Consider the following 144,179-nt stretch of genomic DNA (forward strand, 5'->3'; position numbering starts at 1 on the left):
AATTAAGAAGAGAATGAGAGGAGAGGAAATGGAAGGATCTATCATAGCCAGCCTTCTTGTTTAACTACAAAAGGCAATTTTAAGGGGTAGAAATTGAGGGGGTTTATATAAAAGGTTGGATTAGATTATTTAAGAGTAGAGTCACCAGGGATTTTATGAAATTCCAAAGAGATTTATTTTAACAATTTATTTATAAAATATAGAAAGAATGAAAGTAAGAAAAATCAGAGAGAGAGGATAGGGTAAGATATATAGGCTACACACTAAGTATTTTGCTCCAGCCCTGGCTCAACCCAGGCAGGGCTAGTTAGTCCTTAGCTGGAGGGACCTCAGCCTTTAGCTGAGGACCTAGGGATGCAGGGAGCCTCTCAGAGAGGGTAAGTCTTTCCTGAGGCTAGTCTCTTCAGAAAATCCAAGGAAATAGAGTCAGACTTTCACTCACCATGTGCCAGTCCAAAGGGAAGCAGTCTGAGACCTCAAGCCAAAGCTCCTCCAAAGTCAAGTTGAAGACTGAAGGAGAGAGCTCCCAGGAAGTTCTTGGCATTTTTAAAGACCATTCCTTTTCATCACTTCCTGTGATTTTCTTCCATTTGACCTGTACCAATTACAGCTAAAGCTTTGCTTAGGAATGCCCAGAGGGCAGTCAGTCAATTCTGATTTATCACCTACTATATTGCACACGCGTGTCACAGGCCTTTCCCACTCAAAGTGGGAGTGGAGTATATATGCTTTTGGTGATTAAATCTAAAAATGAGCAGGGGAGAGTTAATTTCATCTTCACACAATAGTGATATGGGATAATTGTGGGGATGGATGTATCAAGTAAAGGTTTTTTAGAATGAGGGAGCACGAGTGTTTGCTAACAGAAGAGATTGAGGGTGTGAGAATAGAAACTAAAGAAATCTGCTGCAGAAGACAGGATGAAGGACTGGCTTTGTTGAGAAGAGCCACTTCATCAAGTGAGACATTCAGACAACGCCTTCATTAAAGGAGTTAAGTGGCAGAAAGCATCTGAGTTGCAAACAGCCTCAATTTTTTTTCAGTAGAATCTGAGGTAACATTCTTAGGTGACAGGGTGGTAGTAGAAGGCGGCAGAGGATATTTGAGGTGAGATGAAAATTTTTGGAAGAATTTCTGTGAATAGGCTAATTAATTAATTCAGGAGGTATATAAGAATTGTCTAGCAGCAAGGATTCAGTCAAGGTTATGTAACATACATGTGTAGTGGACCCAGTCAGAATAGTCAGTAATATTTAGGAATATGGATGGTAGAAATGATCCAGGGCTGGTTTTAGAGGACAGGATCAGAGATGTAAAGGATCTAAGATCTCAAGAGTATAGAGCTGAACTGGTTTACCAAAGGTGTCAAAAATGGGGCAAGATGTGGCTAGGGCAAAGGTGATGACCTGGGAGAGAAATTGGGATGTCATGTTGTGAAGAGCAGAGTTATTTGGTACTGAAAGGCAGAGGGAAAGATGAACTGTCAAAAGATTGTGATCAGATAGTTCATGAAAATGGACATGGTACATTTGTGGGTAATGACAAAATCTAGGGTATGATTTTTGATATGGCTGATGTGGGTTGGAGTAAGCCATGGAAATTAAGTAAAGTGAGGACAGAGTGCTTGAGAGCTACCATAAGTTCAATTTCAATTTGGTAGTAGATATAGATTGGGGAAACCTCAAAAGAGATTACTAAGTAATGGAACTATAAAGCCTAGAAGTGCCAATGGGCACAATACCCTCTTTGACCAGAGTAATGACAGCCCAGCTAAAACTAGAAAGGATGGCCAAGAAGACTGTGTCATTAGCAAAGTCAGAAGATGGAAAGAGTGAAAGGAAATTTAAGATGAAGGCAAGTTTTTTTTGCTTATGAAGCAGGCATTCCAGAAGGCAGTGAGAAGGGTGGGTTGTTTTTGGTAATAATTTGGGAGAAGGGGGTAGGATTAAGGGGAACAGAAATTAGTAGGGCACTGGGGAATGGGGAATGATGTTTGAGATGAGTATCTACAGGAATTCAGAATCAATGGGATGCAGAAGGTATGATCTGGGGGAGTTTCTTAATCATTAACAAAATTTTAGAAAGATTTTCTGTCAATAGTGTTACAAACTCAAGGTGGAACTATTTCTAAGCCTTGGACAGTTCATGTGAGGAACAACTTGGAAGAGTAGTAGTTATACTCTCCTTCCTTTAAGGTGGGAGGTTAGGCTGAAACTTGCCTCAGTTGGGGAGGCTGGTATGGGTGCTTCTCTTCGCAAAGGAGTCAGGAAACCAGGCAGGAGATAATGGTAAGATACCTTCCAATTAAAATTGGAAGAAACAACAAACTTTACTACTGGAACCCTACCAACTACTACTATAGGCTTTCCCTTTCCTCAAAACAGCAGAATATATCTAGTACACATCAGACATGAGACTTTTCTCATATAAAAGAGAAAAAGCTGGGAAGCCTTTTTTTGGAACTACCTCCCTATTATCCCAAAGTAGATACAGATTTGAAGGACCAAAGGAAACTCCCAGATCTAGCTGGCTATAAAGAATGTCCTTCAACAAATCTCATTTGGACATATAAATATGTGCACAAAGGTTTCCCTCTTTTTCTTTTCCAATTAAGGATGGTAGATTTGTTTTTAAATTATATCTCACTTGGAGAAACTAAATAGCACTCATTTAAAAACTTTTAGAATTCAGAAAGCTTTCATTCAAACTGATGCAACTGAGTGACTTTAGATACTAGGAACAAAAACAAGCTTTCTTAAGCTAAAACAAGTATCAATGAAGTGTACATTAGACTTTAAAAATGATTAAAATGTAAGATTATTTGTAAGAGGAACAAAGGAGGCAGTATGGTAGTTATCAGTTGGAGTCCTGAAGTCAAAGAATTTGAGTTCAAATACTACATCTATGGCATTGGGTGAGTCATTTAACTAACCTTGTCCTCAGTTTTGTCATCTATAAAATAAGAGGATTGAAATAGAGGGCTCTGGAGATCCCTTCCAACTTTGTATCAGCAAGTTATTCCACTGATATGAAAAGATCAATAAAATGGCAAGACAACAAATCTAAAAAAATCCCCACAATGTTTTAATAAACAGAATAAGTATAAGTAAATAATAAATGAAGTCAGCACCATCTTTAAGAGTAGATATGATACATAGCCCACTAATATGAATTTATTTCATCGCTGGGAAAATAAAATATAATTCAGAGAACTCAAGAAGTCCACTTTACATTCATTATTGAAGTTCTTTTTATATGGCACATAATTTGTAACAATCTTTGAGAAGTAAAGAGCATTTATTCAACAAAAACACATAAAAAATAAAACTATTAGCCAAACTGATAAGGTAGGTACAATAAGGTTATGAGGTATATTAGGAGTAACTATACATGTTTTTAATGTTAAACATTTTTCCCTTTAAACTTTATGATTCTCTAATACCACTGTTTGAATATTATGAAGCGTGAAGGCATTTATTTTCTACAAAATCTGTGGAACTTCTGCTGTTCAAACACACTAGCGTATTTGTGCATTAAATAAGAAAATTAGATAAAATCAAAGCCATACTATTTATGTTGTATGATATGTATTTTTAAATGATCTAGCTACATTTTGCAAAAGTTTAAGTTATTACATAACATGCCCCAAAGACTAAATTGTTATTCAATTTTATTTTAAACTTACAAAGAGAAGTAAAAAAGAAAACTCAACAGAGAAAAGTGATTCTTTGGATAGATCTGAATTAAACTTTAAGTATATACATTCTACATTTCCCCTCAAAACAGTGAGCACAACGGGACATTTGTCTTTCTAAAGAAGTCTGACAATATGTGTGTAGCACAGCTGGGCTTGAGAACATTAAATCAATTACTGTATGTGTAATTGAGTCAGATACAACAGATTATCCAATGCAAGTTGAAAGCTTCTTTCTTTCTTCAAATTGTTTGTCTACTACAAGTGAAAGAGCCTGAAGGAATCCTTCTACTGAAACGGTAGGTGTCTAGAAGCAAACAATAAGGTACCATTAGATCAAAATATATCAAAACATAAAAACACTCCTACCCTTTTTTCTCTAGCAGTCACTCATCTAGCAACCGCAATACACTAAAACATAAGACTAAAATTTAAATAGTTGAAGTCTATGTCACAAACAACATATTTTAGATAGGTAGTATTTTTTGCCATGTGTTAAGGCACTGGGAATACAAAGGTGACCCTATTTTCACAGAATATATATTCTGGGGGGGAGGGGACACACAACACATTCACATCTAAGCAAATACAGGTTATACACATGTGTACCCACACACAAATACATATATACACATATATGTATAGATCTACATATATATGAAAGTGATGGAGGATAGTGGTAACCAACAACTGGGTTAAATCTGGAAAGGTCTCTTGAAGAAATAGCCATTCAACCTGGGTCTTAAAAGGAGCCAGAAGTGCCAAGGGGAAGAGGAAGAATATTCCAGGCTTGAGGTGATTGCCTTTTCAGAAATATGGAAACAGGAGATGGAATGTTGTCTAGAGGGAAGGGTGCACCAGTGTGTCATGAGGAATCACCTATTATCAGTCTAGGAAGGCAGTAGAAGCCAGAGGTGAAGAGCTACAAAGGAACTGATATTTCATCTTCTAGGCAATGGGCAGCCATGAAAGCTTCTTGACTATGGTCAGACCTGTGCTTTAGGAATGCTAGTTTGGTGGCTACTCTACCTTGAGGACAGAGTGAAAGAGCAGAAACTGGATGTAGGGAGACTAAATAGGAGGCCACTATAACAGAGCAGGAGAAAGGTGATGAAGACATTATAGCTAGGATCATTGAGAAGGAAGCAGAGAAGGGATGGTTGGTAAAGATGCTGAGGAAGAACAAATGACAAAACCCAGCTAAGAAATGACTTTGGAGCAAATGACAATGTCAAAGATGACACCTAGGTTGCGAATCAGAGTATTTGAAAAGTGGTTCCCTTAATGAGAAAAGAAAAGTATATAGAGAAAGAATGGGTAGAAAGAGAAGGAGAGGCCAGGAAAGAGCCCTGGATTACACAAAAAAATCAAGAGGATAAAATACAAATGACCTACAAAGAACACTGAGGACTATTGGGAAGAAGACTGTGACAGTACTGTTACAAAAAGACAAAGGAAGAGAGGATCAAGAATGAGGAAGTGATCATTAAGTCCCCCCCCCCCCCCCTTCTTCAAACCCTTACCATATCAGTATCAATTTTAACACAGAAGAGCAGTAAGAGTGAGAAAACTGGGGTTAAGTGACTTGCCGATGGTCACATAGTTAGGAAAGGTCAGCCAAATTTTAACCCAGATCCTCCCAGGCCTGGCACTCTTAGTCACTGTGCTGCCTGGAAGGCCTTGTTCAAAAGTTTCTAGAACTATAGAGATCAAGAAGGATGAAGTCTAAGGAAAGGTCAATGGTGTTAGTAAAAGGGAGCTCACAGGTGACTTTGGTAGGCATGAAAGTCAGACTGCAAGGGGTGAAGAAGAGAATGAGAGCTGGGAAAGTGGAGGCAACTTTTTCTAAGAGTTTAGCTCTGAAAGGAAAGAGACAGAAAGGGCAAAAATTTGATGGTTTTGTTTTTTGTTATAATTTATAAAATTTATAGTTTTTGAGGATAAGGAGAAATGTTTGTAGGCAGGAGGGAAAAATATCAGTTTATAAAGAAGGCTGAGCAAAATTGGCAGGAGGGGATGGGATGGGGGGTGGGGAGGAAGGCTTTAAATTCTAAGTTGGAATCTGAAAAAAAAAGGGGGGAAGGCAAGTCGCAAAGGGGATGTCTTAGATTGAAGTTACAGAGGTAAATTGCAGCTGAACATAAAGCTTACATTTCTAACAATTAGAACTGTCCAAAATCAAAATGGGATGTCTAGGAGGGGTCTGAATTTTTTATCTTCAAGCAGAGGCTGGATAACAACTCATCAGGGATATTACATAGGGATTCATGATTGAGGCAGGGATAAAACTGGATAACCTTTGAAACCCCTATCATCTTTAAGATTCTAAGTCCTGAACCTGAGACACTTATGGGGAGGGGAGTCTCTATAATAGGAAGAAAAATTTATTGTAAATAAACAGCTCACTTCACATTTTTCCTAGTGCCAGGCATGACTATTAAAGTTGTTTTGTTTTTTTTAATTTGGCAGAATTATTGCCTTTGCCATTAACATGCCTTCAACGGGTCTGACTATTTAATATCTTTGGCATATACCCTGTAGTATAGTTGCTCCAAGCTAAGGCTTTAAGTGAGAAGCAATTTAAGTTAAGTCTTTGTGAGTGGCTAACAATGGTCAAGAATGGAAACATCAATTGAAAAAAAAGAGTGGGAATAAAAACTTACTTGTATGTATAATGCATGAGCTAGAAAAGGAAGTTTCCTTAAGACTCGGCCACTAAGTCCTTCACTTTTCCTGTTTAAAAATAAACATTATAAAATAATTCTAAATATTGTTTTTCCATAGTTTAAATTGATGGTTCTTTTCTATGAATATTTTTCAACATTAAATGCAAAGCAAAATTCAAGCAACAATACTGACCACAAATACATTCTAAAATGAATCATGATTGCTTTCTAAAGCCAATGATGGAAAACACCACAGGGAACAAAAAGTAGTGATGGCCTGAAAACAATTCCATTTGTTTATTTCCAAGAATCTGGAGTCAAACAACTTTGCACATTCCCAACATAATAAAGACCCAATGAATTTAGAGGCCCTGAGAATAAATTTAATACATCAACACATTCCTGTATATTTCTTCCTACAGTAATATAAGTAACAACTTCAGTTAATTTTATGGAAGGAACTATAAGCATAAGTACAAGGAAATTCTAAAGATTATTAAATAAACAGAAAATCCAGATGATTTAGGCCAAAATTTACACACTAATGTACTTTTGGTCTTGAATTATCATGGGGGGGAAGGGCTGTGGGTGTGGGTGGTTAAGTTCCAATTAGGGTGAAAAAATTATTCTGTGTGAAGACTGAATTTGGCTCTCCCTTGATTGTGAAGATTTAAATTGTAACTCATGTCTATTTTTAGATTTTAATCCCCTTAAGTATAAACATCCTACTTAAAAGTTAAGTATGGAGCCCAGCCTATTTTTAGATTCAATCACAAAAAGTGCAAACATGGTACTTAAAAGTTAAGTATGAATATCTGCCCATTTAGATCTAATCACCAAAAGTGCAAATATCCCATTTAATCATGAAGTAGGAAGTCTGCGACCCATGTGTGCAACAGTGGGTAACAAATCAGAATCAACTAACTGCCTTCTGGGCAGTCCTAGAGGAGTGTCAGCTGTAATTGGTAGACATGGAATAGAGGAAGCGATGCAAGAGAAAATGCCTTTAAAAGAGAGAGTGCTACACAGAGTTTGGGGTTTTCTTGAAGCAGAATTTCAACTTGGACTTCCACTTCTGTTGAAGTTCAATTCTTCATGCTTTCAAGTTGAGGCTGGTTAAGAGGGGCAGAAGGATCTGCTGACTGACTGGATTGACAGGTGGTGAGTGAAAAGCTGACTCTAAACTGCTGGATTTTTCTGTAGAGACTTCCCCAGGCCTGGGCTAGAAGGGCCAAGGCCTATCTGGTTGAGGACTAAATTCTTCTGCCTGGTTTTTGAGCCAGGGGCCAGAGTAAGTTACTTAGTGCTCAGGCTAGATATCTTACCTTTTCCTCTCTCTGATTTCTTGCTTCACTCTTTCTACATTTTGTAAATAAAATCTCTTTGGAATTAATTAAAATCCTGGAGACTACACTCTTAAATAAATAATCATCCAACTCTTTAAAAATCAACTCCTTTTCCCCCTTACAACTATGATCTGATTACATTATTTGAATTTACATTTTAAAAAATATGCTTACAAGTAAAATATGATAATTTGTTCCAGATCAATAGAAATATACATCGCAAATTCAAATAATGCAATTACTTCATGGGATTATTTATCCATATCAATTAGAACCTAAGTATATAATCATCAAATTAAACCTAATAATTGTAAAATCTTCCTTTCATTTTGCATAACATAAACAAAGCTAATGTGTCATAAAGTAAAATGTTACATCTGAAATCTAGATTTATATTACAAAGTTATATATTAAAATTAAACATTTATGAAAAATTCAACACTGAACTTTTATTTTGCCATACTGACCTAATTTTCTCTCCAAATTTTACTAACTTCTTGAACCCTGCAGAGGTTCATTCTTCCTTGACATTTTGCTAACAGCTTCTCTTTAACTGTCCAGGGGCATCTGGTTGGTCCCTCTACTACATCTTATTGAAAAATGCATCCTCTAAAGTCACCTTCAAATCAGCAAATTCAGTAGCCTATATTTGGTTCTCATTTTATTTTTAATTTTCCCACAAGGTCTGACACTACACACAACATCTCCTATAAATTTTCTCCTTTCTTGGCTTCCATGATCCTATTAATCCATACTACCTTGGTTCCCTTGCTACCTACATTACTCTTTTATTGGCTTCTCTCTCTCCCTCTTAGCCTAACTGAAGGTGTCACTCAATGTTCATTCATCACTTATGTTTTTTATGCTATCTATACATGCACCTACCCCAAATTTCAACAACCTTTACAGTTTCAATTATTATTTCTCAGCAGCTGACTCTTGAATCTATACTTCTAGATCTGAACCACCAACTGCTTATTGGAATATTTTCATATCAATCTTGCCATCAGACCAAACTCACAATGTATAATACAAAACTCATCATCATCCTTGTCAAACTAGCTCTTTTCTCATATTGTCCTTTTCTTCTAAATATCCAAGCTTTAAGTATCAGTTATCATCTCACATTCTCCATATCCCTCAACCTTCACATATGGGCAGTAGTAGTAGTAGTAGTCTCTCGGTAACCGAGGATGACGATTGTCTTTGTGCGTTTTTGTGCACAAAGACACTTGTGCATGCAGATTTAAGTGGAAAAGTCGATGCACAGAGACAGTCCCACTCTCTCGGTGTTGGAAGCCTGGGTCTAGTGGCACGAAAAGTTGTTACACTTGGAGACTTCCTCAGCTGCATTGGGTGGCCGTGTTGTCTTTTGTGCTCCATCTCGCCCTGAGCACTCCACAGTGCTTTGCTGTGTTGCCCTCTCAGTCGTTGACCTTCTTGTTGGTTTCTTCCGCTTGTTCCGCGGAAGCAGTCTTCACATGCTGGGTGAGCAAAGCCCTAGTTCACCAGGGGTCAATGACCCGATGGCTACCCTCAAAGGTTTAGCCGGCCTGTTGAAGCCGTTGCCCGGGGTGTGGCCGCTGCCGTATGCTAGCAGCTACCGGGAGCCACAAGTGAGAGCTGGGTGTCAGGTGGGGGTCAGAGGCTGGAGAGCTGCCCTAGGAGGGGCAGTAAATGTCTTTAAATTCCATATCCTTCACTCTGCTTCAATCACATGCAGAGAAGATAACAATATGGGTTTCATCATCATTATAAGTGTATTAATTCCTTAATCAAAAACTCTGACATTCATCTATTTCACCATAATTGCTTATCATTACATCTATGACTCATCCTTCCCAAACCCATACTTCATAGCCTGAAAGAGCCATACTACTTCTTTTTCTTAGTACTTTCTCAAGCTATGAACGCCACTTTGACTTAATTTTCTTCCCTTCTCTTTCTTAGCCAATTCAACTCCACACTAGCCTCTACTCTTAAACAGTTAGTCAATAAACATTTATTAAACCCTTACTATGTGCTAGGCACTATATACTAAGTGCTGGTGATACAAGAAGAGTCAAAAGTCAGATTCTGACCTCAAGAAATTTAAAATGAATAATATGCAACTTTGTTCTATCCTACTTATCTCTTGTCAGACCCCAATCCTAGATTATTTCCAGTATCTCTCTTCTAACCACTGTGACCCATGGCCTACTGAAAGGAGGTGAAAGAAATCCCAACTATGTTGACAAGGTATATTATAAAATGATATTATTCAACACCAGCTAGTTTTCACTGCATCAAGTCAAAGATCCTCCCTCACTGAATCCTTATTCCACTACCCAAACAACCTGTTCCAAATCTTCTCTTTTAAAGCTGGGATCCCAAATCATTATTCAACCCCATCTTCAGTGGAAAATTTCAATTTTAAAAAAAAATTAAGGCCATTCAATGAGTTTTCTCATTCCTTCATGTCAAAACTCTGGCATCACTCCTACTCTCTATTCCTTTCCCCCACTTGCTAAGACCAATCTCTCTAAAAATGTCCTTGATCCTATTCCCTCCCCTCCACCCAACTTGCAAATCACTTGCCAAATTATTTTCCTAAAATGTTGCTTTCTTTGTTACTACTCCATTCTAGATCTTCAATACTTTCCTATTACCGAGAAAACAGTCTAAGCTCCATGGCCTAGCCCAAGAATCTCTACAATCTAGCCCAATTTATTGGTCTAGTTTTATCTCCCATTACTTTCATATTCAGACTGACTGCCATAGCCAAAATGCTCTAAGTGCTTCCAAGAACACCCTGCACATTTCACTGCCTACATTATTCAGTGGCTTTTCTATTTAGCCAAATCTTATCCATTCTTTGAAGTTCCTTTCAAATCTCAGATTTATTCTCTCTAATTTGGCATTATTGCTAACTATCTGGCAATATATTGCTTTTACGCATTCATTTAATTAGACAATCAACAAGCATTTACTAAGCATCTATTATATGCCAGGCACTGTTAGGTGCTGATCAGGCACTGATTAGACACCTAAGGCAAAGATGAAAGTCTTAATAAATTATCAAGAGTAACTAAGGCAATAATTCTTATTTTTGTCTTATATTTTACATGTTTATATAGAAAACTTTATAATAAATACATTTCAGAAATCATTTAAATATATTTGAGATTTTCTAAACTTTACATGTTTGTTTTGACTATTATTAAGACAACAATAATTTTGCTCAAAACATACTAAAAACAAATTTTGGGGCGGTTCAAAATGAAGATTCTCACCTTGAAATTTCACTTAATAGTAGACTCAGCTTTGATACATTATTTTCAACAAAACCAATCATTTCTAGTTCTCGAAGAGTCAAAAGCTGTTGCCGAGGGTATATTATTTGACACTAATGAAAAAGAAATATTAAATTAGCAGAAAAAAATTCCAAACACTTACTCATTTACTACTAACAGAAAGCATAATTATGCTTAAATATAATATTTTGAATGAAAAAATATATCAAGTCTCCCAACCTCTGATGGGGCAATTCTCCAAATTTATGTGTAAGCTAGTCATCTGGAAGGAAGAACATATTCCCATATAAAGAGTGTTAGAAATGGTAGCTAGGTAACTAAGTCATCTCACTATTTAACCTATAACCTAGCCAAATGAAAGTCTATTCAAACTTCAGATCTATAATTTTATGGACTAAATAGTGTTAAAAGTTTAAGTTTTTGTTTCAAGTCCCAGAAATGGAATATTTGGGACAGCATTGGTGTCTTTGATCAGATCACTTTTTTGGGTAAGCTGAATGTCTGTATATATGGGGATGCCTATGCAGAAAATATTAGGAGGCCAGAAAAATGCTGAGATGTGCATGTCAAAACTTCAAATCTGTATCCCTAATTAGGTTACTAATATTCTCTTGAGCTATATGTAAAATATCAAAATTGAGGAAGTGAATTAAGAGTTCTCTTTATAGAAAAGTGGTAGAAAGTATGATTAAAGTATGATTTAATAAAAAAAAAAACTAATCCACCACTTCCTGCATCACTCCAAACTCTGTATCTAGTAGTTTTTCCTTGCTACCTGTTCCTAATGCTATTTTTTTCTTTCTTTGCCCAATTAAGGCTTCCCAAATTAATTCAAGTCAGCCTAGCTTCTTCAGGGATTTTTACATTCTCTTAACATTTACCCAAGAAGCCTATAGTAATTGATTGATAAGTTTTTTCTTTGCAAATATGTTTGTCCTTTTTGGGTGTAGAGTGAGTCTCTTTCTAGTGGTCTTTAAGGCAAGAATAATCCATTCCTTTAAAGCATTTATGACCATTCTTTTTTGCCCTCATTTCAAATTTAATTACATTTTCTTTTGTCAGTGATTCTATATTTCATATGATGAAAGACATTTTTTAACCCAGATACCATATAAATTTACTAATTGGCAGCAATTCAGAGAAACATATAGGTGGTAAAGAAATTAATAGCTTGGAGGAAGTTATGAGAAAGAGAAAGTATTATATAAACTAGACAAGCATCTCAGGCCAAAAGATGACTAAGAGGTAATTTTGACATTCTACAAATGTTTGAAATACCTCAGGAATAAGAGAATGAATGGGAAAGTAATTCTTAAAGTTGGATTAGACACTCAGACAGAGGAACTGAGAGAGAACGTAAAAGTAAATGAGCACTTCCGGTTAAGATGGCGGCTTAGAGAAAGCTGAAGTTCAGATCTCCGGAAAACCCTTCCCGACCGATCTCAAACTAGAAGCTCCTAAGGCGCCGAAATTCAAAACGATCAACAGCACAGACCCTGGGAACCCTCCTCCCGGACCTGGACCCGGTTCAAAAGGTACGGCTCCCCTTAAAAGCCAGAACCCGAGATCCCTCGGACCTCAGGGGTAGGAGCACAGAGTCCAAGGCTCCCGGAAGCGGCAGCCGCGCGGGGCTCAGAGAGCAGGGTCTGAGGAACAACAACCCTCAGGGTCTTCTACCCAAGTCCCAGTCCGGGTGAAAGTTACTGCCTGGGGCTTCCACTGCAAAGAGCCTGTCGGTCAAAGAGCCGGTTGGTCCAGGTGAAAGTTACTGCCTGGGGCCTCCGCTGCAAAGAGCCGGTCGGTCCGGGTGAAAGTTACTGCCTGGGGCCTCCGCTGCAGAGAGCTGGTCAAAACAACAGCAACCCTCAGGGCGGGCAAGACAGCCTCACGGGCTGGATCCTGCTATCCAAGTCTCAGTGAAAGTCTGTGCTCTCGGAGCTTGGGGAAGCGGCAGCCCATCCCCCCGCAGGCCGACGAAACAGCCTCACGGCCAGGGATTCTGAAGGCAACTTCCGGAAATCGAGCCAGGGGGAGAGTGTGGCCTCGTGGTCCGACCCTTCCATTCCAGTTCCAGTGAGGCATATTCAGTTTAACCCAGGGAACGCTCATAGAACCAACATCTGCCCAGGACTAAAGCCTCTGATCACCAGACAAAGACAAGAAAAGCCAATCCTCCACGTTCAGAGATGACAAATTCCACAGAAGCACAGAAGCCCCAAAATACCAAGAAAAATAAGAAGAAAGGGGCGACTCTGGACACATTCTATGGAGCCAAAATACAAAATACAGAGCAGATAGAAGAAGATATACAAGAAAATTCTCCAAAATCTTCCAAAGGAAATAGAAACTCTCCACAAACCCATGAAGAATTTGAATCAGAAAGGACCAAAAAGATGGAAGCCCTCTGGGAGGAAAAGTGGGAAATGATGCAAAAGAAATTCATGCATCTACAAAACCAGTTTGACCAAACTGTAAAAGAAAACCAGGCTTTAAAGCAAGAACTAATAAAGCAAAGCCAAAACACCAAGAAATTAGAAGAGAACATAAAATATCTCACCGACAAGGTGATAGATCTGGAAAACAGGGGGAGAAGAGAAAATTTAAGAATAATTGGACTCCCAGAAAAGCCAGAAATAAACACCAAACTGGACATGGTGATACAAGATATAATCAAAGAAAATTGCCCAGAGATTCTAGAACAAGGGGGCAATACATCCACTGACAGAGCTCACAGAACACCTTCTACACTAAACCCCCAAAAGACAACTCCCAGGAATGTAATTGCCAAATTCCAAAGCTATCAAACAAAAGAAAAAATCCTACAGGAAGCCAGAAAAAGACAATTTAGATATAAAGGAATGCCAATCAGGGTCACACAAGACCTTGCAAGTTCTACGCTGAATGATCGTAAGGCATGGAACATGATCTTCAGAAAGGCAAGAGAGCTGGGTCTCCAACCAAGAATCAGCTACCCAGCAAAACTGACTATATACTTCCAAGGGAAAGTATGGGCATTCAACAAAATAGAAGACTTCCAACTTTTTGCAAAGAAAAGACCAGAGCTCTGTGGAAAGTTTGATACCGAAAATCAAAGAGCAAGGAATACCTGAAAAGGTAAATATTAAGGAAAGGGGAAAAATGTTATCTTCTTTTACTCAAACTCTCTTCCATAAGGACTACATTTATATCAACCTATGTATACTAATATGTGGGGAAAATGTAATGTATAAATAGGGGGTAAAGAAAGACCAAATAGAATAATGGTTCTCACACAAAGATTCACAGGGGAAGGGGAGGGGAAGAAAACTCCTATAAGAAGGAGAGGAAGAGAGGGGGGGGGGTTTACTTAAACCTCAATCTCAGGGAAATCAACTCTGAGAGGGAAAAACATCCAGATCCATTGGGATCTTGAATTCTATCTTACCCAACAAGGGTAAGGAGAAGGGAAAACCAAGGGGGGGAGGGGGAGAGGGAGAACAAAAAGGGAGGGAAAGAGAGGGGGGAGGGGGAGGGAACAAAAAGGGAGGGACTAAAAAGGGAAACATCAAGGGAGGGGACAAGGGGGACTGATTCAAAGTAAATCACTGGACTAAAAGGTAGAGCCGAAGAAGAAAAGGTTAGAATTAGGGAAGGCAATCAAAATGCCAGGGAGTCCACAAATGACAATCATAACTTTGAACGTGAATGGGATGAACTCACCCATAAAACGTAGACGAATAGCTGAATGGATTAGAATCCAAAACCCTACCATATGTTGTCTTCAAGAAACACACATGAGGCGGGTTGACACCCACAAGGTCAGAATTAAAGGATGGAGTAAGACCTTCTGGGCCTCAACTGATAGAAAGAAGGCAGGAGTGGTAATCATGATATCTGATAAAGCCAATGCAAAAATAGACCTGATCAAAAGGGATAGGGAAGGTAATTATATTTTGTTAAAAGGGACTCTAGACAATGAGGAAATATCATTAATCAACATGTATGCACCAAATAATATAGCACCCAAATTTCTAATGGAGAAACTAGGAGAATTGAAGGAAGAAATAGACAATAAAACCATACTAGTGGGAGACTTAAACCAACCATTATCAAATTTAGATAAATCAAATCAAAAAATAAATAAGAAAGAGGTAAAAGAAGTGAATGAAATCTTAGAAAAATTAGAATTAATAGACATATGGAGAAAAATAAATAGGGATAAAAAGGAATACACCTTCTTCTCAGCACCACATGGCACATTCACAAAAATTGACCATACATTAGGTCACAGAAACATAGCACACAAATGCAAAAAAGCAGAAATAATGAATGCAGCCTTCTCAGATCACAAGGCAATAAAAATAATGATTAGTAATGGTACATGGAAAACCAAATCTAAAACCAATTGGAAATTAAACAATATGATACTCCAAAACCGTTTAGCTAAAGAAGAAATCATAGAAACAATTAATAATTTCATCAAGGAAAATGACAATGGCGAAACATCCTTTCAAACCTTTTGGGATGCAGCCAAAGCGGTAATCAGAGGCAAATTCATATCCCTGAAAGCTCATATTAACAAACAAGGGAGAGCAGAGATCAATCAATTGGAAATGCAATTGAAAAAACTCGAAAGCGATCAAATTAAAAACCCCCAGCAGAAAACCAAATTAGAAATCCTAAAAATTAAGGGAGAAATTAATAAAATCGAAAGTGATAGAACTATTGATTTAATAAATAAGACAAGAAGCTGGTACTTTGAAAAAACAAACAAAATAGACAAAGTACTGGTCAATCTAATTAAAAAAAGGAAGGAAGAAAAGCAAATTCACAGCATTAAAGATGAAAAGGGGGACAGCACCTCCAATGAGGAGGAAATTAAGGCAATCATTAGAAATTACTTTGCCCAATTATATGGCAATAAATACACCAATTTAGGAGAAATGGATGAATATATACAAAAATACAAACTGCCTAGACTAACAGAAGAGGAAATAGAATTCTTAAATAATCCCATATCAGAAATTGAAATCCATCAAGCCATCAAAGAACTTCCTAAGAAAAAATCCCCAGGGCCTGATGGATTCACCTGTGAATTCTATCAAACATTCAGAGAACAATTAACCCCAATACTATACAAACTATTTGACATAATAAGCAAAGAGGGAGTTCTACCAAACTCCTTTTACGACACAAACATGGTACTGATTCCAAAACCAGGCAGGTCAAAAACAGAGAAAGAAAACTATAGGCCAATCTCCCTAATGAATATAGATGCAAAAATTTTAAATAGGATACTAGCAAAAAGACTCCAGCAAGTGATCAGAAGGATCATTCACCATGATCAAGTAGGATTCATACCAGGGATGCAGGGCTGGTTCAACATTAGGAAAACCATCCACATAATTGACCACATCAACAAGCAAACTAGCAAGAACCACATGATTATCTCAATAGATGCAGAAAAAGCCTTTGATAAAATACAACACCCATTCCTATTAAAAACACTAGAAAGCATAGGAATAGAAGGGTCATTCCTAAAAATAATAAACAGTATATATCTAAAACCAACAGCTAATATCATCTGCAATGGGGATAAACTAGATGCATTCCCAATAAGATCAGGAGTGAAACAAGGATGCCCATTATCACCTCTACTATTTGACATTGTACTAGAAACACTAGCAGTAGCAATTAGAGAAGATAAAGAAATTGAAGGCATCAAAATAGGCAAGGAGGAGACCAAGTTATCACTCTTTGCGGATGACATGATGGTCTACTTAAAGAATCCTAGAGATTCAACCAAAAAGCTAATTGAAATAATCAACAACTTTAGCAAAGTTGCAGGATACAAAATAAACCCACATAAATCATCAGCTTTTCTATATATCTCCAACACAGCTCAGCAGCAAGAACTAGAAAGAGAAATCCCATTCAAAATCACCTTAGACAAAATAAAATACCTAGGAATCTATCTCCCAAGACAAACACAGGAACTATATGAACACAACTACAAAACACTCGCCACACAACTAAAACTAGACTTGAACAATTGGAAAAACATTAACTGCTCATGGATAGGACGAGCCAATATAATAAAAATGACCATCCTACCCAAACTTATTTATCTATTTAGTGCCATACCCATTGAACTACCAAAATACTTCTTCACTGATTTAGAAAAAAACCATAACAAAGTTCATTTGGAAGAACAAAAGATCAAGGATATCCAGGGAAATAATGAAAAAAAACACATATGATGGGGGCCTTGCAGTCCCAGACCTCAAACTATATTACAAAGCAGCAGTCATCAAAACAATTTGGTACTGGCTAAGAAACAGAAAGGAAGATCAGTGGAATAGACTGGGGGAAAACAACCTCAGCAAGACAGTATACGATAAACCCAAAGATCCCAGCTTTGGGGACAAAAATCCACTATTCGATAAAAACTGCTGGGAAAATTGGAAGACAGTGTGGGAGAGACTAGGAATAGATCAACACCTCACACCCTACACCAAGATAAATTCAAAATGGGTGAGTGACTTAAACATAAAGAAGGAAACCATAAGTAAATTGGGTAAACACAGAATAGTATACATGTCAGACCTTTGGGAGGGGAAAGGCTTTAAAACCAAGCAAGATATAGAAAGAATCACAAAATGTAAAATAAATAATTTTGACTACATCAAACTAAAAAGCTTTTGTACAAACAAAACCAATATAACTAAAATCAGAAGGGAAACAACAAATTGGGAAAAAATCTTCATAGAAACCTCTGACAAAGGTTTAATTACTCATATTTATAATGAGCTAAATCAATTGTACAAAAAATCAAGCCATTCTCCAATTGATAAATGGGCAAGGGAAATGGATAGGCAGTTCTCAGATAAAGAAATCAAAACTATTAACAAGCACATGAAGAAGTGTTCTACATCTCTTATAATCAGAGAGATGCAAATCAAAACAACTCTGAGGTATCACCTCACACCTAGCAGATTGGCTAACATAACAGCAAAGGAAAGTAATGAATGCTGGAGGGGATGTGGCAAAGTAGGGACATTAATTCATTGCTGGTGGAGTTGTGAACTGATCCAACCATTCTGGAGGGCAATTTGGAACTATGCCCAAAGGGCGACAAAAGAATATCTACCCTTTGACCCAGCCATAGCACTGCTGGGTCTGTACCCCAAAGAGATAATGGACACAAAGACTTGTACAAAAATATTCATAGCTGCGCTCTTTGTGGTGGCCCAAAACTGGAAAACGAGGGGATGCCCATCAATTGGGGAATGGCTGAACAAACTGTGGTATATGTTGGTGATGGAGTACTATTGTGCTAAAAGGAATAATAAAGTGGAGAAGTTCCATGGAGACTGGAACAACCTCCAGGAAGTGATGCAGAGCGAGAGGAGCAGAACCAGGAGAACATTGTACACAGAGACTAATACACTGTGGTATAATCGAACGTAATGGACTTCTACATTAGGGGCGGTGTAATGTCCCTGAACAACTTTCAGGGATCCAGGAGAAAAAAAACACCATTCATAAGCAAAGGATAAACTATGGGAGTGGAAACACCGAGAAAAAGCAACTGCCTGAATACAGAGGTTGAGGGGACATGACAGAGGATAGACTTTAAATGAACACTCTAATGCAAATACTATCAACAAAGCAATGGGTTCAAATCAAGAAAACATCTAATGCCCAGTGGACTTACGCGTCGGCTATGGGGGGTGGGGGGGAGGAAAAGAAAATGATCTATGTCTTTAACGAATAATGCTTGGAAATGATCAAATAAAATATATTTAAAAAAAAAAAAGTAAATGAGCATAAGCGAAATTGTGAATGTTGCCTAGGGAGTCCCCCCCCCAAAAAAAAAAGAGAAAGAAAAAGGGGAAACTTGCTTCAATCTCCAGTTACCCAAATGCTTCCATGGCCAATGGCACAAACTGCAATTTTGACCAAAGTCAGAGTCATTAGAAAAAGCTGAAGGAGAAAGGAAAATGGAACAAGCAGAAACTCAAGTGACTCAGATATTGCAATATAATAATCATTAAATGTTGTTCCCCAAAGATAAAAATCAAGTTAAAAACACAATTTTGACTATTAGCTCAAACTGTAAGAAATATTAAGTCTAAGACTGCAGTTCACATTTTGGAAGGATAAAATATTTTAAACTGCTCTACTCAAAATTATATGGGAAGAGATTGTTGAAGGCAAATAGATGGCTCAATGAATTGAGAGCTAGGCCTAGAGATGGAAGGTCCTAGGTTCAAATCTGACTGCAGACACTTCCTAGCTATGTGATCCTGGGCAAGTTACTTAATCTCCATTACTTAGCCCTTATCACTCTTCTGCCTTGGAAAGAGAACATGAGGGTTATTTAAAAAAAAAAAAAGTTGTTTTTAAGCCACATCAACACAAAAGAGTTACTACTAAAAAAACAAAACAAAGCAAAACACTTACCTTCATTAGTTCTTCTAAACAGGAAAGATAAATTTTGAAAATAGCTGCAGTAGATGGAGGCCCTATGTATTGTTTTATATCAGCTCTGTCTACAAAGGCCATGTCAATTTTCTCAGTAATATTTGAAGTAGTCAATATAACAACATTTGAATGCCTGTTAAAGAAACATCTGATGTCATACCTATTCCATCTGACATAGTAACAACACTACTTGCTTAACATTTCATATTTTCAGAGAATTTTGCATTCTTTAAACAACAGATATTATGTAGTGAATAGAGAGAGCTAGGCCTGGATATGGGAAATTCTGGGTTCAAATCTTAACTTAGACAGTCCCTGCTGTGTGACCTTGGGCAAGTCACATCCCCAATCATCTAGCTGTTATTGTTGTTCTGCTTTAGAACCTATACTTAGTATCAATTCTAAATGGAAGGTAAAGGTTTAAAAAAAAATTAAAACTAGATATGGATACCTTACCATGGGATAATTTTATGTTTAATTCAGTTAAAATAATTTTAATAATTAAAAAACCACAGGTAGGGTACTAAGGGTATTATCCATATCAATGTAGTTTAACTACCAGGAGTTACAACTCCCAAAAGGTACTATATATCCCTTAGATTGAGAGGGATCCAGTGTTGCCAGCAGTCTCCAACAATACAGTTCCAAGACACAACTGTAGCCAAATTTGAAGCTCTTTTGCTACCATTATCAAAATACAGTGATCTCTCACTTACTGAAATGACTAAGAAGAGCTAAGGATAACACTTCTCTCTACGGAAATGGTTAACATTTTTTAAATGCTCACAAATCAACAAAAACTTTATAAATCATAGGAAGGAGAACTTTATCTTAGCCAACTTTTCTCCCTAACTGTGGAGTGAAGATTTATTTTTCTATTAAAAGAATTTGAAGCATTGGCAAAGAGAAAGAAAAATTTGGAGGGGGGAGGGCTTGAAGGAGAAGATGGTCCATGAAATTATTCACACCACTCCAAAGACAACCCTAAAAATAAATCTGATTTAAGGGCTTGGGGGTCATTAAATGAGTTCAGAAGAGAAAAATCTATATTCTTTAACAAGTACCTATGGAGGCCAAAAATTGGTTCAAGACCAATTTCAAAGGTCCAATAGACCCAACTCTCCTAATAACTTCTGCCCTCTCTCTATGCCTCTAGGGCCAGCAGTTCTCAACCTCTCAATTTGTAGCAATGAGAATACATAATGCATATCAGGTATTTACATTCTGAATCATAACTGTAGCAAAATTACAGTTTTGAAGTAGCCACCAAAATAATTTTTTTGGTTTGGGGTCACTGCAACATGAGGAACTGTATTGCGGGGTCACAGCATTAGAAAGGTTGAGAACCACTGCTAGGCTCCTATATTTCCTGGATAATTTGATATTAATGTTGAATTCATTTCATTTTACCCCCTGGAACATTTCTCCATCTCCTCTATTATTTCTTTTTAGATTTTTAAAATCTGAATTCTTTTTTTCAAATTTATTATTTTTATTTTAATAACACTGATTCATGTTGTCTCCTTTCCACTCCAGGAACTGACAAGCAATTCTATCTGTATTATCATGAAAAACATATTACCATGTTATTCATTTTTCTAAGTGAATAATCTCATAAAACCAAAACCTGAAATCTTATATCCAAATAAAAAAGTGATAAATCATATCTTTTCATCTGCATTTATACTCCAATGGTTCTTTCACTGTAGGTGGATAGCATTCTTTGTCAGAATTGTCCTGGATCATTGTATTGCTGTTAATAGCAAAGTTTATCACCTCTGATTGTTGCTCAATATTGTAGTTACTATACACGGTCTCCTGGTTCTACTTATTTCACTCTGCACCAGTTCATGTAGGTCTTTCCAGTTCTTTCTGAAATCACTCTGTTCATCATTCCTTATAGCACAATAGTATTCCATCACCATCATATACCACAAATTTTTCAGCCATTCACTAACTGGGGACATCCTTTTAGTTTCTAATTCTTTGCCACCACAAAAAGCACAGATATAAATATTTTTGCACAAACAGGTCTTCTCCCATTTTCTTTATCCCTTTGGGATACAGACCTAGTTGTGATTTTACTGGATTTAAAGATATGCATTGTTTTATAGCCCTCTAGGCATAATTCCAAATTGTCCTACGAAATAGTTGGATCAGTTCACAACTCCACAAGCAATGCATTAGTATCTCATTTTTGCCATATCCCCTCCAACATTTATCATTTTCCTTTACTGTCATATTGGCCAGTCTGCTAGGTGTGAGGTGATACCTGTAATGCTGAAAGAAAACTCTATCATTTTGATCTCACAAAAACTTTATTCAAAGAAAAAACATCAGAGTCCCACTAGCCTGCAATTGATTAACTCCCCCCTCCACCAAACCCTGAATATAGTCAGATTCAAAGGTCCCTCCTTGGCATGGAATTGGTCCTTATATAGACCAATCCCATGCCAACAAGTAAGGGTATGTGGTCCCTCCCTAGCATAGAATTGTTCCTTTTAAGACCAATCCCATGCCAGGAAGTAGGGGGGAGGGACCCCTGGGGCATGTAGTCCCCTGGCCACAATATTTTTAAAACCCATGTACCTCAGAGTTGTTTTAATTTGCATTTCCCTAATCAAGAGTGATTTAAAACATTTTTTCATTTGATTATTGATACCTTTAATTTCTTCATCTGAAAACTGCCTATTATATCCTTTGACCATTTATCAATTGGGGAATGATTTGGATTCTTATAAATTTGATTTAATTCTTTATATGTTTCAGAAATGAAACCTTTATCAGAGAAATTTGTTAAAAAATTTTTATCTCAGTTTATTGTTTCCTTTTTAATGTTGGTTGCACTGATTTTGTTTATAAAAACGTTTAAATTTAACATAATCAAAATTATCCATTTTATTTCTTAGAATGTTCTGTTTAGTCATAGATCTCTATAGATCTGACAGTTAAGTTATTCTATGTTCCCCTAATTTACTTATAATATCACTTTATGTTTAAATCATATACCCATATATCCATTTTGATCTTATATTGATATAGGGCAACAATGGTGAAACTTTTAGATACCGAGTGCCCAAATTGCAACTTTCATGCCATATTGTGAGTATCCCATCTTACCCCAGGCAAGGGAGGAAGAAAGGACTCCCCTCCCATTGGGCTGCTAGGCAGAGTTGGATGATGCAAGAAATGTCCTTACATGGAAAGGGGAAGGGAGCAGCCCCCTCCAGCACGCATGGCCTGGGTTCACCAACACTAATATAGGATGTGAGATATTGATCTAAACCTAATTTTTGCCATACCCTTTTCTAATTTTCCCAGCAGTTTTTTTTTTTTGCAAATAGTGAGTTCTTATCCCCAAAACTGGGATCTTTGGGTTTCTCAAATACTAGATTGTTGAGGTAATTTGCCCCTAATTTACCCCTAAATTAAGCCAGTACCAAACTGTTTTGATGATTACTACTTTATAATACAGTTTAAGATCTAGTACGGCTGGCCACCATCCTTCACTTTTTTTTCCATCAATTCCCTTGATATTTTTGACCTTTTCTTCTTCCAGATGAATTTTACTAATTTTTTTAGTTCTATAAAATAAATTTTTTGGTAGTATGATTGGTATGGCACTGAATAAGTAAATTAATTTAGGTAGGATTGTCATTTTTATCATATTAGCTCAACCTATCCATGAGCAATTAGTTTTTCCAACTGTTTAGATGTAACTTTTTGTTATTTGTGTGCAAAGTCTTTTATAACTGGGTTCATATAATTCCTGCAATTGTCTTGGCAAATAGATTCCCAAGTATTTTATATTGTCTAGTGATTTTAAATGGAATCTTTCTATTTTGTTGAGTTTTGTTGGGAACATACAGAAATGCTGAAGATTTATTATGTATCCTGAACCTTTGTTAAAATTATTTCAACTACATTTTAATTGATTTTCTAGAATCCTCCAAGTATACAATCATATCATCTGCAAAGATTGATAGTTTAGTTTCCATATTGCCTATTTAAATTCCTTCAATTTCTTTTTCTTCTCTAATTACAAAAGCTTACATTTCTAGTACAATGTTAAATAATAATGGTGATAATGGGCATCCCCGCTTCACTCCTGATCATATCAGGAAGGCTTCTAAATTATCCCCATTGCAGATGATATTTGTTGATGGTTTTAAATAAATATCATTATTTTAGGGAAAGCCCCTTTTAGTCCTATGCTTTCTAGTAGTTTCAATAGGAATGGGCATTGTATTTTGTCAAAGGCTTTTTTCTGCAGCTATTGAGATAATTGTGATTTCTCTTAGTTTGATTATTGATATAGTCAGTTATGCTGATAGTTTTCCTAAAATCAAACCAGCCTTGCATTCCTGGCATAAATTGCACCTGGTCACAGTGAATACTCCTTGTGATATTTTGCTGTAGTCTCTTTGTACACTATGATTTCTACCTAGAATAATATACAAACTGAACTCTAAACCTTGCTTTGTAAATATTCTAACCACAAAATGGGGAAGTCAGGCATCTAGCACTGAATTCTTAGTATTTGTTTTAAAATGTTTGTAGCAACACAAGATAACAAATGTTGCTGGGACCCATCCATCATCTTTGTTTTTAGAGGTTTCCATGGATTAAATTACCATCAACAATGAAAAAAGGAAGTCCCCACAAATACTGTAGCTATAAAATAGGAGCTTTGATTTGTCATTAGTTAAACCACAGAGAGCTACAGGGCATGGTAGTGCTAGAATTTAGTTTCTTGAGATATGGGATTTTATCTTCATAAAACTGAGAACAAGAAAAACAATGTATAATAAAGAAGCTTCCATCTCCCAAAATGAAGGAATTTGTCAACTCTGAAAGATAATGTGCTGAACTTTACATACATGTAAGTGGAAATGCCAATCCACTCTATATGGGTTAACGTGTTTGTTTTGTCCCTGGTAAAGATGGTTGTATTCTCTGAATCATCCATATTCACTCACCATTTCCTATTATCACCAACAACATGAGTTTTTGTGTAGGATGATAAAAGAGGATTAGATATAGAAATTGTAGCCAGGGAACAGATTTTCTATATAAACTGAAATGACCTACATGGTAACAGAATTAGAAACCTTGTATGATACTTCTATAGAATGTTCTAGTCAACCACTCGACAAGTTCATACTATAAATTGTGCATGTACAGGCATAAGAATGACAGGGAACATAGGATCTGAAGCCAAAAGCACTGTATTAAAATCTTAGCACTAATATCCTTTATATATGTGGTTTAGGAAAAGTCCTTTAACCTCTATGCCATTTGATTTTCTCATTAATAAAAATAAGGCCTTTAGACTAGGTGGTCTCTGAGGTCTCTTCAAGATCTTAATCTTATGACTTAATCCTGCTTCCCAAACTGCCAATCCATAAGATTTATAAATATAAAATTAACTTGATTATTAGTACAAAGAAGTATTCTGTTAGCAATCTAGATCACAGGGCAGTGAGTCTAATGGAAAATCTTCAATAAACTAAAAAAATAATAATTTTTTTTCATTCGGACTTCAAATTACTTTATTTGTATATTTATATATGATAAAACCATGACTTTTTTTCTCCATGCTCTATTAACTGGGTCAAATTATATTTCCTGAAACATGGCCATTATGTTAAGTGGAAAGGGTAATGGATTAGGCATAACAAGACTGGGGTTTGAATCCCAGCTCCACTATTTAGTAGTTGTGTTACCTTTGGTTAAATGAAGCCATTTAAATTTGGTTTTCTTATCAGTAAAATGAGAAGGCTGAACTTTATAAATAATCTGAATCTGGTAAAATACTATTGTCCTATAAGAAATGAGGAAACAGATGATTTCAAAGAGACATGAAAAAATTTATATGAAAATATAGAAAGTAAAATAAACAGAACCACTAAAAAGATTCATGTTATAACATCAACCTTATAAAAGTGGAAGATTTTGAAAAATTTTATAGCCTGTTATCACATTAGCTTTTTTGACTACCATATCACACTCTCAACTCATATTGAATCTGTAGCTGTAGTCTGCTAAAACACCGAGATCTTTTTCAGAACTGAAGCTTCCCCCTCTAATATTTGTACAGTTGAACTTTTGAACTAAAGTACAAGACATTTATCCCCACTGAATTGCACCTTATTTAAATTCAGCTACATGTTCTAGCCATTTGATATCCTTTTGAATCTAAATTTGTCACGCACTGTTTCAGATCCTATCCAGTTTTGTATGACATTCAAGTTTGATGAGCATATCATGTATAACTTTGTCCATGCCACTAATAAAAGTATTAAAATCACTGAGCCAAGCACAGATCCCTGGGGTGCTTCACTGGAAACTTCTGCCATTTTGATAAAAAAAAACATGTAAAATAATTATTTTGAGTTTAGAAATTTAGCTAGTTCTAAAACCAACTGGCTGTAATATATAGGCCATTTCTCTCCATCTTCTCCACAAGAAGAGTATGAGATACTTTATCAAAAGCTTGCTAAAAATCTAGGCAAACTATAACCACAACAATTCTCTCATTTACTAATTTTGCAAATAATGTCAAAAGAAACAAGGTTAGTCAGGTATGGCCTGTCTGTACAAAACCAAGCTAGTTCTTCATAATAATAATTTCCCCTTTCTAGATGTTGGTCAGCCACCTCTTTAATGATCAGTTTCAGATTTTCCCCAAGAATTAAAGGCAAGTTCACTGGCTTAGTTTGAGGACTCCATATTCTCCCATTTTGAAAATGAGGAAAGAAGAGGCATGGTATTTTACCAAACTTTCTACTGGGCCTCACTTCCAATTTCTATATATTTCTTTTTTTTAAGTCTAAGTTGGTGGGGAGTTCTCTACTTTTATCTACATTATTATTTTAAGACAAATTCTATTTTTTTCTTCCTCGATGAAATAATTTCCTTTAATATCTTTGGAACTCCATTCTTGGATCATCTCCCAGCCTGTGGTATTTTAGCATATAAGATCTTACCTCTTTCTACTGAACCTTTTCAAATCTACCTCTCCAAAATCTAAGGGGACCCTGATTTTCTGATTCCATCTCTAACACTCTTTTCACCGTACCACACTCTTTCAGATGTAACCATAAGATCCTATTGTCAAGCTACAATAAAAATATGATATAATTCAGTTAGTAATATGGAAGCTATCTTCTGACCTTAGTGTTTTCAAAGTATTCCAAAACTCCAAAAGCAGCGTTTGCTATTTACACAACATAATGATTTTTAGAACTGGGGACCATAAACAAACAAAATGTTATGTTATTAGAAAAATAAATTCTTCAGAAAAATCTTGTCAAAAAGTTCCTGAAAAGTCTTCTGTTTTTATTACATTACTATAAACAATAAAAAATATACTGAACACTCAGTGTCAGGCATTTAACTGCATTTTTGGTTAGAATATCTTGAAAGAAAAGTTTAGAGTCCAATTTGTGCATTTATAAATTTGTTTTTTTTTTTCTAAAACCAATGCTTATTTATTTGATCTCATTCAACTTTCACAGGTCTCAGTTTCCTCACTTGTAAAATAAGAGAGTAGACAATATGGTCTAAATCTGAAGTTTTTTTCATCACTAACTACTATGATTAAAACCAAAATCTAGTCCTGCCTTTTCCACTGACTTGCTGGGTGATTTTGGCCAAGTTTTATCTCCCTCATGGGCCCATTTTCCTTATCTATAAAATGAAGTTGTTGGACAACATGAACTTTTCAGCTTAAACATTCTATGTTTAGCCCATGTTACCTTTTAATCTGATCAATTTGTGTCAAAACGGCATTGACAACCCGGATTGCATCTGAAGGTTCTGTGCCTGCCCTACAGGCATTACGGGCTGCTGTGAGGCTTTCCACCTATAGGCAAGAGAAAAAGAAATGTCATTATGGAGAGGTTACTAATTCATGAGTTTTTAAAGGATTAACACAATTATATTACACCCAAGAGACTGTCTTCATGTACTTACAATAATCTGCTCTTAAGATAGTAAGAAGATGAATTGATTTCTTAGAATTCCCATTTCCATAAATGACTCAGTAGCTAGGCTCATACCTCATCAATCAGCACAAACACAAGGGCTTCTTTATCATCAATTAACTCTTGAATCTTCTGGAACATCTTCGTTACAAGTTTACCACTCTAGAACCAAAACACATAAAACTGTTTAAATGCTAGCTCCTAGTATCTTATTAAATTTTTAAAAGTATTGGAACGATACTCACTTTTCTAAATTTCTATGCTTAATAAACTACTATTTTCTTTCCTATTATAATCATCCAAGGGGCCAAGTTCAAGGTCAGTGGTATGCTTAACACTTTCCACTGTAATTTAGTCTTTTTTTCCCAACCCTTCCATTGCAAAGGGTCATCAGAGGCTTAAATACAATTTTCTCATTTTGCAGATGAGTTAATTAATGCTAAAAAAGCATCAATTATCTGTCCAAGGAAACAAAATTAATAGATGCCAGAGCCAGAACTCAAATTCAAGGCTTCTGACTGTAGAGTCAAACATCTTTCAACACTACTCATATTATGCTACTTGCTTTCTGGTTTACTCTCTCTCCGGTTTGTTCTTTACCTACTTAAGTTAGGAACTTTCAGCATCTAACTCATGGCCTTCTAAACTCACAAATTCTTAACTAGAATATCCAGATAAATCAAAACAGTCAGATACTTTTCATTTTTCAGATGAGGAAACTGAATTCTAAAAATGCTAAGTAATTTGCCCAAAGTCACATGTCTAAAAATTGCTCTGGTTTCCCACTTCGTGGTTTATTCCATTATAAAAAAGAAGTTGACTGACACTATAATTGTTGCCTAAATCCAGATAAAATAGTAATGTTACCTAGTAATTATTCTATATTTTTTCTGCTAAGTTTTGTTGTATGTTCATATTAACAGGTTAACTGGTAAAATGAATTTTAATAAACTGGATAAGGATTCATATTTTGAGTGTGAGAAAATCTGATCTCTGTAATTAACCCAAAAGATAATCAATCAAAAGCAATTCATTCTTCTAGAGCACTATCCTAGGTTTTTAAAGAAACGAACTTAATTTGTATGTATAACTATTTTTCTTCTAGATTAGAGAATTAAGCCTTGTATTTAATGCTTACCTCTGAAAACCATTTAGAGAAAAGGCTGTGACTATTTATCTCAATCAACTGGCCATATTGATACCTAAAATCAGAGAAAGAATCAATCAAATTGTCTTTTGATGTAAGCAGTCCTAATGTACTTCTTAATAGTAGTCAACTTTTAAAAAGATAAAAATTGGCAAATTTCTCAAATATTTATAAGTTAAATGGCAAACAAGATAAATGAATTTTAGAGTTGAAAGAGTATTAAGAAGCTATTTCCTCTAAGTCTCATTTTGCAGGTGAGGAAAAAGAAGCTCAGAGAAATTAAATAAGACTACAAAGCACCCAGGTAGCAATGTAAGATCAACATATTGACCCAGTCCAGTATTCTTTATATTACACCATCTATCTCACTGGGGACTAGCTAAATGTAAAAACAAAACATTTTAAATGCTTTTGTTTTTTAAAACCAACAGACAAAACAGCAATAGGAAGACACAGGCACTGTGCTGTGTGGCTGAATTACTGATCACAAAGGTCTACATGCTGAAGCTCTGACCACTTAACCCACCTCAGTACCCAAAGCTGTTGTCTAGCAACATATAAATTTAATTTGAATATATAAATATATTTTAAAACTCTTCCTTTCCATCTTAGGATCAATATTGTGTATTGGTTCCAAGGCATAAAAGGGATAGGGGCTAGGCAATGCAAGTTAAGTGACTTGCCCAGGGTCACACAACTAATACGTTTCTGAGGCCAAATCCAAACCCAGAACTTTCTGTCTCTAGGCCTGGTTCTCTATCCACTGAGCCACCTAGCTGCCCCCTTTTAATGAACTGTTAGAAGGAAAATAATGATTACATTTGTAAGGGTTCATTGTTGACTAGATTCATATTAATTTGGAAAATCTTCCCTCCTCATTGTATTTATAAAATTTTTTTCAACTATGGTATCTTTAATGTTGAGAAAAAGGTAGTGGACAGATTCTGAATCAGAAAGACATTCCTTTTATTTCTGATTCTTTAGTGCTCTGGATACCTGTAATTACTTCGTATAAATTTTGTGTTTATTTACTGTCATTTCCTGCCAGGAAAATATACACTCCTTGAGGGTAGGCACTCTTTCATTTCTGTCTTTCTGCCTTTATTGCTGGGGTGGGCAAATCTAAGTAGCCTGTTCATGTACTACCATGAGTTCAGAATGTCTTCTTTATACATGTGTATGTATACATACACATATGTATCTATATTTTAAAATCTTTACCTTCTACCTTAGAATCAATATTTAGGGCTAGGCAATTAGGGTTAAGTGACTTCCCAAATGTCACACAGTTGGGAAGGACCCACTGAGTCACATAGTTGAGCTAGAAATAGTTTTTATATTTTAAAACAAAACTTTATTAAAAAATGTAAAAGCTATTTTTAGGTTGGCCACACAAAAACAGGGAGAGACCAGAGCTTGCCAACCCTTGCTCTAATGCTAACATCAAGCACAGGCTGAATGAATGCTTCCTGTTTTTGAATTATTCTCAATCAAACTAAATTCTTTTCCTTATAAATCATATAATCTTACTTGAACTTTAAAAAGAGATAAAATGTTTCTCTGATAAAATGTTAACATACCAATGTGCAAGAATCAGATTATAATAATATTGAACTTATTTATGCCTGATATTTTCTTTCTGTAATACATTTTACAATTTTTTAAGAAGGTAGTGGTATTTCTAAGGTCACTGGAAGCAAACTAGGAAACAAAGATTGTATCATCTTTATAGAAACACTTTCTGAAAAACTTATTGCACTACTATGCATAGTTATAAACATTAAGCTAAAAATCAGCCCCTTGAAATTAGATTAAGGGAAGGTGAGACCACAAAGTTTGTCTATAAGCTCTGGGATAGAATTTCATTCACTTCAAAAGTCCTTTGGGAAAAGAAAAACACAACTCATCCCTTTCTAAAAAAACTTTTAAGCACATGCACATTTACATCATGGTAGGAACAAGTGGGTATTTGCCTAGTGATGTAAGATCACAACATCAACATGGAAGCCAAGGATAAAATTTACTTATTTTATCTTATTCTTTTTTTTTACTTACTCTTGCTTTTACCTAAAAAATTGTAACCCTTTTGAATGAAAAAAAAAAATATATATATATATATACACACATATAAAACTTATTCTGGCCATAATGCAAAAAGGGAAACATAGGGGGATTTGTCCTTTTTTCCATTATTTTTAACCAGAAAAATACTCATATGGATCCAAAACATAGAAAATTCACATTTCATTTTTGAGAGAAGTCATCTTTCATGGAATAACTTCTATTTTACTGACTTTTTTGGTAATTGAAACAGACGTTAAAGATCATCAAGTTCAGTTCCCTCATTATAGACATGGTTAAGTTTAATGGAATATGCCTAGCTCAGGAACTCAATATTTATATTATTGTTTCTGGGAGATCATGTGGTATGATGGAAAGGACTGTGGTAAGGAGTCAGAGCCCTACCCTCTGCTGTGGCTCACTACGTGATCTTGGGAAAGACACATAACCTAATTTGGCCTCAGTTTTTCTACTTGTAAAATGAGGGGGTTAAAGTAGATAATTTCCAAGATCTCTTTCTACTCCAATAGTCTAAGTCCATATATAAACATAGTTGAATAAAGCAATTTTCAGATTTAATTGAAAGCATTTTAAAGTGATATCATTACAAAAAATAAATTTTACTGACCCAAATCAAGTTATGGCTAATAAAGGGATTAGGTAAGCCACATAAAAAAATTCATTTATAATCTTAAAAATTAAACCAATTATATAAACTAGATGATTACATTCCTATAACTCTCTCCCCACCCCCAATCCCCCAAATTTACCTGCATGAAAGTCTAATTGTCAATTTCTGTGCTAATGCTTTACATAAAGATGTTTTCCCAGTTCCTGGAGGCCCTATAAAAACAAATTAATCAAAGTAAGTTTGACATTTAAGTACATGATTAAGACAATTAGAATAGTCTAATTAAGGCTAGTCAGTAGTATATAAGGTTCACAACCTGAAGCTTCAGATTTTAAACTTCAGAAAAGGGATTATCTGCTTTCAATAGTGTCAATGTAATTTCACTAATGCAGACTCTTTCATTACTTAGTTGAGGGTTTCATGAGTTGATGTGGGCATAAAAGTATATTGTTTGCTGGCCAAACTTCTGGTAATGAACCTTACCAAACACAGCCATTGTGAAAAAGAAATCTTTAATCCTACAGACACTGCCTCCTGGGCAGGGCTAGACAATTTGGATACTGTGATTGGCCTCTGTGAAGAGGGGAAGGGACAAAGAAGTCATCATAAAAAGCAAGCCCCAAACTCCTTCAGAGCAGATTGTCTTTGAGAAGATAGTCTGAAGAGATTCTCTTCTGGAGATAGTCTTAGATAGTCTTTGAGGGAGGTTTGCTGGAGACTATAGCTTGGATGTGGGTTAAGAGCTTGGCTTCTACTTGGACTCTGACTCTTGAATTACTTCTTGGGTGAGTAAAAGGCTGATCCCTTTCCTGGCTTCTGAAGAGACTAGCTTCCATCTTGGAGGAGGCCATGTGGTTACTCACTACCAGCCTTCCTGGTTGAGAGCTAATTAATCTCTATCTAGATTAAGCAGATCTGGAGCAAAACATTTAGGCTGACAGGATAACTTCTCTATCCCCCTCACATTTCTATTCTTTATTGTTTCTTCTCTATTTGTAAATATTTGTAAACAAATTTCTGACTCAAGATATAATAAATACTGGCGATCACATAATTTCATATTATCATCATCCAACCATTAATTTTAAGCTTTACACATTCTAGTGTGTGAAACTGATGTACTGCGTGTATGTCTCATAGATGAAGCCCTTCCATTTCACTGGAATTTAGAAGAGTTTGAACTCCACTGATATATCCTTCAAGAACTCAGCTAGTGTCAACTCTATGAAAGGTACCAAAATTTAATGTAAATGATATCATGGGAAGTCAGACACATTACTATATCATGGTGGAATTCTGAGTTTGTCTAGATGTTCTGGAAGACTTTTTGGAATTGTGCAAGATAAGTAACTGTTAATATGCCATTTGTCCCAGCAATTGAACCATCAGCTACATAGGTCAAAAAGAGAAAGGTCATATATTTACCAAAATAGTCATAGTAGCACTTCTTGTCGTAGTAAAAACCTAGAAACAATGAGGGTGCCCACTGCCTAGGGAATGGCAGAACAAAATGTGGTATATTGATATTATTATAATGGAACACCACTCTACTATAAGAAATGATGAACATAAGGAAAACAAAGATACATGGGAAGATCTGTATAAAATGAAGAAAGCAGAACCAAAAGAACAATACAAAAAACCACAACACTTTAAGTTAAAACAACAACAAAAATAAAAATTCAGACTGAACATAGTGAAGAATTAGTTCCAAAGAACTGATGATGAAAACATTTTCCTCCTCTACTAGTCACTACTAGTATGTAATATTGTATACACTGTTATATGTAATTGCTACACAATGCTTGCTCAATTGCTTTTCTTTGTTAAAAGGTAGAGGTGGGTGTGGGTATGTATATGTACTTATGTATGAAAAAATTTCAATAAATCATTTTTAAAAGTCCTTATGATGACCCTTCCACTCCTAAAGCTACCAACACTATTCCTTTTCACCTTAGAACTTCTTAAATGAGTGGTCCACTCAGGCTGCACTCACTTTCTCACCAGGTTCTCATTCCTTAACCCTTCCACTACTAGACATTATAATTGAGAGGCAGCATGGTATGCTGAAAAGTTTAGAAATGGGAGTTAAATGGGCATGGGTAAGTTAAAGCCTCCCTAAGCCTCAGTTTCTTCATCTCTTAATGTAGATAACACCTTTAGTACTTCACATGGTTTTTATGAGTATCATATAGTGATACTGAGTTAAGTATATAAAGTGCTCTATAAACTCTGAAGCATTCTGAATTCAGTGACTTCCTATTTCTCCATATGTCTTCTTCCTTGAGCCCTGTGGACCCTATGTCTGCTAACCACCATCCTTTTAGAAACTCTTCATGATGGTCTATGGCACAGCATAATCCTCCTCTGAGTGTTTTATATCTTTCTACTTCTGTCCCAAGTACAGGCTCTGGCCTTGACCCTCTTGTCTTCTTGATTTTTCTGGCTCATATATCTCTAGTAACTCCTCCAACACTGTGGTGAAAATTCCTACATCTTTACCTCACATCCTGACTTTTCTATTGACCTCTAATCCCACATTAAAAAAAAAACCAAACAACTCTTAATTTCCATATTAGAACCAATATTGTATATTGGTATTATCAAGATTCTGTCTCTTTTACCCAACTCTTTCCCCTAACCTGGCTTAATAAAGTTCACTGAAGATTAAAAAAAAAATACTGTATATTGGTTCTAAAGCATAAGAGTGGTAAGGGCTAGGCAGTGGGGATTAAGTTACTTGCCCAGGGTCAAACAGCTAGGAAGTGTCTGAGGCCAAATCCAAACCCAGGACCTTCTGTGTCTAGGTCTTGCTTTCAATCCACTGAGTCACCTACCTGCCCCCAAGCTCCACACTTTCAATGCCCTCAAAAATAGATATCCCTAGATATATCTTCTCACAAGCCATCTTCTTTGGGTTAGAAAAGGGATATGTGATTGTAGGAAGGTGAAGTGAATTGAGCAGTATGTGACTTTGTCTCTTTCACTAATGAAAAAAAAAATCATACTCTCTCAGAGAAGTACAAAGGCATAAGCAGTACCCTGATTTTATACTTTACTTTTCATGAAATACAAAATAAAGCATTCTTTACCATGTAGAAGAACAACTCTGTTCCATGCTATGAGGTTGCTATCAACATTTTTGTCAGAAAATAACAAGGTTGTCGTCACATAGTCAAGCAACTGATTTGAGAGAAAAAAAAAGGCATACATAAATAAGGGAATTGATAATAAAGTACTACCTTCCAAATGAAAATAAAAGTTATTAGAAGCAAACAGGAGCAAATGAGAACTCTAAAACCACTATCCTCTACAAATATTTCCTAAATATATCAGACTCAGGCACTGAAATGTAAATGTGCCTCCAAAAGACCACATTTATGTCATTTTATTTTATAATACACAATTTTAAATATAAGAAAATGGAGACTTCCTTTATTAAAAAGTACAAAATAGTGAGTTTTATAAAAAATAGCAGCTTAGTAGAAAACCTTTTACAACTTATTTATGAAGTAGTGAAATTGAACTGTTTTCTCCCTAAAACTATGATAAATACTACTAGTTTATTCAAAGAAACTAAGCACAGATTTTCTGACTAGTGTTAACCTACTGACTTGCTCCCTGTTGGCTTACTTTGGCAGGTCCACAAACATTACCAATATTCAATAACAATGAGGATATGTAATATATGATAATATTGGCTTCTCATCCTACCCTTACTTCTGCCCTCTTCCAACCCCGGCAGTCAACTACTCAGGGTGAATCCTGGAAATACAACTCAAGGAGAGGGCAGATCCAAGTAGTCTAAAACAGTGTGAAGTACACTTATTAGATCTGAGACCCCAAGGAAGAATTCTTGTAAAACAAATAATATATTCACATAAAAAGGCATTTTTCATTTACCTGTGACTTAACTTCAACATCATATACGAGGCTCTCCCAAAGACCATGAAATTCAACTATAAGATAAAAATTCTGGAATGTAATTCTAGAAGGAATTTATACCTAGAATAGTAGGATTTTAAAAGCTGGAAGAGACTTTAAACATCATATAATTTTGATGTAAATAATAATTTGACTATGTAATTTTATTGATAAGTTAACTGATACAATAAGTTGTCCAAAGTTATACAGCTAGTAATGGCATAGTTTATACTCAAAACCATGTCAAAACTCTTGGGTCAGTGTTAGAAAGAGAATCATAATGAAATCAAAAGATCACAGAATTACAGAATCTTGGAGTTGGAAAGGACCTCCTAGAACACTCAGTCCAACCCGTTCCTGATACAAACCTCCAGAGAAGGGAAAATCATTACCCCTCAAGGCATTCTACTTTTGCATGGTTCTAATTATTAGGAATTTTTATTTATTTTTAAACATCCAGACTAAACCTGTCTCTCTGCTATTCAGTCACTGCTCCTAGTTCTATTCCCTGGAGCCAAGAACACTAAGTATAATCCTACTGATCACTGCCCTATGGATCACAATATAACTTTCCAAAATAGCTTTAAATCTTTTTTTTTTTAACCTTTGTTAACCTTAGCTTTCCTTGAAAGTCTCATACTACTGTGATTTTCAGCATTGCTGACAACATCCATGCAGGCCCATGTCATGATGCTGTATTCATTCTATATTATCTCTCCTTACTTAAATCTGCTGCAGTTATCTTTTTAAAAATGAAATTGGTTAGTTAGTTCCCTGTGCATCCAACCACCTCAATATCTTTTCTTTATCAGAATTGTTTCCCTTTGTGTCTTCAGAATCTCATTCTTGTTTCCCATCTTTCATGGCCTGACTTCGCTTATAGGACATTAAATCATTGTAATCCTTCCTATCTTTCCTCAGAAGTGTTTAAAATCTGCTCTTTCAAAATCTGGGATGCATGCCACTGTTCAGCTTTCCTTTTCTATATTATAAACTCTAAAAAGGAATTTACTTTCCCATAATGTTCCAATTATTCCTGCCCTAAGAAATAGTTCCCTTTTTTTTTTAAACCCTTACCTTCTGTATTAGAATCAGTAATGTGTATGGATTCCAAGGCAGAAGAGTGGGAAGAGCTAGACAATGGGAGTTAGGTGATTTGCCCACAGTCACACAGTCAGGAAATGTCTGAGGCCAGATTTGAACCTGGGACTTTCCATCTCTAGGCCTGGCTCTCAAACCACTGAGTCACTCAGCTGCCCCTACAAACAGTTCCTTCTTGATAATAAGAATGATATCCTCCCTTTGTTGATTTCTCAGTTGTTTGAAGGAAGAAATTATGATAAAATTAAGGAATTATTAGTTGATGGTAGCTAGGTGGACCAAATGGTTAGAGCAACAGGCCTGGAGCTGGGAGGACCTGGACTCAAAAACTTCCTAGCCATGTGAACCTATACTAGTCACTCAATTCCATTAGTCTAGTCCTTACTGTTCTGTTTTAGAGTTGTTATTAAGAAAGAAGGGGAAAAGAAAGAGGAAAGGAGGGAAAGAAGGAAGGAAGGATTAGCTACTCTGCTTTTGGCCAGAGAGAGAGAGAGCGCGAGAGAGAGAGTGCTAAAAAATGGAGAGAAAACAAAATCTCCTAACATTTATATATCATACCTCTATATCAGGCTTGTGAGCTATTTTCAAAATACCACATCTATTTCCTTGCTATCTAGGTGATGCCCCCTTTCCCATATTCCAATGATTAACACTGCTTCTTTATCTGCCTCAATTCATCATCACTGAAATGCTTTCTATCATGCTTATTCTCTCTTCATTCTTGGATTTCCTCATGAGTATATTTTCTTGATGTAGAATGCTACTCTATCCACTCTCGGCCTTCTACCTAATTTATTTCTTCTGAAAAACCTCAAGCACCAAAGTCGATCATCTCTCATTCTACTAAATCTCAATGACACTTATGAGGTTACATTTTCCTCCTTTTGTTAAGACTCCCCAGTTCACCTTACTTGTTACATACACAGTGTTTCTTTGAATAAGGAACTCTATTCTGCTACTTAATAGCTATGTGAATTTAAACAAGTCATTAAAATTTTCTAAGTCTTAGTTTACTCTTCTGCAAAATGGGATAATAATTGCAAGAAAGATCTCACATGTTATCTTAGAGGGGTTAAGATTATTGCCCAGGGTCACAGTATATTGAAAAGAATATTCAAACTCAGGTTTCTCAAGTCCAAATTCACCAATACCTCCACCAAATGGGTATTACCTCTTAGATGACCCCCAAGGTCCTAGCCGAGTCAAAAAAATGTGTGATCTGTAATTTCCCTTTTTTCAACTTATACAGAACAACTATATTTTTAAAATTACCCCTCTATATACAGAGGCCCAGCTTTTTGTCAGAACATTTACACCACAATTAGAAATTTAATATAATATTTCTAAAATATAAACTATGTCTGATTTTTAGGCATAAACTACTTCATTACATGTAGATATGTATAAAAACAATGCATACAGTGAATTATTTTTTAAGTTAAATCATTTTTCAAACGATTAGGATGGATAGAAAACAGCGGAAGAGCCCATGCTAGAAGAACAGATGGAAATCAGATGCCTAGTAAATGAATAAAATGACATACTGATGTCATTCCCTTCCTCTTCCAAGATTCCAACAACTCTGCAAGAAAATATTCAAAGAAATTTGCATAAGCCAGATATATGGCAACCATCATGGACTTTTGGGGAAAACAGAGTAGGCAATCAGGTTCACAATCACGTCTTTATCACTGGAAATTTTTTCTATATAAAAACAGGGAGAGGAAAGCACAATCCATATGACATAAAAGGTGGTGAGGGTGCTCCTATCTACCACTATTATGATACTTAATTTGTGTCAAAGTCTACTTCAGCTATTCATAAAATATCAAAAAATACCTGCAGGTAGCACCCAATGATTTGCTGCAATTATATTTTCTGACTCTTCTTCCAAATTTTCACTGCTGGGTCCTTCTTCATTCAGTTGGAAGACATGGAGGGCAAGAGTACACTTACTCAAGTCAATTGGCTATGAAGAAAAAGAAAACTACCTCAGTAAATAACAAATTGACAAATATTGAAATATTTCAATTATATTAACACTACCAAAATATAAAAATGGAAACATAAAGGATAAAATACAATATGACTAAACTGTTTATAACAGTATTTCTAATTGGGCTCACAATTAAAGCTCAAAGTGGGCTGCATTCTAGGTAACACTATAAAACATTAGTATTACAATATGATAACAAGGAAGCCAACTTCAATACCACACCAAGCTTTATCATACAAAAACACTTGGAATTTTTTCTAACATACAATGGGTGTCATACTTCATGTATGAAAATGTTAACTAAATTGTAAGGTTTGTGACTCAATTCTTTTTTTTCTAATAATGGCAACAGATTTATGTTGCTCCACCCACACTCTCACCCAACAACCTTTACCCTCACTGCTATTGCCATTGTGATCACTCACAAGATGCAAGAGAGTAGTATAGTCTATATATGAGACAGCAGAAAATTAACTGGCAAATACAGAGATCAAACTCATGGCATTCCTCATTAGAGAACTATATAATGCCAATACAACTGGGAAAACCAATCACAAAGAAGACAAACTCAAAAATACCTTAAAAACATGAATTAGGATTTACTTAGCTGCATCTTAAGTAGTCAAAAAGTAAAAATCATGAGTTATTTTTGGTACCTGTCGTTCTTTAACTTTTAACTCTGTATCAACAATAGACACAGACTGCACATTTCTGGATAGAAAAGCATCATCAAACTCGGTCCACGTGTAATCTCCAAATACGATGTTGTGTCTGTTTAGCAGCTTTACAACACTCAGTTTTATATCTTCTCTTTTTGCAGTGCTATTAAAAACAAAAATGCTGTTGAGGTCAAATTTATGTTTTTCTACTAGCATTCTAATTGCTACAACTTACTAAAATAACAGTTTATTAAGGAAATAAAAGTTTATAGCTTACTAACTTTTAGACTAAAAATCCAAGTAAATTATCACAGAATGTGTCCTTAGAAGAATTTGAGTTTTAAATTTCATGGGGTCAAAAATCACCTTCATTAAGTATTAGCAGTACTTGACATGGTATGAATGTTTTCCATTAGAGGCAATGAATGATATTCTTCCTATTTCCAAAGTCAACTATAGAGTTCAAACAGCCTGAATAAGGACTACTGTTTTATTTATTCTCAGTAAGACTTATTAACTGAAGTAAATAACGTTTCTGCTCAGCTCTAGGAATAATTTACCTGAAACACAGAAAGGAAACATAATTCATAGAATGTCAGAGGTAGAAAGGACCTCAGATATTATTTAGTCTAACTCAAACCCAAAATAGAATTCCCCCATAACCTATTCAACAAATGGTCATCCAGTTTTTGTTTGAAGGCCTACAATGAGAGAGAACACACTCTTTACTGAAAGAATCCATTCCAGTTTGGAAGAGTCTAAGGGATCAGAAAATTTTTATCTGACACAAATCCAAATATATATCTCTTTGCAATTGTTACCTATTATTCCTAGTTTTGTCATTTGGAGTCAAATAGAGCAAGTCAAAACTCTTTTATTAATTATAAACTCTTCAACTACTCAAAGACATACATCATGTTTCTCTCCTCCCTTCTATAGTTTTCTCTTCTCTGGCCTAAGCAGCTCAAGTTCCTACAACCATTCCTCATGACAAAAATATGCCTGCCCTTCACCATCCTGTATGCCCTACTCTGAAAATTCAATTCACAAATATTAACCCCTTTATATAAAAGGCAATATGAAAACCAAAACACAGCTCTCCCTATCCTTAAAGTTAGATTTTACTAGGGGATATAATACATCCAGATAAATAAATATAAAATAATTTGAGTAAGGAAACTACACTAACAATCAGGAAAGACTTCCTCTTGGAGATACCATCTGAGCTAAAACTTGGAGGAAGCTAGGAATCTAGAGATTCTAGAATGTGAAGATGAAGTCAGTGCATTCTAAACATGGAGGACAGCCTGTGTAATGGAAACACTGAGTAATAAGGCAACTTTTTGTAGGTTATGATAACAGTCCAAGTCAATGGCTATGTGAGCAGAGCACAGAGAAAGGGATGGATGTAAACAATATTGTAATGGCAGCATTGACTTAGCAAATGCTGAGATATAAGAAGTATGCAAGAGTGGCAAATTACAGATGATTCAGAAACTATAAACCTAAGTAATGTGGAAGAGTGTTAGTGTCAACAGAAATGGAAAGGTTTGGAGTAGAGACATCTTTAAAGGAAAGATAAGTTCTGTCTGGCTATCATAAGTTTTGAGATTTCTAAGAAACATCTAGGTAAAGACATCCAACAGAGAGTTTGTGATGTAGGATGGGAATTTGAAAGAGAATTTGTAGACAGATATGTAGATTTGGGAGTCAAAAGGCTCAGAGATGAGTATCAAATCCACAAATACTTCTAAGAGCACAAAAAATTTTTGAAAGAAAAGAACACCAAGGGGCAGAGGCTGGGGGACACTCATACTTAATGGATAAGAGAAGAATGATAAGCCAATAAAAAGGACTTGAGAGAGAATGGTCAAACAGTTAGAGGAAGAGAGAATATTGCCATAGAAACTAAAAAGTTAAAGACAATCCAGGAGGAGGATGTAGTCAATCAACAGTGTTAAAACTAGAGAAATCAAATAATTACCCGAAAAAACCTCGCAGAGAACCTTTGAAAGAACATTTTTAGTTGATTAGAGGGTTGGAAAGATATATACAAGAGCTATAAAGTGAGATGAAGAAATGGAGACAAGTAGAGAATGAACCTTTCTAGGAATTTGGGAAAGGAAGGTGAGATATAGAATGCTAGAATGAGAGAATGCAGGGTAGGAAAAGGTTTTTAAAGAATGAAGGAAACCTGAATGTGTTCATATGCATGTAGGAAAGATCCAGTGGATAAAAGGAGATGGGAGGGAGAGAGGACATGATTAAGATAAATGTCTAGAAAAAGAAAGGAGGACTAGGATCAAGGTGCAATAATGGGATTAGCTATGGCAAGGAAAAGAAAATGGGGGATGATATAGTTCACTTAAATTATGAAATAAAGAAGATAGAGCTCAAGGCATATAACATATATATCTTTGCTGTAGGAAGGGAGCAGAGATATACTGGTACTGGAAACTGAGGAAGAAAAAGGACTAAAGGATCATCATACAGCAGGGAGTTAAGATTAGGATAGGAATAAAGACTGGGCTGATAGTAAAGATAACTCCCAGTTGAGGAAACTCTACCAATGTAGGTCTGTAGGTCCGCACAATCTATTAGAGTCTAGTATAGATTAATAACATAATCTAAAATCTTAGAGAATTATCTAGTGCATTATAGGTTAAGTGTCTTACCCAGAATTAACAGAGCCAATATGTGTTGGAAGATAGGTTTAGAGGCCAGGTATTCCTGGCTTCAAGGTCAGATCACTTCACAAAAGTCTCAATGTCAAGATAAGTTAACATAAATGTGCGAGAGTCCCAGTGTGTCATTTTCTCTAACAGGAATGAGTAGAAGCAGAAAAGGTGGGTAGGAAAATTAACTCAGGTCTGTAATTTGGTTAGGTATGAGCAACCATGATGCAAAAGGGCAAGAAATTCAGGGGTATAAATACTAGAATCTAGGGTGGCTAGTTTAATACTCATAATATTGCATAAAGAGAATTGAAGAGCTGTTCAGTGTTAGATTCTTAATCTGGTGGGAGCACTAACTAGCCACATGACCTCAGTCATTTCCCTTTAGTATCATTAGCATTAAAATGTAGAAGTTGGACTACATATCTCTAAGGTCCCATTAGGCTTCAAATTTCCATGATCCTACAGTAAAATGGTCAGCAACTTTAATCCTGTCTTCATCACTATCCTACATTTTCCAGCCCCTTGCCTTGATGCAGTACCTGCAATGTCAATGCTCAGCTCTCATTCTTGGGCCAGAGTATAGAGAGAGAAAAACCCAAATGCTGAACACCTCAGCAACTACAAATAATCTATCTCCCAACTCTCATTTTAAATGAAACCTCATTTTAGTTCATGGATCCTTTAATTAATTTTATATTGATTCCCTCATTATCTCAAATATCATTGTTAGGCTTTTAAACCTGCAGGATAACTACTGAAATACTTACCCCACTCAATGACTTTTTAAGTCACTTAACCTTCTTTGCCTGTTTCCTCATCTGTAAAATGGAGAAAGAAAAGGCAAAGCACTCTAGTATCTTTGCCAAGAAAACTCCAAATGAAGTCCCAAAGAGTCAGACACAATTGAACCAACTAAACACAAAAAATTATTTTGCATATACATTACATTTATCTACTCATTGAACTGAAATTTTTACACTATCCAATCCTCCCAAAAGCTTTGTTAGCAAATTTGTCCTTAACATCAAGCCTAAATATATCTCTGCAATTTCTATGAATTGCTCTTCCTAATTCTGCCCTCTGGGTCCTTAAACGAACAAATCTAATCCATTTTCTACATAATAACCCTAAAAATACTCCAACACAGTTAAATCTTCTCTTATCCTGCTTAAATATTCCCAGTTCCTTCAACTTATCTTTAAGACAGGTACTTAAAGCGCTTCACCACCCTGCCATCCTCCTTTGAATGCTCTCTACCCTAATTAATTTTATATGAAACTGTAGTGATCAGAAATGAACACAATACTTCACATGTTTAAGCAGGGCAAATAGTAACTATTTTGTTATTCTTTTTTTTTGGTAATTTTCTAATTTATGATCCTTTTGGATTATGACTGCCTTCCAGTTATCTAGCTATCCCTCCTAGTTTTAATTTATCTGAAAATCTGAAATGCATATTCTTTTATCCAAGTCACTGAAAAATCCAAGGTCATGATCCATAGGACACTCCAAAAAAACTCATGACCAAGATGATAATAAAGCATTACTGACCACTCTTGAGTCTGGACCATTTAACCAGCTTAAAGCTTTATCAACATTTATTATCTCTCCATCTAAAACTGAATGAAAAAGCATTTATTAAGTGTTTATTGTGTAAGTACCTATGCTACACTGAACTCTAGGGAAACAAATGCCTCATTATCTCAAATGAGACAATATTTGCAAAATGTGCTTATTAGTATAATACCTGGCCCACAGTGTAACTATATAAATGTTTCTTCTCTTCCTTCTACCTTTCTCTATCCCCCACTCCCCACCAAAAATGAAGGAAGACAGCACACAAGAGTATGGTGCCTAAGGAAAGGAGTTTTGATTTGGGAAATCTCAAGAGTTGTCAGTAGTCTCTCGAAGTAACAGTAACTCATCTGATTATCCACAGGAAAAATTAGACAAGGCAGTGAGAGCAGCTGAGGCAGAAGACAGGTGGCAAGAAAGCAGGTCTTCTGACTCTAAAGGCAATCATCTATTTTCCATGCTCCTATTTATTGTGTATAGAAGTTGCAATACATCAAAGATGTTGTGCTGAAAAATATGATTTAGAGAGGCTATCCTACAGAGTATCACTTCAGAGAAAAACCTAAGGAAAAATAGTTACAGTGTACCCTGCTTGCAAAGTGACTAAACCATACCGCAATGCCACAGTTACCCACATATTACAAAGTAGTCAAACATAGAAAGGTATATACATCAAAATACTTATAGAATTACTTTTAGAAGAACAAAGACCTAGAAACAATATAATTGTCCGTCTACTGGGAAATGGCAAAATGAACTGTGACACAAGAATATAATAAATAAATTCCAGAATTTAGAAAACATGAGCAAATGCAAAGGGAAATAAGCAGAATCAGGAAAATATTACACAAAAGATGACAGATCTAGAGCTAGAGAGGATCTACTTCAGTGCTATCCTTTTACATATGAGGAAACTAAGGCCCAAGAAGATTGAGTGATTTGCCCAAGGCAACAAAGCATGGTCACACCACTAGGATTTGAGACAGATGACAAGAATCATAGAATTTTAGATTGAAAGGGACCATAGGAGTCATCTAGTCCAATCCATAGAGAAGTCCTCTGATTCCAGGGTCTTTCCATTATTGCCTCCCAATGCAATCACTACAACAAGCATAAATGGAAATAACATTACTAATCAACCATTGAACACTTATAAACTGCATACTAGGTGCAAACACTGTGTTAAGCTCTGAGGAAACAAAAAGAGCCAAAAGATAGTCACTATCAACAAGGAGGATACAATCTAACAAAGCAAAACTGAATATTGTATAAATATAGCATGCTATACGTGGATCCCGGAGAAGATATATGAGAATGCACTTCCCAGTCTGTTTTGCAAAGAAGATGGTACCTATGGGTGTGGATCACCGCCTATACTGTTAGAATCTACTGATGTATTAGTGTTCTCTGCAGAAGATATGTATTAAGACATAATACTGACTTAGGAAGAAAAGACACTAGTTGATGTTTTACTGTTCGCTGAAGAAAATATATTATTAATATTAAAAGTGTATTAGGAAATAAACCTGATGTAGAAAGAAAAGATATTAGTTGATGTAGTAATTGTCCTCTGCAGAAAACATCAGGAAAATAGGTTATTAATATTAAAGTATATTTTAAAATATATTATTAATGTTAAAATAAAACTTGAAACATATTATTATTGATTTTAAATAAATAAGTGCCCTGAAATTGGGATGGCTAGGCCGGGGTGGGCGGAGCTGGCTTGCAGGGCGGGGGCTCTGACCTGTTGCAGCGCAGATGCACCTCCACGTTGATCACGGGTGACTCAGACACACAAGGAAGCGCCTGCTTCAGGTCTCCGACTGCTTCGTCCATCCCGCCGCCTCTGAGGGAAGACCCCCGGGGAGAGAAGAGAGAGCGCGCTCAAGTGACCCCATCGGGGCAAAGCAGCCCCGCGTGCCCGCTGCCTTCCCTCCCTCCGTCCCTACCTCTCCCCCTCCCGGCCTGGCCTCGCGCTGCCTTGCCTCTCCTCGCGCCGCTCCCCTAACCCAGAGCCCCAAGAGCTATGGAAGCCTTATCTCACAGTCCTTCCGATGCAGTCCGAATCTGCCGCCAGACCGCTTGACCCCGCGACCCGGAACTACTAGGACCGTGCCCGCCTCCCAACCCCGCGGGAGGAGGGGTCACTTCCGGTCCTCGCCCAGCGGAGCCTGGGCTTTCCCCCTCCCTTCCTCTCTCCCAATCTCCGCGGCGCGGAGGGAGCCCGAGGGGCGGAGAGAAGAGCGGACGAGCCGGAGGAGGAGGTGGGGGGCAGGCGGGCGGGGAGGAAGGCCGCTTGCGAGGTATCGGCGCCGCCACCTTCTCCTTGCCTCTCCCGGGTGCTGCGGGGGGCCCCGGGGGGCGCCTGAGCCCCCCGCCCGCGGCGGCCGCCCCGCCATGGGGAAGAAGCACAAGAAGCACAAGACCGAGTGGCGATCGTCGTACAACGGTGAGAGCTGCCGGGGCCGCACCGGGAAGGGGCGCAGAGTGGGGGAGACAGGGACCCGGGGGGGCGTCTCGGGAGGGGGCGGCCGGCGTTCTTTCGGCGCGCTCGCCACAATGCCGGCTTTGTGACGACACAGGGGTCAGGGATTCCAGAACCCCCGGGGGAGGGGCCGCCCCGTCTGCTCCCCCTGCCACCTTGCCCAGCTCGGGGCTCCCCCCAGTACTCTCTGGGCACGTGACCTTGTTTGGAGGAGGCGCTGGTCCGCAGGGGCTGAACCCTGGGGGTGGTCCCCAGTGGGGAGAGGAGCCAGTGACCCCTGGGAGAGTTGGGGCTGGAGGGGCCATATGGGGCCTTTGATCTCCGTCCATTCCAGCCCCCTCATTTTACAGATGAGGAAACAGACCCAGAGAGGGGAAAGTGACTTGGCCAAGGTCACACCGGTAGTAAGTTCTCTCGAGTGCTTAATCAGTGTTTATTGATTATCGATTGATTCGTTAGATTGTAAATTCTTAAGAGCAGAGACTTTTGCCTCATTTTGTATCTCCAGTTCTTAACATAGTACCTGGCCCATTAGTAGACACTTAAATGTTTATTGAAATGAGTTGAATTCTAGTACTTAGTGTTGGCAGGTGTGGAGTAGCCCCAGGAGCATCTAAAGTAGCTTGTGTCATCAGCAAGTATTGTGTTAGGTGACATTGCTCGTACTCAGGTAAGTGGTATTGCTTATACTCTGCTAGGTGACTGCCCATATTCTGTGAGGTGGTGCCCATACTCTTCTAAGTGGCATTCTTTGCTACTGGCTTTAGATCAGAGAATAAATTTTTCCACGGGTGGGCAGGTTTGGGGTACTCCAATCTCTGAAGATTATTGCTGCTGCATTTGAAAAACTGAGAACTTAACTCAAGGGGAGTTTTTGGTATAGAAATTTACTCTTGCAAAATCTACTGGAGGGGTCTTTAACATAAAGATACTTTTTCTAGACTGATTGTTGGTAATGATTTTGGAAATTATGCAGGTTGTTGTTATCAGAGATCTCTAGTCATCCCAGAAAGGGGAGTATTCCTTGATGTCTAAGGGATTGTGAAACTCATTCTGTTCTGTGGCAATGAAATGTCTCTAGGTTATGTCAAAATGTGATTGCCTTTCCATATCATATCCCAGCTACCTGGATCTGCCTCCTGAGTCCTCTTAGCAGTTTTAGTGTAACTGAACAAATTCATCCCCCCCCCCTTTTTTTTGTTGTTGTTCACTATAATTAAGGAGTGGTGTTCAATACTTTTGTTCAAACAAAAACCAGACTATTAAGTGAATTGTTGTGGTGACTCTTGCTTTTACTTTCTGAGCTCTGAAGCCTCATCTTTCCTTTTAGTTACAGTCCCTGGTTTGCTCTTAGAGCTTAGCCTGGTAGCAACACTTGATTTTGCAGATTTTCTGAATCCTTCCAATTAACAGTGTTTTCCCTCCTCTCCTATCAACTACTTTGTTCTTATTATATTATATAGATGTGTTTATTTGCCAATGTACATGTTTTCTCCCCAGTGGTCTGTAAGCTTCTTGAGGGGCCTGTTCAGTTTTTATCTTTGTATCACCATTGCCTAACACTATCTTAAACATAGTAGACACTTAATAAATTCTTGTTGAATTGAGTTTTATCATATTGTGTCAAAATCCTTCTCCTATAACTTTACTGCATTATGTCAAATTCTGCCTGTGGGGGATAAGCAGAACAAGTTTTATACTTTCCATGATAGCCTTTATTTGAAAAAACAGTGCTCTAAAGTCTTCTCCAGACCAAGTCTGGACTCTTACTCCCTATGTGACCTTGAACAAGGCATTAAAGTTCTCTGAATCTTAGTCATTTCATCTATAAAGTGATGTTGTAAGCTCATTTGTTATATGATCTCTAAGATTTCATCTACCTTGTTCATTTAATCTTATTAATTTCTAATTCCAAGTCCTCTCACTTCTCCTTGCCACCACTCTTTAATTTAGCAGTATCCCCTTTGATACATGGTGCCCTGGTAGGGCCCAATACTCTAGATATATTCCAGCTAAAACAGAATGTGGCAGGATTCCCTTGGTCTGGACATTATACAGTGCATTAATTTGGCCTAAATTGCATTAGCTTTTTGGGGTGCCATATCATACTTCTATTTTTTGAGGTTGGAACCCACCAAATCTCCTAAGGCTTTTTTTTTTTTAATGAACTGCTTGCTAATCATGCTCTCCTTCTGTCTTTTTTACAATTTTTTTTTAAGCTGAAATGCATAATTTGATACTTGATCAAACTCATTTTCGTTGTATTAGTTTTAGCTCACTATTCTAGCCTGCCAGGGCTTTTTTGCAATATGATTCTATAATTAAATGAATTGCTGATATTCTTCCACTTTTGTGTCATTTGCAGACTTAATACACATACTTTCTTTTTTTCTTTAACTGAATTGTTGGCAAATTTTGAAGCAAATCAAGTCAAAAGACAATTCTATGGAACCCTATTAAAGATCTCCTTCATTTTAATGTTGACGAATTAATCAATAATCCTTGGCTCTCTTTTATAAACCTTCTTTTTGTCTCCTAAACTACATGTTGTAGGTGATCTTCCTCTGTATCATCTTACATTTTCCTTTTATTTTTAACCATCACCTCTTGCTCTTCACCATTCCTGACCCCAGTAGTTATGGGAGTGACCTTTAGGTCCCTTGCTTTTGTTTTTCTTCTGGACCCACAGCATTGTTCCTTATATTCCTTAAAAGGACACCTTCATTGTATTTGACTTGGCCTCCTGCAGTTTCAGCCACTATTTTACTGTCTTTGTGCAGTTATCTGCTCCTTTGTCATTCATATCAGACTAGTGGCCTCTGTAGTGGTGTAGGGAGAAGATGTTGGATAGGTTGTGCTAGGAAAGGGATGGCAAGAATTCTAGTGCCCTAACTATATTTGCCCTATTAGGGTGGGCCTAGGCACATCATCCCCTCCTTCTCCCTTTCCCCCCATCTCTAGCCTGTGGATAGTGTGGACTAAAGATATCTCAAGATATGGAAGGGAGGGGAGACAGTTGTTGTCAACTAAAAAATGTTTTTCTAAATAAAAACTTTATTGATGAAATTCAAAAACAATTCATAAAGAACGTTTATTTTATTTAGATTATGTAGACAAGCCCTTGGAGAAGCCATTGAAACTAGTACTTAAAGTTGGAGGAAGTGAAGTTACTGAACTCTCGGGATCAGGCCACGATTCTAGTTATTATGATGACAGATCAGATCATGAGCGAGAACGTCATAAAGAAAAAAAAAAGAAAAAGAAAAAGAAGTCTGAAAAGGAAAAAGAAAAACATCTTGATGATGAGGAAAGGAGGAAAAGAAAGGTAAGTTATACTCGAGCAACCCACAGTGATATTAGTGTTTTTACAATTGGAAATAGTAATCTGTCTTAATAAGTTTTTATGAGAAAAAAATTGTACTTCTCAAAAATGTTTTCATAGAAACTTAATTTTTTTAAGTCAATCAGTTCTATAAGATGAACTTGGGATCATAGATTTAGAACTAGAAATTAATTAAAAATCAATCTAGTCCAACCCCTCATTTTATAACTGAGGAAACTTGAATCCCAGAGATTAAGTGATTTGTCCAAGCTCTCATAGATAATAAGTGGCAAAACTGAGTCATATCTAGTCCTCTGATTTCAGATTTTTCAATGTATTAAACTGCCTTCCTATAGTATAGTTTTTAGCCAAATGAAGTTTTATTGCTTCATATTTAAGAACACAGATTACAAATAAAAAAGGAGGTGGGTTGGGGGAAAGAAAAGGTTTCAAAAAAGAATCTTACTTTAATCATTTAGGGTACTAAAATTATTTCATTAGGAATAACATTCAATTGATTTTCTGTATTGAGTTATATAGGTTGGGATCTATTTCAAGTTCACTCAATATAAACAGAAAAATTATTTTATATATTTTTTATTTTTCTGCATTAAATACCCAGTGAAGACTCCAATGTTTAATTTTAAAATCTGCTACCAAAAAAAGAGATCTGTAAAATCCACCATGTTTCTTAGCTTCCAAAGAAAAACAGTTTCTTGAGGTTTTGGGTCCTGTATCATACTGAAAACACCTGCTGCTGTTGAAGCTGAGGTGGGGATGAAGACTATTAGGAGAAATGGATTTCTCTTACTAGAACATTTTTTCTTCCCACAAATTGATGAAATTATGTTCCTCAAATGTATAAAGCCCTAGCTCAGCCATTTGAGGCTGATTATTCTTAAACCTCAGTGCTACAATCATTTCTTCCTTGTTTTTACTTTTTAGGAGGAGAAGAAGAGGAAGCGAGAAAAGGAGCATTGTGACACTGAGGGGGAGACTGATGACTTTGATCCAGGAAAGAAAGTGGAGGTTGAACCTCCTCCAGATCGACCTATCAGAGCTTGTCGAACTCAGCCAGGTAAGAAGGAAAAATATTAATTCCATATAGTATCAGAAATTTTTCCCCATAGAAACTTTTCTAGAACAATGGAACTCATGACTTCAAAATTAGCTTTGATAATGATGCAAAATGAAGAGAGAAGAGGGGGGAAATCACCAGATTCCCTTCTCTATCAATTTTCTTTTCAGGAGTAGATTTTACTTAAAACTGACTAAAAGTAGAATTTTCACTATCTTGACCCTTTTTCTAAAGGAGGAAACATTTGTGATTGGTTCAAAAAGCAAAACATGCCATCACTCTTTCCTGCCTGGGTCAAACTTTTTTTTTCTAATAGACTACTAATAGTTCTTAAGTTATTATAGTTCCATATTATATATATTATTATACACAAGTCCTTCAAACTAGGGACACAATGCAGAAATCTTTTTAAAAGTAAACAGAAAAGAGCTAAAGGAAGTTCAGAAGGAAATAGGCAATGTTACCTGTGGAATTTATTGTGTATTTGAAAGGAAAAGCAAACTGTACAGCATGGAGATTTGAAGTTTCATATACAGTCTTCTTTTTCTTCTCTACGTTGTAAAAATGCTTATTTGGCATTTGTTTAAAATGATGAAATTTAAATAATAAATATTAATGTCAAGTTAATAAGCTTTTATTAAGTATCTATTATATGCCAAGTTTTATCCAGGGCCCTCTTTTCTTCGCTTTCTATATTATTTCACTTGATCTTGACTCCTGTGCTCACAGTTATCATTTCTGAATTGTTGATTCTTAGATATACTTAGCAAGACCTAAAAGTTCTCCCAATCTCCAGATAGACATTTCTAACTGCTTATCAGACATCTCAAATTAAATGTCCTGTACTTAAACTTAATGTGTCCAAAACTGAACTAATTATCTTTCCCCTTATATCCTTCCCCTTTCCACACTTCCCTGTTACTGTCTACGGAACAACATCTTCCTAGTCACCCAGGCTTGTAGCCTAAATGTCATCCTCAGTTTCTCCCTCTCCCTCTCCCTCAACCTTCCTCCTCTATATCCAATGTGTTGCCAAGTGCTATTGATTTTTACCTTTTTGATATCCCTCATATATACTCCACTACCCTGCTATAGGCTCTTGGCATCTCACACCTAGATTATTACAGTACCCTACTTATCATTGGTCTCCCTGCCTCCATCCTAATGCCCAATTAATCTTCCTAAAGTTAGATTCTACTGTGTCACTCCCTTCCTTCCCCCTTCATTAACCTCCAGTGGCTCCCTATCACTTTCAGGACCAATTATGAAATCTTATATTGGACATTCAAAATCTTAAATATTACCTAACTCCTTCCTGCTCTTCTCACACTCCAATTTGCTCTGTGATCTAGTGACACTGACCTTGTTGATCCACACATAAGACACTCCATCTCCAGACTTAAGGCATTTTTCCCTAGTTATTCCTGGAATTCTCTCTCTCATCTCTGTCTCTTGGCTTCCTTCAAGTTCCAGCCAAAATCCTACCTTCTACAAGAAGCCATTCCTGATTCTCTTTAATGTTAGTACTTTCCCTTTGTTGCTGATCTCCAGTTTATTCCATTTGTATTTTGTTGGTATACCATTGTTTGCATGTTTTCTCCCCCTTTGGTCTGTGAGCTTCTTGAAAGCAAAGACTATCTATTGCATTTGTTTCTATCTCCAGGGCTTTGCAGAGTGCCTGGCACATAGTATGTGCTTAATAAATAAATGCTTATTGACTCATTGACTGACACTATGCTTCATGCTAGGGATTCAGATGGGTCCTGTTTTCAGGACCTCACAGTCTAATGGGGAGACAACATGAAAACAACTATGTACAAACAAAATATATACAGGATAAGTAGGAGATAATCTTAGAGAAGCACATACTATGTGGATAATGAAAAAAGCTTCTTGCTTAAGGTAGGATTTTAGCTGTAACCTGAAAGAAGTCAAGGAAACCTTAAAACTGAGATAAGGAGGAAGAGAATTCCAGGCATAGGGGACAGCCAATGTAAATGCAGTGCCAAGAATTGGAATGTCCTGTGCCTGAGAATAATGAATTCTGGTTCAATTTTGAGAAGCCTTCAATACATCCATTCATAAATATACAAACAGCTGGTACTTGGAAAGAGAGACTGGGACTTGGCATATATAGATCTTGTAGTCAAATAGCTTATTGTGCAAGACATGGACATAAATGATAGTGTGTGTATATGCATGTGTGTGTGCGTATATATGTATGTATGTATATATATATATATATATATATATATACACACATACATTATGTTCTGTCTTAAGAGTTAACAAAAAGTGTCCTTTGAGTCTGAAGGAGAAGATAGTCACCAACTGATAGGTGGTGAGGCTTCTTGAAAGGGCTGACATTTGAGATGTACTTTAACAAGTGCGCTATTTAAAATTCTCTTAGACTTTTTATCTATATAATGCCATTTCCTATAACCCCCATTATACTGTAAGGTCCTTGAGGCTAGAACTCTGCTCCTCACACAGTGTCTTTACACAGTCGGCCTTTAATAATTGTTTGTTGGAATATGAAAAGAGTATATTTTATGCATAGAGAAGAACCTTGAAATTACAAATCATTCCGGAGATAATAGGGACCTTTAATTTGGGTCTTGTTTTGAGTATATGGAAGATTGTAACCTAGCAACAGACTGGAAAATTACAATATTTGGAGGTTATGTAAGATCTTGAATGACAAGCTTAAATGGTCAGTTTTTACCATAGGGTAAAGAGGTAGCCTCTAAAGAGTTTTGGAAGGGTCACTGATATGGCTGCTTCTATATGACTAGCAGGAGTATGAAGGATGAGACCAGAGGAAGCTGGAAAACCTGTTAAATGTTATTTCAGAGTTGCATGTAGTTCTTATAAGAGCTTGGCCTGGAAATATGGTAACAGCAATTGAAATAGAGATTTGGAAAGAATGGATAGGTAAGTCAGAAGGGGTAGATGCATTAGCATTTGGCAGCTAATTGGATGTATGTATGAGAAAGAGGGAAATGTCAAAGATTTGATTTGACAAACATTGGTTAAGCACATACTATGTTTGAGGTGCTGGGGATACAAAAAAATGAAATTGTTCCTTCTCTTAAGGGAGCATTTTAGTAGGAGGATACAACATGGACACAAATAAGTAAATACAAAGTAATACAAAGAAGTTTCAGGAAAAGCCTTGGGTAGTATGTGACTCCTGAGCTGTGCTTAAAAGGAATCTAGGGAATTCCAAGAGGTGAAACTAGGGATGCATTCTAGAAATGAGAGATCACCTGTGCAATAGCAATAGCGTAGAATATCATGCATGTGGAATATCATATTCCAATTTGAAATGGAAAGCTTATGTTAGGGAATAATGTGATGAAATAAGTATAAATCTTATAATGGTTTATTCTTTTATCTTCTTATACAGGAAAGCCACTGAAGGTTTTTATTAGAGCAACTAAGTATTCAGATTTCTTTTTAAAACATCAGTTTGGCACCTGTGTAGATTGAGAAGGGAGGGTCGGGGAGAGACCAGAAATAAGATACCCAATTTGAAAGAAGGTATAGTAGCCCAGGAAAAAATTGGCGAAAGATTGTACTAAGGTATAAAGTCTATGTTAGTGGAAGAAGGGGACAGATGCAAAGAGTTGTTATAAAGGTAGGGTCAAAGAGGGCTTTAGTTTTTTTAACATGGGTCACTAGAAGAATGGTGGTGACTAATAGAAAATGGAAGACTTGAAAGATTTGGAACTATCTTTTTTTTCCTTTTGCTTTTTGAGACCGAGTTTCCCTATTTTAACCAGCTTTTGGAAGCATGGTGCTTGCTCATGGGCCTGATCCCATTATTAATCAATATGGAAACTCTTGACTTATTCCTTTTCCAAACTGGACCAGTTTCCCTTTCCTTAAGTATCCTGGTGTCCTCTTGTTTGGAGGGATCATCAGACTTAGTGTGGACTGCTGCAACTCAAAATTTCTGAACTTAAGCAGTCCACTAGCTTCAGCCTCCTCAGGGGCAGGTCATGCTGTAATCAGGCTATGTGTTGGGGGGAAAGAGGAAGAGAGTAGCCAGCATTATAGATGGTGGAAAAGGAAAACATTTTTTTCTAGGAAAACAGTTTTAAAATCAGTACCAGAAGATAGAAAGGTATGTACAATTTTTTCCTACTAAATCATTGACCTGTGATCTTACTGAGGTCATGGTTCCTCCATCAGTATAGGAATATGAGGAATGCATTAAGAGTGAAAAGGAGTTCCTAAATCAGGAATTTCAAAAGGCAACAGTCAGAAAAGTAGCCTAAGGAACATAGGTATCAGAGGAAAGGAATTTGCTTAGACTGGCAGTTAATGAGTTCCAGAGAAAAAAGTAAGATTAAGATTCTAATTAGAATGTTGACTTTATGGTCTTTGCACATCCCACCTTCTAAGTGATGCTTTTTTGCTTGATTGTAGTGGGGGAGGGCTATAGCTTATGATAGCCAGGAAGGTATTAGAAATGACCAGAGGCTTCTAAGCTACAGTTTTGAAATAGTAATTGTTGACCATTGCTATCTGTCCCATCTTCTTATTTCTTTGTTGATAGATTACTTAGGAATAGTGGTACCAGTCTTAAAACTTTTAATTTCTTTGATCATTCTCCCCAACTTCTCTCATCCCTTCCTCCCTCATACAATCAGTTGTCAAGTTTTGTCCTACCTCTCTGTCTATTCCCTTTTTATTCCCTCCTGCTTGGACTACTATCAGTCTGGTTATTCAGTTCTACAACATTCATTAAGCACCACTATATACTAGACTAGGAATAAAAATACAACATAGTTTCTGTGGTCAGGGAGTTTACATTCTGTTGGGGTGGGGTATAGATAGACATGTACACAGATAAGTGAGTGAGTGGTAATTTGAGGGGAAAGAGTACTACTTCTAGACTCTTCTCTCTCCAGTCAATCCTTCAAGCTTAAGAAAGTCTCCTTCCTCATTCCCATCATTTCTCTTCAGTGATTTCCCATTATCTATAAGCATTGCCTATAGAACAGACTAGCAGTCCAAACTTTCAATAATCAAACACTAATCAAACCTTCATAGCTTAATATTTTTTACTACTTCCTTTAGCACACACAAAACACAGCAACAACCCAACCAAACTCATGTATAGTTATTTCTCAGAATGAGAATTCTGTTACATTTAAAGTTTTTCATAATCAAGGGTTTGGGTTTGTTTTTGTTTTGTTTTTTTTTTTTGAGCAGATATTCCTGTACAGTGACTAAACTTTTGTCAATGCTTGTAGCTTGAATGCTTTTTTTTTTTAAGAAAAAAAAGGGAAAAAAATCTTGGGGTCTTAAACATTTATGTTGTAATTTATCATTAGCAGAGAATTCATGTCAAAATATATTGTAAAGGAAGTTACCTCTACAAATCATGTTGATGCCCATTTATTCAGTCTTTAAAATTCATTAGATCTCATACTTCATTTATAATCGAGTTTATGTTCACAAATTGGGATTCTATTAGGAAGTGACTCCAGAGTCTGAACTGACTTCATTTGTTAACTCTGCTTTTTTTACATTGGCAGCTGAAAACGAGAGCACCCCTATCCAGCAATTGCTAGAGCATTTTCTTCGCCAACTCCAGAGGTAAATCCTGGGTTTGTAGAAATAGCCAGTATTCAAAGGCAATATAGTATCTCTTGCCTTCCCAGTGTTGATTCTCCCACTTTTGTATTTTGAAATACAAATCATTTCAAGCCAATTTTTCACTGATTTGGGGGGTCATTTTTGCATTTATCTTGGTTACTTTAGTAACTAAACCATTTAGATAGGCACTCAAAGCCTATTTTTATTGAATTTTGCTCTAGTGAGATCCCATTCTTCTTTACCCTGGAAGTGAAAGAATAATATCACTTTTACTTTCAAATTCAAACTATAGTTTTTCCACATATGATATTTTAGTTCAGATTTTTTTTTTATCCCATTTTAATGAGAAATGTCTCTTAAGTGTAGCATGTATGTGTGTCTGTATGTATATTTGTATTATTAGACAAACATTAAACTTGGGTACAATGTAGCATGTAAATAAATGTAAACAAAAGAAATTAAATGTTTTCCAGCTTTGAATTGAGTTCCTAAGGAAGTACCCACATGCCCAAGGCCATGTTATTTACTATCTTGGAAACTAAGTCCTTACCCCTTGCTCATATGAGAAAGTTGAGGGAAAATACATTCTAGGAAGGACAGATGAAGGAAGTTATGCTCAGTCAGAACTGTAAAAATTAAATTAGTCTCTAGTAATAGAACTATTATATTTTAAGAGGTTTATTAAGGATTATATGAAATCAAGGAATAAGAAAATACAAAATAAAGAAAACCACGTGCCTAGGGGCTGATTAGCCCATTCACAGCTTACTTACTACATATTGCAATGGCCAAGTAGAGGAAGAGGATGAGGTAGGCATTACAGCCAGTTTAAATACTAATTGTGATCTTGCCAGGTTGAGATTATAGGGAATTCTGGGAAATACCAAGGACTTCTGGGGATTGAAGTCTAGGGTTCAAATCTCCATTTTTACATACTCCCCTGTGATCGTATTGGGAAACCAGTTTCCCCAAAAGGATCATGGAAACTTAAAGATTACAATAATTTGAGGATAAGAGGAAAAAACAAAACCAAACCAATGATTACTAGGTGCATTGACAAAAGCCAGTTAGGGGGCAGTCCCCTTTGGCATAAGAGTATACATACAAAACAAATGCATTCAAACCCCACACCCAAAGTTCATTCTTAATCTTTCTCATGCGGCTTGTGGTCTGTGGAGGCATCTTCGTGGTGTCTTCTCCAAACATTTCAGTTTCTGGATTTGGAGAGGTGTCATGTTTCTTAACCTAAAATTTCTCTCTCAAGGAATTTAAACTTTGTAGTTTAAAATAATAATAAATTTTACATTTTTACATACCCCCCCTGAAGAGGGTGATTGAAAAACACAGGGATCACTTAGGGATGCATGGCTGAGTTATGAGGTATATGAATCAATTGGCAAAAGAAATTTAAAAAAACAGCAAAAAAAAAACAAAGATAATTTCTGGATGAAATATAGACTATCAAAATCTTATGTGTAAAAATTCCAAGTAAAGGAAAAATAAATCTATAACAGGTCCTTGAATCAGGGCCCAATTAAAATGATATAAGCAATTAAGCATTTATCCAGTAAGTAGCCAGGACTACAGAAAGTTGCCACACTATGAAAGACAGAATAGGGACTAGATTATAGGAGCCAGGTAGGAGCCAAGTTTTGGTACTATCTGTAAGTATTTTCACGAAGAGTGTGGATACAAGGAAGTCCTATGTCTTAACGTATGTTAAGTGTCACAACCTCAATTCTCACACTAGGTTCAAGTCCTTTGTATTGGCTTAGAAGTGCATCAATCCTACCTGGGTTGGTTTCGTTTTTTTGGACCTATGTGCTCTTTTGACACAATTCAGGTTTAGCTTTGTGCTTCTTTGGCCCTGTGCAATGGCTCTTTTGTATATCTTGTCCTGGAATCAGACAGAATCATTAAGCAAATTGTTTTTTAAACAATTAGTGTTATCATTTTTATAGTCTCAAGCTTTTGGGGCATGCATTGACATTATAGCAAATGTATTTTAAACTTATATTACTGCAAAATCAAAAAAGTTTAATAAAATCTTAATACTGGTGACATGGGCTTCAAATATAAAAAGGAGAGGGAAAAAACTGAAATACTATATTGCACATGCAAGAAAAATATAATAAAAGGGTTTTAAAATTCAAAAATATAACTTATAATCATTGACAAACTGTGTCAGCTAAGGAAATGTAGAATACAAAGTTTTCTCACCAAAAATGAGATCCATTTCCTCTCCATACCTGGCCATGATCCACTGTGAGTACAAGCAAATGATTTTTACAAAGTAACAGTTTTTTATAAACAACAGTAGTTCAAAATCCAAAAATTCACAATAGCCCAATTAATTACAATAGCAGACAAACTCACTATCATTTTTTACATGAGTCTGCTGTAAGACATTTCAAGAAAATGAATACTTGTCACAAGTTTTTCAGGTGTAGCAATGTTTCAGCCTTGGCAAACATACTTTTAAACAAAGTAAAACTTATTTGGGTCTAGAACATCATCAAGAAATCTAGATATCATTAAAAAATGTGGCAGAGGAGTCTAGGAAAAAAACCCAAAACTCTGTACTGTTGATGTTGGGTAAAGTGAGCTGAAGAGTTATAAATGAGAGATGCTCCTCTTTTGGGAGTCATCCAGAGGGGTACAATGCCCTGGGATTGACTTCCCAGCTACTTTGCTATGAGACTGTGATGTCCCATCCATTCACATTTTTATAAATGTGGGAGGTGAGGATTATAATTGTATTTCACTTCAGCTACTAAAATGGACCTTACCTTCTGTTAGGGGCAGGCAAAATGACCAGAGTTGTTTGAAAAAAATATAAAAATCATGTCTAAAAGACCCCTTAAAATCAATTTGAGATATTTAGCTCATTAAATTTTCCAAAGGTTGTTATACAATTGTAACCAGTTTTTTTATGAAGTCTATCCGTCCTTTAGGTAACAATTTACAAATTCAAAACAGAAAAAAAGCTGTTTTTATATGGGCTTATTCAACAATATTTGTTCAGTGTAGTTACAGGGGAAAAAACAACAGAATATAACAGTAGTTAAAACCCAGTACTTTGTATAAAGAACAGTGTAACAGAATAGAATTGCATGCATTAACATATGAACTTAAAACCAGCAAAATTAAATCTTAAACAAAATAATCAGTAAAATGCAATAAATAGAGATTTTTATAAAACATTGGAATCTAAAATGCCTTAAAAATATAACCTCCTGTCTCTTTAAAGTTCATTGGTTTTTTTTGTTTGTTTACATTTAGATGTCTATTGTCAGAAGGCAGAAGATTGGTAAGGGGTAGGCAATGGGGTTCAAGTGACTTGCCCAGGGTCATACAGCCAGGAAGTGTCCTAGGCCAGATTAGAACCCAGGACCTCCCATCTCCTACCCTGGCTCTCAATCCACTGAGCTACTCCCCCATAGTGAGGGTGGGTTTTAGGAATCTCAGATTGGGCCAAAGAGTTGCAGGGAGATGAAATTCTCTCCTGAATCTTAGGTGAGATAAATAACAGAATCAGTGCACTCAAAAGATACCCTTTAAAATAAGCCTTGCTTATAACTTCCTGTTTGGAAAAGTCTCTTTCTTCTCTTTCTCCCCCCACCCCCACCCCCACAATGGTCCCCTGCCACTTGGAGGCTAATTGTAGCCTAAGGAAAGAACACTCCCACTTTTACCAGCTGGTCTGTGAGTCCTGAAGAAACTGGGGCAGCTACCAGCAGCCTGGGTCCTGGGGCTGGGCTGGGGTGATCTGTTTCAAGCAGGTCTGGAACAGATGAATGTAGGCAGGAGCGGATAGCAGGCAAGCAGGCAACAGGAGCGAGCTGAGTCAAGAGGCTTTGCTGAAAAGCCTTGGAGAAAAGTGGCTTAAAAAACATTATATAGGCAGTTATTCCCTCTATAGCTGATCAAAATAAGCTATTAAAAGCTGAACTTATGGATAGTCATAGTAGAGGAAAGGTTTAGGAAAGTTAAGAAGATTGAGGGTATTTCTTCACAACTGACGTGGTCAACCAAAACTGTAAAAATTAAATTAGTCTCTGGTAATAGAAATATTATATATTAAGAGGTTTATTAAGGATTATATGAAATCAAGAAATAAGAAAATAAGTACAAAATAAAGAAAACCACGTGCCTAGGCTGATTAGCCCATTCACAGCTTACTACATATTGCAATTGCCAAGTAGAGGAAGCTGATGAGGTAGGCATTACAGCCAGTTTAAATACTAATTGTGATCTCGCCCAGGTGGAGACTCAGGTGAGATTATAGGAAATTCTGGGAAATACTGAGGATTTCTGGGGATTGAAGTCTAGGGTTCAAATCTCCATTTAACAGAACCAGGTACCTGTTGTTTCTCTTCCTCATCCTATCCCACCCAGAGACATAGAAAAGAAAGAGGTCTTTGTGAAATTGGATTTCAGGAGTGTGTACAACTTCCATTTGGGCATCTTCCATTTATGTCCAATCTTTGTCAAGCCTTCTTGGTTAACTTATGTGTACCTAGAGTGAGCCTGAACATTTATTTAGGTATTATGTTTTAGAGGCTGTCATGGGCATTGGTCAAAAAATTATTTTCAACCAACCAGCAAGCATTTATTAAGTGCCTCCTATGTTCTAGTCAGTCACTCAGTAAACATTTGTGCCAAGTATGTACTAAGTTCTGGGGCTAAAAATGCAAATGAAGACAAAGACAATTCATACCCTCAAGGAGCTTACAATCTAATGAGGGAGGTAAACAAGACAGAAAAGGAAACTGTAAATTGTGGAGGAGAGATCCCTTTCTCCCCCAGTGGGAACTATAGATAATTCCAAAGACATCTAAAAGGAATATGGCTGGTGGGAAATGTGAAATGAAATGTTCTAGGCACTGTGTTAAGTGCTGGGGATACAAAAATAGAAGTAAAATTTCTCTTACCCTCAAGGAGTTTAAAGTCTGACATTTCAAGAATTAAAAGTTGTAAAAAATGTATACTGATTGGAACATTCACGGTATTCTTGCCATCATAGATACAAGTTTTGGTTCTTTTCTTTTTCTTATAATCCAAGTACTGTACATGAAACTTCAGTTTGGGCCAGTTATTATCCTAATGTAGTTCTGTACTTTAAGATATTTTGTATAATCTTCTAACAGAGATCCTCTGATAAAATTACAGATGTGTTCTTCATTTTTAGGAAAGATCCTCATGGGTTTTTTGCTTTTCCTGTCACGGATGCAATTGCTCCTGGATACTCCATGATAATAAAGCATCCCATGGACTTTGGTACTATGAAAGACAAAATTGTAGCTAACGAGTACAAATCAGTCACAGAGTTTAAGGTAAATTGTTTTGGCAACTGAATGTGTTATTCTAAAACAATGTCCTTTTTAATCTTTGGATAAAAAACTTGAATCATTCTGTTAAGTTTACCTGTTGAAAGAATTAATTATATGGAAACAGATTATTTCCTGAATATGACTAAACTTTCTAGTCTCTACCCAGGTTGGAAGTTGACCTTTGTATTGTGCCTTACAGTTTATCAAGGTTTTTACATTTATTACTGCTTTGATTGTCCAACAGCCCAAGTAGGTAGGTAATACAGATATTAACATGCCCATTTTATGTGTGGTGTCAAGTAGGTTGGTGAATTTCATCTCTAGATTTCTGACCCATCTTCCCACTCTTGGACTTCTGGTGTCAAGTGCTGATGAGGGGGAAATGAATCTCATTATGCCAGCTGAAATGCTGATCAACTCTTTCGTGAGTGTTGTATGATGCAAAAATGTCATTTTGAGATAAGTAATAAGACTGGTCCAAAGTAATTGTTGTCTAATAGGCTGCCTATGATAGAATAGCACATTTGAAGGCAGAAAACCCAGATTAGAATCCTGGCTTGGTGATATTGGCCGAGTCACTCATTTCTCCTAACTTCACTTTCCTTACCTGTTAGCTAGTGATAGTCATACTTGCACTACCATCCATATTTGTTGAGACCCAATAAAAATAATATAGGTAAGCATGAGCTGTTATTATTGTCTAGGTTCTCATAAGAATTAACATTTTAGGAATAAGGTTTTTCTCATACAGTATAACTGGATGCATCTTTTCTGTTTATGGGTAAGTAAGGTTTTTGAATAAAAATTGTAATTTTTTTTTTTGCTTTTTAGACAGAATCACAAAGCAGACTAATGATAGTGTTTTGAAAATATAAACTATTTTGGGTGTTACAGTTAACTCATATCAGATTAAATTTTCCCATTTGATCACTAAACTTAGAGTTTCTAGTCTGCCCTTTTCTTATTTCTAATGGAATATTTCATTTTTATGTAACTTAATCTTTGAAAGTTTTATCAAATCTAACATCTAATTGTATCTTCTAGGTATGGGATGAATTATTTACCTTTAAAAAAAAAAACAGAAATTGAAGACTGGATTGATTGTAACTAGTAATGGAGTTGGGACTAGAATTCAGGTCCTCAGACCCCTTTCACTTTGTTCTTTATACTAAACCATGCTAAAATTGGTGTGTTCTGCCAAGAATCAGTCAAAATTAATTCTGTGTTACTCCTTGAGGGCCAGCATGGCCTTGGAGTCAGGAAGATCTGGGCTCAAATTCTTCTAACGTGTTCTAACTATGTGTGTGCCTATAAACAAGTTACTTAACCTTTTCGTGTCTCAGGCAACTCTAAAACTAGTGAGTTGTTGATCTCTTTCAGCATAGGAAATTTCTACCTCAGGAATACTCCTCAAAAAACCACATTATTTTAATATTAGACATTTTGATTATTAATGCCACTTACAAAGGGTATATCTGCACAAGATTGTCTAAATCCAATAGAATCATGGAATCAAAAGTAAGAAGGGACCTTCAGATATTCAGATTCTTTGAAAAGTGGTCATCTGCTTAAACACTATTGATCAAGAACTTACCACCTCTGGGCAGAACCTCAAAATATATTATTTTTTTCTCTTTGAAGATTCTTTCCTTAATAAGAAATTAGTTTTAGCTTTTCTCATCTTTATACTTATAATTCACTTGTCTAATTTTCCTATACTGAAAATTAAGAATTGTTTAAAAGGGAAATTGCACTTTCATTACAAAGTTTATTTGTTCTATACAGAAAAAGTTAAGCATTCAGGATTAGCAATCTACTTTTACTGTTGTGTCTCTCTTTAAAATCCTTTGGGAAAATTCCTCTGAAAATAGCTTCTTTGGCAGAGAATTTAAATGTTGCCTGAGAGCCAACCATTAACCTTGCTGTACAGCCTTTTGGTGGGTGGACTCTCCCTTGCTTCACAAGGAGGAATATGGAACTGTGAATTAGTTGTTATTTTGTGGCCTTTCAAACTTGAAATCTTTTTTGTGTTTTGTATTTTTCAGGCAGATTTCAAACTGATGTGTGATAATGCAATGACTTACAACAGGCCAGACACTGTGTACTACAAGTTAGCCAAGAAGATACTCCACACAGGCTTTAAGATGATGAGCAAAGTAAGGAACCTGTTAAAAACAAAGAGCCAGAAAAACACAGACTCTTTTAAGTTTATACATAGAAGGAAAAATTCTCAATCATAGTGATTAACATTCCATCCATCTGTCACCTCTTTTTATAGTGCCAGTGATTGCATCTGCAGTATAGAATAAGCCTCATGGGTGTCACTGTCAGGTCCCTTTCCTCCAAACACTTTTCCCCCACTTTTTCTATACCGGCTAATGACCAAGCTGGGATATTTTACTGGGGGTTGAAATTTACAGTCAATTTCAAGCATGTAAGTAAATCTGGTTGGATTTCAGTCACCTCTGGGCCTTTTAACTTAATGGGCCTGCCACAATACCCAGCAGGCCTTGGGCTCCTTTGACATTCTCGGAGTTCTAAATCCACTGTACCAGGCTGCAGTGTAAACCACGTTGCATGCATACGGCATCATTTATTTGCGACTGATTAACATGTCAGGTAAGATGAGGTATCTATGTGTGTTCTTTTGTATGTTCTGATTGTATTTCTCTGGAAGCAGTTTTAACTAGCCAGTCTACTAAACAATTTGGTGCCATGCTACCATGACCAAATCATGCTGCATTGCCATGGAAGATTAGCCATTAGAAATGAAGTAAGGGCCATGGCCATTCCCATCCCATCCCATTCTCATAGCGCCTTGGCTATGCGGGAAAGGTAAAGTCCCTGCCGCTCTGTCCTTTCTGATTCTAGGAACGGCTGTTAGCTTTGAAGCGCAGCATGTCGTTTATGCAGGACATGGATTTTTCTCAGCAGGCAGCTCTTTTGGGCAATGAAGACACAGCTGTTGAGGAACCTGTCCCTGAAGTTGTTCCTGTCCAAGTAGAAACAACCAAGAAATCCAAAAAGCCAAGTAAAGAAGTTATTAGGTAACAGTTTTAATGAAAATGTATACAACAGCTTTCTGAAGTTTGATACTCTCAAGCAGACTAACATGCTAGTCTTAGTGATATGAGTAAATTAATGGAAATTTTGCTACTGTTACATTTTCCAAAGAAGTTATAGGCAGGATTCATTTAAGGTTTTATAGAGGTGCATTGTACTGGGTATTCTAAGACCTAAGTTCTAGACTTTACTTGATTTCAACTCACAGGGTATCTGGCTAAGTCATATTATATCTTCATCTTTAAAATGAGATGTTAATGTTTGCTTCTTGGCCACCTTAGGTAGATGACATAAATATTGTTTGCTAAGTTCTTTGAATTTCTCTGAAGAAATGCATATCTACCTATAACTATTATTTTTTTATACGGGTAAAATTCCATTATAAGCAAGATCTTTAACAAAAATTTTCAAATACCTGCTGGTTATCCATTTCAAATGCCCTTAATACAACAAAATACTGGTTTGAATTTGAAATTCAAATATAAAAATTTGAAAATTCCCTTCAAATTTGTCTTAATTTAATCTGTATATAAAATGGTGTTATTGTTCTGTAACCCTTAGTACTGATAAGTCTGATTGCTTCACTGTTTTGTATTCTTCCTCAGGAATTCTTCTTGGAAAGACAACAAATTAAATCATTGATTAACATTTAATGCATAGAGTCTGATCTGGAATAAACATCTTTGTATATGCTTGGCTACATGTCAGTCCCCAACACACATGCCAAATGGTACCACACAGGGCTCTTCATCTGGCATGTTGGTCAGAACTAATGCTGTTTACCACTGCCTGCTGTCACCATCATCCTGGGGTTCCCACAGGTCTCCTGGCTGGGGCACTGGGTGTGGTCAGTGGGCTGAATTCTGAAAACTGTTTCTCTGCTGATCCTCTCTCCAAAATAGGTGTGCTGACACCAACTCCATTGTCAGCTCTCAATTATTAGTACACATTAAGTGAATGATTACTAGTTCTAGGGGGCTGCTTCTTTTAACATTTTTCCCAGCATGCCTAGTGACTTTCTGACTCTCCAGCTTTCCCTGATCCCTTTCCCTGCCTGCCTTTTCTAGCCTCATCAGCCCTTTTTGTTTGCTTTCTCTGTATGTTTGCTGTCCAAGCTGAAAAGGGCATTCAGCTGTTGGCTACATAATGGTAATTGAAGGAGAAGGGGTCAGGGACAGCAGTGTCCTTCTTCACCTACCCACCCAGTGTTTTTGTTTTTGTTTTTCTTTTTAGAAGTATAAAGCAACCTGGTCTCAATAGACATTAGCCCTAATAATGGTAGCAAGTTAGCCAGCACTTTCTCTTTTTTTATGCACAGAAATTACTTGAATTTTTAAAAGTCACATTATTATTCAGCCATACGAGAAATTGAAAGGCATTTTTGAATAAAGTAATTATAGAAGAAGTGGAAAGTTTCTGAACTTTTAAGTCTCTCCTCTGACAGCTTCCCAATTTTTTGCCTCACTCCCTTCATGTCCAGTGTCTCAGGGGATCAAGAGAGGCAAAAAATTGAGAGGTTGTCCTCAGTAGCTGGGTGGGTTAACAATCTACCCTTTCCTGCCTATCTAGTTTGTAGTTATAGTCTCCACTAATATTCCTTCCAACAGTTGGGATAATTGAAAGTTGACTTTTTCTCGATACCAATACTATCTATCTATCTATCTATCTATCTATCTATCTATCTATCTATGTGTGTCCATCTCATGATTTCAGAGTGATCTGAGTACATTCTGAAGGGCTAGAGACATGCTTATGGTAGCAAAGTTTACCAAATTGGATTCTTTAATTCTCAAATGACTTAAGTGGTGATTTCAGACTCTTGATTTGAGTACACATTCGTTGGCATTTTTAATTACTCCTTAAGTCCTGTTAGGAGAATTTTAATAGTAGCCATTCTTTATACCTGTCTATACAAGGAAATAAGTAATATTACCTATCCAGGTACTTGTGCATTGAACCATTAATACCCAATGAGTTGTTAACCTCATTAAATATGTTGTACATCCTATGAAGACCAGGTACCATTGCTTTCAGTAGTTTTCCCTTTCTGTCTGGTGGATTGAAATAGGTATAAGGGGAATAGCACAGGGAATAACTTTCTTCTTTAAATATCTAGTTGCATTATTTTATGTGAGCTTGCAGATAGATTAGAGGAGAAGACATTTAAGGCCTGCAAATATAGTTAATTTGTATTAATGGTATGGGTATATAGGTGTTCTTATTGATAAATGCATTTAGAGATGTTTGTACATATATGCACCCATATAAAATGCAATTGTCCTTATACACGCAATCTCTTTGTTTTTCTGCATCCATAATAATCTTTTTGTCATACTTCTCTCATATAATCATAGAGCTGAAAGGGACCTTGAGAGACCATCTAGCCCAGCCCCATTCCTCCAGGCAGGACTGTATTCAAACCATCCCAGAAAGATACCTGCCCACCATTTTCTTAAAAATCTCCAGAGAAGGAGACTCCACAGCCTCCCTTGGTAATGCATTCCAATGTCTCACAACTCTTATAGTCAAGAAGTTCTTCCTACTATGTAACCTAAGTTCCTCCTGCTACAATTTAAGTCCATTCCACTTGGGTTTTTTTCCCCCTCAGTGGAAGCAGAAACGAGCTGCTCACCACCACTCAAACAGTGACCCATCCTCTACTTGAAGACTGTTAGACAGTCCCCTGTGAGCCTTCGAGATTAGCCTTTCTTCTGAGGGGGTTTTGCTTAAATTGTTAATTTGTGTTTGTCACTTCTTTGCATTAGTGCTTTCAATGGCTCTAAAATGTTTGTGGCTTTTTTTATCACCCAATGTGTCTTTGTTATGCTCTCATGTGTATTGATTGAGGTGTTGTATTTAGGAAACCTCAGTTATTTCTCACTTTTACATTAGCATTTTTGCTTTTTTGTTGTTAGAACTTCAGAGAATGGATGAAAAGTAATAAGTTTTGAAAATGTAATTGTGAACATTCCTAGTAATTAGTTCATGTTTCCATCTTAAACTTTATATCAAAACCTATTGGTAGTCACAGTGTAGTGGGGCGGAGGTTGGGGGTCTGGGTATGGGGGTGGTGAAATGATTTTGTATTACAATGCTTATCAGCAGGGTGCTGTGGTATAAGGTGTGATGGTTATGTACTGTTGGAAAGGTTACGTCATGTGATTTTCTCTATATTTTAGCTGCATATTTGAGCCAGAAGGAAATGCCTGCAGTCTGACAGACAGCACAGCAGAAGAACACGTATTAGCCTTGGTGGAGCATGCTGCGGACGAAGCTCGGGACAGGATTAACAGATACCTCCCAAACAGCAAGGTGACCCAGCCTGTCATATTGGATACAGAAGGGATACTTAGAATTTTTAGATTTAAGTCTATATGTAAAATAACTCTACATTTAGAAGTGGTATGGTATGGATGGATTTACTTAGGATTCATTGAAAAAGCATATCCTGGATTCCTCAGAAAGTAAGACTGACTATTTGCTAATTACATCATCTAGGTAGCTAATTGGGTCATAAATATTCTGGCTTCTGCTCATACTTGAGAGTTGGTTTGAAAATTTGTCTTCTCTGGTTCCTGCATTAAGAAGCTGTTTGCTTTTGAAAATGGGGCAGAGAGAGTAGAGAAGCAGGATACTTTCTGGCTGTGTGACCCTGGTCAAGTTACTTAACACCAAATTGCCTAGTCCTTACCATTCTTCTGCCTTGGAACCAGTACTTAGTATTAATTTTAAGATGGAAGGCAAAGGTTTAAGAAAAAGAAGCCAACAAATTCATATTATCTTGTGAAAAGAGTTTATTTCCTTCGGTCTTGTAGCTCTTTATGTCTATTGGCACTAGAGTTCACAAGATGCATTGTATATACATGAAATTTGGATCTTTTATTCTTAGTATCTGGTTACATAAATAGATATTGATTAATTTTTTCCATATCAGAAAATACTCCTTTTTTTGCTTTAATAAAAATTTTCAATTTGTAAATGAAATTATGTCTTACAGTGTACACAAAATCAGTTGATATTGTATCTCACTTACCTTTTTTCTTTCTTAATATCCTCGGAACTTATCATAGTGCCTGTCACATTATAAACACTTAATAAGTGCTTGCTGATTAATTAATTGATTTTTCAATCTGCATCTCTTTACAGATGGGCTACCTAAAAAAGAACGGAGATGGGGCGTTACTGTACAGTGTGGTCAACCTGTCAGATCCTGAGGCAGAAGGTAAAAGTTTTTCTTCTTCAGGACTAAGTTTCACCAAATACATAAGCAGGCTCTTTTCTCTCTCCATGTATATATAGTCATCACTTTAAATGGTAATTATTCAGACTTTGTCATATCTTTTTGTTTCTAGTTTTTTTTTTATCTAGCCTTGTTTCATCAGTTTCAGAAATGCTTAAATAAAGTTGTTCCCTCTACCAGGGAATATCACCAACGTTTTTTGTTTTGTTTTAATCTTTACCTCCTGTCTTAGTATCATACTGAGTACTGGTTCCAAGGCAAAAGAGTAGTATGGACTAGACAAATAGGGTTAAGTAGATTAACTTCTTAGTGACTGAGATTTGCTGGGAGCATTGAGAGGTTCCATGTTTTGCTCAGGATTATATAGCCAGAGTGTGTCAGAGACAGAATATGATTCCAGTGCTTCCTGATTGTGGACAACTCTTCCATCTGAGATGCCATACTGCTTCTCATCAACACTTAGGCAAATTTGTAGCAAGGAGAGCCATATTCTATTTAGGATATTGGTCATATGGAAATTAAAATACTATCATCAAAAGATCATAAATTCATAGGTGGAATTAACCAAAAGTCTTCTATCTCTAACCCCCATAGATTGGTAGGTGAGGAAACACACTTAGAGCAGTTAAATGACCTGCCCAAGTTCTAGCAACAGGTAAAATCTTAGGAGAGAATTGATTCTCCCAAGGCAGCAGCTCTCAGCCTTCCAAAGAGAGCACTAAGAAAGGGAGACTTATAGGTAGAAAGGAAAGGAAAGAAACCTTAGACCTCCAGCTCCAGCCATTGCAAGGTGATTTAGAACCATATATAAGTCTGTGTGATTGATTAACCAAGTAAAAGAAGCCATCTTCAGGGAAAGGGGTTCATCTCAAAATTGGAAGAAAACTCAGGGAAACTTACAGATCTTGGCCCATCTGGTAAGAATAGAAATTAGTTGAACCAAAAAAGAATTGAAAGAGCATTATGCAAAAGACTAAAGTTTTTAGAAGTTTGTTGACATAGGGAAAAACATAAAGCAAGTGAGAAGACAGATCAAAGAAGTTAGGATCTTTCCATTTAGAGGATTCACATACAGAAACACACATGGGCAACATAGGCTTGTACTTCATATAGATGAAGTAAAAGGAAGTACTTACATCAACATTCATATCCCAGCTGCTTGCATGCTGAAAGGTGTATGTTGAACATATTTAGTAATACACATTTAATTAGCATTAAAGTATTCCTTAGTATATTTCTTTCGGGGTGGTTATTTTTTAAGCCACATAACATTGCAATAAATAAAAGTAAATAAAAAAGTTTGTATATTGCTCATCCTTATTATGTATGATCTCAGTTTTATCTTTAGCAATGCACTCCTTATGAAACCTGTTAGTTAATGCAAAACCATTTTTATTTTGTCAAAACATAGATGAAGAGACTCATCCAGTGGACTTGAGCTCCCTCTCAAGCAAATTGCTTCCTGGTTTTACTACATTAGGATTCAAAGATGAAAGAAGAAATAAAGGTAAATATGTAATTAAACATCAAGGCAAACTAAAGCAATTTATGAATTTTCCCTTAAGACAGCTTTTTTTCCTTTTTTTCTCTTAAGGGGTTCATTTTTCATTGAATCTGAGTGTGGGTTTTTAAATTAAGAGGAAACACAAGGGAAAGGTCATTATGACAGTAGAGGCGATTAAATCATTTTTATAACATGATGCAAAGTTAAGGTTTCCTATATTTGGGGTAAGTTGATCATTTGCAACTTACTATTAATATATCTTTACCTTTTTTCCCCTTACGTGCTTTCCTCCCCTCTTGAATTTGAGGAAGAAATCAAAGGATGTTTTTCCTCTTATCTTATAACTTCCCCCTTAACTGGGCGCTGCTTTCTGTAGCAGTGGCCTTGATCCTTGGAAATCATAGTGATTCTAGTAACTTTGTAGCATTTTCAGTATAACAAATTTATGGGAATTTTTGGGAATGTTCATTGTGCTAAATTATTTTAGGATAGATTTTAAATAGATTTGTCACATGTGGTTAAAACATGCACACAAGAGCTATTTAATTTACAGTTCATTATAGGAATTTCTTTTTGCCTACTTCATACATTTGAGCTCATGGCCATAACATATTTAAAGTATTTTTGTGTTTCCTTTTTTTTTAATTTGGATTGAGGCAAGGGCATAGGTATTTGAAAGATGTGTTGTTCTTTGGTGGTTTTGCTACCTGAAAGAAAACATGTGTGGATGGAAAGGGATTCTCCCTCTTCAGGATTTTTTGTTTTTCTTTGGTTTTGGTCCATCCTGCTACAATTGCATTAGTGTAGAGAACTTTTGGTGAGGAAATTCATTAATGCATTTCATTTCATAAAGATCAGCAGCTATTCCCCAACTTTCCATAGAAATGAAAAATGAAAAATTCCAAGCTGTCTCTGACCTAGGTACCCATAGCCGACTTAGAGCTGAAATGGACCTTAGAAGACATCTAATCAAGTCTCTTCCTTTTAACACTGAGCAAACTGACACCTAGAGAGAAGTGATTTGCCTGAGGTCTCATGGGTAAAGTAGGAGAGACCTAAAATTGTACTGCTTATTAGGAAGTGCAGTAGCTCATCCATAATATTTTAATGCCATTGTCATAGGGCATAGAAAAGTACAATCCTGTTGTCTTTCATATGCCTCCTTTCTTTTTCCTCTCCATTCTTACTGCCATCACCCTATTACTTGTCTTTATTTCAGCATCTGGCTATTTTAAGAGTCTCTTAAATAGTCTCTCCTCATCTCATTTCTTCCCATCATCTTGTACTGCACATCTCCATGTGATTTACCTTAAAACATGGTTTTGATCATATCATTTACACACATAGAACCTTTGCCTGTCAGATTAAGTCTAGATTCCTTCATCTGGTACTCTAGACTTAGCCCTCCTGTTCTGACTGAGCTTTATCTTCTGCTCTTCCTTTGCATGTTCTGCATATGTCTGCTGACAGGCACTGTTTTCATTGCCAAAACATGCCTTGTGTTCTTCCCTCCACTACATATTGTTTCATGTTATTTTTGTCCCAGAATCCTTCCCTTATTTCTGCCTATTGAAATTCAGCTAACTTTTCAACTTGGCTCCATGTTGTAGTGGAAAGGGCATAGGACTTGTCAGAAATAAGTTCCATTTCTAATTCAAAATATTTTTAATTGGCTCTCTTAACTTACCAGTTTTCTCATTTGTAAAATGAGTATGTGTACAACCTGGCCTGAGTCACTTCCTGGCTGTGTGACCCTGGGCAAGTCATTTAACCCTCATTGTCTAGCCCTTTCCTGTCTTCTGCTTAGAATTAATACTAAGACAGAAGAAAAGGGTTTCCAAAAAAGAAGAAATATATATATTTGCACTACCTTTCAAGCTGGTTGTAGGGAAAGCACTTTGTAAATGTTATATAAATTTGAGTTATTGTCATTCTTGAAACTGTCCTCATAAACCATACCAAGTGTAATTTCTTTATTTAAGCTAATTTTGTCCTTATGTGATCTAGAATCAGACAGAACCTTCAAAGGTCATATCCATTGTTTTATATGATGCCTTAAAGTTTTCAAAGCTATAATCTCATTCAGCTCTCACAACTGAGATCAATTGTATAGGTGGTATTATCTCCATTTTACAGGTGAAACTTAAGCTCACGTTAACAAAGTGACTTAACCTAAGTCAGAGGGTAGATGAGCCAGAATAAAAATAACTTGTTGGGAGACCCTTCTGGTTAAGGATCTGGCTTGATTGTGACAGAAATCACTGAGCCAGAGGTCCACAGGTTTCCTCCTAAGACCTCCTTTTGCAAAACACATATACTTTTATAGTTTCCTATTTATCTTTGTCCTCCCCCTTATAGGAGTCCCCAGTATTTCCGGTGTAGGACTTTTCACTACTCCATCTGGAGCTACAGTTTCCCTATACCTTCTGGAGCTGTGGCTTCCAGTATACAAGTTCTGTCACCTCTGGGTGACCTCCTCCTTCCTGTGTGAGCTGATTTACCTAGGATACATTGTTGAAGAAATCAACACATTCGAAATTAACAAAATAATTCATTTAGGATTATTATGATAGCTGATTATCTAACAATATACCTACTTTGTTAGAACTCTGGTATTATCCTGGAACTACATGCTAATTAGTCCAAATGACCTTAAATTTTGGTACTTTGTAAATATGTTTTGCAGAAAAAATTCTAGGAGTTATTTGTAGTAAGCATTTACAATATATAGGCCAATCTGGGGGTAACTGCAAGGGTCAAAATCTCTACAGCTGGTCAGGGAAGAATATTATGTTCTCCGGTGAGAAGGACAGAAACTCCCTATTTATATCTCTTCTTTTTCTGCCCTGCTGTATAAGTATGACCATAAAGTAATAAAATTCTCCATTTTAAGGCCATTCTATCTCATTACTTTAAGGTTCACACTTACCAATTTTAATGTAACTTTAAACCCAGGAAATAGAAATGGGCAAGAAATTATGTAAAAATATTTTATTAATTAAAAAAAAGAAAGAAAAAGAAGTTACCTTTTTTATGTGGAATTTCAGTTTAAAACTAATATTGCATATTTTGTTTTTTCTGATCCCCTTTTAGTCACGTTTCTTACAAGTTCAGGTACTGCACTTTCAATGCAAAATAATTCCGTATTCAGTGACCTGAAACCAGATGAAATGGAATTGTTATATTCAGCCTATGGAGATGAAACTGGTATACAGTGTGCCTTAAGGTGAGTATTTGCTTGGTACTCCACAGTGACTAAATAGCTGGAGAATGAGCTGATTTACCTTTCTATAATGAAGGAGCAGTTTGTTGGCCATTGGCTTGTTGAATAGAACATAGCTGTGGTTAGCTGGCAGTAATTTCTATGATTTGCTGTTCTGTTACACAAAAGAATTTATATTTTATCATGGGGCAAGGGCATAAAGAGAGAGGGATGGGATAACACAATCAAATCTTACTCTGCATTGTCAGAACAAAACTCCGTATCTAAGCATTGTCCTGACTATGTTAAGTATGGATCGAAAAACTGACACTTGAGAGACAAGCAAACTAATTTGGAGTATAATACAGTAGTCCAGGAAAAAGATGCTGCTGAGGACTTGAACCAAGGTAATGGTATGTGAGTTGAGAGAAGAGGTGGTATACAAAGACATAGAGGTAAGAAATGACAAGCTTTGGCCTTGGTTTGGCTAGGTGGATTGAGTGAGAGTGAGGATGTGAAAGTAACCAAAACTGTAACCATGAGTGAATGGATAGACATCCTTCAGTAGAGATAAGAAAGTTTTGAAAGGGTGAAAGAGTTTTGAGAGGAGAAAGATAAATTCTGTTTTGAATATGCTGAGTTTGGAGGTGCTGTAAGAGACATCCAGTTTAAAACATCCAATTAGTAGTTACTGATGTGAAAATGGACCTCAGAACAGGGCAATTAGCTATTAAGTAGAAGAAGCAGAAACCTCTTTCTCCTCTATCTTTCAGAGTATATTTGAAAGCACAGTAAAAAAAAAAAATCATTACCCTATGAAACATATATCTTAAACACTAATTTATACCCAAGTAAAGAAATATAAATAGAAAGAGGCTTAAAAGCAAAAGGTTATACAGCTACCCAAACACTCTTAACCTTTGTTCTTTGTAGCTTACAGGAATTTGTGAAAGACTCTGGGAGTTACAGTAAGAAAATAGTCGATGACCTATTAGATCAAATTACAGGGGGTGATCATTCCAAAATCATTTACCAACTGAAGCAGGTAAGTCCCAGTTTTTCTTATGGACATATCTGTGTGCTTATTCTCTGACCCCAAATACTGACTTCTCTCTTTTTTAGAATTGGTATTTTTTCAAGTGTAGAACTGTGGTTTTTTTGTCTGTTTATTTGTTTTTTTAAACCTTTACCTTCCTTCCAGTATTGGTTCCAGGGCAGAAAAGCAGTGAGTGCTAGACAATTGGGATTAAGTGATTTGTCTGGGGTTACACCGCTAAGAATTGTCTGAGGTCAAATTTGAACCCAGTTCTTTTTGTATATCTGTAAGTCTCATAGGTAATAAATGCCCTGCTGGGAAATGTCACATGCACTGTGTAGCCCATTCTAAAAGCCCAGTGGTTATACCTTGTGGTATATGGAAGACCATCCTATTGTCCTGATTGAGGTCTGAATCTTCTAGTCAGAGAAGCTCAGGAAAGAAAGATGATGAAGATCATAAATTGACTGAGGGGAAAGAAAGTCACTTTTTTCTTGAAACCACAGATTTTTTAAGGCAAGTGCTTTAAGCTGGCTCAGTTTACCATCAGAGGAGGCAGCTAAAAGAAATAGCTAAGCACACATGGATCATGCTTCTCTTTCTCTGGCCCACTTTTTGCTACTTAATAAATAATTGTAAAATTAAAATGGTTTTCAGGGAATTTTAATCATGTAAGAAGTAAAGGCATGTCTGGGCCATCATCACGAGTTGAAAATCTAGCTTGAGATCTCACCTGCCAACCTATGGCAGACCTCATTTAGAATTACAACAGTCTATTTATATGACTAAAGTTTAGGAAATATTTGCTAAAAAAAAAAGTTAATAAATTCCAAGTAAAGGTTTAAGGTAGGGAGCCCAATTGTTCTTATCCTTCTGGTGATTTAGTAGCACTTAAGATTCTTGTTTGGACATTAGGAAGATTTTATAAAAATCAGGACCTCCTAAATGCCTCAGTCTCTGGAATGTAGGGTTCAAAATATGTCACAAGCACAATTCATCAATGCAGTTTGAAAATAACAATAACAGACCATATAGAAATTAATCTGATCAGGATACAATTTTTAGTCATCTCTAATTGATACTATAATTAATTGACTGAAATAATCAGACTTAACTTTAACTCTTAAATATAAAGGCTATAAACTCTTGAGGAATCTGTAGTGAATATAAATCCTTCACTTAAACAAATACCATCTCCTTTTAATGCAATTCTAATTTCTATTACTGACCCAATGATTGTTTCTGTTATCTTTATCAAGAATCATGATTTAGTCAAGCTATGCACTTAACATTCCTAAATTGATAACAGAAGTCCTTAATTTTATTGGTGACTATTATATTCTAAAACCTCACTCTGTCTATTTTTTCTATTACTATGGTTAAATTACATACTAATAATTGATATCTTAGACACAGTTTACTAAGTGGGTTTAACTTTTTCTAAAATAATTACAGTTACTACTTCTAAAGGATTATATGTGATTTCTTTTTTTATAATTACTGATATAAAACTAATAAAGGCAATTTCCTTTTCAATAATAATACAACATAGAGATGGTAATTAAACCTTTGGAAGTTGATCAGATCACTGAGTAATATCGAATAGGAGAACAGAAAGCTGCCCAGTACAGAACCCTGAAGAACACCTATGATTAGAAAACATGATCTGGAAGAAGATCCAGCTAACAAGACAGAGGACTGTTAGATATGTGGGAGGAGAACCAGGAAAGAGTATTTGTCCCAAAAACCTAGAGAGAAAAGAGAATCAAGGAGAGGGTGATCAGTAGTGCCAAAGGCTGCAGAAGGGTCAGGAGAAAGAGAATTAAGAAAAAGCCATTTATTTGGCAGCCCAGATCATTAGTAATTTTGGAAAAAGTAACATTTGGTGTAATGATATGGTGAGAAGCTAGATTATAAGAAAAGAGTAAAAAGAGAAAGTTAAAGCTTCCATTGTTAATGGACTATATATAGATTTCCAAGTTGCATAAGAAATTTGGACCCCTTTTAGTCCCTTGAGTTATAATGATTCATAGCACCTCGCTATTTTCTTCTTATTTTTCACCATTGTGGAAGCCAAAAGAGTGGAGGTACACAAGTCTAAATGCTGTCATGTATTTCTGATTCAGGTGTTATTATAACCAAAAATTCTTTATCCATTGGTCAGCCATCTGTTGGATGAACCTTGTCTGCACATAATTATGCTAATCCTTGGATAGAAAATAGTATCTCACTGGGCATATTAACAACAAAATCAGAACTTTTAAATGCATTCATTTGGTAGCAGTATTATCAAGAAAGTATCAGGAAATTCACAGTATCTTTTAAAGAAAATTAATGACATTTGTAAATCTTTTGTTGGCAGAATTCTTGATAGCCTCTTTTCAGGACCTATCTTTCATATTAGTGCTTAAATTTCCACATTCTTCATAAACAGAGGTAGTAGTGGTAATAAAATTGATGGATGCTTTTTCTATTGCCATTTTCTCTGGGCATCTTTCAAATATTCCTGGTTCTCCAGTGGTTTAAGATTTTTTTGGATTCCTAATCTAGAGAACAAGACTTCCCTAAGAACCTGGGCAGAGAGCCACAGTGTCACATCTCCATCCTAATTACTTTTGACCACTTCAGATGCTTCTGGTTACAAAAACAACATTGAGTTCCTTCCTTTTTCTCAGAATACATCCATTATATATGTGTGTGTGTGTGTATAAATACATACAATACTGTGTATATAGGAATTAAGGATACGTCCTTATCATGGACTGAAATATTTAGGGGATTCTATTATACATAATAACTCAAAGACAGGGACATAATGGTTTCATCCATTTTTCTGTACTTTGAGCTTAATATAGAAATCATGGAAAGAAATTCATTTTGAGATTTAATATAGCAGTTTTGCAATATAGTAGAGCACTGGATTTGTAGTCAGGAGACCTGTTTCCATCATATCTCTGAAAGTAATTTATATGAGCATGGTTAAAGATGGTTAGTCTCTTAAGTTCAGTTTTCACATCTGTAAAATGGAAATAATGTTCCGTCTTTAAATCTACTGATCAAATAAGATAATGTCTGCAAAGCACTTTATGAAATTTAAAGTACAAAAATTAAAATATGTTAATAGATAATTACTTAGTAATGATAAAAAGGTTGCATAATCAAAACCAGGATTAAGAATCATAATACTTGATCATTGAATGGGGTCTTGTTTTACAAAATCTTCAAGAAGTATTCATTTGCTTTTAGTTAGCACTTTTTAAAACTAAAAAAACCCCTTACCTTCCATCTTAGAATAAATACCGTGTATTGGTTCCAAGGCAGAAGAGTGGTAAGGGCTAGGCAATGGGGGTTAAGTGACTTGCCCAGGATCACACAGCTGGGAAGTATCTGAGACCAGATTTGAACCTAGGACCTCCAGTCTCTAGGCCTGGCTCTCAATCCACTGAGCTACCCAGCTGCCCTTTTTGGTTAGCTTTAAGAAAAAATAATAAACTGTGTTCATGAGCAAAATGTTCAGAGCAGTTTTCATGGAATAACTATATTTCTAAACAAGTTTCTCATCATTTTTTGTATTCCAGAGGAGGAACATCCCAATGAAGCCACCAGATGAAATTAAGGTATGGTATAATGAAGCAAGTGAACAACTCATCCATCAGGCTGTTGTTGGAATAGTTAACATTAACTTAGAAATCAGATTTATTTTTACATGTCTTGATATGTATTATTTTGCTTAGAAATTAATTAAATTTTGACAATTTGAATTGGATGATCTTAGGTCTGTCAGTATGTTTTGCCCTATGACCTACAATGTAGGGGTGTGTAAAATGCAAATGCCAGCTTCTGAAATGCAAAATTTCCATTTTCAAAGCAAAAGGCCTAGACTACCTGTAGCAGAAACCTCATGCTTACTGACATGCTAGAGAAAAATAAAACAAGAAGAGTCCAGTGATCAGTATGAGATGGGGGAAGAGGACTTACTAGAATGCTAACAGCTAGTATCGGCTTTGATGCTATAGGTCCTACCTGTTATAAAGGAAGAGCACAAATTGCGCCCTACCTGTCCAGATTCCTCCAAACCAATGATGGTAAGAGTACATGTGTTCTATGGTTCTTGTGATTTTTTTAAGTCAACAGGAGAATGGCTAGTGGTTACAGTACTCCATCTGCTACAGAGAAAACATTGCTTCATGACCATCCTCATTCCCTAATGCCACTTAAGTCACTATAGCTTTTAAACCACTTTGGTCATTCATGCATGTGTCATTCAGTGCTTTTTTTAGTTACTTCCCCAATGCCTTGATTCCTTTCTCTCCCTCCTCTTCCCCTTTTGATATACATATATGCATATATATATATATTTAAATGAGGTTTTATTCTCAGGTTATATTTGGGTTTTAAATTTTTCTTATTTGGGTTTTAAATTAAATGCAGGCACCTCTGACCCCGTTTGCATTTCCTTAGGAAAAATCCATTATTTTTCTCCCTCCTCCTAGTAATAAAGCAAAGATTTGTTTGTCCAGAATGCTTGAGAAATAGCATGTTCTGAACTTAACACTATCTTTTTTACTATAAATGTTTTCTTTTCTTGTAGTCTTAACTTGGAAACTTCATAATCAGTTCATTTGAGAATTTATGATTGGATATTGGAGTGTTCTATTACAAATTTTCCAGAATTAGCATTTCACAAGATTCATTTACAGTAAAAAAATAAATAAATAGGTATTTAGTTTCAGTCTGACACAAGAGACTAATGAGGCCAGAGTAGGGCAGTATATCAGGGTTTATTTGGAGCAGCAAGGAGGCCCAAAGCCAAGAGGATTAGCAAAGAGTCCCATCTGAGTGGGGGCAAATATAGAATCTTATAGGTTTGGGGAAAGAAGGTGGTAGGGGACAAGGCAACATGGATTGATTTCATTGGTTGTTTCATGGGGTAGGGCCAGATGGTTCTTGGTATTGTAAAGTTCCTAGCAGGGTACAGACAGTGTACATTCAGTAGTCATTCATCTTGAACATGTCAGGTCAAGGAATGTGATGTTTCAGTGTTCTGTCAGGCAGAGCAGGTGCTGCTATAGTTCTTTGTTCCAAAGTTCTAGCAGGTGCAGCGGGAGGTGGCATTTTCTGTCTTGGGTCTGTCATTCCCATTCTTTTCTTTGTATTAAAAAAAGGAAAAGGAGTGGTGGTGGTGGAATGTGGCTTGTTGGGGAGGTGATTTTGAAGAGGGGGCCACAAGTCCAAGGGGGAATATGGGTAATGATCTTGCTCATCAGACTGTGTAAGTGAAATGTCATACGGTGCTATATAAGTTATCAGGACCAGTATAGGACCAGGATTATACCTTGGTATTATCCCCATTTCACAGATGAGGAAAGAGATTTGGGTTGAGTGGCTTGCCAATGGTCACAAAGCTAATGCATGTTAGAATCAGTTCATGCCAGATTTCTTTTGATTTCCAGGCTGTTAGTTCTTTCCAACATACCATGCTGCGTTGCAAAGGAATTTCAAGATCTTTAAGGAATATGTCACTTTAATAGATTCTCACCCAGCATGAATCTCATCACTGTGCAGACTATAAACCACCTCATCCTGCAGAATTCTTGTTCCTATCTTGCTAAAAATCTTTTGGTAAATCTCCCATAGAGGATCTGTCATATGTAAGGAGAGGCTAGTATCTCACAGATCCCTGTGAAGCTATCAAGCTACCTGTCTTCTATTTCTTACCCTCATTATATGATCTACTCTCCTTTTTTTTCCCCCAGTAATATAAATTGCTGATGTCAAATCTGCTATAATACTTATACAAAAATCATTGGTGATATTTTATAGCCCACTTAGTCCTACCTTGAATCTTTCCATTGCTCCTAGGGCACCTCTAGTCTTTAATCTCCTAAGGCCATCATGTTCTTTGATTCCTAGCTCCAGCATCTCTAGGAGGGAAAGGGGAAGGGAATAAGCATTTATATAGTGCCTACTATGTGCCAGGCACTTCTAAGTACCTTTTACAAATATTCTGATTTGATCCTCCAACAATCCCTGGAAGGTTGGTGCTATAATATTATTATCCCCATTTTATAGTTGAGGAAATTGAGGCCAAGAGATTAAGTGACTTGCCCAGAGTAACATAATAAGTATCCAAGACCATATTTGAACTCCAGTATCCCTGACTCCAGGCCATTCCTATATCCACTGTGCTACCAGCCCCCTCTAGGGAAATAGGAGGGTTTAAAAAGATGGGTTTGGGATCATATAAAAAGCCCTGTACAGCTTCTGGGGAGGTGTATACTTAAACATACTGATGGAATCCCTAGATACCTGTCCAGTGGCTTGTTATAATTCACCGATAATTGCCCTCCATCTAGTTTGTTTCTTTAATCAAATATGGATGAATAGATTGATATCTTTTGAGTGAGCATAAATTTCATCAATTAAGTGCTTACTGTGTTCCAAGATTTAATGTGATCAATATGATGTTATCCACAAATAGGAACATAGGACAGGGGTTCTTAACCTCAAACCTATTTTTAAAAATTTTATATATTATATATAAAAAATAAAATTTTAAAAAATATATATATTTTGATAACTATTTCAGTAGAATTGCTTCATATTCCTTTGTATTTTATTTTTTGCATTTAAAAACATCCAAGAAGGGATTCATAGGCTTCATTCAACTGATAAAGGAGTCCAAAACAGAAAAAAAAAATTAAGAACCTTTGGGTTAAAGAATTTAACCATTAATAAGGTTATTATAATCTTATTATATAATCTTATAATTATAATCTTTATAATTTTATAATATAATTTTGTAATAAGGATATTATAATATCACTTTCACTTAAAAGGGCATCTTCTATTGATGCTAGTTATAAACTTCATATGATGCTTATACTCAGCAGATTATTGAAAAAATTGCTTTTGTAACCTAGTTTCATTGAATTTTCTTTTTCTTCATATGCTTAGACACACATCCTTTTAGTTTTCTTCCTACCCTTCTCATACCACTCTTCATCAGCCATCTCAGGAAAACTATATCCTCTTTTCCTCATTTTGTGACTATGAAGATATATCTGCTTTTCTTTTCTCACCTTTTTAGAACGGATACCCTTTAACATTCTCTTAAAGATTTTATAGATAATAAATAAGCATATGAATCAGTAGCCCCTAATGTCTTGGATCAGCCTTTTTTGGTAAGAGCATTTCTTCCAGAATGTTTCTTTTGGAATTTTCCCATTTTATGATATCTTTAAGATAACTCAAAAATAAATTACTTCATATCTTTAAAAATGGTGTTCCCTACAGCACAGGTGTCTTTTACTTTTATTTGTTCTAGTTCATCCACCCTTCCCAACTTAATCTCTTTAAGTGCCACCATCATTCCCTCACATAATACATCAGTTATAGAGGAGATAAAATTAGAATGTAAGTTTCATGGGTAGTAGGTGGCTTAAAATGAGAGTTGGGTTTTGGGGAATGGGGTGAGGGAATGAATTTTGGGTTCTTTTAATTTGAGATGCCTGTGGTATGGAACATCAAATTTTAAAATGTCTTTATAAGTAGTTGGTGATGCTCTTGTAAAATCAAATTGCATATTTTAAATCCTTTGGAGTCCTTCCATACTCGGTTCAATACACAAGTATGTGTTAAGGACCTACTATGTAAAAGGTTTATTTTAGGTCTGAGAATCCAATAAGAAAATGGCCTCAAGGAGCTTACATTCTATAATGTATCTACAGATAATTAAATACTGTATTATAGGATCATTTTAGGAAGGAAAAACACTAATAAGATTAGGAAAAATATTACAGAAAAGATGGCACCTGAGCTGAACCTTTAAGATCATTTTCAAGGAGCCAGAGATAAAGAGGGAGGACATGGGGGAGGAGAGAGGTAACTAGGTGGCTCAGTGGATGGAGAGCCAATCCTAGAGATAGGAGGTCCTGGGTTCAAATATGGATTCAGACACTTCTTAACTGTGTGACCCTGGGCAAATCACTTAACCCCCATTGCCTAGCCATTACCACTCCTTTGCCTTGGTACTAATCCACAGTATTGTTCCTAAGACTGAAGGTAAGAGTTATTTTAAGGTGGGGAGGAGAGGAATCATTCCATTTATGAGTGACATGGCTTGTATAAATGCATAGGGTGTTGGAGTTGTCATATTGAGTTTGAGAGAAAAAGTTAGTACATGAGGTAAGGTTATTTGAAAGAAAGCTGAAAGGGTAGATTGAGCTAAGTTTGTGGAAGGTTCTTAACTGTCAGACTTAGATTTTGTATTTTCTTCTTAGAGGTAGATTTTTGATCAAGGAAGTGACAAACAGGTTTGTTCTTTAGGAAGATTATTTTGGTATCTCTGTGGAGGAGATTAAGAGAAATAATAGTCAGGAAGACCATTTTTTATAGGCTATAGGCTCATTCAAATTTCCATAGTTATCTTGTGCATTGCTTTATGCTAATATTCAGTCTTAGGTAGGATAGAGATAAGAAATAAACACATTTAACTTATTAGCTTAGACATAATAGAGTTTGGCATAAACAAAATGACATCTTAGATATTTGTTTTCCTATTAAAAATTGTTAGGCAATGAAAACATGGAGATATTCATAAGGAAATTTCAAATTCTGGTTGCTGCTTTGAAGTGAACTATGGTAAGCAAAAGAAAAGATAAATGTTGATACTAAGAAAATTTCCAAAAGGTATTCCAAGACATCTCCCCTTCTAGGACATGTATCTGAATGTCAGCAATCATTTATCCAGTAAAGTTCATTGGAACAACATCTAACATCATCTCATTTTCTTCCATAGATATCATACTGGGCATTTTTTCATCTTGTGTTTGTGCCTTGTGGTTCTTCATTTGAGTCTCCCTTCTCATTGTGTTTTCAAGCAGATTGGTGATTCAGTTGGAGAAAATAGCAGCTCTGTTTTGGACTTTATGTCAATGAAGTCATATTCTGATGTCTCTCTTGATATTTCCATGCTCAGTTCGTTGGGTAAGTTTTCAATAGCTAAACTCTTTTTGAATTTTCTATATTGCTTATCTAAAAGAGTTTATCCAGGGGTTAGTTTTGTTTTGTTTTTCAAAAAATATTAGGAAGAAGAGTCCTTATCATTGTCAGTTATGAATTGTAAGGGCAATTTTCAGTGACATATGGACTTGTTGCTACTTCATACTTCATTCCAGGAATTCCCTAGGTCCATGGCTACCAGCAAGACCATGGGTCTTCTCCCTCCATCAATAATAAGTTGCCAGTGCAGTATTTACTCACCATCTAACGCCATCTAGGTGGTGTGTGAAGTCACCATCCAGGTGACTGTGAAGATTGTGTCACTCAATAATAATAGGAGTTAGGAAGAGGGGAGAGCTTACAGGAAAAAGTCATGAGTTCAGTTTGGGGCATGTTCAGTTTAGATGTCTAGTCTTTGGAATATCCAGTTTGAGATAATCTGATAGGCAATTGGAGCAATGGGGCTCAAGGATAGAATTAGATATCAGAGAATCATCAACATAGAAATAATCTTTGAATTTCTGAATTGGGGGAAAAAAATCTGTTGGATATGAAGAAACTATTACATTCCTTCAAAGGCTTTTAAAGGTTAGTAAACCTCTAAAAGTAGGTTCCATAGATCTAAGATTCATCTGTATGGGTACTAGTGTTGAACTTTCTTTTCTGGGCCTCAGCTACTGGATCTGTAAAGTGAGGGGATAAATGACATAATTTCTAAATTCCCATTCAGCTCTAAAAATAGATGATTTTGTGATCCTTCGTTGTTGTAAATCATAGTTCCTCAGTACCTTAAGCTCCTCTGTAGAGAATCCACCCAGCAAAATGAAGTTCTTCCTCCTGTTGTTTTTTTTTTTTGTTTTTCCTTGACTTTGAGCTTGACATTCTATCCACTCAACCACCTAGCTGTCCCCTTTTGTTCCTTTAGTATTGTCATGGATCACAGTACAGTAGTTGGGCAGTCTCTTATCCATTGTACTCTTTAAATGCCAGCACTGTGTAGATATTATGTCGTGATCATATCTATTATTTCTTTTACATGTCACGTCATTAAAAGTATTCTAGAGCTGACTTATACCCATAGTGTGTCTTTTGCCTTTGCTCACCAGTCTATACAGAATAAATATAAAGAAGGAAATACAAATAAATTTGAGGTCATTCAATTGGAAGATAAAAAGAGAGGGCACTAACAATAGAGAGATCAGCAAAGCCTTTTACAAAGTGGTGGAGATGAATCTTGAAGGAGGTTAAGAAATCTTTGGGGTGGAGGTAGTAAGAGAACAGTACAAAGGCATGGGTGCAATGTTTAGGAAACAGTTGATATGCCATCTTGACATGGCCACAGTGTACAGAAAGAATTAGTTTAAATGATACTAGAAGTATAGGTTGGAGCCAGGTTGTGAAGGGCCTTGAAGAACAAACAAAACAGTTTATATTTTATCTTAGAGGGAATAGGAAAGTATTGGAGAACGATATAGTCACATCTGTACTTGAGAAAATCACTGGGACAGCTGTGTGGAGTTTAGACTGAAGAAGAGACTTAAAGACTGAGAAACTAGGTTAAGAGGCTGTTGAAGTTTGCTGTTTTCATCTAGGTGAGAGATAATGGTCACTGAGTAAAACTAGTTGTCATGCAAGAAATGTTGTGGAGGTAGTAGTAGGGTGTAGTAACTGATTTGGATATATGAGGTGAGGGAGAATGAGAAGTTGAGGATAATACTAAAGTTACAAAACCGGGAGCATGAAAGTGGAATGAATTTGTGGGGGGAAATATTTAGTTCTGTTTTGGATGTGTTGAGTTGAAATGTCTATAGGACAGTAGGTTTGAAATGTCCAATAGGCAATTGGTGGTGTGAAACTGTACTTGAGGGAAAACACTAGAGCTAGCATTTTAAACCCATGGGAGTTGATGAGGTCACATACTGTAAAGACAAGAGGGCTCAGGACAGAATCTCAGAAATACTCATAATTGTAGGCATGATGTGATTTAGGAGCCAGCAAAGGAGATTAAAAAGGAATATGAGATGAATCTCATCTGGCATACAAATAGGAGAAAAACCTGGAGAGTTTTGTTGTTTTTTAAACCCAAAAAAGAGAGTGTATATCCAAAAGGAGGATCAACACCTCCCCCTGGAGTTCAAAAGGATGAGGACTGAGAAACTACCATCAGATTTAGCCATTAAGAAGCTATTGGAGAAAGAATTATCTCTCCCTTACCCTAACCCAATTAAATTTTTTTAAAAATGTACTAGCAATGATGTACAGAGTACCAGAAATATAAGACAAAAAAATAAAATCTTCACATGGAACTTGTATTCTATTAAAGCATTGCACCATGGACTGAGATAGATAAATGTGAAATAGAGTACTTTCAAAAAAGGTGAAAACACTAATATGGGGTGGGGATCTGGTCAAGAAAGACCTGTCTAAGAGATGAAAATCAACTCTACTTTAAAGTAAATTGGGATAAGAAGCAAAGTAGAAGAGGTAATATATTCCAGATGTGAAGGACACAGCTTAGGCAAAACCATGGAGGCAGGTAATGGAATGCCATTTGCAGGTAACAGCTCGTAGTCCCAGTTTATTGGAATGGAAAGTGCATGACAGAATGTATCAATTGAGGCACAGAAAAGTAAGTGAGAACCAGCTCTTAATTTTGCCAAGTTGAAAATTTTGAGTTTTTTCCTAGAAGCAATAAAAAACCACTAACTATTTCTGAGTAGGGAAGTGATATGATCATTTCTGTTTTTGTAATAGCAACTTGGCAGCTGTGTCTGCCAATGGATTGGAAAAGAGAGCCACCATTGACATGGAGTCCAGTTAGGAGACTGTTGTAGTAGTCTAGGCAAAAATAAATGCCTAAAGGTAGAGGCTGTATTAATGGAGAGAAAGACAAGATATAAAAGGTGTGATTAGATTTGAAAGTCATTGAAGACTCCATTGGCCCTCCATGTTGTCAACATATTTGAACCCCAGGGAAAGTCATTGCCATCGATAAACTGTGCCATATATCAGACTGGGTCTTGCTCAGGCTAATAGTTGAGATCTGATATGGAATGAAATAAGACACTTAATTATTCTATAGTTAAAAGGAGGATTTCTTAGCCATACCATAGAAAAGATTATGAATAAGGATATAGCTCTGAACTTAGGTAAATGGTTCCCTCAACTCTATTCAGAAATTAATCTACTTAAAAGGACAGGGTACAGTAACTTACTGGGCCTTAAAATTTCATAGGTCTGAAGAGCAAGATTCTTTCCAGTCGGGCCCTTAAGCTATCAAGAAGCTAGTCAACAACCCAGAGCCACCAGAAAGCTGTCCATCCAGTCATAGTGATAACTTCTATTCCTGTTAGGGAAAAAAATTTGAGCCTATAAACTATGTGGGATAAGAGTAGGGATGGGGATCCTGATAGATGTAAATCCTATTACAGAAATAGGAGTTGTAGCTTGATTATGTTGAATTTGAGCTATGTTTAAGGTGTCCTGGTAATGTTTGTCCAGTAGCAGTTATTCGTGCAAAACTTAGAGTTCAAGAGAGAAGACAGTGCTACAATTGAGATGTAGGGATCCTTGGGAAATGCTTACAATCAATAGGCAGGGATGATGAGGCAAAGGAGGCTTTAGAAAGAATAGTCAGAAGGAGCACTAAGAAAGGGTGCTGGACAGGAAGCCAGGGAAAGAGAAAGAATCCATAGAAAAAGTGATCAATCCCATCAAAAAAGCTCCTGATAGGTCAAAGAGTACAAACACTGAAAAACTCTTAGAAATAGCAGTGGAGGTATTGGTAACAATTGAATGAGCATAATAGGGAGCAGCTGGGTGGCTCAGTGGATTGAGAGTCAGGCCTAAAGAATGGAGGTCCTGGGTTCAAATTTGGCCTCAGACACTTCCTAGCTGTGTGACCCTGAGCAAGTCACTTGACCACCCATTGCCTAGCCCTTATCATTCTTCTGCCTTGGAACCAATACATAGTGTTGATTCCAAGATAAAAGGTAAGAGTTTAAAAAAAGAACATCGTCGTCATAGTAGTAGTAATAGTAGTAGTAACCACAATAATAATAATAATAATAGTTTGCATTTATAAGCACTTTAGAGTACTTCATATTACAGTGCTGACTAACCTTTTAAACACTGTATGCTGGGCAGAGGGGCGGGTAAAGTGAAAAATGTCCTCAGGATGGTGGAGACGGAGAGGGGAACAGCTCACCCTAAGCCTCTCTGCCTTTCTAGGAACGAATTCTGGTGGGAGACAGCTCACATTCCCACAGAGAGGACTCTGCATACCCTTTTTTGGCATGTGTGCCTTAGATTTGCCATCACAATCATATTATCTCATTTGAGCTTCATACTAGTCATATGAGCTAAATGTTATTATTCCTATTTTAAAGATGAAGAAATGAAGGCTGAAAAAGTCTTGCCTTGGAGCAGTTGATGGCTTAGTGGATAGAAAGGAAGGCTTAGAGACATGAAGTCCTAGATTCAAATTTGACCTCAAGATACTTCCTTCCTTCCTAAGTGACTCTGGCCAAGACACTTAACCCCACTTTCCTAGCCTTTGCTGCTCTTCTGCCTTTGAACTAATACTTCATTTTCATTCTAAGATAGAAGATAAAGGGTTTTTTGGTTTGGGTTTTTTTTTTTAAGTCTTGTTTAGGGTAAAATAACTAAGTGTCAAAGGTAGATTTCTAATTCCTGCTTTTAACTATAGTATTCTGTCCACTCTACAAAACCACCAGTTGAATAGCAGCAATGAAAGCCAGACTTCAACCAGAGCAGGAGGCCCCAAACTTTTTACACAGGGGCCAGTTCACTGTCCCTCAGACCGTTGGAGGACTAGATATTAAAAACTAACTCTAACCGGGTAGCAGTATACAGAGTGTGGAATCTCCTCCCCCAGATCTCCACTCACCATACTGTCTTCCATTGTGCAGCCACATAATCCTTTGCGCAACACCTCATTCTAAGGTGACCCGCAAAGGATCATGTCACCGGAAGCAGTACTGTACGTGAGTGACGCCATGTTTTGGGGTGCCACCACATACAGTACTCCTCTCACTGACCATCCATGAAAGAGGTGCCCATTCCAGAAGTGCAGTGGGGGCCGGATACATGGCCTCAGGGGGCCGCATGTGACCCGCAGGCCATAGTTTGGGGACCCCTGAACTAGAATATTAGTTTCAGTACTGGGATTCAGAAGAAAATAACCAGAATGTTGAAGGGCCTTAAAATTATGCCATAATGAAGGAACTGAAGATATTTAGCTTAGAGAAAAGAAGACATAAGATATGTCTTCAGTTATTTGAAGGCCATAATGTAGAAGAAAAGTCTGATTTGCCTGAACCTTGTGGGTTCAAGAACCAGAAACAGTGAGTGGTTTTCATAGAGTGGAAAGTTTAGGCTTAATGAAAGGCAAAAAATTCGAGTTATTGAAGTGGAGTGAGAAAAAAGTCAATAGACTTAGGAACCTTCCAGGTTGGGGGAGTGGGGGGCAGAAGAGTGCTTAATTTAAAAATCAACGCAGATGTCTTATTTTAAACAAAGAACAAGAATCTAGTTTAGCTGGCAACAAATATATTTTAAAATATATTTTGTGTTTTTCCAATTACATAGAAAAACAATATTTAACATTCAGGTTTATTTATTTTTAATTTTGAGTTCCAAATTTGCTCCGTTTTCCCCCACCCTCTCCCCTTAAGGAGAAAATAAGCAATATGATACAAATAAGTGCAGTTGTGCAAAACATATTGCCATATTAGTAACGAGAAAAAACCAGACCAAAAAATAAAAAAGAAAAGTAGTTTTTAAAAAGTATGCTTTGGGGGGCTCAGTGGATTGAGAGCCAGGCCTAGAGATGGGAGGTCCTAGGTTCAAATCTGGCCTCAGCCACTTCCTAGCTGTGTGACCCTGGGCAAGTCACTTGACCCCCATTGCCTAGCCCTTACCACTCTTCTGCCTTGGAGCCAATACACAGAATTGACTCCAAGATGGAAGGTAAGGGTTTATTTTAAAAAAAAAAAGAAAAAAGTATGCTTTGATCTGTATTCTGTAGAATTTTATTAGTTATTTTTCTGAAGGTAGAGAGCATTTTTCATCATAAGCCCTTCAGAATTATATTAGATCATTCTATTACTAAGAATAGCAGAAGTAATTCACAATTGATCATCATACAATATTGGTGAGTCAGTGTTTTCCTTGTTCTTCTCACTTAACTCCGCTTCATTTCATATAGGTCTTCCCAGGTTTTTCTGAAAGCAACCTGCTTTTTATAGCACAATAGTATCCTATCACAATCATATACCATAAGTTGTTCAGCCATTCCCCATTGGATAGACATCCATCCCCTTAATTTCCAATTCTTTGCCACCACAAAGAGAATTGCTATAAATATTTTTGTATACCTAGATCTTTTTTATTTCCCCATTTCTTTGGGATAAAGACTAGTAGTATTGCTAGGTCAAAGGAGATGCAATTTTATAGCCCTTTGGGCATAGTTGGATGAGTTCACATTTCCACTAATAGTGCATTTACTGCCCCAGTTTTCCATTATCCCCTCCAGCATTTGTCATTTTCCTTTTCTATCCTGTATTTCTAGCCTCCTGACACAGTGATGGGTGTGAGTTTGCACACCTCACAGTTGCTTTTATTTGCCTTTCTCTGATCAATAGTGATTTGGACCATTTTCTTCATATGACTATAGATAGCTTAGATTTCTTCTAAAAACTACCAGTTCATATCCTTTGACCATTTATCAATTGGTGAATGACTCTTGTATTTGTATAAATTTGACAAAGTTCTCTATATATTTGAGAAATGAGGCCTTTATCAGAGAAACTTCTGTAAAGTCCCCCTCCCCACCCCACCCCAGTTTCCTACATGTGAGAGGTTGGCACAAGCCTCTGTCACATGCATTCCTTATAATTTTGGACACATTGGTTTTAATCAAAAGTAACATTTTATTCTAAATCCCTCTTGATTAGAGAAATGCAAATTAAAACAACTCTGAGGTGGAGGAAAGGTGGCAAAATTGGGACATTAATGCATTGCTGATGGAGTTGTGAACTGATCCAACCATTCTGAAAGGCAATTTGGAATTATTCCCAAAGGGCCATAAAAGGCATTTTGATCCAGTAATACCACTACTAGGTCTATATCCCAAAGAGATTATTTTTTAAAAATGGGAAAGCACCTGTTTATACAAAAATATTCATAGCTGCACTTTTTATGGTGTCAAAGAAATGGAAACTAAAGGAATGTCTCTCAATTGGGGAATGACTGAACAAATGGTGGTATGTGATGGTGATTTTATTGTGCTATAATAAGGAATGATGAAGAGGATGATTTCATAAAGAACCTCCAAGAGCTGATGCAATGTGAAATGAGCAGAACCAGGAGATCATTATTCACAGTAACTATAATATTATGGAATGAATGATCAAATGGGATTGACTTTGCAACTAATAGCAATACAATGATCCAGGACAATTCTGAGGGACTTATTAAAAAAAATGCTATCCACCTCCAGAGAAAGCACTGTTGGACTATAAATGCAGATGAAATCATGATTTATCACTTGTTTATTTGGGTATGTTTGGAGGTTTGTCTAAAAATGAATAATATGGAAACATGTTTTCAATGATAATACATGTATAACCCCCAAAAATAAAAACTTAAAAATTAAGTAAACATTTTATATCCCATAATACTGTTTTTTATTTAGTCATACAATTTCCCTTTTTCTATAGATCTGACAAGTAAACTATTCCATTCTCCCCTAATTTGCTTATGGTATCCTTCCTTATATCTAAATCATGTACCCATTTTGAATTTGATATATAATATGAAATGTTGATCTATATTGCAATTAAACTGATGTGAAAGATATCATCTAACTCCAGTTCTTTCTCTGATTTCTTTGATATTCTTGATCTTTTGTTCTTCTAGACGAATATCGTTAATGATTTTTTTCCTAGGTCTGTAAAATAACTGACAATTTGATTGGTATGACACTAAAAATATTAGTTTAGATAGAATTGTTATTTTTTACATTGTTTTCATGAGCAATTAATATTTAAGAAAAGTGCTTTTTAATTGTGTTTATATAGTTCCTGGATTTGTCTTGTCAGGTAGACTCCCAAGTATTTTATATAATCTATTCTTTCTATCTCTCTCTGCCAGACTTCATTGGTAATATATAGGGATACTGATGATTTATATAGGCTTATTTTATATTCTGAACTTTGCTACAGTTAATTGTTTCAAATAGTTTTTTAGTTAATTCTCTAGAATTCTCTAAGAATACCATCATATCATGTACCAAAAAAAAAAAAAACTAATGGCTTTGTTTCCTTATTGCCTGTTCTAATTCCTTCAATTTCTTTTTCCTACTTCTTATTGCTATGATTAACATATCTAGAACAATACTGAATAGTAGTGGTGATAATGGTTATCCTTGCTTCTCCTGGTCTTTTTTGGAAGGCTTCTAGTTTATCCCCATCACAGATAATGCTTGTTTATGATTTTAGATAGACACTACTTACTATTTTAAGGAATCTTCCGTTTATTCTTATGTTTTCTAGTATTTTTAGTAGGAATAAGTGTTATATTTTTGTCAGGTTATTCAGTATTTTATCACAAGCTTGAGATGAACATTTGATTTCTATTGGTTTTGTTATTGATATGGTCAATTATCCTGAGTTTTCCTAACATTTAACCAGCCTTGCATTCCTTATAAATCCAACTTGGTCATAGTATTATGATCTTTGTGATGTACCTATCACTATAATCTCTTTCCTAGATTTTTAAGGCAGAAGAGTGGTAATGGCTAGGCAAGTGGGGTTAAGTGACTTGACCAGGGTCACACAAGAAGGGTTTGAATTCAGATTTGAACCCAGAACCTCTCATCTCTATGCCTGGCTCTCTATCTGGTGAGCCACCTAGCTGCCCCTATAGTTTCCTGTTTCTGTTTTTAATCCACTTTAATAATTTTTTTAGTAATTTTTTTTTTTGAAATATGATCTCTAGGTGCTTTTTAAAAAATCATGCCTTTTAGATAGTCCAATAATTCTTAAATCATATCTTTTATTTTCTAGGTCAGTTGTTTTGCCAATGAGATATTTCACATTTTCTTCAGCTTTTTCATTTTTTTTAAATTTTGTTTTGTTTCTTGGTCTTTCATAGAGTCATTAGCTTCCACTTGCCCAATTTTAATTTTTATGGAATTATTTTCTTCAGTGATCTTTTGTACTTCCTTCTCATTCAACCAATTCTGTTGTTTTTGTTTTTATTTTAATTAATTTGTTTGTTACATGAAAAGGAATTATTTGACAAAACAAAATGTATGTGTGTGTATGTGTGTAAAGTTATGCCTTAGGTATTTCTATCAGTTCTTTCTCTGGAGATGGACATACACAAATCATTCTTCAAATAATATTTCTGATGCCATATATAATGTTCTCTTGGTTCTGTACTTATTACTCTTATAAATTCCATAGAGTTCTTTTCATGTCTTTCCTCAATTAACTTGCTCATCATTTCTTATGATGCATATTCCATCACAATCCTATACCACAACTTGTTTAGCCATTCTTTAATTAATGGACATCCCTTCAATTTCTAGTTCTTTGCCATCACAAAGAAAGCTGCTATAAATATTTTAGAACATAAAGGTTCTTTTCCTTTTTCCATGATCATTTTAGGAAATAAGCCTAATAGTGGTATTTCTGGGTCAAAAGCCATACACAGTTTTATAACTCTTTTAGCATAATTCCATATAGTACTCCAGAACGGTCAGTTACACTTTTTTTAAGATTTTATTTTCTTTAGCATTTTTTGTTTCTCCTTTACCAAGCTGTTAACTCTTTGTGTGTGTGTGATTTTCTCACATCACTCTCATTTTTCTCCCCAATCTTTCCTCTACCTAATTTATTAAATTCTTTTTAAAATTCTTCCAGGAATTCTTTTCGGGGCCTGAGACCAATTCATAATTTTCTTTGAGGTTTTGCAGTTTAAGTTGCTTTGACTTTGTCTTCTAAGTTCATGTTTTGATATTCCCTGTCACCATAATAATTTTATTTGTTCAAGTCCTTTTTTGATTTTAATAATTTTTTGTGACTGTCTCTTAACTTTGGGGTTGGAAATTTTTTTCATCCAGTCCTTTTGAAGGTTCTGCTTCTCCAGAGTTACTTTCATTGTCATTACTTTAACATCATTTGGAGGGGGATTTGGGAACACTGAAGTGAGTCCCTGCCTTTATTCCACCATCTTGGCTCCATCCTCCATGAATATGCTATCTTTAGAAACTTTGTTGATCCATATTCTCTTTTATTATTGTAACCTAGGCCATGTAATTCTTAGTAAAACTGATTAAGAAGCCTTTTTAAAAATTATTTAAATGCCTATCAAGCAAGGGGATACACAAAGTATTGGCAAAGTTGATTGTGCCTCCATACTGAGGTAATGTACAATGCTTAGGAGACATTTCTGCCAGTGGTAGGATGAAAGCAGCAGATTTCTTTTTGATTTTGCAGCAAGGCTAGGACCAAGTCTTGGGTGTCATAAGTGTTTTTCGGTAGCAAGTGGGTGTTTCCTCAGGAGAGTTCCTGAAATCCTGCAGAAGACAGGGGTTGAGTTGGCTTCAAATTGAGGCAGCTCTTTTCTACTTCTTTAACGTTCGGTGTGTCTCTAGCCATTTCCTTCTCCGCAAAAGAAAATTACAATTGGCAAAAGTTGAAAGGGCATAGTTAACTAGATTTTTTCAAAGCCCTTTGCAATTTTACTGCTAGAAATTTAGCATGCAAGGGGAGATCACTCAAGAAGATAAAAACAGACTAAGTATTTTTGTACTCTAAAGTCAGAAGACTTGAAAAGCTTTAATTGAAACAGGTCAAGTACTGCAAGATGTTGGTACAAAATAAATAAAATATCAAATTTTTACCAAATTTCCATATGATGAGGCAAAACTGAAAACAACTGATCTTTCAGGATATAGCAATGATTTTTCTCTTCTTTTTGAGTGACAGCAATAATGCTTAGTTAATTATGATAATACATAAAACACAAGACACTTTGCCAATGTGTAATTAACATTTTTCTTTGCTTCTAAGAGAATTTGATTACATTTTCAGTAAAAAGTTATACTTTTTTTTTCTCAGGCATTTTGGTTGACTAAAGCATTTTGGGAATATTTTTCCTCCCCTCCTCCACCCTACCACAAAACACTTAAAATTATTTGCAGTTGTTCCTTTCTAAAGGTTTTACATTTTCCTTTGATTCAATGTCTACCCTTGCTCCACCATCATGGTTAGCTGGTTCTGTGTCATGCTGCCATTTGAACTACCCATAACTTCATAGAGTCATAGTCCACGAGAGCTATAACAATGTGGTATTTGGTTTTCAGGGAAAGTGAAGAAGGAGCTTGACCATGACGATAACCACTTAAACTTAGATGAAACAACTAAGCTCTTACAAGATCTTCATGAAGCCCAGACGGATCGAGTGGGTTCCAGGCCATCTTCCAATCTCAGCTCCCTTTCTAACACTTCAGAAAGGGATCAGCATCATCTGGGTAAGTTGGTCTAAGAGAGGTTTTGCCTCCTAGAGAGTCTTATTTTAGTTTGGGGAGTCATGTACTTTTATTGCCGCTAGAACGGAATTAAGACACCCTATCAATAATGCCTCTTAATTAGAGCCAGAGACTTTTTGTTGACCAGCCCAACAGCTATTGCTAAAGTTTTAATGACAACAAAATATTTGACTAGGACATCACAGACTTTATGGAGGGTACTTACTAGAGAGCTATACAGTGGTCAGTCAGGTGGCCTTCCAAAGCCTCTCAATATGTATTTCTCCTATCATTTGGAATCTACATTTAAGAGACTCATAGGGTGATAATTAATTGAATATTACCATTTTTAAACATTGAGAAATTATTGGAAAGAGTGATCGATTTGGTATCAGATGAGATATGGATTCAAGTCCTTCCATTCCTAAGTGTTAATGAACATCAAACTTCTCTAGGTCTTGACTTCCTTTTCTTTCTTTCTTTTTTAAATTTTATTTTGAAATATTTTTCCATGGTTGCATGATTCATATCTTTCCGTCCCCCTCTTCTCTAGGTGACGAGCAATTCTACTAAGTTATACATGTATTATCACTTAAACCCATTTCCATATTATTCATTTTTGTAATAGAGTAATCTTTTAAAACCAAAACCCCAAATCCTATACCCATATAAACAAGTGGTAAGTTTTTCCTCTGTGTTTCTGCTCCCACAGCTCTTCCTCTGGATGTGGATAACATTCTTTCTCATAAGTCCCTTGGGATTGTCCTGGATCATTACATTGCTATTAGTAGCAAAGTCAGTTACATTTGCTCATCCCCAATGTTTCAGTTACTGTGTACAATGTTCTACTGGTTCTGCTCATTTCACTCTGCAGCAGTTAATGGAAGTCTTTGTAGTTCTTAAAGATATAAAGCAATTCATCATTCCTTACAGCACAATATTATTCTATTAACATCAGATACCACAATTTGTTCAGCCATTCCTCAATTGAGGGACACCCCCTCCCATGTTTTCCAATTTTTTGCCACCATAAAAAGCACAGCTATAAATATTTTTGTACAAATATTTTTCATTATCTCCTTGGGGTACAGACCCAGCAGTGCTATGGCTGGATCAAAGGGCAGACAGTCTTTTATCACCCTTTGGGCATAGTTCCAAATTGCCCTCCAGAATGGTTGGATCAATTCACAACTCCACCAGCAATGCATTAGTAACCCAATTGACTTCCTTTTCTATAAAATGAGGGTTGATAACATTTTTAATACTTAGCTTACAAAGGTCTTATGAGAATCAATGAAATATGTACATAAATTACTATATATATATAAACATCCACAGGTGGTGTTGTCATTATTATTTTTATTTTGTTTCCATCTAGTAGTCAGAGAATCTAATGAGGTTATGTAACAATTTGGTGTCAAAGAATTTGCTTTATCTTCTGGAATGTTTTTGCTATCTCCCTAAGTGCCTAGCATAGTGCATTGTGTATTATGTAGTCTGATGATTATTTGTTGGATGAATTAATGGCTATTTCAACTAAACACGTCTGATACCTAAATGCTTCTAATATATAAATATTGCCTTTCTTGTTGCCTACCCGAAGGAGGTATTTTTAGTTTTTACCTATAATTAGAATCTGCATTAAGAGGAAATCTATGGGGCAACTAAGTAGCACAATGGATAGAATGCCAGGCCTGGATTCAGTCAGGAAGACCTGGGTTCAAATCTGACCTCAGATACTTCATAGCTGTGTGACCCTGAGCAAGTCATTTAACCCCAATTTACTTAGTCTTTTTGCTCTTCTGCCTTGGTGCCAATGTGTAGTATTAATTCTAAGATGGAAGATAAGGGGTTAAAAAAAAGAAAGGATATCTACAGAAAACAAAATCCAGGAGGACCTCCCTATTCACAGCTTCAGGATTTGGGATTTCTAGCTTTTGTAGCTTGCACTGTGGCATCCCATGCACAGTGTTGCTACATTCTTATATTTCCTTCAGTGTCACAGTTACAAATGTCTTTTGTGTCACCTTCTGTCAGAATGTGGCAGCATCTATTTCCAGACTATGGGAATAAGAAAGATGTGGAAAGGGAAGAAAAGGAACACTTGAGCCTTGAGCCCTCTCTGGGCATGACCAACAAGTTTCACATCTCTTTAGATAGCTGCATTTTCTCTCTTGCATTAATTTTTAAGGCTTTGTTGCACCTGAACTTCATCACTTTCTTTCCACCTGGCTCCTAATTTTATACTCTCAGAGTGCTCTAGAATAGTTCTACCACCAGTGGAGAGGGTACTTTATATTAATATTTATCTCTTACCTAAAAGCTGAGAATATTGACTTTTACAAACCGAGTGATGACAATTTTCTTAAATTAATTTTCAGTAAAGTAATAAATAACATGTAGGAGATCCACAAGTAAAATTCCAGGTTACTCCATCCCCACCACATGATGATGACAAACCTTGAAATGTCTAACCTCTTCAAAAGTATTTTTTTTTCCCATGTTTACAGGAAGCCCTTCTCATCTTAGTGTTGGAGAACAGCAAGACATGGTTCACGACCCTTATGAATTCCTTCAGTCTCCAGAACCTGCAACCTCTACTAATAATTAATCTGATGGATATGGATTTTTGAGGGGTGTGTGTTTTGCTTTTTTAAAATAATTGCATGTACTGCTTTATAAAGTTTTTGTCAAGGGACAAAGACTTCCACTTTATCCTCTTTGGAATGAGGAAAGCAGCTGTATTATACTGCCACAGGGGGATGGGGAAATTGTCTCCATGATATCATGTCAACACACCATATACAGCAGTTTTTGTATATAGTGTAATAGATGAATCTTGGATAGTGAAGATATAAATGGTGTGTTCTACAGCCAGGTTTATAAAGGTATGTTTGATCAGTTTCTGAGCATCATGATTTCTGTCCTAAAAGCTGTCTCTAGTCAGTAGTGTTGTACCGTTCTGTTCCTTTCCTCAAGAGAAGCAAAGGTCTTCAAGAAGTGGTACGTACGACACAATTTCAGAATTTTTATTCCCGTGTTCTCTATTTTAAAGCCAGCCCATGTTATTCTGAACCTGAAAAATGAAGTTTCTAAGCCTTCTATGCACGCCTTCCCCTGTCCTCACAAGGCATTTGATTTGGAAACCTAAAGGGAATAACATGAAACCTATTTTGTGGGTGGGTGGCATTGTCGCTTCCCCTCTGCTAATAAATGCTGATATACTTGAAGTTAAGGGAACTCATATCCTATTGTCTTATTTACTTGTATGCATAGGAAAGGAGTGACAGACACTATGCTGGAAGAGCGTACATTTTCCTGCATTTTTAAATGAAGTGTTAAGTTTCCGCATTTATGTGACAAGACTTTTTTATTCTTGATATGTTTACTGGATGACTGTTAATATTTACAGAATATTGTAAATACAGCAATTAATAAAAGATATGCCAAAAATTATTCTTGGAGTTTGGAAACAAATGTTTTGTCTTAGGAAATATCAAGTATGTCTTTTAAATATTTGGTTTTTTATTGTTATCTGTGTCATACAAAAATGAGAACTTCTTTCCAGACAAAATCATAAAATTTTAAAAGTAGAAGAGTCTTTAGAAATCATGTGGTACTCCCTCCAGATAATGTGGTTCAATTCAGTTCAGCAAGCATTCCTGAAGTGCTCTTATGCTAAGCATTGCCAGTATACAGGCATAAATTATGTAGTCATCCCCTGCTCTCCAGGAGCTTCTGTTCTTCTGAGGGGGAATAGCATGTACACAAATAACTAAATACAAAGTTATTTCGGAAGGGAAGAGCACCAACCAGTGGAGAATCAGTAAATATCTCAGTAACACTGGAGGAACCAGACATGCCAGAGATGGAAAGGAAGGTGGGCGTGGCAGGGGTGATGGGGGACGTCAGCCTTTTCTGCCCCTCTGCTTAGGGTCATGCTTTCCCTGCATTTTAGAGAGAACTGTTTAGGCCCAAAAGCCCTTTGTTAATGGTTGGCTGGGCTATAAGATGGGAGCCTTCTTTCCGTGGAGAATATGATGTATTTGGGGAAAAGTTAATAGGAAGAGTACTAATGACAGTGGAAAGCCTTCCCTTCTGCATGCATCCTATAATTTCTGGCCTTTCCTTCCCCTACAATGGTATAGAGCTAAGCACAAAGCAGGTAGTAGTGTAGCCACTCATCTCTGTTGTTACTTCTTCAACCTCTAATTTTAATTCTTAAGAAAATTGATCAAATGTTTATTGGTGCATTCTGACTACCCCATAGTCATAACCAACATTTATATTGTACTCTAAGGTTTGTAAAGCACTTTGCGTATATTTGTATTTATTACCTCACATACTGTGAATCCTCACAACATTACAACCCAGAAGGTTGGTGCTTTTTTTGTCCCTATTTTACAGATGAAAAATTGTAGGCAAGAGAGGTTAAGTGACTTGCCCTGGGTCACACTAGGAAGTGTCCAAGGCAGATCTCCTCAGCTCTTAGGTACAGTGTTCTAAAAATTATTGACACCTAGTTGCCTCATGATGATGAGCATCTCCAAATAAAGGCATTTATGGTCTGAATCTCAGGATTATCCAACCAAAAAAATGAATGAGGCTTCTCCATAATAATCAACTGCCAAAAGCAAGAAAATGTTGGCATTCTGTTAACCTTGTCAGTAACAACATAGTGCCCAAGCTTGCACCCAGAGACCCTGAAGGTGCCCGCTACCTATGATAACCAGCGCACAAAAGTGAGGGGAAAATGAATGGCTTTCACTGCTCATTAAATTATATACCATTTACCTTCCAAGTGAATGAAGTAGCATACAAGACTGCCTTGAGGCTTTCTCTGTCACTCCCCTGCTGAAAAGCTAGTGGTTCCATATGTTCTTCATTGGATAAATTGCAAACTAGTTAGCCTGGTATTTGAGGCACTTTACAACCTGGCTCCAGCCTACCTTTTCCAGACTTATTTTACATTACTCACGAGTACCTATCTCCCGAGGTTGTTGTAAGGATAGAGGCAATATTTGGAAAGCCCTTTGTAAATCTTTTTTTCTTCTTTTTTAATAAAATTTATTATCAGGTTATCTCGGCTCCTGTCTCCTCTCCCCACATCATAAAAGGTATCACCCAACAAATAGATGTGTATATATAAATCATGTCCGTTCATTCTCTGAGAGTGGATGTTCAGAAGTTATTCAGATATTTATTTTGTGGTACATTTAATGTTCTTGTTATCATTTTACTCTTCATATTTCATGTAGGTCTTCACAAGTTTTTTACAAACTTATTGTTTCTTATAATGTATTTCAGCATCATATATCATAATTCAACCATTCCCCAAATGATGGACATTTCCTTGATTTCCAATTCTTTTCCACCACAAAGTACATCTTAAAGCATTCTACATGTGTGTGTATGTGCATATCTTTGTATATATATGTATGCCTGTGTAGATAAATGAGCACTTTTTTTCATATACCCAGCCAAATCAATTTTTGTTGCTGTTTAGTTATTTGAATTGTATCTAACCCTATGACTACATTTGGGGTTTTCCTGGCAAAGATACCGGGCTATCTTCTACATGTAATGTACCCTCCTCTCTTCTCTAATTCTTGAAATCCTCTTCCTCTTCAGTGTTCAGCTCAAATGCCTCCTCCCTTTATCTTCCCAGGTGAAAGGGTAGAAAAAGATTAGATTTAGTGTCAGAGACCTGAGATTCAAACTCCAATTCTTATTAGCACTTGAGTGATTGTAGGCAAGTTATGTCTATTCTGTACTTCAGTTTTATTATTTTAAAATTAGGAAATTGGATGCCTTAAGTATCTTTCATCTCAGTCCTAGTCCTCACATTTTCCTAGATCATTTTGGTTGATTCCGTTTTCCCAATCACTCTATTTTGATTTTGTGTATGTTATATATGGCATTTTACTAGATTGTTTTCTCCCAGTAGATTGTGAGTTTGAGGACCAAGGACTGTATTTTGGGGGGTTTTTTTCCTTAGATTCTGAACTCTTAGCACAATGCTTTGTATGTAGTAGACAGTAATAAAAGTTTATTGAATTTGAGAAAGTATTCTCTCTTTTGGACAGATTAATGCCATTCCAAAGAACTTCAAGAAGACTTGAGATAGTCAAGGTTTCTTCTGACTGTCATTTGTTTCAGCTCAAGTCAGTACAGATAGCAACCCAGGAGTTCAATGTGTTTTGGAAAACTCTTAGTCACGTGTCTATAAAAAGTATACTCCTAATTCTGAGAAACTCAGTCAATATCAGAGCATCTCTTCCTCTAGGAATGGTGGTAAGATTTCTCCTAATCTAGAAACAGTCCTTAGTATTTTGTGAACATCCAAAATCCCCCTCTATCTGTTTTTCTGCCTCCATTCTCTCCCCTCTCCAGTCCGTCCTTCATAATCTTTCTATTGCATTGTACTGACCTCATCACTCTGCTCCAATCATTTTGGTTATATATACATATACTTGTGTTTATATATATGTATTAATATACCAACCAAACCAAACTTTTTTATTGTTTATTTCAGGCATATTTGATTCTTTGTAACCATATTGGGGGTTTTCTTGGCAAAGATACTGCCTTCAGTAATTCCCAAATGTCCACTGATTCCTTATCCTGGCATTTAAGGCTGGCCATAAAGTCTAGCTATAATATTCCTTTCTAGAATTCCCTAACATTTACTTCCCTTTACATTGTGTTTCAGCCAAGTCAGATGACTTTTTCCCCATTTTCATCCCACCCTATCTTGTGCTTGCCTTCTCAATGGGTGAGAGAGGGAGAGAATTTGGAATTCAAAATGTTTTTAAGAATATCAAAAACAAAAATTTTTTTAATCTTATGGAAGTTCATCAAGTTCAGGAGCCACCATGAGGTTGTCACTGACCTCAGTGTATGGAAATCATCTCATTCTGCCAGATTTCTCAGTACTTTGACCTCCGTTGTATTTGCCATGGGTTTTTGTGCTTATTAATGTCCATGTCTTACTCTTCCTGTTAGATTATAAGCTCCACAAGGACTTCATTTCTTCCACACTGTCTCTTCAGCACCTGCTTGATGGCTAGATAGAAGGCTGGGTCTTGGAGTCAGGCAGACCCAAATTCAGATTTGGCCCCAGACATTATTAGCTGTGTGACCCTAGGCAAGTTACTTAACTGTTGACGCTGATTCCTCAACTGGAAGATGATGATGAAGATGATGATAGCACATAACCTCGGGGTTATTGTGAGGATCAAATGAGATTTTTGTAAAGCGTTCAATATGCCTAAACAGGTAGGTGCTTAATAAATGCTTGTTTGAAAACAGACTTTTGGATTCTTCCTTGTACTCAGACCTAGCACCCGGCCTCAGCCTTAGCTCCACTTCAGGACCAAACTCCCAGTATGATCTAGCCCTTTGGAAAGCCCTACTTGATCTTGCCTGAAGGGCTGAGCCTGCCTGTCTCCCCAATGGAACAAATAGGATCCATTCTTATGTTTGACCCAGCTCACCTATATGTAGTACATATGAAATGGTGATTTGTTTTTTTTAATTGGGAGAACAAATAACATGTTAAAATTTTTTAAGTTCCCTGCGTCAAAATCCCAGGTATGAATTTTTTTTTTTAATGGAACCAGCAGCTGACATCTTAACTAGAAATGCAAATAGGAGGTAATAAAGGAAAATATCTTCTATTAATTCCCACCGAATCTTCTGATTGTGCTTTAAGGTTTTATAGTAGTCTCCAAATGTTTTTTATTCACACCCCTACCAGAAAAAAATTCTTGAGAATGAACTCCAATTACATGCATATAAATGTATATGTTACATAATGCATTCCCATACATTAGAGTCTTCCTGAGTTCAAATATGACCTCAGATCCTGATTAGCTATGTGACCCTGAGCAAGAAGAATCTTTCTGATTCCAGGTCCTGAACTCTACTCACCATGGCACCACTTAGCTGCCCCTAAACTGTTATCACCTCCTTATTACCTCTGGGATGAAATCTACACCCTTTAACTTGGCACACAACTTTATTTCATAATCACCCTCCTGTTTGAGACCATTATTCAGACTCTAATGAACTTCACAGAAGAATTACATAAGCTGGCCAACACTAAACTCAATAGACACTTTTAATTTGTTGTATTTAAGGGAACAGCATATGATTTAACTGGAGACATCCAAGGAAAGAGGGACAACAAGGGATGGGTACTGAGGCACTATCTATCCCCAAACTGGAGCAACAGCTGACACCTCTGAAACTAGGACAATCCACTAATCCTCAACCCTGGGGCAAGGACTGATAACTTGAATCGAGGGCAGCCTACTGACCTCTCCTCTTCCCCCAGCAAAGGAGGAGGAGAATGGATGAGATGTCCCTGGTAGTTGGGCTTGGACCAGAATGATTCCTTGCCCAGTTCTTTGTACAGGGTAGAAGCATGATGAAGAACTTGTCTCTTCCACCACTATTTTGGAAAACAAAACACAAATAATTCTATTTTGAAAAGAATATGGACACAACCTGGTAACTTTAGAGCTAGGACTGACACTCCCAAATGGGGACAGGGAAGAGCAGGAAAAATGCAAAACCAGGGAATGTCCTCGGATCTCGGGTACAAGGGTCTTCAAGCCATAACAGGGAGGCAGCTTCCATAATGGTCTTCCCAGTGGCAGCTCCTAAAACTTGGTACAAGGTTACACTAGGTTTTCACTGGCATAAGGCCCATCAGGGCAGCACAGGTGTTCTTCAGGGAGGGATAAGACCCAATACAAATGAATCTGATTGGTTTCCAACCCCTGGGGTCACAGTCGGTGAGTTGTCAATTAGCTAAGTACCAGGAAATGACTAGATTGGAAGATTTGGGGCATACATGAAACAAATATTGGGAGCTTCAGAAAAGACTGGGGAAGAAGGGATAATTATTAGATAGGGTAAGAGGGCTTGGCTAGGGCACAAGCAGATTACTGAAGAAATAAAAACTAGAAAAAAATAGAGAATTTTCTGGACTTCAGTATCCCTTTAGTTTACTCTGGTAGGAAGCCACATAAAGATTCCCCAAACTGTGCATTTTATCTCTCATCTCTGTGCCTTTTCCAAGGCCTGGAATGCAGGGCCTCCGAACCCTTCTCTTTTAGTCTCCAGCTTTTTCAAGACAACCCAAGTGCCACTTTCTACAGAAAACCTTTCTTGAATCATTAGTACTCACTCCTTCAAATTACACTATTCTTCCACCTACAAAGCATCACTAGTTATCAATGTAAGGAGCTTTAGAGATCATCTAGTCCAGTCCCTTCGTTTTACAGATAAGGAAATAGTCTTAAAGAGGTTAAGAAACTTGCCCAAGGTCACACGTGGGAGAGTACAGGATCATTTGTCCTTCAGTTGTGTCTGACTATTCATGACCCCACAGATCCTAGCTACCCAAGGGGTTTTCTTGGAATACTAGAATAGTTTGCCTTTGCCTTTTCCAGAGGAACAATCAGAACTTAAGGGACTTGCCCAGGGACATACAGCAAGGAAGTATCTGAGGCTGGATTTGATCTTGAGTCCTCCTGATTCCAAGCCCAGAGGTCTTAGCCACTGAGCCACAAATGCCCCCCTACCATATGTCTGACTCTTTGTGACCTAATTTGGGATTTTCTTGACAAAAATACTGGAGTGGTTTGATATTTTCTGCTCCAGCTCATTTTACAGATGAAGAAACTGAGGCAAACAGGATTAAGTGGCTTACCCAGAAAGACCCAGGTAGGAAGTGTCAGAGGTTGTTTTTGAATTCAGTTATTTCTGACTCCAAACCAGGGCTTTAGCCATTATGCTACCTACCTGATAGCTAGGATTCATAAAGTTCAAAGAGTCCAGAGGAGTCATATATTTCAACCTTTCCATAACAGTCCCCCAAAAGCTGTGATTGGTCACACAGTATATGATATTGTTTTGAAGTCCTTGACACTAAATTCAGTGCTTTTTTAAAAAAGATATTTTATTTTCCCAATTACATGTAATAACAATTTCCCACATAGGTTATCTGAAGTTAAAAGATCCAAATTGTCTCCTTCCTTCCCTTTCCTTCCCCACTTCAGAGCTGGTAAGCAATTTGATCCGGCTTAAAGATGTTTTATCATGCAAAACATATGTCTATATTATTCAATGTTGAAAGAGAATAAAGCTGAAACCTCCAAATAAAAATACAAATAAAATAAAATGAAACAGTTCTTTCTCTAGAGAAGAATAATGTTTTTTGTTCTAAGACCTTCAGAACTATTTTGGATCATTGTATTGCTGAGAGTAGCAAAGTCTTTCACAGTTGATCATCCTACAATATTGCTGTAACTGTGTACACTGTTTTCTTGGTTCTGCTTCTTTCACTATCAATTCATGTTGGTCTTTCCAGCTTTTTCTGAAATCATCTTCTATATCATTTCTTATGGCACAACAGTATTCCAACACCATCTTATACTCCAGTTTGTTCAGCTATTCCCCAACTGATGGACACCCCCTCAATTTCAATTTCTTTGTCATCACAAAAAGAGCTGCTACAAATATTTTTGTACAAACAGGTCCTTTTCTCCCTCTTTAAAAATAATTATCTTGGGGATACAGCTCTGTAGTAGTGATATTACAGGATCAAAGGGGATGCACTGTTTTATAGTTCTTTGGGCATCGTTCTAAATTGCCCTCCAGAATGGTTGGATCAGTTCACAAACCCACAAACATTGCATTCATGTCCCGATTTTGCCAAATCCCCTCCAATATTTATCATTTTACTGTCACATTGGCTAATCTGATAGGATGATGTGGTACCTCCCAGTTGTAATTTGCATTTCTCTAATCAAGAGTGATTTAGAACATTTTTTCATATGATTATTGATAGCTTTGATTTCTTCATTTGAAAATTGCTTGTTCATACCCTTTGGCCATTTGTCAATTGGGCATTGCATTTGACTTAGTTCTCTATATATTTGAGAAATAAAACCTTTATCAGAGAAATATACTGTACTATTTCCCCCCAGTTTGTTGTTCCCCTTCTAATTTTGGTTACATTGGTTTGGTTTGTACAAAATGTTTTAAATTTAGTGTAATCAGTATTATTTATTTTACATTTCATAATGTTTTCTACCTCTTGTTTGGTCATAAATTCTTCCCTTCTCCATAGATCTCACCAGTAAACCATTCTATGTTCCCCTAATTTACTTATGGCATCATTCTTTATATCTAAGTTATATACCCATTTTGACTTTATCTTGGTATAGAAGTAGAAGATGTTGGTCTATACCTAGTTTCTGCCATACTGCTTTCCAATTTTCCCAGAAATTTTTGACAAATAGTGAGTTCTTATTCCAAAAGCTGGGCTCTTTGGGTTTATCAAATATTGATTGCCCAGGTCATTTATCCCTACATATCGTGTATCTAATCTATCCCATTGATCCACCATTGTCTTTCTTAGCCAGCACCAGATTGTTTTGATTATTACTGTTTTAGAGTAGTTTGAAATCTGGTACTCTTTCGATTATATCATATTCCTCCCAGTTATTTCACTCTCACCAGAGACTCTCAAATAAAAACTAAATAACCATTTATTACATATATTATCAGTGGGGGTTCACTATCTCTTGAAGTTCTTTTAAACTTTGAAATTCTAAGAAAAACAAAAGTTAAAATCTCACGTAATCCTACAGAGCGCAGGTCCTGGGTTCAAATCTAAACCCAGACACTTCCTAGCTATATGACTCTAGGCAAGTCATTTAACTCCCCATTGCCTAGCTACACTTCTGCCTTGAAACCAGCACTTGACATTGATTCTAAGATGGAAGGTAAGAGTTTGGGTTTTTTTCAATCCCATATGATTGTACATGTAAGGGGAAGACCTGTGTGAGATTTAAGCAAAAGTTTGAGGTCTGAAGGAACTAAAAGATAGAACTAGCATTGAAATAGAAAGAAGATCTTCAGATGCAAAATAGACATTCTTCACCTTAGAAAAAGTCTGAGGTTTGAATAGTTCTTTTTCCTATAGAAAGGCTGATATAGACAATGAACTTATTTTCAGGGCACAGACTGCATTCATATTTGTGTCTCTAGTCACTTATTTTACATAAACTCCCCAAAAAGTAAGAAAAGTAGAATCAGTCAATAAACCAATCATTAAACATTTATAAAGCACCTATTACATGCCAGGTACTGTGCTAAATGCTCAGGATACCAAGAGAGCCTCTACCCTTAAGAAGCTTACAGACACTTCCCAGCTGTGTGACCCTGGGCAAGTCACTTAACCCCTATTGCCTAACCCTTACCACTCTTTTGCCTTGGAACCAATACACAGTATGGATTCCAAGACAGAAGGTGAGGGTTTAAAAAAAAAGAATCTTACAGTCTAATGGGGGAGAACTGACTAGTTTGGAATTTATCACCCTAGGAAAAGATGGAGTGCCTTATTGAGAGAAGTAATGTTTGATCCAGTCAGTCTTTTAAAATAAATAAACGTTTATTAAGCACCTACTGTGTGTCCAAAAAGGGTAGCTAGGTGGCACAGTAGATAAAGTGCCAGGCCTGAAGTCAGAAAGATTCATTTCCTTGAGTACAAATCTGGCCTCAGACACTGTGTGACCCTGTCACTTAAATCTGTTTCCCTCAGTTCCTCATCTGTAAAATGAGCTGGAGAAGAAAATGCCAAAACAGTCCTGTATCTTTGCCAAGAAAACCCCAAAAGGGATCACAGAGAGATGGACCTGACAAACAACAGAATAGTGGGTCAGGGACTGTACCCTGTGACTCAGAGAAAAGCCAAGACAGGTCAAGAACTCAGAATCAGCCAGAGAAGATTATTAAATCGGTGAGTCCTTTTCCAAGTCTTGCCTCCAGATGACAAACAGCCCTATACGTGAGGCATTAAAGGGAAGAGTCTTAGGCTGATCTGAAATTAGGAGTCTGAGCCCTAGATGAAAGAGCGCGGGTCCCTCCAGCTAGCGACAATGCATTACCAAAGGCGAGAGAGCACTGCAGCTGCCCATCAGAGAGCACGCCAAAGAATGTAGAGAAACCACCCATCAGGTGGAGATGTCATGGCCGAGGAGGAGTTCTAGCCCAACTAAGCAGTGGAACAATTCATCCATCACAAATGTTGTCATGAAATGAATGTGAGGACCGTCTAAAGAGGGACAGGACATCAAGACTAGTTTCAGAGTTGAGAGCTGCCTTTGACATGTGTCTCTACTATTGTACTTGAAGTTCTTGCCCACTCTAGGTAAAAAAAAAAATCTTTAAAAAAAATAGTTGTGCCATTTAATCTCCAGAGAGGAAAGGTACAAGTGCTCAGCATAGCATTCTTTGTCAGATTGATAGTGATCAACAAAGATGGATTCAATAAAAAGTATTATCTGATAGGAAAGCATAAAAATACTTTTTTTGTGATTACTCATTTTTTGAGTAAATGTCTTTATTAAAGAACTGAGAAGACTGGCTATGTATTCTTGGGAAATATGCTGATTGGGGCTCACTGGCCAGTGTTTGGATGTTAGCAACCCATGGTAGGAGATGCTCCTTTAATGACCTAGCCAGCTGATGACAGTGTAAATTGGAGGAAGGTAAGGTGTTTTGTACATATTTTAATGATTTGTCTTAAATTTCTTTTTAAACCCTTACCTTCTGTTTTGGAGTCAATACTGTGTATTGGTTCCAAGGCAGAAGAGTGGTAAGGGCTAGGCAATGGAAGTCAAGTGACTTGCCCAGGGTCACACAGCTGGGAAGGGTCTGAGGCCAGATTTGAACCTAGGACCTCCCCATCTCTAGGCTTGGCTCTCAATCCACTGAGTCACCCTTCTTATTTTTCCATTTTTTACAAGTAAAAACACATACTTTATTTCCCAGTAGAATAGCTGAACCTTGAAAACAGGGAAATAATTATTATTTTTTGCCTTTTTTATTTCCTGTCCTTAGTGGACTGTCAGGTACAAAGGAAGATTTCAATATTTATTGACCTGAACTGAACAACCTAATCAGGCTCCCTCTCATAGTTCAGATGTTCTATCCAAACTTACACTCCGGATCATGTAGAAAAATAATCAGTAAGGTTGTCTTGGTTCCAAGTCTTCTCATGATTTGATAGCCAGATTCCATATATTTCAGACAACATAGAACCAGAAGATGATCTGATCTCTTGACTTGAATTCCTAACATCGGTGAGAAACATATCCAAGACCAGAATCACACTCCCTGAGAACTTTCCAATATCTTATGGGAAAACTCCCCCTCCCACTCCCCTCCATGCTCCCCATGTCAGAAATGCTCTATTTTTCCTGCTGACATGTTAAGTGCTAATTAAGTTTCCAAAGGGGATGCTTAATTGATAGTATGTCTTACTACTCCCTGGCCATCCTGGATGCCCTAAGACATTATGCCCAGGCTGCTAACATTTGATTCAACTAGTCATTTTCCCCAGAGAAAGGAGAAGAAGGAGACATGTAGAAACATCCAGAATGACTAATGAACACATAAGGACATCTCTTATGATGTCAAAGAAATCCTGCCATTCCCTACGTTGACCCTTATCCAACTTGGTCATGCATAGTATACGAAAAGAAGTCTCAGGGATGTAGTTTGTATTTATTTTGTATATGCTGGTTCACATACATGTTGTCTCCCTAAAAGAATGTAAACCTCTTGAGGGCAGCACAAGCCTTTCCGTTTTTGTCTTTGAATCCCCAGCATCCGACACTGTCTAGCATACTCTAGGCACCTAATAAAAGATTTTTGCTTAGTTTGGAGTCCGCTCATGGTACAGTGATATATTTGTAAGAGATTCTAACCTTCCTTTGACTATCATCCAAAGAAAACTACACATACGCTTCCCTCCGGGAGCCACTGAAAATTGGTGTGATTTCCAGTCAAAGCCAGTTTCCAGGATCTTCACAATGAGTGAAGCTTCATTTCCTAGATTCAAAGCCAGATTGGAATCAAGGTTGACAATGAAATTGAAGTGCACGTGTCCTTGGCCCCTGTTATACGAGTGAGCGTCCCCTGATGGTTCAGACATTGCTGTTATACTCTGAGTTAGATGAGAACTGGGTGTGTCTGGGTTTATGCTTCCTGAGATCCACAGCCAGACTAGTCCAAATATCAGCCTATATCTCTCCCTGGTTATGTTTAATGAAAGGTCCTCAAGCAGAGGTTGGATGGCCGCTTATAAAGGGAATTCATGTTTCATGTAAGGGATGAGACCAGATGATCTCCAAGTTTTCTTCCAGTTTAGGGACTGCATTCTTCCACGTTTTTTAATAGATTGAACTACTGAATTATTTTAATAAGGACCATAACAAAGAATCTTTATCAATGTCCAGGGAGGCCTAGATTTAATCATGACATATTCATTTTATAATAACTTTTAGTGGTTTTAGAAAATACAAGAAAGTCTTTGCACTTGTCTGATGAATAGTAAAGAGTAATAGCTTTTTAGTCATGCTACATTAATTAAGAAATCTGATTTGGTTCAACCATTAAAACACATACAAAGTCGAAGCCAAATTTAAAGAAGTTCATACATCATCCTGTTTCCCATTAGCGTTCCAATCTGATATGGTACACAATGCTTTTGGAAATAGTGGCTTAATCTTGCTGCCATATTTTAAATTGGCAATTACCTACCAAAAGGTGCCAGGACATGCTAGGAGTTTCCTGCCCACATTTTTTTTTAACTTGGAGCTTTAACAGTTTTTATTGAAAGCTGAAATCAAGGGGACTTTCATGCTAAGATACAAATTATTTTCAGGCCACTTCATGCCAAATAAGTGCATATTTCTTTCTCTTTTTCCCTTATACAAAAACATACACACACAGAGAAAATTCACTAGGATCTGAACTCTCAACAATATCTTAACAAGTCTGAGTATTGCAAACCAAAAAAAATCAACAGTGATGGTGAGAACTTAGAGCAGCCCATCTGTTTTATGTAAACTGGGATGGTTCCTCCCTAAAGGGGCAAGGAAGCTCCACACACGATTTAGTCTGTAGGAGGAGGGCCTGAATCGTTGGCATTGGGTCTTGGTTGCCTTGGCCATAAAAAGCCCAGTCTGTAGTCCATATGGAAAGTCCAAGCTTCCCATCGGGGCACAAAACGTATCTCTTATATCTTTTTTCTTAAGACAGTAGGGAGTTGGTATTTCTCAGGTTTAGTGGAAACCCTGCTGTCTTGCTCAGTATGTTTGTTTTGCTTTGGTTTTTCTGATGCAGTGAATGCAGAGGAAGGGCAGGAGGGTGTCAAACACTTGAATCAAGGTTCTCCTTGTATTGATCCTTTACATGACTGAGTAAACTTTTTTGAACTTTCGTAAAATGCATTTCATGGCATGCATATCTCATTGCATTCTAGTCCTGATCCTCAAGCACTTGAATGTCCTGACTTAGGGCTGGCCCATAACACTCTTTAAGGCAGCCAATCCATTATATACCCCAAGGAGGTTAAAGACAGAAATAAAGTCCCTACACCAAAATATTCATAGTAGCATTTAATAGCAGTATTCCCCAAACCACCAGATCTGATTACACAGCCCAGGCTTTCCAGTACCTCCCCCTTGACCAGAGAAATTGTTGTGAAGAGAGACCCTGTATTCCTCCTCACCAATACTAAAAACTGCTGACCAACTGCCACCAGCAGGTGGATGGATAGAAGAGCCCTGAGAGTGGCAGGACTCCTCTGACCTTCAGTTTTGTTTCTGAACCATCCAGGGAAGCAGCTCCTATGGAAAAGGGCCTTGACATCCCCAACAACTGCCATCCAACTGCCATTCCCAGGGAGGGCAGGCCTGCTTAGCTGAAGCTTTAGGGCAGCACTGGTGAACCTTTTCCAAGTTCGAGTGCTCAGAGGGCAAATTCAAGGTGTCTGTGAGCCCCCACATTACCGGAGAGAGTGGAGAGAGAGAGGAACTGCTTGCTTTGGGCTTCTGGATAGAGGGGTGGGGCATGCAAAAAATGTCCTCAGGCGCTGGGAAGAGGGGGAATGGAGAAGCTCCCCAAGTGCTGGCTCTGCCTGTGTGCCACGTCTTCACCAACACTGCGTTAGGGCATCCTAGGGAAGAGACAGAAGACAGCACGTGCCAGGCAAGTCAAAATGCTTCTACCATCATGACTATTATCCCACCTCCTACCCTGAAACCCAAGAGCCTTGGGAATTAGCAATATTTCTAAGTCCAGTGCCTGTAGCTATTGTTGTAGAGAATGACCCCTATGGAGACAGTCTGGTAACTGCTCCTGCAAATATTATTGAGAAGCAGAAAAAAGTTCCTATCACCAACACCTTTGGAACTGCCAAGTGTTAAACATCAGAATTTTATGAATTTATCAGTAGAAATGACATTAAAGAAAAGATGTTACCATCTGCTTTGCTGATGCACTCTAAGGGCTATGGGACATTTCCATCTGATTTGTAGCTGAAATTGTCCATATGTGTTGTTCTTACTATTAGAATGTGAGATTGTTAAGGGCAGGGGCTGTCTTTTCTCTATATCCTTAACACTTAGAATGCTTCTCTGATCACTCATTCAGATAACCAGAAACAAAGCAGGTAACCATTGACTAGGGAATAAAAACTATGGTATGTAAATCTCACTAAATACTATTGTGTTTTAAAAAATGAATGAATAGGTGTATATGGGCGTTCAGAGAAGACTAGCACTATGTCCTTCAGAGAGAATCATACCTATAGTTGTGAGGACTTGATGAGCCTTTTTCATAGTTGCTCAGATACCTTCAGTGACTACCTTTCACTTGTGGCTCCAAAAAGCTGTAGCATGTACAGTGGCCATACTGTGGTAAACCATCTCAGGAGGTGGGGAAAACCACATTGAGCATAATCAATGGACCACAAATCCATTGGTCAGTTAGGAGGGTGTCTACCCCAAATGTGAAGATGAAAGCAATTTGTTCTAATGTCCATGAAGGCAACTGAAACAGGCACTATGGAGCCCTCAGAGTTTGGTCAGACATCAGACACCAAGGTCATCCATTGCTTCCTGACCATCACTAGTCATCTTGACTTTTGTCTTCCCACTAGACTTCTATGACTCCCTCCAACCAGACAGAGTAAGGCTTCATAACTTTGTGCAACTCTGCCTCACTTCAATTCAATTCATATATGTCAAAATATCACCCACTGATGTCATTGGTTCTCTTTAGAAATGAACTAGTATGATAAATATGAGAAGTTCAGAGAAACGTGGTAAGATCTGCCTGATGGACACAGAATGAAATAAATAGAATGATATATATATATATATATATATGTTTATTTATTTATAATTGTAGTAATGGAAATGAAAAGGAAGACAAACTGTCCATGATTATAATAACTAATCATGATCTTAGGGAATAATAGATAAAGCAACTTCTCTAGGAAAAGAGACAAGGACCTACAGTATTGGAAGTTTAAATACTGGACAAATTATGTTGGTTGTCTTGATGAACCATTCTTTGTTCAAGGGAAGGTTAATTGCTATCTCTGAACCTCAGTTTTTTATCTGTAAAATGAAGGAGATGGATTTTCTGATATTTAAATTTTCTTCCAGCTCTAAACTTGCATGTCCCTTACTTTTTTCTTCTCATAAAAAAATCATCATTCAAATTATAATAATAACAGTTATAGTTGTATTTGCATAGTTCTTTAGAGACTGTCTCATTTGATCCACACAATAACTCTATAAATTAGGTAATACAAGTATGATTCACATCACCATTTTACAGATGAGACAACTGAGACTCAAGGAGGCTAAATAATTCTAACCTGATTCAAATGCTAATAAGTAGAGGAAGATTTAAATCTATTTCTAGGTGGATAGAATTATCATCTGCACAGAGTTGTCATAGTCATTCTATTTGTTTTATTTGTCCCCCAACATCTTATGCTAATTGATTTATTGATTTAATCTAATAATTAAAATTGCTTTTTGGACCCAAGGGTCTGGGGCATGTTACACTTTTCCTGTCCACAAAGGAGCTTGCCTGCTTTGGACTCATTCTCACAGACAACATTCCATCTTGGAGAAGACTGGTCTCTGACAAGAGGTTAGTGTCCTTTTCTCACACTCTTCAACCCTTCCCAACACCCTGGAGAAGATTTGTTTAAAGCTTATGTTTCAGTTCATTTTATCTCAAAGGAGGCAGTAGAAAAGAAATCTCAATCAGGTAGAAGACAAATATTTACTTCCTGTGCCCCCAAAAGGAACAAACAAAAAACCCAACCACAGAACACAAAAAGCTTTCACTAGCTTGCATGGATAGAGAGACATCAAATAGTATTTGGCAATTACCATTAATAATTCTCAACATACATTGATAGAAAGCACTTAAAATATTAAACAAGCAGCAGTGGTAACTACTGTTATAGTTTACTAGAGAATTGAGACTAAATTCCTCCAACAACCAAACCATACAGCATTTGAAAGGACAGTTCATTTGACATTTTACAAATCACTTGAGCTCTGAACTTCTTACTCCAAGTCTTCCCAGGGTTTGAGTTTGTCCTCCAGCTGGTGGTCATCTTCTCCAAGAATCCTACAGTATTTACATGTAAGGACATGGCCCTTTATCTAATTGAAGACTGGATTCTGTATTCTCAAAGCCAACTGTTACAGAAAGTCATCCAGTATTTGGTTTCCAGTTCCATTTATCTCCTTGATTAATAAAATAAGCCTCTGAACTCATGCATGGAGTAAACATGAAGTCATTGCAAATGAACTGAATGATGAATAATGGGAGGGCTCACTGCATTCTGTTGAAATAACTTCTTATAGATTCCACTCAGAGAAGGAAAACAAACCGCAAGCTATTTTCCCAGAAGTATAAAGTTTTCCTATGGGGGTAATGAACCCAACTTTAGACTGGGATATTAGAAATACCTGGGTTCATGCCCTGGCTCTGCCACTAATTAGCTCTGTGACCTTGAGTAAGTTTTTTTGGTCTCAGCATCCTCATCTATAAAACAGGTGAACTGGGGTTATGAGGTTCCATTCCAGATCTAGCATTCTATGGTTCTAGCTACTCCAACATGATTGACTTGGAGAGTAAGTTACATGTAGCATGACTTGGACGATACCTCTGTAAGAAGCTCAAGACAGGAAGAAAAAAAATCATACCCACTCCAGAGTCTACCCCCAACCTTCCTGCCAATTCTTCTTTAAGCTTTTCTGTCCTTGACGGAATATGCATCCTATACTTACCCCTGTTTGAAGGAACCTCAGAATTCCTCCTCCATTCTTACCTTTAGGTCTACCTCCCTACCACCTCTTCTCAATTATGGTTAGTTTACTAGGTTGAGTCTAAAGAGAAGGTAAATGCCCTAAAGTGCATGCTAATGACTCCCCAGTCTTCTCATTTGCTGTATAGCTAAACTCTCTCCTGCTTGTATAGTCTTATTCAATTAGAAAATGAGTTCCTCCTAGGTTATTTCCATGTTTAGTCTATAGTAAGTCCTAAGGCAATGCTTATTCATTCATTCACTTATTCAAGTTTGAAGGAGAGGCAGGGTTTTATTGAGGAGAGCTAATGAGTTCTATTTTGAACATGCTGAATTTGAGCTCTTCAGCTGGAGATGTTTAACAATTAGTTGGCAATATAGGACTGGTTCTTGAAAGATGAGGATTGGATATATAGGTTTGGAAGTTATTAGCATAGAAGCAAACATTAATCCCATGGATGCGTCAATATACTACTTTTTATTTGGACATTTCCAAAAGACTTGATGTTTTTTCCCCTTTTTAATAAAAACAAAGAATTCTGCTCTAAATACATTTGAACATATTATCTTTTAAAAATTATGCCCCCAGGACATAATCTTCATAACCATATTACTGGTTTAATGAGTATGATTATTTTTGCATATTGTCAATATTCTGCTGTAGTAGCATATAGAAAGATTCCCCAAATATGCAATTCTATCAGTAATGCTTGAGTGTATCCATTTTTATACAGTCCTACTATATACCATGAACTCAGATGGGAGAAGACTTTGAGGCAAGGTATTGAAATAATTCAGGTATGTGTTGATGAGGGATCACCCCAGGTTGGTAGTAGTATGTGAGGAGAGATGGTTACTGATTGGGTATGTGAAGTGGCAAGTGTGAGGAGTCAAGAATGATATATGCGTAATTGGGAAGGTAGAGATACCCTTTATAATAATTGAATGTCGAGAAGAGTGGAAAGGGACTAGGGGAAAGATAACGAGTTCAATTTTGGGCAGGACATCCAGTTTTAGATATACCAAAGCGTTTGAGATATGAGTTTGGAGTTCAAGAGAAAAGTTAGGGCATTATAAATCTGAGAATATCAGCATAAATAATAATAATTGAATTAATCAAATCTAATAAGATTGCTAAGAGAAATAGTATAGATGGAGAAGAGGTAAGGGCCTAGGACAGAGCCTTGAAGTATATCCTAGAATTTGGGGGCACAGCCTAAATGAAGATGCCACAAAAGAGACTGAGGAATGGTTAAACAGGTAGAAGGAGATAAAGGAGAAAGAAGAGTAGTGTCATGTAAATATAAAGAGAGTAGAGAGGTCAAGGATGAAGAATGAGAAAAGGTCATTAAGTTTGGAAGTTAAAAGATCATTTTAGTAACTTTGGAAAGAGCTTTACCATCTCTGTGATGTAACATCAAGTAAACAACTGGCAAACTCTACTTCCATTCCACCCTAAAACTCCTTTGAAAGTTAGAGACTTTATTTTTCAATTATAATAATACTTCACCTCCTACATATAATGAAAAAATTCAGAGATAATTTTATCATCCCCTATCTCTACCTCCAATTCCAATTTTGTTTTTAATTATTGAAGTATTTTAAATTTTATTTTTTAAAACTATTTTTCCATGTTTATGTAATTCATTTTCTTTTCCTCTCCCCTCTCAGAGCTGACAAGCGATTCCACTGGATCCGACCCCAGTTTTAGAGTTAGATTTCCTTGTTAGTAGCATTTCCTTTAGCTATTAGTTAACATCATCTGTTTAGTTTGTTTTACAAATTAAGACCTTACTATCAAAAATTAAAAGCTATTATCTGTACTAAATTGAATTATTTCTTAAGCAAAATTTAGTCAAAATTTAAAATGTCTGAATAACTTCAATTTGATTTATAATATTAACAACACCTTTAGGTCTAGGAATGAACAAACCTATAACAAGCCTATTGTGCTATAAAAATAAAATTAGGCTTAACTGACAATTGTAGAACAACTGATCATTTTTCATTCGATGTCCATCTCATTGTTACCCATTTGGGGTTTTCTTGGCAAAGATACTGGTGTGGCTTGCCATTTCCTTCTCCAGTCCATTTTACAAATGATGAAAATGAAGGATTTTGAGCAAACAAAAACAATACTTGAAAGTGACTTTTAGAATGGATTTTGGGGAAAATAGACCTGAGGTAGAGAGGCCATCTAAATGTTGTTGCATAGTAATTGTGGTTCAAAATTATAAAGTTCTGTTTTAAAATGGTGCTAGGAAAAATGGAGTGGATTTTGTTTGTATTTTCTTGATATTTTTACTGGTTTTTTGTTGGTTGTCGATTTTTGTTGGTACCAACCTTCTTCATTTTTCCTCACTTTCTCATTCTTTGCAATTCTTGTTGACGTTTTCCTATAAATTCTCCATAGAAAATATATCTAGTACTTTGGTTTTTAGTTTCTACCTAGATGGCCTTAAAATACCATGTTAGTCATTGATCTTCCATCTTTCATTATCTATGACTGATCTGCATCATTTGTTTTATCATTCATGTCTTCCATATCATTTTTATGCCACTGCTCAGGGGGCAGAGTCAAGATGGCGACCTAGAAGGAGCAGAAGTTCAGACCTCTGAATACCCTTCACAAACTGATCACAAACTGAATGCTCCAAAGGGACTGAAAATCAAACCTAACAACAAGACAGAGCCAAGGAACCCTCCTGATGGACTCAATTCAAAAGGTACACCCCTCCCCCCTAAAAAAACCAGAATCCGAGAACACTTGGGTTTAAGGGGAAGGCAGAAGGAAGGTCCCAGGACCCCTCCCTTCATCCACCAAGAACGCTGAGCCTTCAGCAGCAGTGGGAACCTCTGGGTGGGCAAAGGTGCTGGTCTGGAAGGTGTACCTTGTGGGTAGGGCTGTGCCAAGCTCAGAGAGTCGAACACAGATGGTGGGGAAGGAGCAGGCGAGGGAGCATAGAGCTGGCAGCCTGGACAGAGCTGTGGGGATGCTCCATATTTGCTCCAGCCTTCCAGAAGGTTTTGGCCTCAGAGCACACCCAGCCCAACCCAGCTGAACTTAACCCCATCAAAAGTCTTCAGAACTCAGGGAAGCCCAGGCTCCACACTCCTCCCTCATTGACTGCTGAACTTTAATCCAATCAAAAGCCTCCAGAGGACAGGGAAGCTGAAACCCCAACAACCCTCCCCCACAGACTGCACCAAGAGATCTTCTGTCAAAGCTCCAAGAGGGGAGACTAACAGAAGCCCCCAAAACCAAAAAAAATTAGAGCAAGAGCACAGACAAATAAGGAGAGCAAAGAAGGGGTGAATATGATCAAACAACAGAAAAAGAAGAAAGAAATTACAATAGACAGCTTCTATACAGCAAACTGAACTGAGCGGGAGGGATCAGCAAACAACAAATCAGAAATTCCAGTGAATTGGATGCAGGCTTTGGAAGAACTCAAAATGCAATTCAAAACAAATTAAGAGAGATTGAAGACAATTGGGAAAAGAACTTAAAAACTAAGATAAGTCATCTGGAAAGAGAGGCACTTGAACTAAAATGATAAAACAGTGTCTTGAAAGCCAAAATCAACCAGCCTGAAAACGAGGCAAAGGAAATGAAAGATGAGGCAAAGAAGATGAAAGATGAGGCAAAGGGGACAAAAGATAAGGTAAAGAGGATGAAAGATGACCTCCATAGAAAATCAGACCAGAAAGAGAAGGATGACCAAAAAGCCAGGGATAAAATCCAGTCTTTAAGAACCAAAATACAACAACTAGAATTAAGTGACCTCACAAGGCAGTAGGACACTATAAAACAAAACCAAAAGCATGAAAAAAATTGGGGAAAATATGAAGCATCTCATTCACAAAACAAAGGATTTAGAAAATTGTTCGAGGAGAGACAATTTAAGAATCATTGGTCTACCAGAAGACCATGACAAAAGAAAGAAAAAGTCTGGACACAATACTACAGGAAATTATTCAAGAAAACTGCCTTAATATTCTCGAACAAGAGGGAAAAGTGGAGATTGAAAGAATCCACAGATCACCTCCTATTCTTAATCCCCAACTGACAACACCCAGGATTGTTATAGCCAAATTCAAGAACTATCAGACGAAAGAAAAGATATTACAAGCTGCCAAGAAGAAGTCATTCAGATACCATGGAACCACAGTGAGGATAACGCAGGATCTGGCTGCATTCACACTGAAGGAACTAAAGGCATGGAATGATATTCAGGAAAGCAAGGGAACTAGGTCTACAACCAAGAATCAACTACCCATCAAAACTGACTATATTCTTATAGGGGAAAGTATGGCCATTCAACACAATAGAAGAATTCCAAGAATTTGCAAAGAAAAGACTAGACCTGAACATAAAATGTGATGCCCAAGCACAGAACTCAAGAGAATCATCAAAAGGTAATTAAAAAAGAGGGAAAAAAGTAAACAAACAAACAAACAAAAAAAAAAACCTTTTTAAAGAGACTTAATATGTTAAAATGTTATATATCCTTATAAGAAAAGAGATCATTGGTAACTCTTAAAAACTGTTATTATCACCTGGGTAGCTAGAAGAATTACACTTGGAGGGAACAGTGACAAACTGTATAGGATGAAAGGACAAGACATAAATAGGTATATAGATATATGCATGCATAAATACATATACATGTGTATATATCTGTATATATATATATATATATATACACACACAACTAGAGCTAAAAAAGGTTAATACTAAAAGAAATGGGGAAAGAAACAAATGGGGGTAAATTTATATGTCACAAAGAAGCTCATGGTAGGAGGGGGGAGAACATCAATACACTGGAAGGGTAAAGAGGTTGGAGTTAGGGAATACTCAACTCTTACGTGCTTTGAAATTGACCCAAAAAGGAAAGAACAATCTAATCCGTTGGGGCAGAGAATAGATTCGTGCCCTATAGGAGAGTAGAAGGGTAACAAATGGACTGGTGGGGAGAGAAGCAGTACAAGGGATGGTGAGGGCAGGGGATAGTTTTAAAAAGACTGCAAAGAAAATAAGGGGGGGGGAATAAGAAGGGAGGGGGGTAGAAAGGGAAGTTAAAAAAGGGTTGGAAATAGGAGGACTGATTAAAAACAAACATTGGTATAGAAGGAAATAGTGAAAGAAGAAAAGGCAGGACTAGGAGTAGAAATCAAAATGCTGTGAAATACACAGCTGGTAATCATAACTCTGAATGTGAATGGAATGAACTCACCCAGAAAACGCAAGCGAATAGCAGAGTGGATTAGAATCCGAAACCCTACCATATGCTGTCTAAAAGAAACACACACATGAGGAAGGTAGATACACATAGGGTGAAAGTAAGAGGATGGAGCCAAATCTATTGGGCATCAACTGATAAAAAGAAGGAAGGAGTCGCAATCATATCTGACAAAGCCAAAGTAAAAATAAATCTAGTTAAAAGAGACAGGGAAGGTAATTACATCCTGATAAAAGGCATTATAGACAATGAGGAAATATCTGTACTCAACATGTATGCACCAAATGGCATAGCATCCAAATTTCTAAATTAGAAACTAGTGGAGCTCAAGGGTGAAATAGATAGAAAAGCTATATTAGTGGGAGACCTGAACCTTCCTCTATATGAACTAGATAAATCAACCCAAAAAATAAATAAGAAAGAGGTGAGAAGTGAATGAAATCTTAGAAAAATTAGAGTTAGTAGACATGTGGAGAAAAATAAATAGGGACAAAAAGGAATATACCTTCTTTTCAGCAACACATGGTACATTCACAAAAATTGACCATGTATCAGGGCATAAAAACATTGCAAATGAGTGCAAAAGGGCAGAAATAATAAATGCAACCTTCTCAGCTCATAATGCAATGAAAAGAATATTTGGTAAGGGTATATGGAGAGGTAAATACATTTTTAATTGGAAATTAAACAATATGATTCTCCAAAACTGGTTAAAGAACAAATCATAGAAACAATTAATAACTTCATTGAAGAAAATGACAATGATGAGACATCCTTTCAAAACCTAAGGGATGCAGCCAAAGCAGTACTCAGGGGGAAATTTATATCCTTGAGTTCATATATTACCAAATTAAGAAGGGCAGAGTTCAATGAATTGGGCATACAAATTAAAAAACTAGAAAGTGAACAAGTTAAAAATCCTCAGATGAAGACTAAATTAGAGATCCTAAAAACCAAATGAGAACTCAATAAAATTGAAAGTCAAAGAACTATTGATTTAATAAATAAGACAAGAAGCTGGTACTTTGAAAAAAACAAGTAAAATAGACAAAGTACTAGTCAGTCTAATTTACAAAAGGAAAGAAAAAAACCAAATTGACAGTATCCAAGATGAAAAGGGGGGAGACCTCACCTCTAATGAAGAGAAAATTAAGGCAATCATTAAAAACTACTATGCCCAATTATATGGCAACAAATATGGCAATCTAGGTTATATGGATGAATACTTACAAAAATATGAATTGCCTAGACTAACAGAGGAAGAAATAAATTACCTAAACCACTTCTCACATTTAAGTCATGAAATGTTTTAGATTTAGAACTCCAAGTGATCTTAGAGATCCTATGGTCCACTTCATTCATTTTAAGTTGTTTCTGGTAACTCATAGCCTACTTATGCCAATCACACATCTTTTCATTACAATTTGGTTTTATTTATAATTTTAGTTGTTTGATCAAAGTCAATGAATTGTTGTGTGATCTTATGTAAGAGGAAGTTCCCATCTGATTCTGTAATGCCAGAAGAACTGTGTCTTCTGTCAGAGAGGGAGAAACCTGGAGGCCTCCTCTTTGATGAAAAAGATTGTATTCAGGATAAAAAGATTTACCCTAAAAAAGGATTGAGGCTTACCTGAGAGAAGTGCCTGGTGCCACGCAATTTAGATTATACTTCTTTATATACATTCTCCTATAGGAATTATATAATAATATTTGACATCTTCTAAGAACATTTAAGATTTATAGCAAAAACTGACAATGAACTGCCTGCTGGGATAGTTAAGAGAGCAGTGGAAGAAGCTATATTGTAGGAATGTTGTAGAAACTGCAGCAGAAACCATGCCCAGTGGCACTGGCAGAGAGAAGAATCTGTCTGCTGAGGACTCAAAGTGAGAGAGAATCTATAGATTCTTTGGATTTGGGAGAGGGCTGCTTATTGAAGGCCTTTGTTTTCTAAGAGTTTTGTTTGGAGTTCTAGATTATTTTCTTAAATCCCTTAAGGCAACCTTTCTTTTTCATTTGATGAACTGTGCACTTTCAAGAGGAAATTTTATCAACTCCTCTAGCAAAGACACAGTACAAGGTATTGCCATGTAATGTTTATTCTTTTTTTTTAATGGAGCCTAAGAACCAGAAAAATGAGAATCTGTGCAGAATGAAAATGAACCCTGCTTAGTGCTGCCAGTTTTGAATGTGATGAGCTTTGTTACAGAGGAGTAATGTAGATACCAGAACCATTCTATAAAATGGTACAAATGTCAGTTATACAATAATAGACAAAGTGAGATTTTAATAAATAATTGTAAGCTAAGGGGGAGGGTCCTTAGCAGAGTAGAGACAGGTGCTGAACCCTGAAAGATAAGAGAGAGGTAAAAGAATAGATTTTGGTATTGCATCATCTAACATTGAAGCTGGAAGTGATGGACACTAGAATTGCTTAGAGTCAAACAGAAGGACAATTTGGAAGCAGAGAATCAGAGAAATGATCCAATGTGGATCAATTAGTTTGGCTGAGATGTCTTGCCTAGTGAGGTGCTAGGCAAGTGGGGGATTGACCAACCCTGCTTAACAGTGGAAGATTCTATTCAACATATAAGCTGTATTTATCAAGGAACTTTTATGGACAATTCCTAATTCAGAAAGAGAATACACAGATTTATAGTCAATAGAGCTGTGAGGTACCTTTAGCACATGAGTTTGTCTCACTCATGAGTCTTCATGATCAGTTTCCATATGTGTTTGTCCACTCTCTCATAGATACCGAGTGCATTGGTGGGAATATATGCCCTGATTTATGCATGGGCCGAGATGTATTTTTTATTATTCATGTTCTTCTTTGAGTATATGAGTGCCTATAATGTTATTATTTCTTTTGCTTTACTGCTAGGTAAATGGTTATGTTTAATATCTAGAAGTGTCATCATTGTGAGATGTTGCTTTGTATAAGTGGACATTCATCAGTGGGGACTAATGAACTAGAGTAGTGGTGATAATATTCCAGTGGTGAGTAGGGTGAGTGAGCTACGCCATCACACTCTTAACACCATGAGATAATTTGAATGTTATTACATGGTAGAACTTCTCTGAGAACCTAGACCTGCTAGCATAAGAATAGATCAGAAAGAATGAACCAGTTTGGAGAGTGAATAGGCGTCGACATTCCAGTGTGAGAGATGTGAGACCCTATGGTGAGTGTACATATATACACCTGGTATATATATATATATATATATTTTTTTTCATATATATATGATATATATGTGTTATATGTATGTGTATGTTCTTCTATGGGCAATAATTTTATATTTTATTTATATATAAATAATTTTATATTCCAAATTCTAAACAAATAACTTATACATGAACTTTTAGAACTTTTAGAACATGACCTATTGATAAATAGGGTATTATTTGCCTCTGCACTATTCTTGAAATAAAATCTTTCTGATTTTACAAGAAGGATCCAGACAGTCACATAAACTCTTTACTCACCACATCTTCCATATTTTGTAATTGTGGTATTGATTTTGTTTTCATTCAAATGCTGAATATTGTATTCATATATCTTAAATAATCTGATTAGATATGGTTCATCATTGTAACCTGTCAAAATCTTGAGTTTGTTAAACAACATGTTACCATCCTCTCTTGACTTCTCAACAAATTTCCATTTTCTATGAGGTTTAATTTGATATTTTTTCAGTCATAGAATATAAACTGGCTCTACTTTAATGAAGAAACAATAATCCCTGGATTTTTTTTCAGTTCCTTAGCAAAGTTCCACAATAAATGACCACCTCTGAAATCTTCTGGGATGTCTCAGTTTAGTGGGAAAGAAATATCATTAGCTCTCTTATCACATTTATTTTTTTAAACTCTTACCTTCTGTCTTAAAATCAATACTGTGTATTGGTTCCAAGGCAGAAGAGTGGTAAGGGCTAGGCAATGGGGGTTAAGTGACTTGCCCAGGGTCACACATCTGGGAAGTGTCTGAGGCTAGGCTTGGCTCTCAATCCACTGAGCCACCCAGCTGCTGCCTATCACATTTATTTTTAAAATATTACATATCACATGTGGAGTGTTATAGAAAACTTTATAAACTCATAACATGACTGAACTAATCTATTTATAGTCCTATATTACTGAATATATGCAAGGTAGCACATTAGGGTATATTGGATAAGAGAAATGAATTCAAAACCGGGAAGACTTTGATTCAAATTTCACCTCTAACACATATTGACTGTGTCCCTTGTCTTGTCCTCCACCTCTTAGACAACTCTGTAAGACTATAAATTGCTTAGAATAAGCTGACTTGCTTTTGTAATAATAACAATAACTAACATTTATATAGTGCTATGTGCCAGGCACTGTGCTAAATATTTTTAATTATCTCATTTGATCCTCACAACAACCCTGCAAGCTCTTGGTACAATTATATCCCTATTTTACAGATGAGGAAACTGAGGCAAGCAGAGATGCAGTGACTTACCTAGAGACACATAGCTAATACATGACCGAGACCAAATATGAACTTGGGTTCTCCTGACTCCAGGTCACACCCTGTTCCAGCTAGCCGCTTATTGCTAGAGGGAATTTCCTCATTCTGAATTCTCTGTACCAAAGGAATCTAAGGTTCAGTCCCCCTCCCTATCTTAAAGTAGATTGTTGACATTTAAATTTGCCATATTACTAATGATACTTCTTAATAGACATGATCCACATCATACACCAGAGAGATCTGACTTAATTATGATGACTTTTGGCACTGATGATCATATCTTCTAACAAAACCATGAACTCATCTGCCTCACCCAGACAGCCTGTTTTTATGCTTTGCTTGCTCTGGTAGAATGAGATGAGCTTGGCTGCAAGTTCTGTACTCTTCTGCTTGCTGGATGGAGGACCCAGGGCAAGACATCTCTAGGACTCAGTTTCCTTATTTGTCAAAGTAGGATAATGATACTCAGACTTCCTACTTCATAGGGTCATTGTGATGAACAAATGAGATCATATACACAAAGCACTATAAAAATGAGAACTACTTATTTTATTTTTTGTGTGTAGCTCTTAAAGGTGGATAGGTGGCAGAGAGGAGACCTGGTGTTGGGAAGCTCTGAGTTTGAATCTTACCTTGGACCCTTCCTAGTTTTGTGACTCTGGGAAAGCCCCTTTACCTTCTCCAGTTTTAATTTCCTAATCTGTAAAATTGGGATAATAACTACACCCACCTCCCAGGGTAGTTGTGAGGATAAAATGAGATAATGTTTGTAAAATAATTTGTAAACTTTAAACTACAATAGCTATTATTGTTATTTTTCTTCCTGAAGTTTTATTAATGCCCAGATTTAATTAAGTGCTACCTAGGGCAGAAGGGTAAGTGGTAGGTAGTCTCTACCTTTTGGAAATCACATAATTACTTTATTTTTTTAAAACATATTTATTTTTATTTTTTTGTCCTTCCCTTCCTTTCCCTCCTTGCACTAGAAAAAGACATCATTTGACTATATCTATCTATATGTATATATGTGTGTAGGTATGTACATGTGTATGAATGTGTATATATGTGTGTTTATATGTAAATATATGTATATAAAGCAATTTCTACTTATCGATTCTTTCTCGGTAGGTGGACCTATACAGGTTATTCTTCAAACAATATTTCTGTCGCTGTATATAATGTTCTCTTAGTTCTGCTTGTTTTGCTCCTTATAATTTCATGCATGTCTTTCCACATTTTCCAAAATAAGCCTGCTCATCATTTCTTATGCGGTAGTATTCCATCACAATCACACAGCACAATTTGTTTAGCCACTGCCCAACTGATGAGCATCCACATAATCTCTTTAAAATACAACTTTAGAGAATTTATGTATCTGTTAACTCAGAACATGATGCTTTCAAGTTTAAGAAGTTTCTAAGTGAACAGTATAGCTTTATAATTAAAGAATTAAAATACTTGATTATGGGAGTAACTTGTATGAAACATCATATAAGAGTTCTGAAGTCAAGAAGATGTGAACTCAAGTCTAATTCAGCCACTTGCAGGTGTGTGATCATTTATAGGTCACTTCATCCATTCCAGGTCTCACTTTCCCTTTATGTCAAAAAGGAATAATAAACTTAAGCCATCTTATTTCCTACAATTGCAAGGAAAATGCTTTGTAGACCCTAAAGCTAGCCGCTCTGCTCCCCTCTTTACCAATGAATCTTTGCTTTCATTGCTCAGACCACTAGGGGGTACCACTGTAACGTCTAATAAACCATTTTCCTTAAGGGCTCAAGCAATGCTTCCCCAAACTTGGAGCTGATGGTAAAATCACCTCCATCTCGTTCCTTGAGATGAAGCGTCCATATTCCCTAGGGGACACTTACTAGCCATCCTTCGGTTCTTATTCCTATTCTTACTCCTGAAACACAAGAATTGGAGCAGCTGCATTAGAGGCACTTGCCCTATGCTATCAGGAAATTAGCTAATGAAAGAGTGAATGTGTACTTGTGAAAAATGCCAGAGAGGAAGCAAAATACCCCCCTTATCCAAATACTCCTGCTGCAGGCAGATGCTGACACTTGTATGAAGGGACACACTTTGGGGGAAAGAGACCTTCATGATGTTTACTTAAAAAGATATCCTAGCCAGCCCTAACTTCCAAACAGTGTGCTAAGGGGCCATTCAGCCTGCGCATGTAATGGTATTATATTGCAGGTGTTGAAGTCAATCAGTTTCACCATTCCTCCATCAAAAGGCATCTACTTCGTTCCCAGTTCTTCACCATCAGTAAAAAGGTTCTGCTTATAAATATTGTTATATACAAAATTTATTTTTTTAATAATGGTTTCCTTGGCATATAAGCCCAGTAATGGAGTCTTTGGTTCAAAGGTTATGGACATTTTGCTCAATCTATTTGTCTAATTCCACAGTGCTTTCCAAAAAACTTAGACCATTTCAAAGCTTCCTTAATCTTGAGTTCCTGTGCCTATCATCTCATAATCCCTCCAACACTGACTATTTCTTTTTAACCCTTATCTTCTGTCTTAGAATCCATACTGTGTATTGGTTCTAAGGCAGAAGAGTGGCAAGGGCTAAGCAATGGGGGTGAAATGACTTGCCCAGGGTCACACAGCTGGGAAGTGTCTGAGGCCAGATTTGAACCTAAGACCTCCCATCTCTAAGCCTGGTTCTCAATCCACTGAGCCACCCAGCTTTGTTCCCCCTCCAACATTAACTATTAACATTTTTCATTGTCTGTGAATTTGCAGGGTAATACTTTGTAATTCTTCTTTTGAGATCTATTCATATCTTTTGATGGTCTTTTATTGGGGAATGGCTATTAGACACATATTACATACATTTTATATATATTAATTTTTAAAATGAATTTTAGATATCAAACTCTTAAAGAAATTTGGTACAAAAACATTTTGCCCATTCTTTCACTTCCTTTCTTATCCTAGGTACATTAATTATTTTGTGCAGAAATTTTTCAGTTTCATGTAATCAAAGTTATCTATTTTATCTTTTGTATTTCCCACTACTCTTTGTTTGGTTAAAAATACATCTCTCTCCATAGTATACTTTTTAGTATTAAAGTCACATCCATTCAGAATATATTATGTTGTATGACTTTAGGTGTTTGTTTAAGCCTTCATTCTGCCTGATTGCTTTCCAGTTTTTCCAGCAGTTATTTTAATCAAATAAGAAGATTTTTCTAGATAATTTGTTTTCCACCTTATCAAACACTAAGCTATTGAATTCCATGTCTGTTTCTTCCTATTTTAGTTGATTCCATTGATCTATCTTTAATTCTCAACCCATACCAGATGGTTTTGATGACTTCTCTTTTATAATATAATTTGTGGCCTGGAAATATTATTGTCCCTTCATCCCCATCTCATGTCATCATTTCTCTTGATACTTTAGATCTGTTGTTTTTCCAAATTAATTTTGCTGTAATTTTATCCAGTTCTCTAAGCAAATATTTCATTTACAGATGAGGAAACTACAATTCAGAGAGGAAGTGAACTGCCCAAGATCACACAGAGAGTAAGTTGTAGAGGTAGGCTTATTTATTGGTGAGATTTGATAAGTAAGCTAGACCTTTCCTCTATAATATTAACTTTACTGCTATGTGCCATCTTTGGTTTTCGAAAGATGGTTGGTTGACTTATAAAGTTTATCAGTCAGTTTGGAGTCTATCATGTTACAAATGGAATTCATTCTGTTGTAAATAGACATGACCAAAATGGAAAAAATCCAAATTGTTAGGAATCTGCCTAAATCAGAAGAGGGAATTGGCGGGGCTGACCTATTGACATCCTCACAGGAACTGAACAGACTGTTAATCATCTTTTGTACTGTACACAGGGCACTGTATTCAATTGGGATTGTCTGTCTACAAAGATGGCAGGAGAGACATGCATATAAGTTGATGTATGGTCCCTGCTGTTCTATGTTATAAAAGCACACATGTGTAAAATGTGGCATAAGACATCTAAAGTTATGATGAGTCCCTTCCTCAGTGTCAGAGGAAAGGGATGGGAAGGAGTAAATTTTCATGCATATAGGATAAATGTTGAAAAGCTATACTTCCTGTTGCTATGATATAGAGTTGCTGTCAGTATGATTTAGAAAACAGATGGTAAAAGGACTTAGCTACAGCTCACCAGGATAACTAAAACCAGGGTTTGAGTAGGGATTGCTTGAAAGGAATACCATGTCTAATTCTCTTCTTGAGCAAACATCTGCTAAGAAAACGGGTAAAACTACCACTAAAATATCAGATCATGTCTATGAAACCAACATTTTCCAAGGTACTCTCATGTAGTGGTATCAAACAAATAGAAACAAGGACCCCTAAATTGTACATAAGGATCTCTACCCACAGCATATTAACTCAGAAAACCACATATTAACATTATCTTTGTTCTGTTGTATTTTTGCTTATTGTATTGAATACTTCTCAATTAATTTTTTTTTAGTAAACCTTTACCTTCCATCTTGGAATTTATACTATCAGTTCCAAGGCAGAAGAGTGGTAATAGGCAACTGGGGTTAAGTGACTTGCCCAGGGTCACACAGCAAGGAAGTATAAGGATCTAAGGTCAGATTTGAAACCAGGACTTCTTATCTTCAGGCCTACCCCTCTGTCCACTAAGCTATCTAGCTTGCTCCCCAATTACATTTTAACTTGGTTTTGGGGATCTGGGAGACATAAGTTTGACACCTCCACTCTAAAAGACTCATTCAATATTCCAATTTAATCCTTCTGGAAAAGTCGACTTTTATATAGAGAGGATTAGGAAGGAGTGAATGTTGAGGTTAGTCTGCTGCTCAGACAGAGTAACTGATGATGTAAGTTTTGTTTCATTCCCTTAGAGATAAAAAATTAGTGAGCCTGCTTTCTCTCCATCCAGTGTGAACAATGGATAGAATAGGACCAGTAGATGGTCATCAGGCAGAAGGCAGAAGATTGCTGTAGGAAGAATATTTCCTTCTTTCCTCCCCTAACACACACACACACACACATACACACACACACACACACACAAACTTGGAGGAACACTTCACTAATCATATATCAACGGGTAACACATCCTTTAACCATCACAATACTCTTCCCAGGATAGCTCTTTCCTCATCTAATGGGATTGTATCTTTTTCCAGGAACAAGGGCAAAAAAATAAAGCAAGACCTTGACTTTCCTTGGGCTAGCTGTAAATGGAGAACCAAAAAAGTGGAGGGCAACTAGAACTGCCAAGTGGACATTAGAAAACGAAGATTTGCTAGTAGAAAAGAATTGAGTAGGTCCTTTGGCACCATATGTATCTCTTCCTATTGCATTTTTACTTCTTTTCTTAAATTCTTCCCAATTACTTTTTAACCAGGCTCCTGGAATTTGAGAAACATGTGTTTGATACCTCTACTCTCAAGGACTCATTCCATATTCCAATCTGAGGATCAGAAAGAAGTAGAATCTAGAGTTCAGTCTGCCACTCAGATCAGCTACAAACCTTGTTTCCACTTCCATCCCACATGACTATCATACCATTTCAGGCCTCATTACCTCTTTCCTAGACTATTGCAATAGATTCCTAATTGTTCTCCTTGTCTCAAGTTTGTTCTCTGTCCATTCCACCTTCCACATAACAGCCAAAATAATTTTCCTAAAATGTAAATCTGACCTTGTCATTCTCCTCTGAGTGCAATGGCTCCTTCTTGCCTATAGGATTATATATAAACTCCATGTTTACTTTTTAATGCTCTCCAGCATTTAGTCCAAAACTATCTTTCTAACCTTATTCACTCATTTATTTATTTAAAATTCTTACCTTTTCTCTTAGTATCATTTCTATGACAGAAGAGGGGTGAGAGTGAGGCAACTGGGGTTAAGTGACTTGCCTAGGATCACCTAGGTAGGAAATGACCAAGACTAGATTTGAACCCTAGTCCTCCCAACTCCAGACCTAGTGATCTATCCCCTGTGCTACCTAGCTGACCCTCTTTCTAATCTTATACATTACTCCTCTATCCATATCCAGTGGTCCAAGCCAAGTTGCCCTTCTTGCTTTTATTCACATATGACATTCTACCTTCTATCTTCATACCTTTGCACTAATTCTCTTTCAGGCCTGAAATTCATTCTCACTGTTACCTATCTTTCTTAATATCTCGCTTCTTTCAAAACTCTTTTCAAGTGCTATCTTCTGCAAGAAGCCTTTTCTGATTTACCCAACTATTAATGTCCTCCTGTCATCTCATTCCCCCCAATTGATCTTGTATATATTTTGTATATGGTTATTTTGCTATATGTCTCCATCAGAGAATACAAACTCCTTGAAGGTAAGATCATTTTTTGTCTACATATTTACCAGCATAATAAATGTAATCAAAGCACTTCATAAAACTTTGTTGATTAATCCTTTTTATTATATCATCTACATGAACTAATCCCTTATCTTCTCTTTTTCTTCTTGCCCGAGTATTTCTAAAATAGTGATTTTGTTTTCTGTTTTCATTTTTTATAAATCTAAAATCATCCTGTGCTCAAGCCTTTTTTGTGTGCAACTTTCCCCTTTTATCCCTGTGCTTATTTTTTAAAAAATCAACTTATCTCATAGGCTCCCTGTGTAGCTTCATGTCTCTCTTCCACTCTCTTCTCTACTTTTCACATCAATATCATTCACAATTATATGAGAATTTTGAGTTCTTTCCATATCTCTCTTGAAATATCTTTCTTTTTAGAGACATTATATTGTACTTAGCTTTATCCTGAACAGTTAAAAAATATACTTTTCTAAATTCTTGATACTTGACATGGCACCCTGGCACCTGATAATGCCCCATGTTCTTCTTCATGATTACCAGGAACTTGTGGCAAAATAGACCTACAACAGATATCATAGTAGCTGGATCTCCCATTATTTGTCTTATGTTTTGCCTTTGTGTCAAGTTTTGTCACTTGGCCACTTTTACTCCATATGACCAGGTGAATGCTATTCTATTTATAAAACACAGCACTTTTGTTTTTCTTTTCTTTAATCCCAGATGATACTGTGCTCTCCAATTCTTTGATTTTTCCCACATGTATATTACTTCTTGAAATAGAATATGACCCCAAAGTCTTGGTGTACTGAGTTCTTGAAACTTGGGGATATACTATGTAATGGTACTATGATGCCTCTTCTATTAGAGGCATTTCTCTTAAATAAAGCATGCTCTTTCGTATTCTCTACACACTGGCATATGATTACATTTCCTGAACCTCACTTCAGGCACTTTCCTAATGACTTTCCTAAGTACTTCCTCTACTCCTAGTCATCTATGTGATAAATGATATCTTTCAGTGTCTCTGATGATAACATTCCATTTCTCTTCTCTACTTTCAGTTTAAACCCCTCTTGATCAAAACAGTATACCTCTAATCCAGTGATGGCGAACCTATTGCACAAGTGCCAAAGATGGCAGGCATGCAGAGTGCTTGACCCTCTCCACACTTTACCCCTGAGTTCATTACTAGAAAGGCAGAGGGACTTGGGCAGAGCTGCTCCCTCCCCCCTCCACCATGCCTGATGACATTTTTTCACTTCTCTTGCCCCTCCGCCTAGCAGCCCAATGGGAGCACTTTCTCCCTCTTCTGCATGGGGTAAGGGGGTGGAGGGTTGGGGTACACCTGGCATTGGGGGGGGCATAGCACATAGTCTCTAAAAGGTTCACCATCACTACAATCTAGACAAACACTTTCTTCCCAGTCCTTGTAAAAGACTTTCTGTCCAAAATTAAGTGCACATTGTTCTGATATTTTAAGCCAAGCTCTAGTTAGGTGAATTCTGTTCTTTGACACTATATAGTCAAATTTCATTTTCATCACTTTCCTTTTCTTCCTGTCTTAACTTTCTACTCATAGCCACACAATTGACTAAAGCTATAGAGAAAAAGATCTCACTGTATTTATTGTTCATTGAGTACAAAAACCCTTTGACTTGAGAGAACATAATGCAATCATAAAGACTCTGCTTCATCAAGGAGTCTTCCATGAATTCATTGAGATCATATGGGACTCCTAAAAAGAGGCAACCACAAAAGTCTCTTTATTCAATGATCCTCTGTTAATATTATGGGATGAATATGGTTGCCAAAAGAGTTCTTTTCTACCAGGGAGTATCCTCTGCACAAAGTACAAACAGAAGACAGGATTCTTAGGATTTCCCTGTTTCTGGATGACACTGTCCTAATTAAGTAGAATGCAGAGTAATACATATGCTCAGAGAACGCTCCATGGCTGTTCAAAAGAAATACATCTAACAGTTTACATAGCAAGGATCAAGGGGATGATCATTGCCTAGATGATGACATAAAGTCCATTGACAATGATGATTGTCTGTTGATTTAGATCCTTCTATATATCTTGGAAAGGTATTGAAAATGAGCTGGCCCTAGAATTGAATAGGTAGGCAAGAATAGGATAGACTGAACTTTAAAAATTATGCAGCATTTTTAATAATTTTAAGTTATTCCTTTCCTTACATATTATATCTGCTTAAGAATTAAAAATTTTCTGGGCGATACTCTATGACCATGAATAATGGGCTATAATAATCTTCAAAGAATCACAATGATGAGTGACTCAAATAGACATACAGAAACTCATGAAGGATAGCAATAAGATGTGCCATAGTAACCAATGATAAAAGAAATTACATAAGGAATAACATCTACAAAGTATATGATTTTTTAAATAGTTGAGCTATTCATATAACAAAATCAAGGGATAGAGAAGAGATGGATAGACTCAATCTTGCATTGGTACCCATAGAAAAGTTTAAAACTAGAATCTAGTCAGTGTTCCGTCCTTTATAGAGGATTATGAAGAGTATATGTATTAGAGGATGAAAAAGTCCAGAAGGATTGTGACCTGCATCAACAGAGGGGGTACCCACTTCAGTGATGAGAGATTTAAGGGTTGAACTATGGGCAAGAATCACAAAGAGTGAAAAGACACGGAGGTATTGCAAGCTACTGGGGAGGAACAAATACCCACTTCTCTGAAATCACAGATATATACCCCCCCTAAATGTAACAGGGTACAGCTTTAAAAACAATAAGGTACTAGAGGGGTGACTGAGGAAACTGGGGATTAGGAAATACATAGGAAAGCATTCATACCCTAGCTCCTGAGAATGAGGATGGTTTAAAGAGGACCCAGGAGGAATACTATTCTACTACAACGTTAAAATGTAGATTAGTTTGAGATGGTGGTAAAATAAAGAGAAACAAAATATCTTTAATCTAGTTAAGTGTGCATAATTTATATTTTGTTAGCTTAAAAAGCAATCAGGGAACTGAAAACACAATTAATTATCTGGAACTAGAATTGTCAGGAGGTGGCAAGGTGAATTCAGACATCAAGCAAACTTCTTATTTCCTCTAGTAGCCAGGGAAGAAATGGCAGCCCAGTATTGGGTAAAGGCAGAGTACAATAGTACAATCAATATCTAAGAATCATGAACTCTGGGCCATAACTACCTAAAAAGATATTTAAATTGTTTACTTAAGCAAATGACAATGGAATTAGTTTTAGCCTTAGTGATAGTTTGGATAATGTTTTATACCATATGTCTTCATTTTATTAGTTATTGATCTTTGGTCAATCATTTAACTTTTAAAACAAATTATCAAGTTTGAGTTTTAATTTGTCTTTCAGTTATTTCTGATCCCTAAAAACCCTCATTCTGCCTGGTCACCTGATAATTGATAAGAGCAAAACTGAAAAGCTGGTATGAAATTTTCATTGAGGGCATGATAAATTATTACTGCAAAATGATAACAGAAAATATAATAATAAGTTCTGTGCTTGACTATAAGTGACAGGCATTATGGCCCAAGGATGAAAAGTGGTTCTGAATGATTGAAGAAAAGTTATATATTTCCTTGAACACATTTCCAAACCCTGAAGACAATGGACAAATTGCTAAAGTTTAGGGAAAGTTCATCTGAAAAGGTTTGATGCTATGGCTACAGATGGTAATCTATCAGGAAAGAATTAAATCTGTAAAGTTTAGGTACATATTGAATCAATCTTTAATTATTTCCTGCTTCTTCTGACAAACCAGAAAATCATCTGATGTTTTATGATGTAATTCAGGAGAAAGCAGTTAGTGATCATCCCCATTGAGGCTTCTGGAGGAAGTCTTGGGCCATGACTGGGTGAATATTTCTTTACTGAACTTTGTTCTATTTATATTATGCATTTCCAGAAGCTCTGAACTAGAGCCAGGCTGCCTCTGGCCAAGTAAATTCCCATGATGCCAGGTCACTGGGCCAAGTTACCAGACACAGGACTTCTGGGAACTGGTGACAATCTGCAACAGTCACTGTGGTCAGGAAAAGAGTGAGAAAAAGTTCAAACCATCTCCAATAGCCACTACATAAACACTGATGAGATGAGGCAATAGCCTTTTTTAAAAAAAATGTCAACATTATGAAGTTTTATAGTGGTAGTTGCACTGATAATAGAAATTGAAGCCTCTTAAAGGTTATTATACTTATTTGTGTTTTGAGCATAATTCATTATTCTGATTTTTTATAAAAGAAGCAGAGATTATTAGAAGCAGAATGCTCATGTATTTAATGAATATCCTGAAAATTGATAGAAATTTCCTGACACTTTTTTGTTGAAACTTTTTGCCAAGTCAACATTTATTAAACCCTTACTATGTACTAAGGCACTAAGCTAAGTACTGACTTGTTTATCTTGCAAGTATTTTTATTATTATAGTTTATTAACCTTTAAATATGTTTTCTCCCAAAACCAATGAGCCACCCGACACATCAAGGGAACTTGGACATCCATTGACATTTCTGAAATGATCATAGGCTAAAAGGGTAATTTTGAGTGCACATAGTCATATCAACATGAATTCATTTCAATTAAAATCCAGTTTCAATTTTATTAAGTACTATGTGAAGTTCTATGTGTTTTACCTAAAGGGCAATGAAAAAGTTCACTGTGGACTTATAGTACACAGGCTGCAAATATTATAAACAAGGAATTAGGAAGGCCTGAAGTATGTTAGGAAGGTCCCCTGGGATAAATTTGGGCCAGAATGGTTCAGGATGGGCAAGTATTAGATGATTGATAGCACTGGAAGAAATATGCAAATCTATAAGGTCACAGATCCAGTTGGATAGTTCTTTGAGTACTACATTACAAGACAAATCCTTTCAACCAGCTGGAAACCTTTACTTGAAAGCAAGGAAGGGGGAAGAAAAGGGGCAGGAAATTGCTGAAGTGCCAGTGGTTCAATTCTGCTAAGTAGAGAATACCTAGTTGCTTATGGAAAGAGGAAACAGAAATATATGGAAAGTTCTGAGGTGCCTGAAGACTCTGCATATGCTTTGTCCTAGACTCATAGTTCCTCAGAATCATCTGAGGTAAGAATCTTTGTGGAGGCAACACAAAACAGAATTATACAATTTCAGGGTTGAAAGGGAAGCCATTTTTGCTTGGAAACCATCTAGTCCAGCAGTTCTGAATCTCTCAATTTGTAGCCATGAGAATACATAATGCATATCAGGTATTTACATTCCGAATCATAACTGTAGCAAAATTACAGTTTTGAAGTAGCCACCAAAATAATTTTTTGGTTTGGGGTCACTGCAACATGAGGACCTGTATTGCGGGGTCACGGCATTAGAAAGGTTGAGAACCACTGATCTAGCCAAGGGCTCTCAACCTTCGTTTTCATCATGGAGCCCTGGTGAACCAGACAGATTCCTTTTGAGAATCATGTTTTTAAATGAATAAAAGATATCGGGTTACCAAAATAATCAATATATGAAAATTCAGTTATTAAAAACATACATGTATGTAAACATATACCCATGTTTTAAAATTTCCATGGATCTAATTTTTAAAAGGAGGATCTAATAAGGTTAGGAACTCTGGATCTAGTCCAATATATACCTCACCAAAATCTTCTCTACAACATCCACATCTTTTTTACCCTATGATCATTTAAGTATGGAAGACTAAACAGAAACAACATAAAAATTAAGAGATTCTGTGGGAATCATCATCCCATCAAGCCCAATCCTGTTCCTTCTGAAGTGGAAATGATGATCAAATGAGATATTTGTAAAGGTTAGGAAGGACTTGGCTTATTTTAGGTGCTTAGTAAGTGATTATTTCCTTCCTTCCTCCTTCCTCCTTCCTCCTTCCTCCTTCCTTCCTTCCTTCCTTCCTTCCTTCCTTCCTTCCTTCCTTCCTTCCTTCTTTCCTTCCTTCCTTCCTTCCTTCCTTCCTTCCTTCCTTCCTTCCTTCCTTCCTTCCTTCCCTCCCTCCCTCCCTCCCTCCCTCCTTCCTTCCTTCCTTCCTTCCTTCCTTCCTTCCTTCCTTCCTTCCTTCCTTCCCTCCCTCCCTCCCTCCCTCCCTCCTTCCTTCCTTCCTTCCTTCCTTCCTTCCTTCCTTCCTTCCTTCCTTCCTTCCTTCCTTCCTTCCTTCCTTCCTTCCTTCCTTCTTTCCTTCCTTCCTTCCTTCCTTCCTTCCTTCCAAGTCCCATCTCTAATACCCCTCAAATGGGTATATTTGGGTAAGTCACTTAACCTTTCAGTATCCTAGTCAATTTTCTAAGACTAGATTATAGAACAGATGCCATTATGCATTACTAAAAGGATGCTCCTCATCTAAAATTTCCCATACCAACAAAATCACAGATTCAGCCAAATATTGACATATAATATATGCAATTTTATTATTGTTGCATATAAATCAAACTACAACATATGTGCATTTTTTCCTTCACTTTAAAGCCATCTTGATCAGACTGACAAGACTTTAGGTAAATATATTCTATTGGCCCTTGTTAGGTACACTTCTATCTCCAGTTAAGAACTTGCCAGTCCTATATTTTAAGTCTTGGTCAGAGTGGATAGAGCCCTAGGCCTGGACTCAGGAAACCCAAATTCAAATCTGGCCTCAGATATTTACTAGCTTTGTGATCCTGGGCAAGTCATTTAACTCTGTTGGTCTCAGTTTCCTCATCTGTAAAATGAGCTAGAGAAGGAAATGGTAGACCACTCCAGGATATTTGCCACACACATACACAAAAATCTTAACAGGTTCCTGAAGATTCACACACAACTGAAAAATGACTGAACAATTAGAAATCTAAATCCATCTCCTTAACCAGTTCATTTTCCAAATTTGCAATTCTCTTCAGAATCCACCCCTTTCATTGGACAAAATGATGAAAACAATAGTTGTGTTCATCCTACATCCTCTCATCTTTTGCCTACTCTTTTACTTTTAGTCCACTATCTCAGTGGAACCCTCTCATTTCCTGGCAGTAGGGGAAGGAAAGGCAGAGAATGAAGGAAGCTTGGATTAAGTAGTCCTAAATACAGTAAATTTTAGAACATTTGCCCATAATGGAACAAAAAAATTTAATCACCTGTTAAATTTGACTAAAAAAATTAAACACCTGTTAAATTGTTAAGTAGCAACAATAACTATTTTGAATTCTGGATTTTGTGAACTTTCTCGCTTTTTTTCTCTTTTAGGGACTACAATCTTTGCTAATCTCCATGAAATTCAAAAGGCTATTTTATGTAGGGGGAAGAGGCTAAATTCAGTACCACCTGTAGCTCTTTCAAATCTTTGACTTCCAAATGCCAGTGCATTTGAGTTGAATCCAGGAACAAAAGGAATCTGATGATATAGATGGTGTCCATTCTGAGGCTTCTTGAATTTTCTACACAGCAGTCTGCTCAGAAGGCATCCTTTTCCAGAAAGACAATACTGCTTATGAAGTAACTTAGGGTTCTATGGCTGCTATGACAACCAAAGAATTTATCTACATGTCAACCTTGCTTCATTCCCCGGTTGGAAAGTTTGAATCTTTTTTGGAACTTGGGACTGGTGCTTGGAGGTGAGAAGGGCATATGTGGATTAGAATTCTGGCTGAGTGGGGGCTTGATTTCTGTTTGGGACACAACCATGTTGAATTTCAGACCTCCATGAACGTTGAGGACATGTACACATATGAGAAAATAATGAAAATTGCAAGGGAAGTTTATGATAGGGTGTCAGACAATACTACTGCTAAATAGAAATATAGGAGTTCAAAATGATCCATCACTCTGTGGGTGGTGTGGTCAGGGGAAGCCTTATACCTTATGAAGGAGATAAAGGTTCAACTTGGGCACTTGAGACTTTTTAGCTGGTATAATGTAGAAGAGAAACTCAGAATAACTGGAAAAGTATTAACTACACTAAATGGAATGGCAAAACTATGTTTGAGAAGATCACCAGGGATAGAGTCTTCTTTTCTCTGCCCCTTCTATTCCTAGGAGAACCTTCTTTTCAGTCCCAAACTCAAGGAACAAAACATTTTGGGTAAAGAAGAGAACTACCTCTGGGTAGAGGAATAGTGTGATTTAATAACAATTCCTAAGGGTGAAAAGAATGGAAAGCTATTTCTTATATCTACTGACTAGAGATCAGGAAATGAATGAGCCTGTCACTCAGGAATGAATTGTGTTTGAGATAAGGAGGAGCTTACTTTTCTTTATTTCTGATCTAATTACCATTATCAAGGGGTTGTGTTGTAGTCATATAGACCTGGTTCTTTCTAGTTTCAGTTCCACAACTAACCAACTTTATGACCTTGGCCAGATCCATTAAACTGTAATTCAGTTTCTTCATTATTCAAATGAGAGGGTGAGATAAGATGTCTAAGCTTCCTTCCACATCCCAAACTACAAGATTACTTAGTATTTCAGATTCAGTGCTATATATCTGGAAGGATGAAATTAATCATCTTTCTGTCCTGTTTGCTTGAGTCCTCTTGAGTTCTCTGATGGCCTAAAACCAGATAAGGTGGAAGTAGTAGTGACAGCAACCCTATTTCAATTATACCTTTTTACAATTTGCTAGTAGAGCTATGCAAAGATTATAGTGAAAAAGGGGAAGCTGTAGTGAAGTAAATGATGCTAGAAAAAGCTCTCTGGATTGGGAGCTTGGAAGATGGATTGGGAAATAAAGGTGATGTAAAATCACAAAATAATGATACAATTTGTTTTAGAAAAGAAAAGAAAATGAGTTGTAACAAGGCTCGTAATCCTACTAGATAAAACTGATCCAAGCAAGATTTCATTTTATCTTGTCTAGTTTAATGAAAGGTACAAACAGCAGTTCTACTCCTAGGTGATCAGTAAAAGACATTTATCATCAAGTCTGATCTTGCCAGTAAGAAGTAACACTTTTAATTAGGGATTGGGTTCAATTCTTTTTAGCTTAAAAAAGTACTGTAACTCCAAAATATCTATAGCAGTAATCTTTGTGGTTGCATAGAATTAGAAACTGAGGATGCCCATCAATTGAGGAATGGCTAAACAAGTTATAGGATATGATTATGATGGAATACTCTGCACCACAAGAAATGATGAACAAACTAATATTTTTTTTAAAACCTGGAAAGAACTATATGAGATAATGAATAGTGAAATTAGTAGAACTAGGAGAACATTATACATAGCCACAGAACTAATAATAGAAAAATAAACTGAGAATATGCTCTCCAAAAAATGAACAGAAAGATAAAACATGAAAGTCTTAATTTATATGAACATGCTTGCCTCCATGAATATATCCTAAGTGATGTTGAAAGGGTGAAGAAGGGTTGGGACACTTGTGGGTAGGGATCTATTATGCAGTTATGAAGGAAAGTAAGTTAAACAAATAAGAGAGCTGTGATTTCATTTGTGTAATATCTTTTTATTTATATATGGAAACTTGTTTTGTTTGGATTTGTAAACATTTGGAATTTAAAAAAAAGTAATACAATAAGCCAAGTTCGCACAGTCAACAAACATTTAAGTCCCTACTATTAGCCAGAAGTGGAAGAGATCAATCAGGAATGGGAAGGGATCTGGAAATCAGGTAATATAAGGAATGTTGGTGGAAATTGGTGACATTTAGCAAGGGGAAAACAATTAAAAAAAAACCTGAAGGAGACATGATAGCTGTTTTCAAGTATCATTTAGAAGAGAGATTAGACTTACTGTAAGTAGTCTCAAGGCAGAAATAAATGAAAGTTGCAATAAGTAAATCTCAGGTCAATATAAGGAAGAATTTTCCAATAATTACATCTGGTCAAAAATGGAATAGACTGTCTTAAGTGATAATGAGCTTCCCAAACTGGATAATGTTTAGATCAAGTCAGTGATTCTCAGTATATTCCATATATATGGAATATACCTTCTCCCACTAAGATTATGTGACTGATTACTCAACCTTTATGATATAACATCATCTCTATTGGGCACAGGTCTTTCTTTGATATAGTAAGTGCTTAATATTTTAAATTAAATTCCTTTTCCTTCCAGCTTTACACTCTTTCCTTCAAATGGAAAACAGGCAATTCAGTTTTTCATGTGCCAATTTAGACAACAAAGACAAGTGTTTGCATGACTTGACTTTATGACTAATCTGTTCAGTTGTGCATAAACTAGTTGTTAATGGGAAGAATTGTTGATTTAGTTGTCAGGTGTAGACAAGATCCAAGAAGGGTCTTGGCTATAGAAATTGTTTAATTTTTTTTTCCCATAAAAAGGCATGGTTGTTATAAGTGAGTACAATTAGTCATTATGCAAGTAATTAGTTGAAGAGAGGCTTTAAAAAAAAGCCTAAATAAAATATTCCCCCAAATATAGTCTACATTTTTTAAAAAATCTGCACTTATATTGGACATAAATTGAATTTTCTTAGGAATCTGTTGTTTAGTCATTGGTTAGTTATATCTGACTCTTTGTGATCCCTTTTTGGGGTTTTCTTGGCAAAGATACTGGAATGGTTTGCCATGTCCTTCTTCAGCTCATTTTACTGATCAGGAAACTGAGGCAAACTTGTGACTTGCCCAGGGTCCCACAGCTACTAAGTGTTTAAGATCAGATTTAAACTCTGGAAGATGATCATTTCTGACTCCATGATCAGCATTATATTCACTTAATCACCTAGCTGCCCTTAGTAATACTTTCTTGGATTATTTAAAAGTATTATTATGAGAGGTAGCATGATCTCATCGATAAGGGAATACTTGGAGTCAGAAAGGCTTTGGTACAAATTCCCTTTAATAAGCTATATGACCGTGGGTGCATCCCTTAATCTCTCAGTTTCAGACAATTCTCTACAACTCTTTTCTTAAAGTCATTGATATATTTCATCAGCATCATGTTTTGCTCTCAGATTAGTGATTGTATTACTGAACTAATTAAAATTTGGATTAAAAGAAAATTGTGATTCCCTAGAAATTAGAGATCCTTCTTGCCTATTTAAGAAATATTACTATTCAGGGAAACAAATTAATGTTTACCATATTTTTTGGAAATAAGTTAAGAGTTAGAGAATGGAACTTAATTATCTGGAACAATAATTTACTACACATACTGAAAGAAGTTAGAATTTGAACAAATGGTCTGTAAATTTGACTGTACCACTGTCAGTATTTTATGTTTTTAAAGACAATCCTCTACTTCTTTTGTATACACAGTTTCAGTGGAAAAGTTTTACATAATAGGTTATGATAATTATTTTTAATTTCTTTTAATTTATCGTACTTTTATCTTGTTTGTTGATTTGATTTTCTACTCATCTTTTTTTTTTAACAAAGTGGGTTAAAGGTTTATCAATTGTTTTTAGTCTTTTCATTAATTTTTAGTTTTATCAGTTACACAGGGTTTGGGGTTTCTAATTTATCTCTCTAATTTTTTATATTTCATCTTTTGTGCTTTTTTATTTTGTTTATTTGCTTTATGTTTAACAAATGCATATTAAGTTCATTCTCCTTTTTAATTTTGTTAGTATGTTGTTTTTTTTTTCTTTTTTAAACCCTTACCTTCTGTCTTGGAGCCAATACTGTGTATTGGCTCCAAGGCAGAAGAGTGTTAAGGGCTAGGCAATGGGGGTTAAGTGACTTGCACAGGGTCACACAGCTGGGAAGTGTCTGAGGTCAGATTTGAATCCAGAACCTCCCATCTTTGGACCTTGCTCTCAATCCACTGAGCCACCCAGCTGCCCCAATAATGCATGTTTTTAGGATTGCCATTTTCCCTCTGGGTACTGCATTAGTTGCCACCTAGTAATTTTGGTATGTTGTTTCACCATTAAAATCATCTTTCATGTGATCATTATTTCTATAATCTGTTCTTTGATTTATTTATTATTTCAAACTTAATTAAGTTCTTAGCTGGGTTTCCATTTTTGGCTTGTTTGATGATAAAGTGAGAATTGTTCTGATTCATTTATTTCACTTTGCATTGGTTCATAGAAATTTTTCTATGTCTTTTTGAAATCACCTGTTTCCTCATATCTACAAAATAGTACTCTCACATTTATATAAACCTGGCCAGCCATGTCCATTCCTCATCTGTTAGATATCCTCTCCGTTTCCAGTTTTTGTTACTATAAAACAAACTACTATACCCAATAGTTGTCCTTCCCATTCTTTTTTATTTTTTTTAAGAATTTCTAGAGATAATATCATTTTTTTCACTACTGATTGTGGTTTTTTTTGGGGTGGGGAATGTTGTAAGTGAAATAATCTCATATAAGTGTGTATATATTTATATTTTAATATATAATACATATAAAACAATGCTTCAAAAGCCTCTTATCTATTTCATTGATTTTTCACTGTATTTCATTTTAGTTTATATTGTGAACTACATTACTTTTCAGAATAAATTATACCATTCACTTCTATGGTTTCTGGGAGGTTCAAAATAGGGTTGCATTACATTCCTCCATTTATCTTTGAAGACTGTTATCTGTCAGTTTAATTGTTAAATTATGTATAGTTTGATTCAAAGATTTTTTTTCTTTTTCTGGAGGTGATCTGTGCATTCTGTTGTTTCTCTGTTCAAAAGTTCTGGCCAGCTTTCCAGGAATATTTCTTTTCTTTGGTGCCCAGGTCTTTTGATTTGTCTTTTCCTTCTTGGTGGCCTTTGACCCTAAGTTGTCTCTCTTCATATTGTCTTCAGGATCAATGTGTTTTGTTTGATTGGAGATCATTTGTCCTTTTCACACTTTTACTTCTCTTCTTCCATAATTTCCTCCACTTCACTTTATATTTCTCATTGGAATTTCTTTTGGAGAGACTCAGCCACTATGGATTCAAGTTTTTCAGTCTGCCAATTATTCTCTTGTGCAGGCTGTAAATCTTGCTTTTATTTACTTCTTACTTGTTATTTCAAAATTCCTATTTTTCTTAAACCATTTTGGAATATCCTGCTATAATAGGTCATTGCTATCTTGAGACTGCATGAAGTGCTTTACTTTAGCAGATATCGCCTTACAGTTTTTACTAAGAAGAGTTTATAATCTTTTGCAGATCTTGGTAGTCATCTTCCATAATGTTAATATTTTGTCATGATTATCTGCTCCTGTTCTGTTTTTGAATTTTTCTTCCTCTTAAAGACTTGGGTGGTCCTTTTTTTTTCTCATATTACCCTGTTGCTGATTTTTGGATTCCTCCCTTTTTGATGAAGAATATTTCTCCAGGGTTGAGACCCCT

General features: G+C 36.5%; 3 protein-coding genes and 1 long non-coding RNA gene across 21 annotated transcripts in view; 2 read left to right on the plus strand and 2 right to left on the minus strand.

Annotated features, from left to right (window-relative positions):
* Positions 1-3,063: 3,063 nt before the first annotated feature.
* TRIP13 (thyroid hormone receptor interactor 13) lies at positions 3,064-45,409 on the minus strand. Of its 3 annotated transcripts, none has more exons than XM_007486779.2 (14): positions 45,273-45,409; positions 44,973-45,074; positions 38,970-39,135; positions 38,157-38,286; positions 35,196-35,251; positions 34,385-34,475; positions 31,432-31,504; positions 28,592-28,655; positions 27,529-27,615; positions 27,226-27,332; positions 19,445-19,598; positions 10,979-11,091; positions 6,358-6,427; positions 3,064-4,001 (listed from the first exon to the last, which is right to left on the minus strand). In XM_007486779.2, exons 2-14 carry the CDS (start codon positions 45,062-45,064, stop codon positions 3,903-3,905), a joined length of 1,302 nt encoding a protein of 433 aa, XP_007486841.1. In that variant the 5' UTR covers positions 45,065-45,074; positions 45,273-45,409; the 3' UTR covers positions 3,064-3,902. The 3 variants fall into 3 exon arrangements, with proteins under 3 accessions (XP_007486841.1, XP_001369033.1, XP_007486840.1); XM_001368996.4 differs by having other exon boundaries at positions 45,178-45,303; XM_007486778.2 differs by having other exon boundaries at positions 45,214-45,302.
* A 52-nt stretch (positions 45,410-45,461) lies between these two features.
* Positions 45,462-98,120, plus strand: BRD9 (bromodomain containing 9). Of its 15 annotated transcripts, none has more exons than XM_007486780.3 (18): positions 45,470-45,677; positions 48,818-49,038; positions 49,981-50,113; positions 55,663-55,723; positions 60,915-61,059; positions 63,102-63,212; positions 63,928-64,103; positions 66,474-66,611; positions 67,299-67,431; positions 68,266-68,341; positions 69,771-69,866; positions 72,957-73,089; positions 73,999-74,110; positions 77,680-77,718; positions 78,118-78,186; positions 82,984-83,089; positions 94,500-94,667; positions 97,175-98,120. In XM_007486780.3, exons 1-18 carry the CDS (start codon positions 45,626-45,628, stop codon positions 97,273-97,275), a joined length of 2,070 nt encoding a protein of 689 aa, XP_007486842.1. In that variant the 5' UTR covers positions 45,470-45,625; the 3' UTR covers positions 97,276-98,120. The 15 variants fall into 15 exon arrangements, with proteins under 15 accessions (XP_007486847.1, XP_001363295.1, XP_007486848.1 ...); XM_007486781.3 differs by having other exon boundaries at positions 82,987-83,089; XM_007486782.3 differs by having other exon boundaries at positions 63,988-64,103.
* Positions 98,121-111,133: 13,013 nt separating this feature from the next.
* LOC103099176 (uncharacterized) lies at positions 111,134-138,401 on the minus strand. The gene is made up of 2 exons (XR_464023.3): positions 138,247-138,401; positions 111,134-111,708 (listed from the first exon to the last, which is right to left on the minus strand). It is a non-coding gene; the product is annotated as an uncharacterized LOC103099176 (long non-coding RNA).
* Positions 138,402-138,406: 5 nt separating this feature from the next.
* LOC100014747 (palmitoyltransferase ZDHHC11) overlaps positions 138,407-144,179 on the plus strand; it is a 252,599-nt gene continuing 246,826 nt past the window's right edge. For both annotated transcript variants that reach the window (XM_016431409.2, XM_007486776.3), the window contains exon 1: positions 138,407-138,536. The gene's annotated coding sequence lies outside the window, so the exon portion shown is untranslated. The remainder of the gene's footprint in view (positions 138,537-144,179) is intronic.

Source organism: Monodelphis domestica, chromosome 3 (assembly GCF_027887165.1).
Source record: "Monodelphis domestica isolate mMonDom1 chromosome 3, mMonDom1.pri, whole genome shotgun sequence".
Lineage (NCBI taxonomy): Eukaryota > Metazoa > Chordata > Mammalia > Didelphimorphia > Didelphidae > Monodelphis > Monodelphis domestica.

What these genes read in the sequence shown, in the direction of transcription:
- TRIP13 (XM_007486779.2), bottom strand. Translation starts at nt 45,064, where the DNA reads ATGGACGAAGCAGTCGGAGACCTGAAGCAGGCGCTTCCTTGTGTGTCT. An exon ending in GTGCATCTGCGCTGCAACAG is followed by an intron (nt 39,136 to 44,972) that starts GTCAGAGCCCCC and finishes TGTTTTTAATAG; the next exon opens with CACTGCAAAAAGAGAAGATA. An exon ending in CAAATTGATCAGATTAAAAG is followed by an intron (nt 19,599 to 27,225) that starts GTAACATGGGCT and finishes TTTCTTTAACAG; the next exon opens with GCATTCAAATGTTGTTATAT.
- BRD9 (XM_007486780.3), top strand. Translation starts at nt 45,626, where the DNA reads ATGGGGAAGAAGCACAAGAAGCACAAGACCGAGTGGCGATCGTCGTAC. An exon ending in CCAAGTAAAGAAGTTATTAG is followed by an intron (nt 64,104 to 66,473) that starts GTAACAGTTTTA and finishes ATATAATCATAG; the next exon opens with AGCTGAAAGGGACCTTGAGA. An exon ending in GTCAGATCCTGAGGCAGAAG is followed by an intron (nt 68,342 to 69,770) that starts GTAAAAGTTTTT and finishes GTCAAAACATAG; the next exon opens with ATGAAGAGACTCATCCAGTG.